At 41.4% G+C, this 122,500-nt stretch overlaps 1 protein-coding gene across 1 annotated transcript; it reads left to right on the top strand.

Annotated features, from left to right (window-relative positions):
- Positions 1-4,178: 4,178 nt before the first annotated feature.
- znf609a (zinc finger protein 609a) lies at positions 4,179-112,543 on the top strand. The gene is made up of 9 exons (XM_017725267.2): positions 4,179-4,647; positions 39,190-40,064; positions 92,275-92,500; positions 106,293-106,380; positions 108,221-110,567; positions 110,739-111,168; positions 111,381-111,716; positions 111,931-112,009; positions 112,279-112,543. Exons 2-8 carry the CDS (start codon positions 39,321-39,323, stop codon positions 112,002-112,004), a joined length of 4,245 nt encoding a protein of 1,414 aa, XP_017580756.1. The 5' UTR covers positions 4,179-4,647; positions 39,190-39,320; the 3' UTR covers positions 112,005-112,009; positions 112,279-112,543.
- Positions 112,544-122,500: the final 9,957 nt, after the last annotated feature.

Here is a 122,500-nt window from a genome sequence, read left to right as displayed (position 1 = left end):
CTACAGCATTTCTAATAAGGTCAAACAAATAAATCAAGAAAAAAACATCTTGCAATGATAAAAAAAAACACTTACTCTGTCTTTCCTCAGTGAGCACACCAAATAGTGTCCTCCATTTAATCACTTAAGTGATGTCTCCAAAGCTTGCTTGGGTATTTATTACAGGGGACTTATTTAAACGATGATGAATGAAGAGTGGCTCTGCCTGCTTTATAGTACAAATATACTTTAGCTTTGGCACATAATAGCCAATTTTAGAGAGAATGTGAAGTGCAGTGTAAGTATAGTGAGGGGACTCCGTGTGCACGTCTGGAGAAATAGGCTGTTAACTGCTATAATCAATACATTTTTACTTTAAATGCCTGTGCATTGAAATATGACACTTATTTCAGTGTACCACCAGACAAATATGCCGACTGAGTGAACAGATGAAGACTGGTCTTTGTAAACACTGTTCAGAATGAATGAATCAGAATTCATCGGCTGCAAGTTAAGTGAAATCCAGGTCTGTGGAGCTTGAACAAAAAAAAACTATTCCAATCATGATCTGCTTATTGGTTTTAAGGAGCTAGCAGCCTACGGGCTCTTTAACTAAAGCATAATACAAAGCACATAAAGGTTGAGTAGGTTTTTGGATCCGTTTGAGTGTGAATTTCATTTTGATGCTTAGAAAACAGCAAGATAGGGGACTTTTACTGCTCTCTTAAAGGGGGAATTCCACTGATTGCCCAATGTAGGTACGATATAAACAACGTCATTCAGAGTGTTTTGATGTGAAACGGTTAATTATAGAGAAACTTACATTCTGATGCCTTTATAGTGGTTATGATAGGAACCAACGGTGGCCAAGTCTACAATAGAAACATAGCCATTTAATTTGCTGTCTCAAACCAAAAATGACTTACACGTCTTTTGAGTGTTTGAATGTAATGCTGACAACTATAAAGCATAAAACATGTGGGGTGTATTTTGGGACTATTTTGTCTTAAAACCTCCTGCATATATCTTTCTGCTTTGAATGTCTTCAATAAAATACATTAGTTAAAAAATATGTAATAAAAAATATGATAGTAAAAGAATATCACAGACATCCGGTACCGCATTTATAACCATTTCACGAAATATTTTTCTGTGCGGAAGCTTTTAGAGGCATTAAATGCTCCGGATGTCTGGTTCCTATCACCACCACTGTGATTAACTCTAACTCGGTATGTTTCTCCTGAATGGAACGTTTGAGATCAAACTACTCTGAATGACTTTGTTTACACCTTAACAATTTAATTAAGCAGAAAATTTGAAAAACGAAAGGAATTCTGAACAAAACACTCCACTGTATTAGTTCCTAGATCTCCTTTTATTCATTTATGTAGTGTTTTAAGACAAAATTTAGGCCTGTGTTTAAGAGCTCTACTAATGCACACCTTTACCTCAGTTTTTTTAAACAGGCATGCTGTGAGGCACTTCCGCTCTCCAATCTACACATATATGTCTAGTTTGATTTGTTTAACATGTATGAAGACACATTCTGTACCTACACCTGTTTAGCCCTATAATAGAACATGGCATAAATTCAAGGCAACACACAATGTGTTTCACACTCAGCACCGCAGCGAGTCATTTGAATGTAATGGGAGGTTTGTCGCTTCTTTCTGTTGATTGGCTTTTCATCCTGGTGTTCTCTCATTATAAATAGCTTGCAGGATATGCCATTACAGCCTTTGTTGTGTTTCCCTGTCAAATTATGCCAGAGAGGGACAACAGAATGGAACATCTGCAATGTATATGTAGCTCAGAAAGAGGGTGCAGCATGAAACGAAGCAGTTTACCATGAGAATGCAGCCACAGATGGCACAAAAAGCAGGGGCAACTCGAGAGCGCATGTTCGCCTTTGTCCCACTTCATTAGTCTTTCCGAATTTATCCTCCTACAGCTCATTACAATTACTGATTAATTAGCATAGCAAGTGGCTGCCTGACCACAGAAATAAAAATGAAAATGTAAATTGTGTCTCAGTTGCCTAGCTGTGACACATGCCCTGATTAGAAATGCAATCAGAGAGAAAGTGGTGGGGGGGGCGGTGGTGATTTGTTATTATTCTTCTTCCTCCTCTGTAGGCCTCGCTGTATCACAGGTCCAAATCAGAGGCACTGGCACCATGAATCAAACCCATAGATCTGTCAGCAGGCCATGAAAATCACAAAAGAAGAATGGATGTCAGTGACAGAGCTGTTTCGTTTACCTTCGGATTGATTCATCTGATAGCAGACGGGGCTGTGTGGAAGCAAACTGCATACTATAGTGCTGAGGCAGGATAAAGAACATAGCTGATGGGCAGCAGACAGAAATGTAAAAGCCGAGCTGCGCTGATCCCACAATAATGTTTTCAAATCTGCCAGGGTGTGATTGCCTCAAATAGGCCGGAATATTTATTTCTCTTTCCGCTGCAAGCACCTATGCTTAGCACAGTGGGAAAATGACGGTACTTTAAAAATGGAGGAGGGTTCTGTGTGACTGAGTAGCTAAGTCAGTGTGAAAGTGTCGAGGCAATGGGAAGATGAAGTGGTGGACCTGACTGCCACCCTCGCTGTGTGAAAATTATCTCATTAATTCAGTTTCCCTTGGCCTCTCTGTCCCTGAGTGCTACAGAGATTCTCTCTCTCTCTCTCCCTCCCCATCTCTCTCTCTCTTTCATGGCAGTCCGACATTAGCATATCCTGGTTGCCCAGGCAACAAGCTCAGAATGCCTCAATTCCCCGCAGCTTCCTCACCACAAAAGCCAAGTAAACACGAGAGTTTATCTTCTCCCGGTGTATGACAAATAGTATGACATGTTTGCTTGTCATAACGACAGGTTCTTTTGCTTCCCCTGCAGCTGCTGGCTGATTTCACTTACGACAAAGACCTCCTATGGCACTCGCTTTACACAGGAACCTTACCGAATAAACTCTCTTCAACTCTCTCAAAGCCTCAGAGCACACTTTTGATGGGCATCATTTCATCTCTTGCCATTAAACTTTGAATGCGTTTCCCCACTCGCATTGTGAGGATCCGTAAAAGGGAAGCTGGAAAGCTTATTTTGTTCATTTTCAAAGGGGGAAGAAAGCACATTCTTGGATACATTATTGGATACAGTTTTGAGCAGATGGGATCCCATCAGCTTCTGAGCAGCTTATAATGAAATCACAGTAAAATAGTTTGCATAGACAACACAGTGTCATTGATGCCGCGCACCTCTCTTGTAAAGCACCCAAAGCTACTAGAGTGCTCATTTTCCTTTTGTGGAGAATCTTCTGCCTGCTAAACATGAGTGAGTGAGTGAGTGAGTGAGTGAGTGAGTGAGTGAGTTACTTATTTATTTAGTTATTTAGTTAGTTAATTAGTTAGTTAGTTAGTTAGAGTCTAGGCCCATGGAGTGCTTTGCATCTAAAAAGTGCATTAGTGATTGTTTTACTAGACACATGCTATCTAACCTTATGATGACCCTAATGCAATAATACTATGGAAAAGCATCATTAAATTATCACTGGATCTATTATGACATGCAATCTACACTCACTGCCCACTTTATTAACTCCACTTTGTAGTTTCACAATTACAAACTGTAGTCCTTCTGTTTCTCTGCAAACTTGGTTGGCTTGACTATTCCCAGTCCAGCAGTGACAGTGAGGTGTTTAAAAACTCCAGCAACACTGCTGTGTCTGATCCACGCAGAGCAGTGCAACACACATTTACACACCACCACCCCGTCAGTGTTACTGCGGTGCTGAGAATGATCCACCACCCAAATAATACCTGACCATTGAAGAACAGGGTAAAAGGGGGCTAACAAAGTGTGCAAATAAAAAGATGGACTACAGTGACGGTAGAACTTAAAAGTACACCTATATGGTAAGTGGAGCTGATAAACGGGACAAAACTGATAAAAGGGTGTTGAGACCAGGTATGAAAAAAGACCAGGTAAAAGTAGCCAATGCAACCCAACACAATGCTAGTGATACCCTAAATAAACTATATATATATATATATATATAGATGGGCAGGCAGTCCGTCCTGTTTGCGGTCGCCTGTGCTCACATCCATGTGTGATCCGGTTCCGCAGTTTGTTGGCCTGTCCGGGGCTGCACTCCTCCCAGTTCAATCCGAGTGGAGCCTCAATCCGGGCTTTGCACCAGCTCCCCTGCCTGTCCTGCTGCTTACATTGTATCAGTCTCTCGCCTCCGAGAGCTGCAAACAGCCATTAAGATCATGTTAGAGATTCAGTGAAAAGCAAGCGGAGGAATCCGGCGGTATGAAAACCTCCTGAATCATCGGAATTTATTCCCCTCCAGATCCAGAGGTGACCTGCTGCGTTTTTGGAAGCGGGCTTGGGGGAGAGGAGAGCGGAGCGGAGCTGAACGGGAAATGCCCGGTGCAGCCGGTGTTGTTCAGTTTTCAACGGGATCTCAGCGTGTGATGGCCGCGGTCCAGTAGGCTGGCCTCTCCGCTGCCCGGACCTTGCTTTGCCTCTGTGGATTTGAGTGGAGCACGCTGGCTGATCTGTCTGCATAATCCAGCGATTCCGAGCTCCGTTTATTTTAGTTTTTTTCTTTACCACCGGGATCTATGGAGTGCACATAAACACCAGCTGGATTGGGGTCTGTCGGCGGGGTAAGCAGCTGTATTTGATGCTTTTTTATGTACAGGAATGTATTTCTCCCACTTTTGGTCGAGGGAGCCCGGTCAACAATCGTTAGCAGACTAGCTGCTCACGGCTAACGAGCTAGCCGACATTAGCACGCTAGCAGGCTAGCTGGGAATCCGCGCTACCAGCATTTCTGTCCTCATGTTTCGTGCGGCTGAAAATCCCTTTGTTTGGGCAACTTGGGAGGTTTTTCGTTTGAGCAGACAGTCGGACCATGTGCGAGTGCTGCCTTGCGTGTTTGGGCAGTGCTGTTTACCGTGGCTATCATCTTTGTTTGACGCCTTCGGTGTCCCTGCATGTGTATTTGATGCTTGTCTGTTAGCTAGCTGCGGGGAAATAAAGACACACACGGGGCCGCTTATTCTGCTGACGCCTGGACATAAACATGAGTTTATGGTGCTCACTTGGGTGTCCAGGAGTGTCCCCTATTCAGTCAGCGAGTGTGTAAAAGCGCCGAGGAGCAGACTTCGCGACTGTTAGACTAATGTCGGGGGAGTCCGTTGCCCTTGGCTTTGTCACATTTGGTTATGGCTGAGTTAGCTGTAGCTAGCTCTGCTAGGACACCCTGCCAGCGTGTGCTGTTTGGTACAGGAGAGACAGAGAGAGATACGGAGGGAGAGAGAGGAGTGCATGTTCACCCACTTAGCTCCTAAGAGCCTGCACTGATTTACAGGGCAGCCGTGGCTCGCTGCCCTTCTGCCTTGCCTTTCCTCCGTAACACTAGTCTCACGTGTGTGTGCCCTGAAAGTCACAGCTCCCGGGTTATTTGTAGTGACCCCGATGACTCCTGTTCAAACAGCTAGCCAGCTAACTAGCATGCCCTCCTGAATATAATCCGGAGAGCTAACTAGGCCCCCAGAGCAGAGCAGCGAGGCACGGCGTTCACAAAACACGTTACAGATTAAGACAGGCGATTATTGTGTACTGCTGAGCCAAAATCTGGCTGGATAAATGGTGTGGATTCTTTTACCTCCTGCAACCCAAAATAGTCATAAACGTTTACATCTTCTTCAGCTTTATATGCCAATGACCTGCGGTCATTACTATCTTCACATCAAGCACAGGTCAGGCGAGCTGCTGCATCCTGAAACTGCAGTACATTACAGTTTGCTCTGTTTTCCACACGGTCACGGAAAGTGTCTTAAACACTTCCCACCAACGTGTCTGTCTTGCAGATTGTGACTGGCCCTGTTAGATTTTGAAGTGCAGACGCCAAAAACTGGAGCAGGATTGTGCTTCACTTCCATTTTGTAGATCGTTGTGTTAGAAGTGGGCGATACAGCAAAACTTTAAGAAGTTTTCGCAATAAATAATATTTCAGGATATGTAGTTTGGAAAAGTAAAAAAAAGTGAGATTTTAAAATGTAACAAAAACTTTGGATCCAATAATTTAGGTTAAACATTTCACCTCCTGCACTGCACTAAACCCTGTTATAGGACTAATGACGCTGTCTGTGAAATCTAACATGCAGCTCTAAAGTGTGCTAAGTACTGACGATATCCACAATATGCTCAGACAAACGGATGATGATGATGATAAATATTGTCATATTGCTCAGCCCTGCGTTGTATGCAGGGGTGCACCGATATGGGAACTGTGGGGGGCCTGTGTCAGTACCTGAGGTTTTTCATGTACCATGTCCGGTGATGCTAATACATGCACTAGGGCTGGGCAGTACAGTGTACTTCCCTGAACATATTGTGCATGTCATCAAAGAGCACTGACTAACTGCGTGTTTTATTGCAAAGTGAGCATAACTAGACCTGTTCAACTGGATTTACTGTTTGCAATGCATTGAATACAAACTGCTGTAGTTGTACATTTATTATTAATATCTTTTTATATGTGGCAGTATAGGTTCTATTTTGCCTGTTCCAGCTTATACAATCTCAGAAAAATGAAATATTGTGATGCATATCGCATCATAAAAATAAAAGTAAAATGTGTCGTGATGTAATATTTGTGCTGTGTTGCCCACCCCTGACATGCACATGCAGTGTAGAAAGTGAGATCCAAAATTTCTTGATTCTGCTGAGCTCTACAAATATATCATTTATCTCTATGGGGGTACAAATGCATTAACCTAAATCGCATGCAGACATTTTACCACAGTAGCCCAGGAGTGTTTCAACATTCTGTTCTGGAGTGAAACTGAATGTCATCAGATATTGATTTGAAAGTTCAGTCACATCTAAACTTGCTGGTAATTTTTCAAAGCAAATATCTGCCCATACCGATGGGGTTCTGGTATTGCACATCCCTAATTTTAACAGTATGCTTATGTATGGTTTGCGTTGCGTAACTGTAAAAAGGTGAAAATGATGAATAGTTATTACGAATAGCTATTAATGAACGTCTGCTCTCATTGGACTATTTTGGGCCTCAGGAGTTCCCCCTGCCTGACATGCAAGAACATCAAGTATACTTTGACTAAACTGTGGCTCTCTGCAGGCAATAGTGTATATTCAGAGATGTAGCCCTGTTTACATCAGTAAATGTTCACGTTTAGCCGTGAGGGACGACTTTGTTAGAGTTGGAGGGTTAGTGTTTTCCAGCCCATGGTCTCACAAGAGATTCTGACTTCTAGAATGACATTTTCTTGACAAAGTTTCAACCTAGTAATTATGGTGACACTTGAATATCCCCCCCAGTAAGAAGCTCGTAATTATGGTAATTCCAAGATGAGTTCCCAATCACAATGCTCTCTGAATTTTCAAAGCCCAGTTTCCATTGCTAAGAGACTCACGCCAATCTTATGTGCAGTCGTATGGAGTTGACACGTGCTAGCATTGAGATAATACTGCAGGCAAAATACGTCCATTGGGTCACAACATGTGTTTTCTTCTGTCTCTTTTAAACGTGATTCACATTATTTGCAAGTTTATAAAATTGAAGCTTTTGAAATGCAGGGTATATCAGGAAGGTGTAATTTACATTTTTGTGTGGTAATGCATGTAGGATTGGGTGATATGGCCTGGTGTTTATCATAATGGAATGTGGGGGGGCAAATTGCAAGAAAGCATTCACAGACCTTGAGCTAACCATGTGTTGCAAATGCATTTACAGGACAGCTTTAATTTAGCAAGATGCTGAAAATGAATTCTTTCTTGATATATGGTTCCTTTTTTTTCTTCTTCAGAAGATTTCAGACCATTGGATTTGGTGTTTTCATGCCTGGGAATCCTATTGAAGTCCTCTGTATTATAAATCAATATAGGGATGCAACAAATGGCATTTATTAGTTGTTATCACCTTTAGCTTCTGCAGTATTTCTAATGGAGAAGGCTGGAGTATGCAGCAACTGTGGGGGGAAAAAAAGGACAGTGTTCTCTTTAGTTGCAGTCTGTGTGTATTGTGTTGTATCTGTATGTCTTTCTCTTCCTCTTTGGAGAGGAGATTCTAATGTTGTTAGTCTTGTAGGGTTGTTTGAGGTGGCCTTTTGGTAGGCCTGTGACAGTTATTGCGTAAATGCCTCCCTGCAGTTATTTAAGCTGACCACAATTATTTTCCACAGTTGTTAGCAGCCTTATGTTTATGTCACAACAAGCAGAATGTGAATCATGTGCACTTCCATCTGTTGAGTTGAAGGAAGTATGTGTAAATAAAAGAAAAAAGGAAATCTAAATTGAGACAGGTCATGGATTTTAATGAAAACAAAAGTCCTAACATCTGACTGGTGCTATATCACCTTTAGAGGGCAGCACAGAGTAATGTTTGTTTATTTGAGCTCAAGCTGTTCTTGGTTTCTGTTGAGTTTTGACAGGTAAGAGATGAAACTGATGATCAGCTAATTGGACCACTTTTGTACTTTTAATAGCCACATACAGCGAACAAAAAAGACAGCAATCACACTTAAATACGTGACCTTTATTTGTCATTTCAATATGTAATAATTGTGCCCAGCCTACCTGTTGGCAGTCCCATTCATAGTGAACAACAGGCTAGCAGGCTGCTTAGGAAATTGACGGGGATATAACAACACATGTAATTTTATGTTTTAAAATTTCTTGATCCTGTTGAGCTCTAATTATACACTTCAGAAAGATAAGAGCTCTCAAGCAGAACTTTTCCAGGCTCACACCTGGCATCTAACCAAATACACCCAAAAATGCAACTCCTGGAATTCATAAGAGACGTATTAGTCTCTCCCTCCCTGACATTGACCTGCACAAAAAACAGTAAGTGGGAGACCTTTGGAGGGAAGGAGCATATTGACAGTACAGTTTTGATATTTGTTACTGTTTTGAATGTTAATTTTTGGGCTGACATCTTTATAAACTCAAAGTCTGATGATGTACACTAGATTTGTTTTATTTGACATTTACGTAGGATCCTGCCAGTATTCATTCATCTTGGCTGCAAAATCTGCACGCATGAATTTTTCCTGAACTCAAAAGGATAAAAACGTTCTTTCCCTGTTGTTTCTGATTGTTTTGCCATACATTCACGCCAACCTATTCTATCACATTCCAGACCAAAGAGAAGTTGAAATGCTCACGTAGTTTGGAATATTGTCCAGAGTGCTGAACATGAATACATAATGGTGGTGATTTATGGTTTAAGGAAACTATTTGGCATCTTTTTGTGAACAGAATTGTTATCCTGTACTAATTACAGGGCTCATCAGTATTTGCCTCTGAAAATTCCATCCTCCCCAGATAATACAGTATGAATGTTATCATTGTTTTAAGAAAACCTTGCATGAACAAAGTGGTGTGTGTGTGTGTGTGTGTATGTATGTATGTATGTATATGTGTATATATATATGTGTGTGTGTATATGTGTGTGTGTGTGTATATATATATATATATATATATATATATATATATATATATATATATATATATATATGTATGTGTATATATATATATATATATATATATACATACATACATACATACACACACACACACACACACACACACACACACACACACACACACACACACACTACTCAAAAAAATAAAGGGAACACTTAAGCAACACGATATAACTCCAAGTAAATCAAACTTCTGTGAAATCAAACTGTCCGCTTAGGAAGCAACACTGACAATCAATTTCACAGCTGTTGTGCAAATGGAATAGACAACAGGTGGAAATGAATGGCAATTAGCAAGACACACTCAATAAAGGAGTGGTTCTGCAGGTGGGGACCACAGACCACTTCTCAGTACCTTTCTGCTTTCTGGATGATGTTTTGCTCACTTTTGAATGTTGGTGGTGCTTTCACACTCGTGGTAGCATGAGACGGACTCTACAACCCACACAAGTGGCTCAGGTAGTGCAGCTCATCCAGGATGGCACATCAATGCGAGCTGTGGCAAGAAGGTTTGCTGTGTCTGTCAGCATAGTGTCCAGTGGCTGGAGGCGCTACCAGGAGGCAGGCCAGTACACCGGGAGACGTGGAGGAGGCCTTAGGAGGGCAACAACCCAGCAGCAGGACCACTACCTTCGCCTTTGTGCAAGGAGGAACAGGAGGAGCACTGCCAGAGCCCTGCAAAATGACCTCCAGCATTCCACAAATGTGCACGTGTCTGCACAAACGGTTAGAAACCGACTCCATGAGGATGGTATGGGGGCCCGATGTCCACAGATGGGGGTTGTGCTCACAGCCCAACACCGTGCAGGACGCTTGGCATTTGCCAGAGAACTCCAGGATTGGCACATTCGCCACTGGCGCCCTGTGCTCTTCACAGATGAAAGCAGGTTCACACTGAGCACATGTGACAGATGTGACAGAGTCTGGAGACGCCGTGGAGCGTGATCTGCTGCCTGCAACATCCTTCAGCATGACCGGTTTGGCAGTGGGTCAGTAATGGTGTGGGGTGTCATTTCTTTGGATGGCCGCACAGCCCTCCATGTGCTCGCCAGAGGTAGCCTGACTGCCATTAGGTACCGAGATGAGATCCTCAGACCCCTTGTGAGACCATATGCTGGTGCGGTTGGCCCTGGGTTCCTCCTAATGCAGGACAATGCTAGACCTCATGTGGCTGTAGTGTGTCAGCAGTTCCTGCAAGATGAAGGCATTGAAGCTATGGACTGGCCCGCCCGTTCCTCAGACCTGAATCTGATTGAGCACATCTGGGACATCATGTCTCGCTCCATCCTCCAACGCCACGTTGCACCACAGACTGTCCAGGAGTTGGCTGATGCTTTAGTCCAGGTCTGGGAGGAGATCCCTCAGGAGACCATCTGCCACCTCATCAGGAGCATGCCCAGGTGTTGTAGGGAGATCATACAGGCATGTGGAGGCCACACACAATACTGAGCCTCATTTTGACTTGTTTTAAGGACACTACATCAAAGTCGGATCAGCCTGTAGTGTGTTTTTCCACTTTAATTTTGTGTGTGACTCCAAATCCAGGCCTCCATTGGTTAATAAATTTGATTTCCATTGATGATTTTTGTGTGATTTTGTTGTCAGCAAATGCAACTCTGTACAGAACAAAGTATTCAATGAGTGTTTCATTCATTCAGATCTAGGATGTGTTATTTGAGTGTTCACTTTATTTTTTTGAGCAGTGTGAATGAATGAATGAATGAATGAATGAGAGATGCTGGAAGAAAAGCTTGTATCTCCAATTTCTCCACCAAAAGAAATGGACAAAAACTCTGATTCCATTGACTTTAAAAACTTCAAAAGTAAAGTGTTGTTTTTTTTTTTTTCTTTCTTTCTTCTCTTGTAAAATTATCATTTTGGAGATACAAGGTTTTGTTTGTTTGTGTGTGTATATCTATGTGTGTGTGTGTGTGTGTGTGTATACACACACACACACATGGGGCAGATGTCTCAAATACTCATTATAGCCTGTTCCCTAGTTTAGTCAAGAAAACAGTACATTTATCCAAATGAGCTACCTGCTCTGTTTTTATGCTGTACAGTGCTGCAGGTGATTTAAAGTGTAGAAACCAATTAATCTGATGTTAGAAGACAATAATCTGATGTCTTGAGACACTGCAGTCGTGAGCTGCTTCTCATGTATGAAAACATTCACGACACCATTATTCGCATCAGTTAGCTGTCAGATTTGATAGGTCACTGAAATCACTTTGGCATTAGGCTCCGTTACGGCTCAGATTTACCCAGCAAAGCTTCCTGAAGATAAATGGCCTGGTACAGATTTCTGCTCTGCTGTTGAGTGCAGCAAGGTGATGTGAGGATAAGGTCTGCTAAGTCACTCTCTCTCGCACTGACATTTTGTTATCATGCTGTTCTTTGGCTGGAGCCCAAGTGGTTTCTGGTGCAGTGGAAGAGCAAGCAAGAAGATTGTGGACCTTTTTTACCCCGTGTTTTTAGTGAGAATGACTTTCCTGCTGTGAGAGTGCTGCCAGCGTGCAGGTGACACTGAAATGAGAGGTAGTTCTTGTCCTCAGTGGATGGTTTTACTTTTATTCTACACCAGAGCACTTTCATACCGCCCTGAATGATACAACTTTCGTCTTGGAATAATGGTAGCATGAAATAGTACTCGCTCCATGTTCAGGTGGCTTGGTTTTCGTGCATTTTTCACATTCAGGTTCTTTTTGTGGGTTGCAGTGGTGAGAAGAGCAGGTGAGTGAAAGGAGCATCATCTGTTTGGTGCTTGAAAATGACTTGGAACACATAAATAAGTCATCAAAGAACGGTTTGAGGACCTCAGAGGTTTAGAAGGGCTGTTCAAACATCAGCTCCTTTGTGCTGCTGTGGCAGGCCGTGGAATAAACAGTTTGAAAACCCACTTGTTGTCAAGCTCTTTTGTATGGAGGCCAACATTTCTCTTTCAGTGAGAGTTAAATCTGTAACCACTGGAAACATTTGGTTGCAGTCATTTCTGTTTGCCTATAAGGACATTTCACACACAGGTTTTGTAGAGCATTGTAAAGCTTTCTCGAATACAAACATCTTTTATTTTTCCAGTTTGCTGTCTGCGCGTGTCAACTACCCTGTTTTGGTTTGCGGTTTGGCATAATTTATGGCGCTATGGTAGACCAGCCCAGTTTAGGTTCTTCAGAATGCTTGTCAAAAGCATTAGGCCTGTGACATTCCTGTTTTTGTTAAGCTGACTAACCTTGAAGTCAGTGTGTGTTTCGTTGCTGTTCTTTGTCAGCGTGTTTCTGTATTTTGACTTGTAGGCAGACACTGATGAGACACAAGACGTGAGCTGCAGAGAGAACCGTAAACATGGATTCTCTAGAAACAGTAGAAAGATTAGTGAAAACAATCTTTTGTGGCAATCTAGCTGCATGATTAAGGGATAGCTTTGTGGACACAGATTAAGCTCAACTTTTGACTAAACTGTAATGTTAGTGGTGGCTCACTATTAAAATACAATTTAGTTTAGTCTTGGGCTTAATCTAGGACTGGGAAACTGGTCAGATTTTTACTGAACAGCCAATAGAATAAAAAACAAGCAGAACTACTGTCAAATTGATGGGCTGAAAAATGTCTTCAGTCTATGACGTTTGTTTTGCAGTTCTAGCTTGAGATGGATCAGTAGACTATGCATTGATATCGGCCATTACTTCTCTAAGTGAAGTGCTGATCAGTAATGTAAAACATATGAGCCATATTTCGCCTGAGGCACTAGAATAACTGCTGCGCTCAAGTTGGAATGAGAAGATTTGAACAGGAAGTTGGTGAGTAGGAAGCCAACTTCAGCCTTGTCGAATGTTTCACTAATGAAAACTAATGAAAACACTTTTCCTAAGGTATATAATTACATGTTTGGCTCCTATTTTGCCGTTTATTAATTGTGGTTTCTGGGGATTCGTTTGTTAGCACATCTGCTGTTTCACAGAATGAATCGGTCAGTATTTGCAGTAGCAAGTTTAACTTTAGATTTTGTCCTGAATGTTTGTCCAATGTTTGCAAAAGAAACATTGTCCAATATTGTACAAAAAAATGTCACTTGCTTTGGCAGTGCACGGACATGAGTTTAAAGAGAGAGGCTTCTGAAGGAGCATTGGCAGGAGGGGTGTATTTGGTTTTCTACTGAGTTCAAATATCAACCGTTCAAATATCAACTGTCAACGGTATGGGCTATTGGCTGATTCTGCTGAAAGGCCACGATCAGTATTGGCTCAAATCAATGACTTCCCTGAAAGGGTGAAGATAAAAGTAAGGGATGTGCATTCTGACTAATTTTGATATTAGAGTATCTGCACGAGTTTGTTAATGAATATCTGATTAACTGCGAGGAAAAACATTGACAAAAAAGAGGAGGAAGGCATGATCGTGTTAAACTTTTTACTTTTTATTATTATTTATTTATTTGTTAGTATTTATTAATATCCTTTTGATTATTCGAAAGCAGGTTAGGGGGATTGGTGTGTTTTCATGTTGGATGTGTAACAGAGGCTGCCTCCTCACATTGGACTCGTTTTTTTGCTCAGTGGACAATGTGCCAACATGTTCTCTGTCAGAGAAATATATCTTCAGTTTCTGAACCTTGCTAACGTCAGCTACAGTATTAAGGCTACTTAGCAAAAAGGCCACGTTACACCTGCCTTTTTTAGTCTTTGTCTTTAACAGCTCGTCTTTCACAACTCGTGTTTCAGAGCAGCAGACTACAACAAAATACACTTGCAAATATGAGCAGAACTATGTTTCACTGAGTTGTCCGCCTGTATATTTTATGTCTTCCCACAATGAAGCGTAATGAATACCCAAATGGGGATTTCACTTCTCTAATCCTGGTGCCTCCTAAGTTCAAGTAGTTGTATTTTGTGTTCCTGGATGTGCTCTGTGGTTATTTTAAAAGGCGTAGTCTGAATAAGATCCTTCAGAAAATAACAGCACATCAGAATAAATGACATACTGATGCGCATGAGACCTGAATTCAGGGAAATGCAGAAAAAAGCAGGTAATAAATGGTGAGTCTAAGGTTAGACATTCAGTGCCAATACATCTATGGAATCCCACTTCAAGTATAGAGTTCTACCTCTTCTCAGTGTTCAGGGCTGCTCTCTCTTTTAGTTTCTGTTTAGTGTTTTCCATGATTTAGACCACGATTTTTAACTTAAATATACAGCCAAACAGGTGTCCGTATGATCATCTCGGTCAATTTCCCTTCTTTCCTCTGAATCCCAACATTTAATTGAGCTTTCACAGTATTATGCTAATGGAATATCAAAAGTAATGTAACTGATACGGTTTTTTAGTTTTCTTTTTTTCCCCCCTCAAATAACCCAGTGATCGCTTTAGCTGGGCAAATGAAGTCATTTTTATGTGGTTCTCACAGATTGATATGAACTTCCTCATAGATTGTGTGGACATGAATGTCATCATGTGTAGTTGTGTACTCGCCTTAGTGGGATCTGGATTAGTGTTAATTCCTTCTGCCCTTTTCAGCCTTCAGTATGGAATAATTTAGATGTAGCCTAGCTGCTGTGTTGTATTAAAGTAGCTGCTGCTGCTTCTTGGGCTCTTAGTCCGATTAGTTAGACTAAATGTGCTTGTGCTGCAGCCACTGACCTGCAGCTGAACCAGCGTGCTGACAGGCGAGTGAATGACAGTGAGACATACAGGGGGAGAATGCAGACAAAGAGGGGAAGAAGTAGGAAAGGGGGAATTAGAATCGAGGGGATTTTCGAATTTTTCTGTTTTATATTACCTTCATATTACATTCCTGCCTAACAGCACACCTTGATTGTCAGGTGAAATGGTTTTGAAACATGCTAGTGCTGCTGCTTGCAGAAGTGTCATACTGTAATCAGCTATATTGGTGCAGTCAGTTATGGTGTCATAAGTGTGATCATGCTTAGTCAAACTACAGTAAAAGTCATGAAAGTGATTGAATAATTGTTGATAAAATCCAAAGGCTGATGGATTTTGTGCTGCTATTTGAATTTGACAGCTCTGTCTGTGTGACTTGCTTTTATTTGGATCGTAAAAATGTGATCCTGTGGACATGTCTTTTTAATATAATGGGCACACTTGGCAGAGTGGCTGAGTAGTCACTTATAGCTTCATTAAAATGGCCTATCATCTTACTCTTAGGATTTTTGGCTGGGCCATATGACATTTGAGTAGAATAAGGAGTTTCTCAAACTCTCCCAACACTCAAGCTATGGGGAGACTTGCTGTCTTGAGGAAAAAGGCTGAAAGCTTACCTTCGCCCACCATTGCGATATATTTATATATTTTTGAATCATTTTTGTCAGTTTTCCAGCTTGCTTCTCTGACCGTAAATGGCAGATGGTGTGAAATCATGCTGTGGCTGCTTTCTGCTCTCAGCTTATCTGCCTCTCTCTCACAGTGCATTTGGTCAGGTCTTGTCAACTTGTAAAGCTGAACATTTCTGAGATTACTACCAAGAAGTTGCACTTGCTGACAGTACGAGTAGTGAGCCTGACCAAGTTATGATCTTGGACACTTGGGGAAAGAGTACCAGGTTACCACTTAACCTCAGATTGTCATCACAGTGTGGGAAATGACTACCTGTTATAGCGCACTTCCACCAAACGAGTACAGCTGCAAGTCCGTTATCACGTATTTTGTAGTCATTTCCATTCCTTTGTGACCTGTACTGTAGCTGAGTACTCGTACTGAATAAGGTAACCCTTCTTGATTGGGGGTGGTCAGTCATCCCAAAATTGCCATGTGTCATCTCTTGAGTCATCACTACCCACGTTTACATGCAGCCTAATACGTCTGATTGAGGCCATTCGCAATACAGTTTCTTTCCGATTGAATGAGGTGGGTAAACCTCTAAATAATCCATAAAATAATAATGATTAAATAATTAAACGCCTGAATCCGATTACACGCCAATCGGAATGTGTAAGTACGTTCTGCGCATGCGCGTCGCGTCATAGCGAAAGGTTTATACCATTCAGCATGGCGGAGCTGAAACTGGTCTGCAGAGGAGACGGAGTTTCTGCTCTGAGCTTGAAAAGACGGCGGTGGGACGGACGTCCAGATTATATGTCTCAGCACGACGTCTTCCTCTCACAGCTTCCTTTATTAAGTACATGTGAAGGACGTTTTTCTGAGTCTGACGTCATTTTAAAGCAATTACAAACACAAGCGCGCCAACTGGAAACTCATCCCACGCCGACTGGACCTCACGTGATGTTTGCTGTCATGGTAACGTTTACTCTCAGCGCTGCTCCACGCATGCACGTCATTTTGCATCGGATTACTTGTAGCGAGCATGAAAACGAAGATTTTCCATTAGACTGTTGAATAGACTGAGCATATAAACACCTCAGTCTGAATCTGTAATCGGAATGTATTCAATCGGATTGCCAAAAATCTTTGCATGTAAACACGACCAGGTTACAGTCCGTTCTGGATTCAGATTAGCTACTGCATGTTTCCCTACAAAGAGAGTATAATTAGTTATCCTGGTAGTTGGCCTGGTTAAGTTGAGTTAGTGCAGCTCTGTGTGTGAAGTATTAAACTACGAATTGAGTGATTTTTATTTTTGCTAGTAATTTGCAAGTCTATACTACTTTCAAATGATCAAACCTAAAAAAATATATCCTGATATATATTATATGCCAAGAAAATGTCTGTCATGATACTGGGTTTTTTCCGTAGTGCCCACCCTTAGCTAGGGCCTTTTGCACACCCTTTAGAGTAACAAGTAGCAGAGTTTTGATTTGATTTGAGCTTCTTGATTTCAAAACTTCAAGACAAGTGTATTGTTCACGTGATGAATTTGTGACCACACGAAAGCTAACTTGAAATGTATGTCTAACCTGTTGAGCTGACCAATGCACAGATCTGTGGAATCCTCAAATCCACCTCTCCCCCGCTGAGCATGAGGTAGCGTTTCGAGTGGAGATGCCAGCGAAATAGTGAACAAGTTTTGAAGGTCGTTCCCCAAGTTTTTGTTGGCATGACTTGAACTGAAAAAGAATGAACCTGTCGTACAATCAAGATCAAGCAGCCGGAAACCTTTTAGAGATCTGGTATCCTTCTTGTTTTGCAACATGTTTTTGATAAGATTTTAGAACAGCGTATTTAAGGTGATTGTTTATTCAAACAGTTTTAACACACACCATCATAGCTGTGTTGTATTCTCATGTTGGGAATGATCTTGAAATGCTAGTCACAGCACTCCTCTTTACTTTGTACTAGTAACACCTTTACATCAGCATCGTCTCTTTTGTTCTACGCTGAGTGAGATATGGACAATGACCTAATGAAAAAGTGGAGTGCGTGCTATGCAGAATTAACCTGCTTTACCACAGCTGCACAAGTGCAATAAAGGGTCACTTATAGTTGCAAATCCTGAAAGGAGAACAGTACAGTGTAAGTACTTTTGCAAGTGCTAAACAGTTCTGACAAGAGAACGGAGGCTAGGGTTATGAGTAAATATGAAAAGTAAAGCAAAAGCAGTGCTAGACCTACAGAGTTATACATGCTACATCAGGAGCAGAATACTTTATTGATCCCAGTGGGAAATTGCAGATCACTGAGGTTGCAGTTATTACACCTGCACTCTTAGCCTCTGATGCACCAGTTACACATGCACAGAATGTCTAATATCTGTTGAACTTTAAGCCAGCCACAACTCATTTTGTGAGGTCTGTTCTGGTTGGCTGTCCGCATGCCTTTCCTATTGGCAAACAAATTCGTTTGGGATGTTGATGGCATCTGGTAAAGTTATTCAGGGTTTTTTAGGCATTTGGTTGTACTTAACTGATGTCCTTGTGTTTGCCGAGGCATACTGATGTTTCTCCTGTGGGTTTGCTTTTCCTGTAGCCCCATTTGAAAAATCTGTCCCTACACGTCACACAGACAACATTCTGTAGTTAATTATTTTGTATGTCAGTCAAACACCACTTCCTAGCAAAGTATGCCGTTCTCGGCCTTGTTGCACAACAAAACTGACCAGACTCTGTTGAAGGATAGACATCTGGCTTGCGAGACTATTACACCTGTAACGGTTACTTGCACTACTGCATTGGATGAAAGCTTCCCTGCGCACACACAGCAAATTCAATTAAATAATGCAAATGCGTTTCAACCAGCATAAGCTATTTAACTCCCTGAATTGCAGACTTATTTTGTCAGTTATTAATCTTAAGACATTACTCGGTAACTACTAAAGCTTATGAATGGTTGGGTACAGTCATTATTAGTTATTTTGCTTCTGATCCATCTAACCGTGTTTTTGTGCTTTTTGTGGTTCGTTGAATTATTAGCTAGGTGGAATAAACAAATTAAAATAGTTAATCCTTCTGAATTAATCGACTGAGTTTTGAGGCAAATCTGAAGTACAATTTAAGACAGACCTTCCAAGGAATAAAAGGCCTGTTTTTCAGGAAGTCTGTGTTGTCCATATACATAGGGTCACTGGTGTGATATGTCAGGTATGGAGACTGTAATTGCTTTTTGTGATGAATCAAGAAATGCCTTTGAAGGAAAGAGGTGGAAAATCACTTCTAATAAAGTCAGCCTATTTGTGGGATAAAACCCGCCCCTAGGTTGGGGGAGGGGAGATGGTGTGCAATGATGCAACACCTCGAAGCAGCTTGGGGTTAAGTGGCTGGCCTAAGGGCACACCGACTGTGGTCAGTGGAAGGACACTTGAACTGACAGCTTTCCACTTCCAGGTCTGAGTGTCTGGCTCCTCACACTGGAATCAAATGAGGAACAGGCTCCACCCAACTGTATTCTGCTTCCTGTTGTAAAGCCTTTGTTATACTTTGTATTATGTTATAGCTTGTTATTAATACAGTAGAAAGACATTTGATAAGTAGAACGCAGCAGTTTTATTGCTGAGTGATATATTGTCTATACTAACATGCTGTGACGTTGACATTGGCCTTTCAGTTTTAGAGATACTTTTAGTTGGAGAGGCATGTTATGCCAAAAATATCATCGATGCACAATGTACATCACGATATTTAGTTTTTATGAGATGATATTAATAATAATAATAATAATAATAATAATAATAATAATAATAATAATAATATTTTATTATTATTATTTTTTTTTAATTGTAATTCACCAACGATTTTTATTCAGTATTTTACAAATTGCACTGCCTTAAATCTAATTAAACAGACCTGATTATCCTCACTTGTAATGAAACGTGGTTAGTGAATGCTCTTTATGTACTGATGATTTTCACAAGATACTCAGAAAAGCATATTGTGACACAACTTATCCCAAAAACAGCAGTGTTAATGTTGCCAGGTGGATTTGTTCTGTATTGTGCACTTTACTAATGGCGTCCAGGACCTGACAGTTTACTGCAATGTGTGTCATTTATTGAATGCTTCAGATTTTGAAAGAGCAGTTAGAAATCCATAAAAATGAAATGAGCAGTTTCCTTTCTGGAAAAGTGCTTTGTGTCTGTTTAACATTTACAGCACTGTTTAAAACTCCCTTTGGTGTCATTTTAAAAGAAGCAAAACAGAGCAGTCCAATCAGACTGTGTCAAGTTTGTAAGACATTCTTTTAGCATAACGTAGCAGCGCTGCCACTAGACATTACTTTTAATGTGTTTAAATTGACAACAATTACAGTAATGCACAGTAATTAGAAAACCTGATTGGGATTGCAGCTCTTTAGATGCCATTACTGCCAGAGCGTTAATCACAGTGGGGGGGGGGAATACATTTGTCATTGACCATCCCAGGCATGGACTGAAATCATTTGTTTTCTAAGCAGTAAAAAAACATTATAGTTCTTCTTATATTCATCAGCTGTTGGTGTCCAGTGTGAATTCCTCTGTAGCAACTCTCGCCATATCTTTCTTCCCTCTGCTCTTAAATTGGCATCATGTAATTGATGCCCTTTTTGCAGTTGAGTAATCTTGAGTGATGTCTCAGCTTCAGTCTCTTATTCATGTGGACAGCCTTTCTCCTCTCCTGGCGAATTCCCAATGGGGTAGACAATTACATGTTTCCTCCTAACTGGGTCACGATGAGGCAAGGGCAGTGTGGTTTGAACAATGCCTAGTGGGAGGCCATCGGCTGAAGACAAGACTCTTCCTGTTTGTGCTCATGTAGACTTGGATCTCCTCTCTTTTAAAGTTTCATTATGGTGGATCCTTTAGGCAGTTGGCACACTGGTGAGAAGCTCCTTTGTCCTAATGCCCTAGAGAAAAATGTCACCGGCACTTGTGTTAATGACGTGTTTAGTACGAGTGTCTGGGGCCAAATTATAGGCCACAGTTCATGTGTAATAAGCTTTTCTTATTTTAATGAATTTGAGAAGATGTTGGCTACAGAGGCTAGCTTTGACGATCGTCTCAATCCTTTTCTGATTTAGTAAACATGAAAATATGTGGATTAAGTTTGGAAAAATGGGTCAGCCCTAATGTCCAGTATTCACCAGGCATTCTTTGATCAGTATATCAATTTACGTAGCTTAATGATGTTTGGCGGCATACATTTCTGTGCTTGGGCTTTGTTGGGGCAATACAATGAATGATTAGCAGCTTGTTGGGACAAATACTGATATCAGTACCTGACAATTTAGCTTTGACTTCGAGGGAGAATGTATGTGTATATGGGGTTGTGCTGTTATCCACTACACTATACATGTATGTGAGCTCACAATAAGAGAGATGTCCTACACTAGTGACTGCACAGCACATGAGTACTTGCACATAGGTTTCTATAATGCAGTACTGTAATACTGGACCTATTTTCAGTTCCCCTTGTCTCCAAGTAATGTATGGGCTGCAGATATACCACACATGCCTAAAGCAAACTCCATTCGTCTGGTTATGGAATATGATGTCTAAACAGTTTGTGTAGATTGCAGTACACTTTGGCTTTGGCTTTGTCACTGAAGTCTTTGTGTGGTTTTACCTTGTAGCATTCTGCTCCAGTACTACTCAGCAGAGAGAGGGTAAGCCGAGTAGTAAGTAGTATAAATGAGATTTTCATTCTTCACTGCTCATAAAACGAGGTTTTCCGATTGTTAGTATAATTTGCTAACCTATAATAGCTACCCACAATTCATTAAACAAGGGCTGCTCAGCATCTGCGTGAGAGATTCTGGCAGGAAATAAGCAGTCTGCTTTGGACCGAGAAATGTGGTTCTGTCCACCTCAGTGCTACTGCTGACTGCTGAAACTCCTAAAACCCATCTCTCTGATTCATGATTAATAGCAGAAAATGTCCAGCGAGCCTGAAATGAGGTCATAAATCAGTTCCTTCATCTGTTTATGAAAATGTTAAGTATTTCCTTTTGTCAGCTTTAAATCTATTCAAAGCATGTTTACAGCATAGATTTTGAGAGATTATAGATGTAAATTCCTTTAAAGTATCTAAAAAGAATACTTACGTTTTACATTTTGTTGCTCTTCGCGATTAGAGTTGTGTAAACTGCATCTTAAATGAACACATTTTCCTGAACCTTTTACATAAACCTGCTTATGTGGTTGCATTAACAAGAACATTTTGGTGTCTTTTTGCCATTTGAATTCAATGAAAAGTAGACAAAGGTCACCAGCGCCCGACAGCGCGTGAAATTAAGCTTTATCTGTCAGAAAACTTGGGCAGAGCGTTCTCTGTACCCATGCATCAGCTAATAGGAGATGGTGTGGGGCGGGTCCAGCTCTAAATGTATAGTGCAGTAGTTAAATATATACACATCTATTCAGTTTTATGAAAAAAAACAGCAACTAGCATCACTGGTTCACAAGACCAGTCATTTCCTAAAGGAGTACACGATTTGTAACAGCGATTTAGCGACACAGCGGCAGAGCAACAAGTGACGAATTGAGTTGAGATCTTCTCACCTTCATGCAAATTAATTATGAAGTGGTGAAGCGTCATTTTAAATGATTGGCTCCAAAAAATGTTTCGGACCAGTCATAGACGCCAAACCTTTTGTTCCTGTTCTCAACAGTGTGGTGCTCAGCACTGTCGTAGACCCATAACTGCTGTTTCTTCCTTTCCTGTTTTGACGTTTCCAATGCAGATGAATACCAGCAGTTGCTGGACAGTGTCCGCACCCACACGTGACCACATGAGCAGCTTCGAACACGTCCACAAGAGACAAACTTGGGCCAACGTAAGTGTCTTGTCGCCAGCTGGTGTAAATGCAGGAGTGGTCTGTCTCGCCAAACGTATATTAGAACTGTAGTTCCAATGCAAACTGAACAAGCAAACTTGGGTCATCAGGCATGTCCTAACTCATGCAGTGCTTTGATTCGATTTGTCGCCAGATAAATCTGTCTAACACCATGTGGCACCATGTGACTGGTGAGCCGTGCTAGTAGTTGAAGTGGTGTCATGGTTTTATTTGCTGACCAACTGAACATAAGAGCAGCTTTGGTTGTGGGCCTGCTTCATGACAGACTAATGATACCTTCACTGGTGACTTCATCAGACTGTTGAGATAAGGTTGCTCAGACAGAGAAGCTGCCAAATGGTACCTCTAGAATCCTCTCGCATTTCTTGGAAAGCTTGTCTGTGTACTATGTCACTTAGCTGCTGACCTTCTCCTGTCACTTAATGAGAGTCGCTCCTGCTGTTGCGATGGTGACACACAGCTCTTTTAAACTGCACAAGTGAACACGGTATGAACGGCTGCTGATTTGATGATAGTCCTAATAACGTTCTGAGTGTTTGTTTCCTTCACAAGCGCAGCTAGTGATTTATAGAGTGACTGCTATATTTAATGTGTTGTTTCTAGGTTCGGTGGAATACTAACATGTTTACAGATTGAAGCAACAATAGGTTACTCCATATGAGCAGCGAAACAGTGTCCACTGAAATGAGCTTGGTGTGAAAGACAGAGCTGTCTGTAGCTGTCCAAAATAAAATACCTTCTTTTTTCCTGATGCATGATACTTTGAATGCCTATTTGTCAAAGTATTTCATAATTTATAGATCAGAGAGTCTAGAGAGTGAACCAAGTAGAGGGTGTGGAGCCGCAGTGATGATGTGTTATTGCTTCTGTGTGTTGCTCTTTTGAATTGTAGATTTGTCGTAGACTTTCTGTGTCAGGCATTATGTAATCATGCTTGAACAACGCAGCAGCTGTTAATGGAGTTATGTGATTTGTGCAGAGCTTATTCGCTCGAAAGTTTGATTATTTTTTACCAGATTTTCTAGAGTTGAGGTACGATTTGCAGGGCATGGCTGGAAGGCAGTGATCGGGTTGCTGGCTTCCATTATGTCATTGCTATTGAACAATTGACCTATACATGCTCCGTCTGCAAATATGTTCTTTTGTAGCAACTGCTGCTAGGTTGGACAAAAACAACAAAATATTGGCAAAATCCCCCTCAGTGTAATCAGTTTAGGTTGGAGTTCAGATTTATTGCATAATGTTAAGTTTTCGCTTTAATGCTGTGCTACAGAGGACAGCTGTGTTGAATCTAATCAAAATAAGGCAGGTTGGAAATGACGCAGAACTTGCCATCTTGCCATCATTAACTGTATTATAACTGGTCACCCTAATAGCATGACCATATAAAGATGTTCAGTCTAGAACATTTACTATGAAAGCATGCATTTGTGGAAGGAGAATGGTCAGACCAATTAATAATTTAGGTATAAACAGTCTTGTTATGCAACTGTATCTAGCTTTTTGTTCAGCTCCAAGCCCCTGGTAACCATGTGGTTAATAACACCATCACCACTGTTCAGCTGAAGCTCTTGCGCCCTAAAACTTAAGCATTCAGATGGCGACTTCAATCTCGAAGCTCCTGTCGCATGTGACCGTAATTTAAAGCAGATGATGCGCTCGTTTTCCCTAAAAGTGCAGCTTCTAAATCAAACTGTGACTTACTGCGGTAATGTTATGCATCTGAGCAAGTGATCAAGAGCTTGCAGCTGCAAAAGCTACTTACTGCTTGTTGTCCTTGTTTCTCCTTCCTTGAGGTTTTAAAAACTATGGTGCTCAGTGGCTTGCAGATAAGTAGGTGGAACTTCAAAATTGAATCACTTTTAATTGGAAGAAAATTGCTAACGATGAAATAAAGAAAAAATCTACACACTCAACTTGCTTTTACCTGCAGTAGCGAAAGCTACTGCCTGTCTCCAGTAATTGGCCATCACTATCTGAAATCACTGGGTAGTCAGCAACTGTCCTTCACTGTCTGGACTGGTGTGTGTACGTTTTCATCTGACGATAGATGACGTCGTCTTTGAGAAACTGATTTTGCAGAATTCTGAACGTTCTGGTTTAATTGGAGCTTGATATTAGGAGACCTTGGCTTAGATGAGTCAGCTGTGACAAATGGGGCCCAGAGCATTAGTTATCTAAATAACAGCTGTGAAGGGGGCCGTTTTATCTGCCCTGTAAGTTTTCCCTCTTGTCATTGTTGATATAAGACATTCCTCTCCTTGCTCTCGTCCACGACACGGATCCTTCACTCTGGGTTCACTCCAAAACAGACTGACGCTTTCAAGACCTATAAGCTTGTACTGTGTAGGACAGGAGTGGGCAGTGATTTGAGCATAACTAACTAACGCCATGCCTTGAATGTTTTTTTTTTTATATTTATAAAAATGTGTCCTAATGGTAATTTGCTAAACTGGAATTCTCATGCCTTTTGTATGCTGGTATCAAAAGATTTTCTCTTGCTGCTTTTTACAGATTTCACTGCCTGAAATGATCATTAGTAGCTTTTCAAGACTGATCACCCTCCTCCTCTTCTTCTTCCAGTCACTGCAGTGTTCCCAGCTAGTATTCTTTGAACTCCTTTGTAACCTTATCTTCTTTAAAGTAAATGTTTTAGTAAACTTTTTATGTCAATTGTTTAAAAAGTCTAGAACAGGGGTATTTAATTAAAATTCAATTAGGTCCAGTTAGACAATGTACTCAAGCAAAGGTCAACCTGTCTAACCTGCATTGTGATTCAGTGCCATATACTGTATACTGAATTATTGGTTATCAACATCTTATGTAGTCAACATAACACAACATTTGCAATGTTGATGGGAATACATTTAATTTTCTTGCCAGCATCCAGTTAGTTTAGACTCCATAATGGTAGTAAGAAATGACTTCAGGTTCCCTGCAGAGCTCCAGGCTAGCGGTTATTAACATAGTCCTGGGATGGTAAATAGTTAACAGAACACTTTATAATCCAGTTTTAGATGCTACAGGAAGGTTTCTGTCCATGTACACTTACTGTCTGAAAAATATGGAATTCTAAAATCCTGAACATGGCGGTTGTTCGTGGCCACCTTCAATATAACAATATTTAGTTTAATCTCTCATAAGGAACATTCACTCATCGGGTATCTACCACTAGCATTATGCCAATTCCTTTAGCATGTCAGTTTCCAATGTTGTCAACATTAAGTTAGCGACTGTATGTCTTCATAGCTAGCATGCTTTAGCTAAAAGCTGCACTGTGTAAGAGCTTTTGATAAAAATGAGTGTAGTGTTACTGAATCAGGAGGGAAAACACACTAAAATGTGGTGTGTTGGTGCGCGCAGTGCTAGAAGTTGCCCTGCACTTGATGGTAATGGTCACATGGCAGAGTCTAGTGGTCAGCATTCTGTCCTGAGTGTGTCCGTGCACTTGGTGTTGCCTTGTTTATTCCAAACCTTTGAGACTTTATTCAGGTGTGCAGCTGATATTCCCTCTCAGACTGATTTGCAGTACTTAATCCGAGCCTGTTCAAGGTTGTTTGTCTTCACTGTTATTCATAGATTGAGCGCTGAAATGTGTTTTTGCCGTCAAAACAGAGGGCACTTGGTTGTGGTTTGTGTTTGTGGTCATCTTCAGAGCCTGATACTCCACCAGTTCCAACCGCAGTTGAATACGAGTCTCTCTCTGTCTCTCTGTCTCTTTCTTTCTCTTTCTCTCTTTGGTGTGACCTACCTTGTAAATGTCAGGCGTTTTCCAGCTCGAGCAACACTCCTTGGGTTGGGTTCCCTGCAGTAACATCTGGCGTATGGGGGATGGGTCGAGCTATTAAAGATGATTTATTGAATTGCGCTCATTTGGAAATCAGCTGGGGCTGAAACCAGCCCCTGAAGGGCTGAGGTCTGGCTGCTTTTGACTTCATTTAAGTGTTTAATTGATCAATAATCTGTGCCAAGGAAACAGTCTTGTGATTTAAGAGGTGCAGGTTTGGAAGCTGCTGTGTTAAAGACCAGCAGGAGTGTATATTTTTGATCAGACCTTGGTTGTCCTACACAAGCTAATGTAACAATTGTCTTTTTTTGTGTGTGTTCTAAACTTTGCGTTGCCTGAGAATTTGATTTTGAACTATTTAAGAGCACAGCTTTAGAATCTACTCTAAATATGACAGACAGACATGGTATAATGCTTTCATTGACTCATAAAGCTTAACTATTTTAAGCATCATAAAGTAAAATCTCAAAGCAGTCATCACTAAAGAGTTAAATGAACAATTGAGTAAAACACAAATGTGCTCACTCGCATACTTAAACCTGAAAGGTGAAATTACTGCAGAAGCCATTAACAGTGTGAGATTGCTTGACTAGTAAACTGTTAGACACAGGCTTCGTCATCGCTGCTCATACTCATACCTCCTTTTCATTTTAATTACCACTTACTTTGCCTGATAATTGCCATCAAGAGTAACATCAGGAAATCTGATTTCTGATAAATGCAGCCAAATCTGTATTGCAGATCCAGTTTGGTACTAAAATGGAAGATATCTGTATCTGCATTCTCAGTAAAACAGTACAAGAAGTGACTGTTCAACAAAGTCACTATTGATGCCCCAAATCTGAAGAGGAAATACTACATTAATATCATGCTTGACATTTTCATAAGCACTAAAGCTCTAGTTATTGATGATATTTATAAAAATAAACCAAATTTAGCTTGTTTTAACCAAGAAAACATCATTTTGATTTTTTTTACTTTTTGATGAGATGAAATTAAAGTAAAATAAAGTACACAATCTGGCTGGGCAATATGCTTACATTGTATATCTCATTTTTTTCAGGCTTTTTGAAAATTCCGTCTTGTTTGTTCTTTGTTGTTGCCGGGTAGATTCAGAACACTTACTGTAATAAAAACGTGAACAGCCTGTTCCACTGTTCAGTCACATTTCTTCTGTATTGCCTGAGGTGCTGTACAAGGTGGTGAAAGAGGATTTTAGGTACAGAATCTTTACCCTCCCTCGCTCTCTCAGTATGTTTTTAGCAGAAAGAATTGCCCAGAGTGGCTTAATACATTTGACATATTGCAGTGTTCGTGCCTTTAGTCCTGTATGAACAGGTATTTGAACTCTGTTCTCAATTAAGTGTACTCTCCTGCTGTTTTACGTTGCACACATTTACATTATTGCTTGAGGTTACCGTTTGTTAATGAGGCATAATGTGCTCAAACTTGTGAGACAATGAGTCACATGACTGCCAGTCTTCAGCAAGCTCAGCTGCACATAAGCCGCATTAAAGAATAACAGCCTGCAAATTTCTCATAATTGCGTCAGCTGAGTTTGAAGCGAAGTGCATGTCAAAGACTTCAGAGTTGGGGTCAAAAATCGGTCTGGATTCAAAAGAGCACATAATCAGTAGAATGTGTCCAACGTCTAGCCTGTATATCGATGAGAACTGGTTTTAAATACCACTGTCTGAAATGACAAAAGGCTGTTAACGGGTAGAACCGTTTGTATGCTGACCAGAAAAGCCAAGCAAATCCTCCATGTTACAACAAAGGACAAAGCACAGAATGATCTGCATTAAGGACTCATCAGAAGAAAACCTTAATGCTGCTTTATCAAGTTCTTACTCTCTGAAGTATGTAAAACAGCATCTGGATAAGCCAGAGGCATTTGGGGAAACACACCAAAGGTATGTCTGGAGGGAAAAGAAGTGTAGTATTTGATGAAAAGAACTCCTTGGTAACTGTTAATCACGAGGGTGGATCTGTTATGCTTCTGGCATGCGTAGTAGGCAGTGGCACAGGAAGAAGGAAGAATGAATTCCACAAAATAACAGCAAATTCTGGAAACAAATGTGACTCAAGCAAGAAGTTGCCAAAACATGCCTTGAATCATGAACTTCAAGAAATGCAAGGTGAAGCTTTTAGAATGACCCTTACATTCCCCTGACTTCAACGTCATTGTTAGATCTTAGGAATATATGGTGTGCATGCAAGACAGCCCAAGAATATTACAGAACTAGAAGCATTTTGCAAGTAATAGTGGGTTAAAATTCCTAAAACTAGAACAGAAGGACTCCCAGCTACTAAGTAGACCTTACTAAGGTCTGACTTGGTAGGATGTCCAAACTTTTGCTAATGCCACCATTTCTTCCTTTTTTAGTTAATCAGATATAAAGTACTGTAGATGAACACTTACGGTTAGAGGTTGTATTTACTTCTTTTTGCTTTAACAAATTTTGTAATTTGGCCAGGGGTGCCCAAACATTTGTGTGCAATTGTATATGCTCAAACCTGAGGTATGTAAAGAAATCGAACGTATAGCTACATCTTCCACTCGCTCTGTAAGTCTGTGAAATCAATCTAGCACCTTTTTTGGCTTCTGAAAGTATTGGCTTATGTAAGGCCGTGGGTCCTCAAACACCTCTCCTCACTCTCTTTCTGAATGAGCTGGAAATGATCTGTGACAGGCTGTAAACCTCTCTAACTCCTATCTTGCTCTCTCTCAGAGAATTCATGTCCTGCGGGCTCTGTCATCTAGCCTCCCCATTCGCCTCTCTGCTGCACAGTGAACAGCATTAAATATGACTCGGGTTTCTGGCCTGCATTATTCAGATGTGCATCATGGAAATGGAGATGAAAGAAGTAGGAAATGCTTCGTTTCTGCCTCTCTTCTTATCAGAGAGCACGAGGGCAGTATCAAAGCACTCTCACAGGGCTCACACAGAGAATGCTGATTGGAAGGTTGGCCAAGTGTAGCCAAAGTAAAGGTCTGCCACTGAGTGATGCTTCAGCACACAGCTCTCCAATTGTCTGTTTGTGCTAAAAGCTCACCTAGCTTGACTTAATCGACAGCCTGGCAGCAGGTAGAAGCCAGGTAGTCTGGGTTTGGAGGGCAAGGGGAGTGGATATCCTTGAAATGGTACGTTGCGTGTCGTTACAAATTGAAGTCCTGCTGCTTTTCCGAGTGGCCCCTGCTCCTGACATTTTGCTGAGATGGAGCCTGGCTGACCTCTCAGGAGTCTTGATTCCCATCACTTGGAGCTCCCTGTGAATTTCTATTTTAGTCAGCAGCTCAAGCACACAATCCAATTACACAGGCGAGCCTCGGTGTGGCTCTCCACATAGAACAACCAGCCTCTCACCGCCAGGCAGCCACTCTGAAATAGCTTGTTAGAAAAGTTCTCTTCCTGTAATTGAGGGTCTGAGCTATTTGGTATTTTGCAGAGCTAGAAATAATCTTAAGGTGGAGATAACCCTTAACTCCTCTTCTAGAGGCTGCGTCATCAACAAGCTTTCCTTTTTTATCTTTTATCTATGCCAAAATGAATTGTTATGCTAGCAGGGGGTCTTGAGGTCCTTCTCCATGAAGTGCTCACCTTTTAGAAAACATAGTAATAAAACCTTTAGAATTATTTTTGTGCGTATGGCTCCAAAAGCTTGACCTGCTCTTCATTTTCAGTGTTTGGCTGAGGATATCCATAAAAAAGGTATTCCCCTGGTTACCAGTTCTAAATTTTCACATAGCTGTTTGTTTGTTTAAACCATTTGATCAGTAAATATATGGAAATGTATTCCTAACTGGCCGTCTAAATGTTGGCCCTGTTGTTGGAAGGACCACAGAGTTTGGTCCCCAGCAGTCATCTGTGGTTGGAAATCCGAGAGCATAATTATACTCATAGTTTGTATAGATATGGTGGGCTTCATATGGCTTGCAGGAAGAACATGCTAGTCTTCACTTTCTAAGTTTGATAGCATAATGCGTTGGGGGAGTTTTTGCTAGCAGGTGGGAATTGGACATAACTAAATTGGGAGTAAACTTTGGGTAAAATTCCAAAACATTTATGAAGATATGGAACAGTAAAATGTTGTGGGGTGTTAAAAAAGACCAAATTTTAAATTAAGACTTGAAAATCAGATCCAGTAATTTACAAAGCTTCTCAGAGTAGGAGTGCAGATGTAGTGTGAATTTATCTGTTTTTACAGTAGCCTTTCTGATGGGAACAGATTCCAGACCAACACTCCTACTCTCAGAAGCTTTATGAATACGGTTCTAGATCACATTTTAAAGTCTATGCATGTGGCAATTGCAAAGAATTTGAAATCTGTAGTTTTAACATGTCACAACTGCAGTTTTTATGAAGGCAGAGTGCATTTCCTGATAAACAGTTGGTTGTATATGATGACCTTGTAGTGTGTGGTCAAGTGACACTGCATGGGGAACCTGTTCAAACCTTTGCATCTTGTAACTCTTATTATTAAAAATTATCGTTTTGATACAGAGCTACACAGGCAAATAATGCGTGGTCAGTGGCTGTGCGTCACTGGTGGCTGAGGAGTGGCCGGTCGCAGTACATAAGTCACCATCTCACTATCTACGCTGCTCTGACCACTGGTGTGCTGTACAGGAGCCACCCATAATCAGTAAAGCAGTGGTTTACTGATGATGATGATGATGAGGAGAAATCATGGGTGAAGACAGCTCGCTGGTGATGAAACACTCTTTGCAAGCTGCTGGGAAAACGGAGACTAGCCTAATCTTGAGCTCTTAATGTTCCTTGCACAGAGGTGTACACATTTTCTCCTTTCTCATAGTTGGCTTCTTAATTATAATGAAACTGAGTCAATCAAATTGCTTCTTGCTGTTGTTCTACTAGAAAAGTGATGAACATAAGAGTAGTCCTCTGGTGGGTCGGCAACCTGCCTGTTGGAGGACCATATAGACGACGCATACTAGTAGAACGTTGAGTGTCGGTGATCCATTCTCTCCATTTCAGTGGTAGCAGAGACGGGAAGAGTGAAGCAGATACTTTCAAGCTATGAGGCAATGGCTAAAATAATGGAATTGGTCATTTTTGGGTACTTTTGGGTGTATTCTTTGAATAACCATCCCTTTGTCACCAACCAAGTGATCTTATGGTACATACAGTACTAGCTCCATATGACCACTGACTAATTGTTGCTTGATCATTTATAATATTAATGATGTTGATTTTTTTTAATTGATTCATTGTCATGCATTGGCTTTTAATGCACTGCTGTATAAAAGGCTAAGGTGGAGCAAGCAGATGTTAGTTACATTGGATTTTCTCTGGCTGCTTTGGTGCAGGCAGCTAAAAAATGTTAGGGTGTGTGATCGCTGGCACAATCTCTTATTGACGTTTTTGTTGAGATAATGCTGCGCTGATACTGCTCTGTTTAGACTAATTTTAAAAGGATTATTGCTAAAATGTTTTAAGAAGCTTTCGGATTTAATTTCTGTTTTGTTGGCACAAACCAAAACAGAAACTGCATGTGGTAAACCCTGGTGTGCTTTTAACAGCTATGCCACATGAAGACTTTCACACTACGGTACAACAGTAGTTTATGCCGTGTTGAATATGTGCTGTTTGTGTGCACATTACAACTATCTGGATTTTTTCACTAGATGTATGCAGGGATACTCGGATACTCAAGTATTCAGTTAACCATTTAAAACGCCAGTATTCAAATGCTAAATTCACTATTCAGGTGCTGCTTTTTCAATACGGAAAGACTGAGAAAACATCCAGGTTACCAGCTCAGTAAAAGTGTTGCGAGTGTGTCTACTACAAAACACGAGTGCCTGCATGTGAGCATGTTGCAGAGGGCATGATGTTAGAGAGAGAGCGTGGCTTTCTGATAACTAAAGCCATCTAATCTAACTGATGTTGGCTAGAGTCAGTACATTTCTCTGAGTAACATGTTGGCACAGACCACTGTGGAGCAAAATATATATGGAAGGGGTCACGTCCTCATCAGCATCCAACGCTACCCTTTAGTGTCAGCTCATCATCAGACAAAAAACTCGCTGATTTCTTTGGACTATTATTGAATATCATGTTTCCAAATTTTAACCTTTTAAAAAGTAAACCTACAGTTCTGCACTAATTTTGGAAGATGTCTTTTTTTCCCTTTTGTTGTTACGTTTTCCTTCTCTGCAGTTAGCCTGCTATCCGTTCATGAACTGATACTGATAATCAAACATCAAAATTGGTCAGAATGCACATCCCTGTTCCTGTACACTTGTCTTATGCTCTGCATGCTGTGAAGGTCCTGTTGTAACTAACTGTAGCTGCTGGAATATTTTGGAGTAGAGTTTTCTTTGAAATATAGTAGCAAGTAAATGAGATCCACTTGTTTTTAATGCATGAAACTTTATTCCCCTCAGATGTGTTTTTGTTATAGCTAAACCAGCTAATTTTCAGGCGGCTCACAGTTGGTTATCAATGCCATTAGTGTTCCAGTGCTGAAAATACATGTCTACTCCATATTGTTTGGGAGGTGAATAAACATGTTTGAAAGCCAGCCATTTATTTGTCAGTTAGAACCCTGTTGAAAAGCTGTACTCTGCTGTTGCTGAGAAGGGTAGCACAGTAGGTCAGCCTCAGCTAGAGTATCAGCCGCCTTCTCTTTGTAGTGCGATAGGGCAACCCTATCCCATCAGGCTCGCCCTGGCCAGCTGCGTCGTCCCTTCTTCTTTGCTGAGATCGAATGTCTCCTCATGGGTGCTAATGTGGCTGCTGGAGGTAGGCTCTGTTTGAATTGGCTGGTGGTGAATCGCTGTGAGTCATGAGGCTGGCAGGCTGAGCTGGATGGCCATTTGGGAGCTGCTTTCCTGCCCTAATCAGTGCTTGAGAAATGCAGGCACAGCTCCCAGGCTCATCTGCCAAGCGAGGGGGGGAAAAATGCACGAGAGCTCAGCTACGTCAATACCAGAGCAATCAATGCCTCAATCGCAGAGATGTGGGAAGCACCGGGAGGCAAGAGGCCATCCGTGCTGCTCAGTGTGTCATCATTTCAGTGCATGAGCTCCAGATAAATCCTCCATTGTCACTCGTCTCTACTCCCACATCTCTCTACTACTCGATGTGAATCAAAAGCAGTATGAGGGAGAGAGGGAGCGAGAGAGCAATCCGGAGGGTAGAGATGAAAACACAAGTGGCGGGCGCTTTCATCTGATGCAGTGTGTAATCTAAGCGAGGGGACGTTTCTCAGGCTCCCTCCTCTCGCAGCCAGAGCTCTTCAGAGAGAGCTGATTTACACAGAGCAGGCTGTCACTTTCCCTCCCTGCCAGCAGCCTTTGAAACTCATTCTTTATTAGAGATTGTCAATTACTTAGCAGCGAAGGGGGAATTAAGTATGAAAGGCGGCGAAGATGGCGAAGGCGAGAGAAAGCTCTCCGCAGCCTGGGTTGCCAACCCTCTTGTGTAATGGCACTTGATTTCAGTTTTTGGTGCTATCGTTTCAGCATCATTTTTCTTTTTCTTTTAAATAGACAAGCTTTTTCTTTTTGAAAATCGTCAGAGGGTGCAGACAGGTATTGATCGCTAGCCTTTTCATCTCTGCGAGGTGTTTGCAAAGCTGCTTGGGTTTTTTTTTTTTTTTTATCTTTCTCCCCTTTTCTCGTTCTGCTCACGTTTTTACATGCGGCACGGTCCGCCATGGATGACTCTGTTAATTAGGCCCGTGTGGTGTGGTGTGGAGAGGGGGATGGAGCAAAGAGCAGAGGAAGGCAGTCTGCTCAGCAGCTTCTCTGCTAACTCTCCTCCCTGCGCTCTCCCACCGCTCCCTGGCATGTGGCAGGGAGAGCTAAATTAGTTTAGAGCCGTTATTTACAGCCCCTGGAAGGGCACCAGTAGCTTGCACACTGAGACGCTGGGGTTTATGTGTGCCTGTAATGAAGAGGACAACCTGTTCCAGAGCCATTGAAGTGTTGCTGGAGCGGGGAAGGGGATGTTTGTGGGTGTGCAGTGATCTGTGGCGCCGGAGGAGACATATTTTTGCCGTAGTTCTACAATCTCTGCAGAAGCAGAGCCAAATCTTGGAAGAAGGGGAAATAGGAATTAGTTTCTCCATGTGTGAGCTCTGTCCTAGTGGGTAGTCAGTGATGTAGCAGCTAACACATTTTCACAAATGGAACAGAACAAGTCCGTGCAATCACTGTTTGTAGGGTATTGCTGGCTGTTTCATTTCGATTTCCTGGCGAGCGAGAGTCAGAGCCTACGATAATGGTACACATTTTCAGCTTTGATGCGATTTTTGATTCTAAGCTAGAGATTCAATACAGTTTGATTTGCAATTTTTTGGATTATAAGCAACAACAGGGGAAGAAAATCCCAGTTATTTGACTGTGGCACTGTGTATAGCATAAGCCCCTCCCCTTCTCTGCCCACTTTATTTTGATTGAATGCACCCAGATGCCTAGTTTTGATTGTTGATACTTTTGGCATCCATGGAAGGTGGCAAATTAGAGACCCTCGTGAATGGGCTGCATCAGTGAACCAGTTTAAAATTTCCTTTTTTGTTTCATTATTTTGATAATGTATTGAAAATGTTACACCCTTAGTGTGTTTCTCTATGGCCCCGTTTGGCAGTAACATACTAGATGTATGTTTGCTGCCATATGTATTCAAGAACCTGTTCCAAGAGCAGGATTTATGAGACATTATTAATAGTGACTAATGAGTCACCGTGCCCTGCAGGTCTCCTAGACAGGGCGTGATTAAAGGTTGGCATAATTAGTTTCAGTTATCACTTACAATTTACAGTTGAGATGCAGCTTGGTGTAGGCCTCCTTCTTCAATAGCTTCTAAAAAATTTTGAATAGACTTGAGAGTCTCGGGTAGCGTTTTAGGTATTACATAGTCTTAATATTCAGCTGTTTAGTTCAGTAGAGGATACGATGTGGGAGATCAACAAAAGATTTTATTAAACTAAGAGCTCTGCTTTGACCAACAAGCTTATTTCATTCATCTTTGACCATCTGTCTGCTGTCAAGATGCATCTTGGAACTACAGCTTCTGACTTTGTGCTGTTTATAAACAAGTCAGACCGTTTTGATGCTCCTGATGAGATAGGTTGGTCATGTTTGGTACAGCAAGGCATCTGTAAGATGTTTTCATGTGAATAATCAGCCTACATTAGAAATCCTGGACTGCTGCTGTGAGGATAAGAACACTGAGCTTAAAGTGCTGTTTGTATGAAACTCGTTTCTGACATTGCTGTGGATCCTGAAAGCCACGCTCATCCTTAAAGGCAGTTAAAAGGTATCTGGAACAGTATCCTCTGCTGAGCCTGTTAACTGAAGTTTTAAAATGAGATTATTTTGTTGTTCTGCTTTTTATGCACCCCCCTATTGATTTGCGATCTGGTGTTGAACCGGTTGGAAGTGCCTCAAAAGGTAATGATATCGCTTATTCAATATCACGGTCAATAAGGGAATGAAGGCTTCTTTCAAAGGAGCTGTAGTAGTTGTGCCCTTGGGCTGTGTTTGGCAATTGAGTGTTTTTTTAAAAAACACTTTCTTTAGGGGTTTCTCTCTCTCTCCCTCTGTCTAAGCCAAAATAACATTCATTGTCCAGGGCGAGTCTCATGTGACAGGCTGGCCTGAATGGAAGAGCCTGTTAAAGCTTTTGCTTCCCTTTTTTGCACTTATGTTTTTATTGGAAAGGAAATCCAGGAAAAGAAACCATAATAGAGGCATACTAACATGAAACTTAATAGATGCTGACAAATTTATTTTAATCTGTGTGTATGTAATCTGTGCAAATAGATCTTGTCCATGTGTGAATAAATATGGAACTGCAAATTATGCAGATGCTAGATTTACAACTATGAGTAAACAAATAACCTAAACCTACAAATGTCTTTGTGCAATAAGACAAACTGTCAATGATGAAACGTATAGTGTCAATGATGATATAAAACATTTCCATCACTGTGCGTGTAGTTTGCTTTCATGGATTAATTGTCCTTCCTTGGAATTGAATTTTGGATTGTTATGTTTTGTTTAGTATTATTCAATTAAGCATGACAGCTCTCCTTCTATAACATTCAGCATTCATTTCCAGGCTTGTTTTATTCATTAACTGTTGAGTCCCGGCCTAGAATAGAAGTTGAGAAGTTGACGCTGAAAGTAGATAAAGTGTTCATCTTTTATCAATTTTACTCATTTTAATTGATGAGGCGGTTTATAACTAATGGCGAGCGCGTGTCTGATACAGAGCAATTTGTCTGTATCCGAATGAAAGGCTGTTTTACAAATGGGGAATACATTTTCCCCATTTAACAGAAGGGAAATTTCCATTAACTGGGTTACACTGTTAATCATAAGAAATCGTTTTATTTCCACTGTACCTTTTCACACGTCTGAGTGATTGAGTAGGTCTTTTACGTTATCGCGTTTAACAAATAAGAGGGGGATGGAAAAGAGACGTTTTATGACTGTAAACACAAAGCCTAATAGACGAGTGCGTGTAAATCAATAGCGGATCTGCTTGATGTGTAGTGTAATGAAATTGAAGTCATACCTCCCGCTCCTGTTTGGTGTCTTAATGAAGTGAAATATCTGATGCTCCTTTCGCCCGAATGTGCAGACTCTCACAGTGAATCATCGGTTTGCCGTCCTCTGATTAAACGTAATTCTGTCAAATTGCCTGAGGAAAGGAGGATTTGATGGCGCTTGTCACCGCTTGCAGGATCATGTAGTGTTCTCACTTCATCTTGCTGTGGTCTGCCAGTAATTCTGAGAACTTTTCTAAATACATGGTGGCTTCTAATCTTCCTCGGAGAAGACTTTGTTTTGTAGTCATGAAACGGCTCTGTCCTATTTCCTTCTTTTATTTGCCTGTCATAGCTCAGTGTGAGTGAATGAATGCTCTTACTGTGATGAAGGCAATTACCCTTAGGCTCACCGAAGGCTCACCATAATTGTCTCAGCTGTAAGCACAGTTGCATGATTGCTGAGAACAATCTCAACCGGCTATTTTTCACAATGAAATATCTGTTTTGTTAGTTTGAACTCTCAATGTGTCACTAGCGGAACGAGCTGTTGGCAGCACGTTTGATTGTTCTTCAACAGATTTGCCAATTAAACAAATGTTTGGCTTTCTCTTTCAAATTTAGGCAAGTATTTGCAAATCTGCTTTTACTCAGATTTAATAACTTCATCTCTGCTGATGCACCTGGAAGAGCCAGCTCCGTTGGCAGCTAGGTGTTGGATATTGGTGGAATGTTATCAGGTTATCTCTTATCAGTAGAACAGCTCACATGCTGCCAGACAGTAGCTGCTGCTGACGAGTTTAAATTGATTTTGAGTTTGAGACTCTGTTCTGTGTTTTTTGAATAGGGAATGCACAACAATGTTATTATATTAAACAATAAATGACGGAACAAGTCCTCCCAGTCAGGGAGGACAAGGATCAGTGCTTCATCTGAAATGATGAGCACTGTCGTCGTTCAGTTGTTTAGTCATGGTTTGTGAGTAGCACTGCTGGGGCTGAAGCTTGGGTCATTGAGTGCCACAGTGTGCTTGGAGGAGATGGTAGCTGCTCAATTCTGTCTGCAAGCTGCGATCAGATTAGTGTTGTCGTCAGTCTACAATAGATCTCTTTTAAGATTGTTCAGGATGCTTCCCTTACCTAAAGTTCTCCTACAGCAATTTGGATTTGTTTTACTGGAGGGGGTTGTGTAGTTTGATTTGATCTGGCTGGGCTATTTGCATAGTCCAGACTGAAACACCATAGCCTGGATATAGCTACATATCAGTGTTATGAAACGCTGTGTAATAACACAGCACAGAGCCACATCTATTAGCGAGTTTTGTTATTGCATGTGTGAGAGGTGGTTTTGAGCAGGACTACTGTTACTGAGACTTGTAGGGAATTACAGAAAGCAACTTGTACAGTCAGACCTATAAAAGCTGTAGACATGGATCTCACTGGTGTTCATTGAAATCGCAGGACCCCTGCAAATAAAATCTGCTCTCTTCATTTGCATATAAAAAGCAGTTTAATTTCTTACATTGGCAGAAAAGAGGTGTAGATTACATTCTAAACAGTTGGACAGTTGCTGGATTTTGTGGCAACTCCCTTGTAAATGCATCCCATAAGAGCTGTAGTACGGATGTCTGGAGAGGCCATGAGCTGTTATAATTTTCAGGATTTTTGTCTTGAAGTTAATTTACCTGTGATCTTTAACTCATCAATTAAAGATAATTAACTCATTATTTTAAGATGACAGCTTTGTTATTTTGAGATAACAAAATTATTAACTTGTTTTCTCCAGGTAGCAATCCACAAAATTACAACTTCCTCATGGGCTCTCCAGACTTGTGTAGTACAGTGTTTACATATAATTTTTGTTTACTAGTAGTCTGACAATTAAGTGTAATAACTCACTACAATGTGCAATAACTGTAATATTCTCTTGTTTGCCTGAAAGCTTCCTAATGATTGATGTCTATAGCTGAATTTTAATGCAGACCTTTTTAATGTTCAGACATGCATGGCAACTAACAAAAGTTACAAAAATCTACCAGTAAGAAATAAAACTTCTGATATCCAAATTACGTGTAGATTCAGCTTCATTTCGTTGTTGTTTCTTTTAATCGGTTAGCTGTTCGTACTCAGTTTTATTTTGTTAAACTAAGCCAATATAAAACCTGTGCTGTTACTAAGCTTTCTTTTGTTTGTTTTTGTTTCCAGGGCAAAAATGTGGGCTTTTGGGAAGGGGAAACCAAGACAACCCTGAGGCTACTGTAACGGCAATCCTCACTGCCCCAGTCGTCTGAGAAGGTCAGACCACCCTGTGGCACGCTTGGGCCGTTGGCAATAAGATGTCCCTAAGTAGTGGCACTGCAGGCGGGAAAGGTGTGGACTCGAATGCGGTGGACACTTATGACAGCGGAGATGAATGGGACATTGGTGTTGGCAATCTGATCATTGACCTTGACGCTGACCTAGAGAAGGACAAGCTCGAGATGTCTGCCACTAAGGACGGAGGCGGAATGGCAGCACCTCCTAGCGCAGTAGCAGCTTTACCAGAAAATATCAAATTCGTAAGCCCAGTTCCTGCTCAGGGCAAGGATGGTAAGTCGAAATCTAAACGTAATAAAAACTCAAAGGATACTAGCAAGTCCTCAACTCCAGATGGAGCCAAGAAAGAGGCCCAGGGACGTACCCCAAGTGAGGGTACCGGGCCAGCTGCAGTCGCAGCTTCCACAGCATTAGCCAGCTCAGGCAAAGGTGCAGATAAAAGCAGCAAGACCTCCCGCAACGTTCCAAGTGGAAAGAAGGACAAGGAAGGGGGATCTGGCAAAAGCAAAAAGGACAAAAATGAAGGAGTACCAAGTGGAAATGTGACTACAGAAAAGGACACAGCAGCTCCTGTACTAACCTTAGGACCGTCCCGCAGTACCCCCTTTGAGGGGAGACAAAACACAGACTTGTCATGTGCTGAACAAATTGGGAATATTGCCCTCGATACTGCTGGAATAGTTCAGCCTCTGTCTATTAAAAGTGAACCTGAGGAGATGGATAATAACGACTGTAGGAACATGAAGAAAGTAAAAAGCGAGAAGGTGAGTAGTCTGTTTTCTGAGCTGTTGTGTTTTGTGTCAACGCTGAGGACTGTGTTCCTCTGGAGCTCCTAAGTAAATGGAGTATTTGAGGCACGAATAAAAACCAAGTTTAATGTTTCAAAATTTAGTCTGAATTTGGATGTAGAATGTTCACTGGTTCAGAATTTGCCCCTAAGACAATTTCATGCTTTGGTGCTTTTTTCCCGGAGCTTAGTAATGAGCAAGTGACTTTGGTTAAGACCTAGCAATTCAGTATTACTGTGGGATTTGCCCTCCTCCTAGACGAGTGGTGGTCATTTGTTTTGCTTCTAGTCAATCAGAGTGATCATGGGACACGATTACAAAATGAAAGAATAAAGATTCATCAGTATAGCTATAGTTTGTTTTGGGATCTGGTATGTAAAATGAAATGCTAATATCCACTTGTGAAATTAGTAGTGATTTGTGTTTCCTCAAAGACTTCTTCACTGTTTATTGGTGATGTTGGTCATGGCTGCCAAGAGTTCATAAGCAAAGTAAATAGACACAGGCTAGCTCTGATTTCTCGTATTGGCAATGCAATGTAATTTGCCATAGACTTTCGGTGAAGTGGGAAACATGTCCACTTTGAACATCAGTAGCCTTAAACCAAAGCTCTGAATCTCTTGAATTGATTTAATCTAATTAGTCCAGCATACAGCAGAAGTGACAGATTGAATTTTCATTCTCTCTAATATTGTTATGTATTAAAAAGGAAATCCCCACGTTATTGTAACTGCTAGAGCTAAACAGCTTGCTACAGGAACAGACTATTTGGGTATTCCTCAAAAAAGGTTAGACAGGACTTGGCAGAGTTCAAGGGCTCTGTTAGAGAGGCTAGTTAAGACTCTTCTCTGCCACCCTGCTGATTGCCTTTCCCTGTGGCACCAAACCATTTTAAAGAGAGACAGGCATGCTTACCACGGCTGTCTCATGTTCCATTCAGTGACGCAGATTATATTGCCAAGAGGGATTTAGGAGAATGGACTGACGGACAGACAGCAGGCTTGCTGTTACAAGGCTTGCAGCATTGGAGCTTGAATTAGCTTCTTCTGAATGAGAGAATTTTGTGTTATCACAAGAATGAGCTCATACTGTTTGTATTTGTAGATGTATTTGCTTAACAGGCAGTGTTTGAAATGTGCTGTGAGTTTGTGATCTGAGCTGTCATATTTGCCAGCACAAAGCAGAGCTTAGTGTCCTTCCTAATGGTGGTGGTTAGCACAGCAGGCTGTAGCTTTTTAGTATTATTTACCTTGTAATCTTGTCTATAGCTTCACAGTTTCTAGATTTAGAATTTAGGGCTATGCTTAGAATCGGTCATTACTGTAGCTCGCATGTTAGTGTGAGCCTTGGTGACAAAAGTAGGATCCAGGGTCAGTGTCCGGTATCTTGCCCCAGCTGCAGATTTTTTGAGTGTAGTCTTTACGTTTATCGGTGCAGTTACCAGCCAATTGGATATTGTTTAATGCTCATGAGGCTAAGGGTGTCTGTTGAACATAATGATCAGCTTCTCATCGCTTCACTTTTCAGACAGTAAAAAAAAAAATTGGCATTGAGCTTGTTTGAAGAATGTGAGCCGAGCGTCAGTGTAAAACATAAAATACTCAGATGACAAGAGAAACATCTGTACTGAACTAAGTCCGTCTAGCTCCAGAAAAATCCCAAATGAGTTCTTTTGGCAGAATGCAGTGAATTCTGAGGTGTGCGGCAAGCAGGTGTTACACAGTGTGCGGTTTAGTCAAACAGCAGCGTGACCGTCCATCAATGTCATGTCACATTATCTGGCAGTGTCAACAAGCTTGCTCTAGTAGTGGAGAGGTGAAATTTAAAAAAACCAAACCAAAAAAAAAAACCTTTGTGTTTCTGGTGAAGTACAGCAATAAGACAACCACAACAGGTAGCTGGCAGGGCTTTTATTGAAAGCATGTCTTTGCGCTGGTCTGTCTGCAGAAAGATCTCCTTTATATTTATGGGTGTTTAAAAATAACAGCATGAAATGTAGTGAACTCTCTTGATCATTCATGAGTCAGTACTGTCATGGCTGTGTATTTATGAATCTACTGTTGCACAGGGCATCTATGTTTGGCTTTGGATGCATTTCCGTCTTTATGGGGGAGTGCAAGGAAGCCATGCCATCTGCAGCAACTACAATGTACACGTAAAAGTACTCTAACAACAGAACACACCTTGGGGGCCATCCTGAAGATTTGCAAGCTATTAAAACAGCTGACTACGACCCTGTTCAAAAAAGCCTATGTTGTGCTTATGCTTATGTTGTGTGTAGTATTCGGTGTTGTGTTTATGTTGTGATGCTGCCAATACCCAGCCCTACTAATGACTTATGGTAAAGGCTGGATCTATCAGCCAGGACATACATCGTGGCCTACACTGGTGGTTATACATCCAAAACACATGAATTCCTATCTGATTAGCCCACCCCCTGCTACTTGTTGGGGTATTATGCCCTGTGTGGCTGCATTGACTAATGTTCCTCAAGAAGGATGGGTTGGTGTAGTGTAGTAGTGACACCGTGCACTATGTGGAAGACTTGGTATTCAGTTCCCCACGATAAGAGTCCTTGTGCAAGACTCCTAACACTACATAAGCCTAAGTCACTCTGGATAGGAGCATCTACCAGATGCATACATGGAAATGTAAAGAGGGTTGATTCCACATTGGTAGTTACGTTTATTAAAGTGATATTGTCTTTGCCAAGAACTGAAGGCTGCTCTACATGCTGCTTCTCACTGCCAACCCCATTCTCCTTTGGGAGGCCCTGAAATGTAATGTTGTTAGACCTCTGCTCGGTTTCATTTTCAGTGGTGAGTCAAATAAAGTGGAAAAAGAAATTCACTGCCTTCAGAAAGGGTTTTAGCTCTTTTCTGTTGATCCTTTGCTAAATGATCCTTGCCTTGAATGAGGATGTGGTCGTGTTTTGCCTTGCTTTGTCTTGATGTTTTTGTTCCATATTTAGCTTTGAATATGCATGTGGGTTTCCTACTTTTTTAATGATGCTTTGACCATTGTTAGAATGTCTCTTGGGGTAGTTTGAGAAGCCTTGACACTGTGCTGTCTAATAACATAAGACACAAAAGCCTAAATGTAGGTTGCTTGTGTTTTAGTGCCAAGAGTAGCTAGGAGCTCAAGGCATTGTGCATGGCCATTCCCAGTGGTTTAAGTGAATGGCCGATAGAGAGGAAAGCTCAGCCGTTCCCCATGGGAAAAAGCCATTCTCACGAGACTCCGCCACCAGTCCTCTCCATTCGCAGCTGCCTCTGACTGCTGCTATTGTGTTCTGACGCATAGCTTAAACAAGCACAGAGGGGTTTGTTCAGGGCATCGGAGGAGGAGTAGCAGCAGCAGGAACAAAACGCGAAATCTCTTGCCTCGTCAAAGCCCGAACAAACAGGCCTGGAGGTGCGAGCGGATGCTATCGGGTGACAGGGAGGGGAAGGAGACCTGCTTTTCAGCTCTCTAAAGCGGTATATGGTTTCCGCGTCCCATGGTGCAGTCGGAGTGGAGCAAGCTGTCAGCACGGCCGCTTTCTCTCCCTGCACAAACCTTGCCCGGCCCCACTGGAATGTGTGTCATGCTGGCTTTCTCTGCCAGACATCCACAAGAATGGTGCACTCTCACTTAGACTAATTTCATTGAATTGACTTCTGGTTCTTATCTCAGAGCACAGCTATGAATTAGGTGGTACTGTGGTGTTCACACCGAGACAGCTGCTCCTTATCATGAAGAGTCTGCAGACCAATGTTTTTCTCATAAAGGAGGAACATCCAGCGTTGTCAGCCCAGCCTCTGTCTGCCGCATCTCTATTGTATCGTCGAATACCACGGACAGTGATTTTGACATTTTCCCCATATTTGGATAAGAACAGAAAACTCTCTGACCCATCACGTGTAATAAAATGCATTTAGGCATTTGGTGAATTCCACAAAAAACCTTTGAAATACGACTTGAATTTAAAGCTACAAAAAACACAGGTTTTTGCAAAAGACGGACATGAGAAAACTTTATCTAGCCTTGTCTACCTTTCAAGCACTGTAGCGAGACTGAAAGAAGCAGTTGTGGTAACTTTTGCTTTTACTGAGGTTTTATGGTATCCTTGTCCCTTGAGTCAGGAGCCTGTGAAAGATTCCTGACTACAGCATTATACTGGTAGTTTATTAACACACTCATCTCTCTGGGAAAACTAGATCCATCTCTGAAGGTACAATTTACTCAGCTTATTTTCCAAATGCCGAGAAGAATTAATGAGTGTTATTCAAAAATAAAATCCCACAATAACTGTCTACTGACAAAATTCAGCGACTTCCCAGCACATTCTGCTGTAACTATGCTAAAAGAGGTCAGTGAGCTTTTCCCTCTGTGTTAAATAAGGATACACCAATATGGGGAATTGTGAGCCGATGCTGATATCCAGCGTTTTTCATTAACATACCTGCCCATACAAAAAAATCTTGAATTTTAGACCAGATCCATCTGGACTAGTATTATGGTGGAAAAATAGCATTTCATTCTTTAGGATTATAAATGCAGTACATATATTTCAACACAGTAGCTCAGCATTGTTTAAACATTGTTTTTCCAAGACACAGTTAATACATCAAATCTAAACATCTGTCCACTGCCACACACACCACATTGAGCACTTATCGACCATTATCAATGTGACTCTGTCATTGTGCACTCCCTGTTCTAAATAAAGGTCAACATGTCAAAATTATTGACCATAGCAATAGGCTGTATGCTGCCGATTAGGTTGGAAAACACTTCCTTTAACAGGCGAGTATTTGGTTTGGGAAATGATGCCTTATTGCTTCACAGCTCCACTTAAGCAAATGTTGGAGTGAAGTCACTTGGAGTAAGTAAACTGAAGAAACCCAAGAACTGGAGTGGAATTATGTAAGCAGTCCAGCAGAGCAGGTCCAGCTGGGTTGTGAACTCCAGTTGATTAAAGTAATTATATAGCACTAATGTTAGCAGATACTGCTATAATTAGAATCTTCCATACTTGAGAGGAAAAATGATTAACAAGAGGTCTAAAGACGTGAAAGTACGATGTCTTATAAGCATGTATTGGAGTCGGAGCAGGGCATTTCCATTTGTCTTATTCAGTGCTGCACTCTTGCTCACAGATTACAAACTAATGCTGCTGGATTTCCAGGGAGTAAACAAGCATCCATTGTGGTTGCAGGCTTAGCTCCATTCTGAATAGGAGCCATTGAAGTGCGTGCAGTTCTCAAAGTTAAGTGGTAGTGACTTCCTTTGAAATGAGCTGGTGGATAATTGAGAACATGGATGGATAGTGCTGTATTAGCCAAGTTTTCAGGCTTTTCAGCTGCCAAGTTTTCCTTTCTCTTTCTCCCCTCTGCATTACCGTCTCCATCAGTGCCATCTCATCTGAGCATTATTGTGCTTTGGATAGCACAGAGGTATTTCATGAAGGCTTTCAAAAAAAAAGAGAAGGAAAAAGCCTCGTTAAGCGACTGCTTTTGTGGTTTTTGAAAAAACCCAAATGGAAAAGCGGTTTGAGCCAATATTCTGTTTTGAGACTCTTCAAAGTCAAATGCTAACAAAGTAAGAGATTAGTATGTTCTGTGTTTTGTTTGTTGCTGACAAATCATGACTGGGATCTAGATTCGCAAATGCGAGTTGGGCTTGTGTAATAATGTGGTTAACAATTTGTACACAAATAAATCAGAACAAGCTAGCTGGCCAGTTGGCAGAGCTTTCATGAAGGAGTATAAAACGAGTCATTTGTGCCCTATTCATACATGCAAAAGAATAGCCAAGTGACTAGATTCTCAAACTGCCTTTTCAAATAAGAGAACCTTGCTTCTTCCTCAGGAACAGTGTTCAGTCTGCTAGAAAGCTAGAAATAGCTGGTAGGTTTGAATTAACATCACCTTGCATTCGTTACAGAGTAATGGATGATTGAAAAGATGCGTCATTGCATATTGGAAGTATGACGTTCTTTCACCGCCAGTTTCTGGAAACAGTTAGACCCAATACATGCTGCTTGATCCCCACTGGTGTCTGCGGTCTCTCTCTCTCTTTAATGATGAAAACATCTTAGCTTTCCATCATGGTAAAACTCTAGTGTTGTTTGACATGACATTGCTAGATTTACTCCTTTGGGGCTAATGCCTCATGCTCTGGGAGATGCTTTTGTAGGGATTCACAATGATATCGGAGTTATATCGATTTCTGCAGGTAAAAAGAAATGTATTGCCATCGGACAAATGTTTGGATCTGACCAGTATTCCAAACCGATCTTTATTGTATTTATTGGATTCTGGAATGGCAGGACGTTTTGCTGGGAAACTGTGCTAAAATTTAGAGTTTTTAATCTTCTGGAAATAATTTTCTCTTTAGTGCTAATGCAGGTCCCAATTTCAACATCTTAATAAACATAGATATTTATCTACCAGAATAAACTTCGGCATCAACCATCCATGCGTACAACATATCAGAGATCTGCATCAGCCCGCGATTTACATATTCTACAGCCCTAGTCATTTGTCTACCTAATAAATAGAAGAAAGCTCATACAGTTCCAGTAGCTGCAGTAATTGAAGTCTTCTGCACTGACATGTACTGTAACTAGGGCTGGATGAAAAAATGGACCGTGATGCTGATGACATTTTCACAAAACACTTTATGCGTCACTGTCATTTGAGTACTAATGATATTGATGATATACTCACAAAAGCATATCGTCTATCAAGATAACCTTTTTCATGATAACGGTAAAATATTGCCGTATTGACTGCACTGAGGTGTAACTGCTTTGTTTTTCAACAAAATCAAGTTGAAAGGGAAATCACATTTTCCTTCCACACTGTGAGGCATTTCTGAGTGAAACACCTGGAATGGCCTCTGAGCTCAGTCGTCTCTCGATGATAAGTGAGGGTGGACAAAGGAGGTGAAATATAATGATATTACTTATTACACACTGACATGAAACTAAGAAAATGTTTCAGCGGCCAAAGGTCGAGTTTAAAGTGACCAGAGACATGAACGAACAATGTTATGAAAGATTTCAGGTTGACTTTAAAGAGCCATGCAAATAGGGGTCGGTGATATGAATGCGTTTCTGACCATTTACATTACAATGCATCACAGTCAGAGAAATTCCAAGGGGTCATTAGTAAAGAGCATCGACAACCTGTGTGTTTAATCACAGAGGTTTAGAAGAAGCTCCCAAATAGCGTAGCTGTCTAAGGTTTTCCCCCTATAGTCTGGAAATTGTTTGTAAAAAAATTTTGCATCAAGGTGATATGAGACAATGAGTATGTAATAGGCCCTGCTTAATTGGGCTTAGTGCTGTGAGCATATGGGGGGGAGGAATTATATTGCATTATTAGTCTTTAATAGCATTTTAAAATGTGGACTCCAGTAGTCCATATTTTAAAATGTCATTAAAAGCCAATAGTGCAATATAATTGTTTATTTCATGAGCTTATGGAACAAAATATTGTAATATATGTGTATTGTGACAGTGTTTCAAGTACGCTATGCTGCAAATATTTTGTGCTGTGGAAACATTTTTCTCACGTGATCTTTGTTTAACCTTCCCTTCACTGTTGGTTGCAAATCAGTACATTAGTCATGTTTTGCCTGTAAGCCTCTAATCTCTCTATGCAGCAAGTTGATCCAGTTGTGAGATCATGGTACTTGTTTAGACCTCTTCGTGATGTGATTTGTTAGGTTTACTGCTGTGCTGGATGGGGGGCTGTGGGCACTGTATGTGTGTGTGTAAAGGTGTTTAATCATGGGATCTTTACTGGTTATAAACTTTGCTATTCTACGTCTGGCTCTCTGCTTGACCTGAAGTGCTCTGGCCCTAATCCACATTCTGTTATTCCTCATTGCTAGCTCAAGTGGGGGGAATTAGCTGCCATTGTATACAGCCCAGTGGATTTGCTAAGCGGGCAGTGAATAAAGTCTCGCCAGATTAAGCCGAGTGAAAGGTCTGGAAAGCTACAATGTCCGAGGTTCGTTGTCTCTCATGGCTCTGAAAGAGGACCACAAAATGGAGACCGGTCTTGTGATTTGCTGTATCTGAAAAGGGCTTTAACTGTAGTATCGTGCAAAGCAGAGAGATTAGTAATACATGCGTAGACAGGTCCAATTAAAAAGGTGACAAATCACACCCTCTATCCTGTAACTCTGATTTTGGTTGAGTTCCTCAAGTATGATTCATTAGATGGATTGTTCTGATTCACAGCCTGAAGGCTGTTATAATTGTCATTATATATTACAAATAGTCCCGCAACCCTGAGGGAGAAGAGGCTTAGAAAAAAAAATGTTACAAATAGTTTTGTCCTATTTGCATTTGATGATGCAGGCAGTAAACCTCTTGAGACACTGCGCAGGTTCTCTTATGGCTATTTTGAGAACTGCTTATGCTCCTGAAAACTTCATTTAATTTGACCGGCTCAGCTTAAAACACAGCACAATTATGTCTACCTTGCAGTAACTACCAAAGCTCCACTGCAGTCTTGGTGACTCGTAGCAATGTGCTTTGTCTTGATCGTCCTACAGGCGTTGGCATGCTTTTTCATTTTGAGAGGAACCAGATATTTAATACCTCAGTCTTCTGCCTCTCCTGGTGGACTTGATCTCTCAGTAGCCCAGAAGATGCTGTTTTTCTCATGTTTCCAAAGACTTAATTATTTGGGAAAAATATGTACTCCCGGGGGTAATCTCTGTATCGCAGAGTGTTTGGAGGCCCTGTAAGCCTATAGTTTGCCGTAATCCAGGCCGACATGCAACAACAAGATTAGGTTTCTATTTATCAGTGTGTGGTTTGGGAGAGCCTCTCTCAGCCTCTTCACTCGGCGCTCTCTGAAAGATTCATGATCAGCCGCTTGTTTTGCACGTGTGCGATTGGTGCGTCCTTGCCAGTGAATCCTCGTGGAGTTGAAATGAGCGAGGGAGCAGGGGCAGGCGATGATGGCTTGTAGAACCCTGGTGGCTTTTATAATTATTTGTCGTTCATTTTCTCCCCCGCACGTTCAGGAGAGGCTCTTGGGTCTGTTGATGCCATTCATATACTCAAATCCTGTTCAGCCATGTCAGTCAACCTGAAATCGTAGTGGATATTTTTTTTTATCCCTGGTTATGTTAGGCAGAATTTATTATATGATGCATATTTGATAGATTAAATATGTTTCAGTTCTTCCACATAAATGTAAAGTCTTTTGTGCTCACCTCTAAAATCTTAAATGTTTTCATACGTCACAGTGCACCAGCGGGATTTGGGGGTGGGGTGGGGGGGTGGGGGGGTGTATTAACCAGTGATAACTTTTACCTCCTCACCCACAGTCCGTCATTGAGCCAAAAGCTCAGCTAGTCAGGAGCCCTTCCTGATACCAATGTGTTTCAGGGATCAACCATTTTCTCCGATTTCCCGTTACTCCAAATGTGCTCAGTAGAGAGATGATTACATTCAATCCGAGTCCAGGCACGTTTAATGGATCAGGTATCGGCTATGTTAACTTGAGGTCCTTCGTTTCTTTTTACTTTTCTGTTTATGCCACTATGATCGAGGCCATAAACGCACTTTACAAATAGTTGTAGCCAGTCATGCCTAAATCATCAAATCAGTTGATGAATTTGGGTCACAATTGGATCGTAGAGCAGTTCTGGATTCTGTAACGTTTATCAAAAAAACATTTGCAATTCAAGGTGTTGTGCACATACACAAACAAAGGAAGGTGTAAACTGGCATGTGATGGGAGTTGTGTGGCTGTATTGTATATTATATATTATATGAAAATATCTGATCAGACTTGAAATTGACATTAATTTTTGAAGTACTCAGATCAAATGACAATAAAACTGGACTGGGAGTAAGGCTGGGTATTTATTTATTTATTTATTTATTTAAGTTTTCTGATAGTGATTCAATACCTTGAAATTACAACGGATACCAAGTTGATACTTTTTTGTGTTACCTTTTTTTTTTTTTTTTTTTTTTTTTTAAATTCTGACAAAACGTAAGAAAAACAATTATTACTAATAAATAATAATTGTTTCGCCCTTCATTTCACCTGGATTGCTCTTTTTTTTTCTTCTTTATTTAAATTGTAACGTCTTTTTAAATGTAATGTTGTCCAAATGATTGACAATAGTAATGCTTTTTCTCCGTACTCTGTTGTACTAAGATGATGTTTCGGTCTGTGTCTTAATCAGTACCCAGGCTTAATTGGACTCTCTAGTAATCAGTTTGCTTCTGAACTGCTAGTTTTGCCCTGAAGCTATGAGGCTGATATAGCTAATCAATCATGTAAGCTTATAAGCAAACTGGATACCTGTTAAATAATCTCGAATAGACTTGCATATGTTGTTTCTGACAGATTTATTTATATATATATATATAAACTGTAGAACTGCACTACTTCAGCTAGACTGCAGCACTGACACTGAAAGAAAGATTGGCAGGAGAGGAGCTGGTACAAACTGCTCTCTTGAGCTAGTCAGAGACGAGTCATACTGTTGCTTTTATGATGTTTTAGGTCAGGATTCGGGTTGTGCGGGCCCAGAAAAGGGCAACTCTGAGTCGCAGCATGACCGGGCTGAATGGCTGAGGACATGGGGCATGCCTGATAGGCCTGTAAAAGCGATCACAGGACTGCGAAACAAAGCCCTTTCATGGCCGCCCCTGTCTCTCCCCTCCCTCTTTTGCCTTTTCTCTCCCTGCCTCGCTCTCTGTCTCTTTCAGTGGCTCTCTGGGCGAAGCTGTGTATGTGTCTGGATAGCAGTGGGGCGGAGGGGGGGGGTGTAGAGAGAGCACAGTGGAGAGAGGGAGAGGGGAAAGGGAGGGAGGGAGGGGAGGGAGAATGAGAGAGGGAAAGAAAGAGAGGAGCTTGCTGGCACTGCTAATTCAGCCCATGAAAGCCCTGTGTGCAGTCAGAGCAGCTGTCCTCCATTGTCAGCCAGCACATTTCCAGCGCGCCTCTCTTTTCGTGTCTCGGTGCGTGAGTAGCGAGAGAAGCAGCAGCAGCAGCAGGAAGAGGAGGAGGAGGAGGGGGAGGGGAAGGAGAGGAAGAGAGAAAAAAAAGTCACGCACCCCACCAGCGCTGCAGGAGCAGAGGAGAGATGAGGGGAGGAGGGTAAGCTGTGACTGCTGTCAGTGAGAAATATGGCTTTCTGCTCTTTGTGGTGGGCCTGCTATGGGAAAAGGTGGTCAGTGTAGGCTTTTTACCATTACTGTGATAATGACGCTCAGGGTGTAGTCTATGTATGTGTGTCTGAAAGGAAGGAATGACAGCTGTGTTTGAAGAGGCCATGTTACAGGAGAGGGAAAGGAAGAAAGGCAGCAAGAGCAATCTGTGGAAGTTTTCATCACAAAAAAAAATAAAGGTTTCTGAATAGTTCTTGTCTTGAACATATGATTGCCTTATTCATTATAGAGACTTTACACTATGTGAAGGTGCTTTGAACCATTACAAAAGCCCATTTTCAAAGATGCCTCTTCAAAGAATCGTTTAGAAAATTTAACAGCTCTTTTTTTGTGTGGTATCACTCCGAATAAACCTTTCTGGCGCTTTAGATTTCTCGACTTAACATTTTGTGGTTTTTATGAGGTTACAGCAAGTAAGAGGGACATGGACAAGTGCATAGTGAAAGGAAGGAAACCGGAGAGAATGCAGAATGCAGGAGAGATTAAGCCATAAGCTGAAAGCTATCTAGGTTGCTGATTGGGAAGAAGTAGTTGAGCCTCTCCTTTCCCACTGAAACTGTTCCAGAGTTGATGGAGGCCAGGAAGCCTGAGCTCTATTAGAACAAAGCTGTCCCAGTCAAGAGGAGGAGGGGTGGGAGGGGGGGTGAGGGGAGCAAGGGGGGGGAGACTAACTTTTCCTGGAATGTGTCACGCTTGCTCTCATGCTCTGCTCCTCTCTCCTGCTGTGCCAAGGTTTCCCCTTGATCAACCGAGTGCTTGGACCCCTTTTGTTCCTTTTCCGCTGGTCATTCACAAACACCAAAGCTTTTCACCCGTCTTCATAAATCCTCACTTCTGTTTACATGAATCAATCTGTCTCCTCCCCACTCCCCCCCCACCTCTTTTCTTTCTCTCTTTTCATTCTTCATTCTTTCATTCTATCCCTTTTCTCCCCCAATGTGACTCTGGCACATTGCTCAGCTCAGAATGCCTGGGCTGTTAAACTCGCTTGCCACACAATTTGCGAACACTGCTTTGGGGTATTTTAAGCTTTTGCTCAGTGGGCAGGCCAGGGAACGCCCATGCTGTCCTGTCTTCAGCCTAAATGAGAAGGAGCTGATGTGTTCGACTACTCAAAAGAGACCAGGGAAAGAATGCATGTTATGCTAAATTGAACGTTCATGCCATGCATTTCATAGCTCTGTGGTGAATTTTTACATTTCATGTCATGTCCATCCACGTGTTTGTCTCATGGGAGTGGAGATATTTCTGTCCAATGGTACAAAAGTATCCGGATACTCCTTCTAATTAGTGAATTCAGTTGCACTCATTTCTGACACAGGCATTTGATTACATAGAGCTTGTTTAATCTCCATAGAAAAGCACTGCCAATAGACCAGGACACTCCAGCTTCACACAGTGTCCAGTGCCATGTCTCACTGTTGGACTGTAAAACTGGAGTAATAGAGCTCCATCCACTACCTTTGGGATGAGCTGGAGGAGCATTTATGCTCCAGAACTAATCACTCAATGTCACTACCTGACCTCACTAATGCTGTTCTGGCTGAATGCAATGAAGCCCTCGCAGCAGTGTTCCAGCATCTAGCCTTCCCAGAGGAGGAGGCTGTTACTGTGGCATAGTTTGGAAAAACTTACTATACATTTCCCTTGATTTCAGTAGGAATAATGGATGAGCAGGTGTCAATTAGACATATTGTGTATGTAGTTCCACTGTTAAAATGGGAAATATAGCAGTTGAGATGTAATAGTAGATCCTATTTGCTGTTTCTATCCAGGTTTTAGATCCCAGGCCAAAAGGCAGCATGTTAAGAATATGATAGTGGTAGACTGATGCAGTATCCACTACAAGAAAGGCAGTCTGTGCTAAAAAGTACCAGTCAGCTGCTTTAAATTCTTTGCAGCTGAACTTTCCGTTTAACACCAGTGTAAGGTTCACTTTGGATTCCTTTGTCTGCTCCAAAAATCTATTCTTAGCAGAGCCTTGAAAGCTAGTATTAGCTCACTTTAAACACACCTGTTTCCTTCTTTCGGGCAGTTGAGTCCAGGACAAAGTCTTTGCTTTAATCATTTCATTTAGTATCACAACAGTTATGACATATTAAATATGTTGTTTATAATTTACAGTGGTTAAAAGATATTGTCCTCTGAAATTATGTGGATTATTCATGTAGAGCTTCTAAACTGTGATCTGATCTTAATCTAAGGTATAATAATAAATAAAGCCAGTGTTATTCAGCAGGCAGCACACACATCATTTTACAATGCTTTAACCTTAAAAGATCAGAGTACTTGATGTGGGAACCTCAGGTATAATACTCTTTTTAAAAGCGAATATTTAGGGGTTGATGTTCTATTCAGTTCAGGTGTGGGTTTGACGTGCCCTGCCATAAAAAGAACCCACACAGTTCTGATCACCTGCTTTTGACAGCCGAATTCTTTTCAAGTCAAAAATCAAAAGACGTTCCAGAAGACCACAGAAGAAAAGATGAAGGTCGAAAGACTGCAAGCTGCTACAGCAAGATTTATAAAGACCTGGGCCTCCATCAGTCCACAGTCAGAGTTCTCAAATGAAAGAAAATCAGCACTTGCTACCCTCACTTGAAGTGTCTTTCCTAAAGGGCACATGCTACAGTCCTCAGGCAAGTGACAGAGAATACTATGGTTATACTTCAGACCTGCAGGCACCACTTGCACTTGATAATGCTCAAGTTCATGAATGTACTATAAGCAAAATAAATAAATAAATAAAATCAAGCTGACATGATGTTCATGGTAGTAATCACGAAGGAAACCTCTGCTATCCAAGAAAAAACTTTGCTGAAGACCACCTAAATGGTCCACAGTACTTGAGAAACAATGTTGTATGAGTAAATAAGACAGAACTTTTAGGAACTGTATATTGAAAACTATTTGCTGGATGGACCATGGAATGCAGCACTAATAGGTGATACTAGTCATGTGCGTGTATGTGAATTAAACTGTCCAGAACTGTATTAAACATGTCCCATGCATGAACATGGTTTTGTTTCCATGAAGGACCTTATGACCAAAACCGAAAAGGCTGACAAAATGACTGTAGTATATAATGATGGACTCCTGATCCGTCTATATTCTAAAGTTCTAAAGTTATATTTACCTCTCATTTCTACCCTACGTTACGAGAAACATAGATGCCATGGTTGGGGCTAGCTTAGGCACAGTGTGGTTTTTTTAATGGTAACGTTTACATACAGCATCAGTCGACCAGTTATTTGACTGTTAGCGCTTAATCAGTTAACCCTTTACATCTAGTTACACCTAATCATGATCTTGAGTCAATAACAGAGTAACTCGAGCAGAAGAAAGTATAGAATGGCCAAGTAAGTGTGTACAGATGTGGCACAACAAAGTATTGCGGTAAATTACTGCAGTTCTTGATGATGCTTTTTAAGATCAGTTTGCATTTTGGGAGTCATACATGCTGAGGGTTGCAAACGTTCTTTGAGAAGTGTACATTCTCAAATGCCTTGTGCAGCAGAAAAGGCCAAAAATGGCTTGAAGTTTTGGTTCCCCTTCATATAACTGTAGTCTGTTACTGTATTTTCATACAAGATTTCGTGCCTGATAACCTTCTTTATCTGCTGTGAATGGAACCATGGGCTCAAATTTGCATTGTGAAAATGTTTTCCTGTGTGTCTCTGCTGGTTTTCAGTGCTACTGTTGTGAACAGGCAAGTGTTAACCGAGGCCATGGCTTCAGAAAACCACAATTGTTTATTCATCTCTCTCTCGCTCTCTCTCTCGCTCTCGCTTTCTCTCCCTCTGTAGCCTAGGGCAGGACTCACCCCAGGGTGTGACATGGAGACTAGACAGTCAATAGTTTTTCAGTGTTATTGGATAAATGTGGCTCAGCCCCCTTGCGTGATTTTTCCCACTAAGACAGAGAGACTACCACAATGAATGTTTGTTTTTTTTTGGGGGGGGGGTTGAAAAAGATTGCCTTTGCTTTACCTTTTAGCTACAACAGCGACAATAGCATTGCTTTCCCCACTTCAGTAACGGTGAAGTGGCACAGGAGGAAACAGTGAAAGAGTGAGTTTAAGCTTGATTTTAATAAAAGAATGTAATAAAGTGCAGTTCAGTCAATATAAAAAGCACATAAAGTGCAGTTCAGTCAAACTTGTGACACAAAACTAATTAGTCTAGTAATAAAGAACAGAATTGCGAATGTCTCACAGACTGCACCTTCTGAGGCCGCTTAGCTTCGCCTGAGGCCTTCTTCTGTGAAACCATTTGCCAGAGACTGTTTAAAACAGCCTGTTCTTCCTCATGTCTAGGATTTCAGGCATGATTTTACTCAATACACTTAGCAGTTTTGTGTGGACTCTGAATCTTGAGGATGACCTAAAATGTACAACATACTATAAAATAGGCATCTTTTTAGGTATGATGTTCAGCCAGCACAGCTCATCAGCTGCATTTCTACAACAGTCTCCTCATGTCCAACACAGTGTCTATTAATCTATGGAAGTTACATTATGTTCATGTGTGAGAAGACCAGTGTCCTCCTTTATTATGCATGAATTAAATCAATAAATGAAGGGCGTTTTGAACGGGCAGGAAATGAGTTTTACGGTCACTGGGAGGGTTTTACCACAGTTACTCTCAGGGTCCAGGCCTCCTTTCCAAATGGGCATTTTTTTGAACCCCAGTCTGAGCCCTACTAATCAGATTTCTAGCTTTCTTGAGATTTTCACATGAGAGTGCAGAAGTTCTCAGAAGATCAAATTGTAGGGTGATATTTTAATGGCATCTCCCAGAAAATGACGTTAAACCTTTATAAAGAAAGGTTCTTTTGACATAAACAGATGTCCACTGTGCCATACTTTGTTAATCTATGACCACAAATGCACTCCTGTCATTTTGTTGTTAAGGCTGCTGTGCTGCAGTTCTAAGCCAGTGCCTTAAGGCTGTGAATTAGCGAAAGCACAATGCGTACACTCATACAAGGGCCGAAACATGACCTGATTTCAGCCGTATTGTGAACTTAACATGTTGGAACATCTGCACTGCTATGTGTAATACTGTCTATATTGATGGGCTGCATTATTGGAGCCCTTAGCTGCTATAAGGTTTCTGTGTGGTCGGTCACTTCCTTGAGCTGTAGTCTTGATTTCATTCATCCTGCGTTTTGCAAGAGCATCCGATTCTGGTGTAATCTAGCTGTGAACTGAGTGGAGAGTGTCGTGTTGGCGGAGTTCGCAAGGAGTGATGAAAAAAAGGCTTACTGGCAGCTGTTAATCTTGCCTTGTCACGCCTCTGTAGTTGGGCAATTTAATTCGCTACAAAGGAATTGACTGAAGTGTATTTGAAACAAGCTGATTGAAGTTTCATGGTTCCATGTGTCTAAGTCGTGTCATTGGAGATTACCTTGGCCAGGCTTGGTTACTGGAGCAGTGCGAGCTAGATTCTTTTCTGATATACAGCTTACATTCTGACTTGCTCTCTAGCCTTTCTGCACTTGTTTGCCCATCATGTGTCAGGGAGGTGAAGTAAAGGGACAGAGTGCCCCAGGGCGCCGTGTTCATTCTCTCCACAGCTACAGTGACAGGTAAACTGACAGGATAGCAGCCATCTTGTGTGGCTTCACATGGTCAGCCTGTCTCGCTCTGATAAAGAAAGCGTAACAGGGAAGAGACTAGTTGAATGAGTTGCACCACTGCAGCAACAGAAAGGAATAGAAATGGCACAGACCTGATAACCAATATTAGATCTGTGCAATCATGGGGAAAAACGTATCACAATACTTGAAGACATTTTCACAACAATATGTATGTACAACAGAACAGTAGTTGTAAAATTCTGTCTCAACTATATATTTTTAGTTGTTGTACTGCTCATTATTTTCAAATGAAACGCTGGGGTTCAAATTCACAATACTCTTGGTACCACAGCATGTAACTGGAGCTATTAGACCCTGTTTACACCTGGTTGCTTCAGTATCAGCATCATATCTGTGTATGTGTACACTCACCCAAGATGCATTTAAAACAGATACAAACCACTTCAGGAGCTGGTCCCAAACCCCATCCCAGCACAAATAAAACTCCTCCCTGTGTGGTACACCACTGGACACATGATCCAAGTCTGCGAGGAAGATGATCATGGAGGATGCGCATGGTTGGGGCCTGGAAGAAAGGAAACGCTTAATAGCAATATAGACATGCTGCTGTGCAAAGCCAACTGCAGACAACGTAATAAACAGTTGGTAACTGGTTGCCGCATGATCAGCGGATTGGTATATTCCGTACTACACAGCAGTCGGATTTAAGTCTGACTAACCAGCGATGCATTTTACTACCAGGTGTGAATGCATATGGCTAAAATCCTATCAGGATGCAATCCAGATATTAGACGCATGAAGTGACCCAGGTGTAAGGTGAGTCATTCTCATGATGCACATGAACTGTTCAGAAGAGCTTATTGTGACATAAATGACCCATCCTACTTTCATTCCCGTCTCTTGTGACTGCTTGTTTATGTCACAGCTTGATTCCTGCCCTTGTGCATTGGGTTTAAATCTAAAAAGATTTAGAAAGCCAAATTGGACCATTGGGCACATTTTTCTGCCATTTTCTTTCTGCAATTATGGTCACAGCTGAGGGGTTCATAATGAGCTCATGGTGCCTATTTAAAAAAGGTATTCTAACAGATTAATTAGTACTAAATGCCGATCTAACAAGAAAAACTTGAACTGAAATTATGATCTCAAATTTTAACACTTGGAGGAAATTCAAGAGTTAAATGGCAAGCTTTCATTTTTTTTCTCAAAATGAGTGAAATCAATATAACCAGACTCTGTTAATGAATATTATGGCAACGTAGTGACACGCCTCGTCATATTGCACAAGCCTAGTAGTGTGGCTCGTTCAAAAAGCAGTCTTGTCTGAAACACTGTTTAATGTGAATCGATGGCTCTCAACTGCTGTAGGCTGACTAGACAGATGTGTGTAGACAGATGTATTTGATCTCACCAAGCCTATACATTCAAAATGGACTGTTTTTGCTGCTTCATTTTCAGCTGTATGGAGTGAGCAGTATGCTGTATAACTGGTGTGTGTGTGTGTGTGTGTGTGTGTGTGTGTGTGTGTGTATATACAACATCGACTTTATCTTACTAAGTAATAATTTAATAATTAAGGACTAAGTAATATTTCTGTTATTTATTCATTTTTTGTTATTGTTTTTTATTTTTTAGTAGAGTTCAGCTGAATTGAATTGGCTGTATGTTTCTCTGTCTATTGTAGTAGAGTGAGTAGTTTAGGTATGTTACTTATGGATCTTAAGGGAGATACTTCATTGTAAAATAGCTCAGTTTTGAAGCTGAGTAGTCACTATCGGCTAGTGCTCTGTATCATCAGTATTAATGTCAGAAAGGAAAAAGTAGAGTTGTGTGTTCTCTAGAAAAGGCCAGAGCAGAGTGGACAGGATGAAAAATGTTACACTCTGACACAGCGGATGCAGTTGGTGGCAGGACGGTGCATCTTTGTAATGGCAGTCCTGTGACGGTGCCTTCCACTGCTTTAATCTTAGCACAGAAGACAGAGAGCAAGAAGCCTTCTGTTAGGTGCACAGGATCACACAGGCTCCCTGCAGGGCTGACAGGTAGGGAGAGTGTGCGTGTCTGTGGTTGGACGATGGTAGTGAGAAAACAAGCAAGCCATGTCTATTTTAGATTAGCAGTTAAAAATGCATCAGGCATGAATGTTTAAGACCAGGTGCCATCTCAGATTAGACTTTCTGGAGCTCTCTGCTGCTCCCATCTCAACTCCCCTGACAGCAGCAGCCTGAAACTTCAGCCACCCAAAAACTTTTGCAAAGCGTAAGAGGAAAGCTGCATGTATACTTAATACTCTCATCCTGTCTCTCTTTCTCCCTCTTTGTCTTCTCTTAATTTTCTCTCTTTTTTTGTAGTAGTAGTTTTGTGGGGTTTTTTTCTGTCTTAGTTTGTTAAAGTGATAGAAACTGATCAAGGTAATTTATTCTTTTTTCTTTAGTTGTACACTGGAACTAAAAGGCTGATGTAGCTAACAATTAATAGAAATCTATCTCACCCATTAGCAAACATCGCCTATTGTGCGGTCATCCTTGCTAACATTTCGCATTTTTGCTACTGAAAATGCAGAGCCTGTAGCCTCAGTGGCCACTTGCCTCTGAGAATTTCAAACCAGATCACAAACATCCACTGTTAATCCAGAGTTTGGATACACACACATACACACTAGTGAACACACACACACACACACACACTAGGGGGCAGTGAGCAATTGCGGGTTAGGTGTCTTGCTCAAGGACACCTCAGTCATGAACTGTCGGTGCTGGGGATCAAACCGATGACTGCCCAATGATGATTAATAGCACCTTTATTAGAGAAAGAAACATTTATTTTTCATTATATATCAATTATGACATTTATTGCATCCAATGACATTATGGCATCCAAAGTTGTTACCTGTGGATATACAGCATTTTGGAATAAAACTCATGTATTATATGTACAGTTAAATATAATTCTGGCCACCGTGTTTTGTTTTGGACACCGTGTTGGTTGGGTTGGCGGTCTGAGTGGCCAGTACGTTTTTTTTTGTTTAGTTTTTTTGTCCTGACTGCATGATGTCTCCTAAATTTTGTCAACTTTCTCAAACCTCAGATAGGCTTGACAGTGTTTCCAATCTCAGATAGACTTGTGTGTGGTTTCTGCATACTGTTATTTGTTACAATGGACAAAAGTACCTCACAGACCTAAAAGCAGTAGCAGCAGCTGTCTTAAAGTGCGAGTTTTGTCTGTGCTTTTGTTATGGGTAAAAGCATTACACGCTGTGTCAGAACCACATAAGGAAGTCTGTTTTTGTGTAAAGATGATATACGTTTGATTTTCTGCCAACATGTTGCTTTAATTAGTCATAGTGTTGGAACACACTAAGTGTCTGTGCTTTACTTAAAAGCTCTAAAGTAAATTTGGAACCATATTTTGTATGTATTTTTTAGCATTTGACAAAGTGCTTGGATAGTAAGGCTGACAGACGGACGGGCAGGCAAGCAGGCAGGCAGGCCGGCATGCTGTGAGTGGTTTTGCAAATGGTAAATTCATCAGCTTTGGCCTCTCCCTGCAGTGTAACACAGCTCTCTCACAGGTCTGGATCTGGGTGGCTGAATTCCTCATCCCTCACATAGCTTAGGTTGTGTGGGAGGTTGGGGAGGTTCTCTCTGGGAATACAGACTTTCAGTGATAAACTGCAGCGTTTTCACTCCCCTTTAAATGGAGGCTGAGCGTCATTTCACTTTCTCTATTTTGTTCTGCACTTTCAGACGTGCATCATGTTTATTTTCTTTTGGAGAGTCGGGTGTCTGATGGCTTGTTAAACCTTGTCTTTAGCAGTCTGGCTCTTAAGTGTGTGTGTGTGTGTGTGTGTGTGTGTGTGTGTGTGTGTGTGTGTGTGTGTGTGTAAATGAAAACTGCAGTTCTGTGTCAGAAACCAAAAGCTAAAACTCTCAAGATGGCTGTAATCGCTCTCTCCTCTAACTGATTACTACTGACTCTTGCTCTTTTCCTCCTTCTGCCCTTTCTCCCAGCCCAGCTAATTGTACAAGCAGGGCTATAAAGACAGAACAGGGGGAGGGGGAGATTTATGAGGTGTTGGTTTAAAGCCCTCCATACCCAGCCCCTTTCTTTCTTCGTGTGTTTGAGTGGCTCTGCTTAGCTGTGAACCGCTTTTGTGCTGGAGCGGTTTGCTGCCCATCTCCCTGTGGCTCCTGTGGTGTGGAATGTGTCTTTGGTTCAGAGTTTATCTCTCCGGTATGTCAGGGCCTCCACAGGTCAGCTTATTCCTGCTCTTCCACTCTTCACCTTGGTCAGAATATGTGCTGTGGTGGCTCTAAAGCTCTGGTGCTCCAGAGAGGCGACAGCAGTTCTTTCACTGACGGGGTAAAGCCCAGTGGAATTGTCAGCCTCACACCTCAGTGCTCAGCGGCACCGCCTGTGTAACACTAGCAGTGTGTTTGTCAGGTTTTATACTTTTGTTCCCTTGAATTCTTACTCAGGTTTGTACTTTTTAAAAGGTAATACTTTCGCCAGCTGCATAACATAGACTTGTACTTCACCAGTCACTGTATTCCACACCCCTACCATGGTACCGTTGGAGACTGAAGCTGATCTTTTTCCATGCACAGTTAAGGCCTTGATATACTTTAAAAGAAGCTTGTAAAATCGGTGCAATGCTGAAACCACATTTGTGTTGTTGTCTTGATCACTGGACAACAAGACGCTTTGTCATGTAGTGTATTTATCAGACTTTGCTCAGCAGCCATGTTTGCAACACGATGAGCAAAGCTGACGTTGGACAAATGTCATCTCGCAGTGTGAGAAATACCCACTGGTATTCAGGGTTGACCACTGTTGGCTGGCTACTCCAGTGTTGACTAGCTGCTAACTCACTCACTACTGCAGCGCTGATGTTTGTTAATGGTAATGCACTCTTCCACACATCAACTGAGACCTTGCGTCAGCACTTGTCATTTTTTGAGAAATGAGTAATCGCTTACTCTTTGCACCAAAATCAAGCAAGTTTTCATACTTAAAAATATGCTGCAGCATATTGTGAAGTTTTTCAGATTTATCACAGGTATAGTTGCAGTTGCTAGGCTATGAAGGTGCAACTGGATGAACCAATTTGCTGCTACAGCTCTACCCTCTTCCATGTTTGTGTCACTGCTTTACTATTATCTGGTCTGTGATGGTTCTGTGTTGGATCATTTCCATTGATGGGTGGAGCAGAGGGATGCTGAGAAATTGTGGAGCAGCATGTAAGCTACAGACAGTAATTGTTTACCTACAAACGGCACCTACTGTACTGTGCAAAATTCAGTGACTACTCTTCACATTTGTTTTCCAGTCAGCTGGCTTCCGGGGATAAAGGTCTGATTATGTCAGTGTGTGATTGAGTTTGATTCTGAGCTCAGTTGGTTGAGAAGTGTCAATCTGAGATGAAAGGCTTTCCCCCCTCCATGTTAATCCACATGGAGCTCTGAGTGTCCATGTGAGCCCCTTTTTAATTCACCCTAAAAGGGCTTTGCGCTGAGGATTACACCTCAGAGAAATTAAACAGACAGCACAGTCGTTCGTCCTTTGGGGGAGACATGTGGCCTGATTCAGACCACCAGCTAGTCGCCATTCGGGGGACATGCACTGGGTTAGTTTTCTTTGCCAGAGGAACCTGCCGGCATTCTTGGGCCTAAAAGCGCCCATGGCTTAGTGCCCTGGAATTTTGTTTCCTGGAGGCAGCCAGCCGAACAGGCCTGCTTGCAACACTGCGCCATATATCCAGCCATCTGTCTGCAGCAATTCTATCAGGGCTTTGTTAGAAAAAGCCTGTGATTAAATGGAAGGCAAGCACCAAGCATGGGTTGCCTCAAGCCCAGCAGTCAGATGTGTTCTATTGAGCATTTTGGCTTTATTTTTAGTATGTTACTTCTTGGAGCAAGTTTGCCGAGGAAGGTTGAACATGATTTACAATGAACTCAGGATAAGGATACCTGAATTAAACCCATGATTGATGCGCTGGAATGAATTCTTTTATTGCTGCTGAACAGACCTGGAAAGAATGGGGGGAAAAAACCTAATGCTGTATTTTTGCTCTGCCCTTTTTTTTTTTTTTTGCCTTACTTATACTCAAAGCCAAGGGTGAGCGCAGGCCTTTCTTCTCAGAGGTATTCTCAGAAGCTGTGCCTGGGCCCCAGGCCAAGCAGGATGTGAAGGTTGATCCCACAAATCACTACAAACTCTGCCCACCTTGGGCAAAGAAAGCAAATGTTCCTCCATTGCATGTGTTCTGAAAATCTGCAGTTCTACCTCCCACCTCATTTCTGGCATGCCTGTATTTCATCAAACACGGCTGGTATGAGAAAGATTTGTCCATACTAAATGCCTAGAGAGTTTGTGGTTAATCCTACAACACTGTGCAGGTGTCGGTAGTCTTTGTCTTGTGTAATTTAGACGTGTGCCCTATTTGCCTTAAAGTAGGGCTCTCAAACTCCAGCCCTGAGGGGCTGTAGTACTGCACAGTTTGGTTTAGCTGTTCCAGCTCACCTGATTTAACTCATCAGCCAGATTACGTTGTATAAGGTGTCTTGGAGTAGTGCAGTGTTGTGGCCTGGAAGTCATATAATGTAGTGTACATCTTCTTTTGACATGTTAGCACACCAGCATAGCATTCCTCTACTATTTTCCATGAGCATAGGCCAGTATATTCCCACCCCTCGAGCCCCTCACCAGAGTTTAAATTGGGCCAGAGTGCACTTGAGCAGAGCTCTGACACATTTACTTCAGCCTATGTGAAAGGCAAGTGGAGCTCAAGTGCTATACCTTGATCTAAAATTGCGTAATTTCTTACACAATCTTCATACAGTCCATGGAACTATTTGTTGTCAGAATCTGTGCTGACCAGAAACTCCTAGACAGTTTCAGGTACCCCTTTATTTTCTATCATTATCATTTGTTTTATTTTTAGTTGCACACATTTATGACATGTAGGCTTTTTTCACATAAATGGATGATTTTTATTACATTTGTACAGGTTGTAAAATCTTCACTGTTCTACCAATTGGCTGCTGTTAAATACTCTGAAAATGTAGAATATAGACAAGGAAGTGGATGGATACAGTACTGTGCTAAAACCAGAGACCACCTGCCATTTACTTCGTTTCCAGTCAAAACTGTTATTTATTTTTAGTGTCAGGGGGGAAAAAGGCAGAAACCTGTATATCGAACAGTGTCTTACACAGAAGCCTCAGAAACTACATATAATAAAAATGTATCTGTTTAAATATAAAGCTCTATTTATCTGATGGGCACAGTTTTGGTGGTCTGCCAGATCTTGCTTGGTTATTAGGGGTTCCATTTTCTGTTTCCCACGTTTTCCATTGATTTTTCCCCTTTTTTGTGCAAGTGGATTATCATGTATCTGATCTTGCATCAAAAATGAGTAACATTTAGTTATGTGCTATTTTTTGACAAATTAAGTAAAGTCTGGTCTGACTTCTACAGTATTTTAATGATTTTAATCACATTTTAGTTTCATTAATGCTGAGAACTAAATGTAATATCATAAAAATACAATACTCCTGCCAAACATCTGCCATTAATCTGTCCCACCTTACTAAAAAAACAAATGGTTGAAGCTTTTCCCCCATGTGCATGTAGTGCTCGTGTCAGTGTCCACTCGATCACTCCGATCTGACGGACATCAGTATTCAAGGCCTTGTGAAAGTGGCCTGTTCTTATTGTGCTGCTGCCAGTCCTGTGGTGCCTTTGGCTGCTGCTGAGAGTGAGCGGTGATTCTGCTGATGCATTAAGATGCGTGTCACTGCACTGCCCTACTCGCTGTCCATCAGAGTACTGCAGGTCCACCCATCTCTGCAGTCCCTCAGTGCTACTAATGGAGGTGGATGAATGCATGCACACATGGTTGGCCTGCCTGTCTGATCTATGTGTGTAACGGAGAGAGGCTGCTCCGAGTGCTGTTTTTATCAGATCTCATCTGAAGTGAGACACTGAGGTAGTGTGATTTCACTCACTGTGACTCAAAGTGCCTCACTACCTGCTAGAGATTTAGACAAAGACAGAGAGAGAGAGGAACAGTGAGAGTGAAAGGGAGTGAGAGCTATGAAGATGGTTCCTATTTCTTCCCCCCTGTTGTTTTCGTAAGACAGTTGAAAAGCTCCCCTGAGGAGAGTAGTGCTTGTTTCAGCTCTCAGTAAGATCGTGTGTATTTATCTTTCAGTAGGTCTGTGACCTTTTGTAGAAAATCGCACATCTTTTTCAGAGCTGCAGTGACTAGTTGACATCAGTGTTACTAATGTGAAAAAGCAGTAACTGCGGATTTTCAGAATGAACACATTGTTCCTTTAAGAAGAAGATGGACTGCCCTATTAGCCAAATCACTGCTTTGAGAACATCATGAATTAAAGGTTTAATTGGTGTAATTCACAAAAAGCTACATCGGTGACAATCTGATCGAAGCACAAAACTATTAGCAGAACCACGCCGGCTGACCGCAGTCCGTTCAGGCAGATTTATGATTGTATGGTGCTGCTCCACTAGCATTTGGAGTGTTCAACATGAGCTTGGGTGTTTTGCTTGAAAGGAACTTGTTGTTCGTTCTTATGATTCACAGAACATCTATTAAGCTCACAGATTAAGCATAGACAAGTTTCAACACACGGCCTTCCTCATAGTGGTCCAATATTTTGTGAATTATACGAGTGCTGTCTCAAAATGTTTTACTGAGGATGTGATGCTAGTAGATCATTCACCTACATCCCCAGAAGACGTGGCATTCGGCAAGTTACGACAGAGTTTTCTTTGATTACTGTCAACACTCATCATCGTATTCGTCTGCTCCAGGGCTTGAAGTACAACTTGCGTTCCAAAATCTTCTTCCACACGTTGCATGTTACACAGTTCCACCAGAGAGGCCTTCATGAATAATAGTGTAGCTCAAAGTCATTCAAAGTACAAATCACTCAGTATGAATGTTACTGAAGAGCAGCTACAAAGTGATGGTAGGAGATTCTTCAGGGTGGTCTGAGTCATGTTACTGAAGTGTGCAAGGCAGCACATTTAAATCTTACATTTAAACACATTAAAGTCAGCTCAACATTTCTCACCACTGGCTGCTGTTTCTGCTCTTCTTCAAATGGTTTTGAGCTGCATGTGAAGGATTATGGGGAACTCAATGTCTCCAAGGATGCACGAGTTGAGTGCTAAGAAATTGATTTTGGAGAAATGAAGATTACGCTTTTCAGCCTCTTTCGAAGGATCCTACAAAGTGGGAACGCCTTCAGCGGCGTAACAGTGGAGAAACGCAGCTGTCCTCAACTGCGTCCTTGGCTTTGAGACGTAGCCGGGGTGTGATCTGGCAGCAGCTTGCTAATGCTGACTTCACTAAGGTCAAGTGCAGAGTTTATCCATTTGTTAAACGGCTTGTGCAAGTAGCATATTAGTATCAGCAGTTTAATACATTGCCATTCCAAGGGTGGTGTTGTGTGGTAGTTTTACAAAGACATTAGTAGAGTAACGGAGGTTTAAGCAAAAGAAAAGGACAATATTTACAAGCCAATTTTCTTTGAGACATTGACCTATTATTAGTGACGCAGTGGCGGGTTTTAAGATGCTGGTAAGTGTTTGCATGTCTCAGGGACAGATTTGGGTGCAGGCAGTAGTTTTTGTTAAGAATGCTTTACCAGTATTGAGCAGTGGAGATTCTGCTGGTCTGAGAACAGTCAAAAATCCTTCACCAGGAAGAAAATCTGGAACTTTCTATCAGTAACCAGACACAATCTGTGAAGTGGCTCTACTGTCCTTCCAGAATCCTTACTAGGCTTATTACTTATTAATGTTTGGCCTTCAGTGACAGTGGTGGACAGTCTGCAAGTGGTGAACTTTCTCTCAGAAGAAAGCAGAAATGGTTGAAAATAGCAACAGAGTGCAACATGTACTGACCTCTTTACCTGAACAAAACCACTTTAAAGTGACAAAGCCTCTTCAAATCCCAGTCATTTATTTCCCCTCCTCCCACCCCAGCACTCATCTCACTGTGAGTGCAAGCTGCAGGTCTAGCTTCTCATTTCCTTTTGTCTCCCTGCCCTGCAAATTGATCCCTTGGCTTTGGATGAAAAGGCTTAGCTGTAGTTGAGTATACAGACAGACTGCTGTTCTTCATAAGAATCTTCTTGCTGGAGGAAATTGCCCTTTTTTTAGCTGCCAAATCTGCGAGCCACAGCTAGATGCACTGGGTAAACCTATAAATTTTGATCTCCCAAGAAAACGAATATGTCCGCTCAGTCTTCTTATTGAGTTTGTGGGAAATGGGCAGGCTTATTGTTTTCAGCAGGCAAATTTCAGGGTTTTGGGAAGGGATGCACCAATGTGGGAATTCTGGGCCGAAAGCAGTTCTGTTTTTTATTGAAAGATCAGTCCATGCTGATATGACAAACATTAACACTAAATCTAACAGGAATAACGGTACAAAGCAATGTAACATGATATTTAAAAGGCTCTGCGCTCCTTGAATAAAATGAATGCGTCAGCAAATGTTAGTTTAAATTATCGGTCAAATCTTATTTCTTCCTAATCCATATTGGAGATAAAATTGCCCACATCCCCACCCTTGTTCTCACCTAACTTTTGCCATGTATTGTGTATTTAGTGTCGTTTGAGGTTGGCGTAACACTAAGTCAGAAAAACACTACAAAAACAAAGATATAGAACTAACTTGTCGTATTTACATTGTCTTTTGTAAAGTGTCAGCAGTTAAAACCTATTGTCTTCTTCTCATCAATTTCTAAAGCCTCTTTTTAGGAAACTGTAATAAGATCTTTGTGATCTTGAGATTTGTCACTGCTTTGTGACTTGTGGTGAAACCTCTGAGATCACCTCTAAGAGGTTTATGTCTTTTACACATCTTTGCTTCCATTCTAGTGAATGTTCTTGATAAATTAAACATTTTTGAGGCCCAAATCTCATTCACCAACTACACAGTTGGCTAGCAAGCTGGCTTTGATGCTTTTGGTTGTTCTATTTCAATCTTTCCGAAGAAAGGACATTTTGCACCCACGCAAGTCTTGGAACCAGTGTACTTACATGGGCCAAGACTTCATAACTTTAAATGTTAATCTCTTGAAAGGAATCAAATAGCGCCTCAACACGAAACCAATCTTTATGTTGACTTGTGTAGAATCTTTTCACCGCTAACCATGTCATGTGTAGATACATATTTGAGCGTATGGTGTCAATTAGGTTTCATTAAACCGGGCATATGTACTGGATTTCAGGGTATGTATGTGTATGAACTTTTTCCCGGCTCTGTCAGGATGGGGCATGTGTGGAGTACGTTTTTCCATCTTTGCACAGTTACATGCAGTAACAACAGCATGAAGAGCCATAATTGATGTTACTTGTTTCCATGTCACTTCTACCTTCAAGCGCAGTGGAATATAACAAAGTGGAAATTGTTCTCAGTTCATTTTCACTGAAGGGAAACCCATCAATAATTCATTTAGTTCATGTACCCCGGTGATTTATAAGATACAGTTTCTACCATAAAAGGATAATTGAGGGCATCCACAGGGTAGAGCTATTAAGCTACTTCGCATACAGATGATTTCAGACATTCGTGATTAATAAATAAGACGTTTGTACAGTCATTTTACTCTGGATTATGCACATTTTTTTAATGTGATTACATGTCTTCATTTGGGGTTACATCCATGCAAATCTTATAAATGAGGTGTCTGAGCAAGTCTGAAATGTTCTTGCTCAAGGCCAGACAGCCTTTTTCCCAAAATCTTTCCCCTTCTGTTAAGAGCTGAACGGAAGCTGGGGCTTCCCCCTCCCTCCAAGACACAGTATGCATGAACAGTGTGACACAGAACACCGTAAGGTTAAACAGGCTATACTGGAACAGAGATGACGTCAGGAAGTGGTAACTGTTCATGGTAGTTATGTGACGTATGTTATGGAGGGCTTGACTCTGAAGTGCTCTTATAAGCCACCATTTATACCCTTGTGAGTGTCTTTCTTTCTTTAACTTGCTTGTTTTGCATGAAAGCGTCTGTGTTGGCTGCACAGTCTTGTTTTGTGGTGTTTTTTAATAACCCTCTTCTTTGGACTGAATGCTGAGCAGATCCAATTTTCAAAGAGACCAATGTGTGAATTTCATACAGGAGCATGGTCATATATAATCGCAATATTTACCAATGCTATAGTGTAATTATGCGGCAAAAGGGGTCTCATAATGCAGAATGCTTTCTCCGGTTCTCCGCTGTTCAAGTCAGGGATGATAAAATGTATTATAAAGCACATGTTTCACAAAGAATTCTGCAAGGGTGGTCTGTGGGATCGTTCTAGTGAACACAGTAATTTGAAAAGGAACTTACCTTTCTTTAAAAATGTAATGTGTAATTGGATCTGTTTGGTGCCGGACCTCTGACCCATAAGGCAGTTTATATTCAGTGGATACTTCACTGGCTAGCAAAACACTAACCACAGGACTTGTCACTTCTCCACTGATCATCCATTGTTAGACCACACTCGTACACTTTAACCAAATTTACAGATTACAGATTAACCAAGCAAATTAAACTTGTAGCCAAAATTAAGAAACGTAAAAGCATGTCCATTTTAAATGCATACATAGTATTGACAGTTTAAGGGGTTCGTATAGTGTAGTGGGTAGCACCTCTGCTTTCTACACTGTAGACCTGTGTAAAAATGATCAAAGTCACTCTGGATAAGAGCGTCAGCAAAATGCCCTAAGTGTAAAGTTAAAGAGCATGCTTCAACACCAAAAAACAGTTACCTTGGTTGCTTTGGGATAGTGTAGTGGTTAACACCTCTGCCTTCTACACCGTAGACTGGGGTTCAATCCCCACCTGGGCAAACACTCTACAGTATACCAATAAGAGTCCTTGGGCAAGACTCCTAACACCGCCTTGGCCTACCTATGTAAAATGATCGAATTGTAATTCTCAACAAATCCCATTTGTTTTTTGGTTTTTGTTTTTTTTTTTTTTTTTTTACTACAGAAGTTAACCAGCCTTTTTTCCCCTTTCCTTTTCCAATCTCACTGAACCAGCTCCATCTTCATCAGTGCTGGATCAGTCAGTCCTGTGGGTTTATTGGGATCATTGGAAATCACACCACTCATCTTAAAAGCTGTGGCCACGCTTTTAAATACTGCCTTTTTTAATCAAGTTTATCACAGTGAACAATGAAACTGTGGTTTCTGCCCGTCATGGAAACTGACAACATGCATGAAAGAACATCAAATCCTACTCGATATCATACACCAGCCACACGCATTCTTGCTTCCGCTCCACTCTGAACTTTCTAATTTGTTTGTTTCCACAGTCGTCATCATCCTGTCCAATTATTTTTCTCTCATCAGCACTGCCACTGGCAGTAAAATCATATTTTAATAACCTAACCTTTGCGTCAGACTGTGAAGAAATGCTCAGACTTCTAGAAAGTTGTCCCCTGACATCACATTAGCTATTAACGTTACAGTTGGTGAATTACAACCAAATCTGATTTGATGCCATCAGTTCAGTGCTCAGTTCAGTTCACCAAGCAGGCTCTGGATCTCACATGGGAGGCTGACAAGGTGCGGTTTTGTTATTAATGGTGGGTATTTGTGAAGGTGTGAAAGATCAGCTGGTCTAGTGGTTTGTTTAAAAAAGAAAAATAATCAAGCTAGTAGCCACTAGGACTGCAAGCTTTGCGGTTTAATGTAAATTATTGTGGCCAGGAGCACTGGGTGATGGTCAGTGTCGACTGCTGATGATTCCAGTTTTTACATCCTGTGAGGATTCTTAACTTTAAAAAAGGTTCTTCACACTGCCACATCTTGTTTACATAAAAAGGTTTGTCCATTGAAAGGTTCTTTAGGGAACCAAAAGTGGTTTCTCAGTGGCCTTACTCCAACTCCAAAGAAGATGTGGTGATTTGTGTGTTGTCAGTTCTGCATTGACTGAAACCCCCAAGTTTGTTTTAAAAAGCAAAAACTGATGATGAAGTCACTCAACTTACACGCTCATACTGACTGTGTGATGTTACCCCAGCAGTGCTTTTCAATCTGCAGTACTGTTTGGTCTTTCTCCCTGCTGACCTGAACTCCACCCTGACAGCCTGACTGGTGGACATGGTCTCCAGTGGCTAAAGAGTGTGAGCTGTCAGGCTGTGTGTCTGTGAAAAATGGTGAGTGAGAATGGGATCCTTAATGTGTGGAAGTTTTTTTTGTTTTTGTTGTTTTCTTTTTGTTAATTTTTTTACCCCCTCTCCCTACCCCCTCATCTCACACTCTCTGAGGCCCACCTCTCCCACCTGGTGTGTTGATCAGTAAGAGGAAGCCCAGAGCCTCCAAGCTGCTATAAATAGCTTCATGTCGGTCCGTGTCACTCTCTGGCACTCTCCCCTCCTCCCCCCCCCCCCTTAGAGGGACATCTCTCCCCCTCTCTGGGGCTCGCTCTCTCTCTCTCTCTCTCTCTCTCTCTCTCTCTCTCTCTCTCTCTCTCTCTCTCTCTCTCTCTCTCTCTCTCTCTCTCTCTATCTCTCTATCTCTCTCTCTCTCTATCTCTCTATCTCTCTCTCTCTCTCTCTCTCTCTCTCTCTCGTGCCTCTCTCTCTCTCTCTCTCTCTCTCTCTCGTGCCTCTCTCTCTCTCTCTCTCGTGCCTCTCTCTCTTTCTCTCTCTCTCTCTCTCTCTCTCTCTCGTGCCTCTCTCTCTCTCAAGCTACACTGCTCTGCTGCACTAACAGCCAAACCTTGACTAAAGTACTACAAATGAACCCAGTGTTTCTCTCAGTACTACCAAATATAAATCAGCAGTTTATTTTTTTCTTGTAGATGAACAAGCACTGTCCTTGTTGTGCTTCTCTGCACCTACACAGGTTGTCTCAATTTCTTAAGGATTATTTAGAGACAGTTATTTCAGGATGTAGGAGAAGAAATGGAGAGAGAGGGGACAGATGGAGCAGGGGAGTGTGAGAGAGTGAGGAAAGGAAGTAGATTTTTCTGTGGCTGTTGTTTATAGGCAGTAGTGAGAGGTAGCCTAATGCTGTACTCCCATGAGGCAGGTTTAAGTCTTTGCTGCAAATGAAATCAGGGATTCGAACATTTACAAATTCATGACGTTTCAAAAAAAAAAATAGTATATTGGCATTTTATTTTATATGCAAATGAGCTTGTCTATACATTGATACATTGTCCATTCTCATAAAAACCATGATATGCTTAAACTATTCATAAGCCGGCCGAAGGCTAGTCACACTGAACGAGAGGTTCTGAGGCGCCACCGCAGGGGATCTCTGGTGCTGGGTAGAAGATGCTACGACATGCATCCTGCTCATATAGATGTAACAGAATTAAACCATCAGCATCATTTAGTATATTTATCATGTTTGGTATCAGATGGCTAACTCCTCACAGATCATTTGAAAGGTATGAGGTCAAATACGATGTGGCTATGGTTACATTTGCTAAAATGGAAACAGATCATTAGATTTTGTATATTTACTCTCATATGCTTTAGATTGGCACTCTTTTTGGTGTAGATTTCAAGCCACGTGTGACTATAGATATGTTGTCTAGGTCTAATATAGTACAGTAATAGTAAGCCTAGTGGTCTCGCTGTCTCTGGTCACTGCCTTCTGACCAGTGTGCAAGTGTGCAGTAGCCTGAAGACTCCTATGTAAGCCAATGCCTAGTGGAAATGAGTATATATAGGCTCTTGTAGGAGCTGACTACAGGGACAGAATCATTGTTCTGCTTTGCCTCAACTGCACTGTTACACTTTCTCCATATTCCACTATTTATTCTTTGCATCCTGTTGTGTCTGGTCATGACGGACATCAGATGTGTCTCGCCTGGGTGTCAGAAGCTGACTAAACCTGATGGGTCTATTTGCGTTTGGGTATTTCTGTTTGCCTGCTTGTCAACTTTATTTTACACCACCAGCAAAATTTTGGCTCGTTTGTTGACCCATATATTAATTTTTCTGCCACAAACCACGTGTTATTAATGTTTAGCTGTTGCTCTTTTAAACTTGACGCTCTTTCCGCGAGGTGTAACAAAGTATTCTTGTTGACGCTCTTCCCCCATGCGTGCTGAGAGAGCAGAGAATGTGACTGTGTTGTGTCAGTGAGAGTTTAAATGAGTGTTGGTTCAGAGAAATAGAGCAGCAGGTGTCACATGCCTGAGAGGAAGCGTGCACAGCTTTTACCATCTATCACTGATGATGTGCTTCTCACACACAGGACGGGGACTATAAATGGGAAAACCATACCTAATTGGGTGGAAAAAAGGACCTTAGTTTGACCCCATTAGCTGTTCTCCTAAAGATTATGTCTGCAAGTGAGGCTATTGGCTTGTTTATTTGACCTTCTATTGGGCATGTAGTCCTACCTCTAACGCCATTCTGTTTACCTAAAAGGCTGATATAATGGGAAAGCCACATTTTCTACACTTTTTAAACAGTAACCCCTGTTAAAATTTCAAAAGGTACTGTTTACTCAGCAGTCCATACAGATATATGGAGTTTGAGCTGTAAAAACAGCCAGCTTTAAATGCAGTGTTTTTGTGATGTCATGAAAAGCAATGCATTTCCATATTTCCACCTATTCAATCTGCAGCTGTCTGGCCTCACCAATTCATGCGGAAGTTCTAAAGTGTTTCGGCTCAGACTGCTTATTGAACAAGATGTAATAATCTAGAACAGAGAACATTTACATGTATCAGTTTCAATAAAGGCACAGTAAAACAAAAAAACAGCCTTTTTAATTAAAATTTTGATGTTTTTTGGTACATCAAAAAACTACAGAAACTTTATAACTGGATCTCAGGGAAAATAATAAAATACAAAAAAAAATGTTATGTTATTAGCGATGTACCAGTTACGATCTTTTTTTTTGACTGATTCTGATTTCTTTATAGCCATTTTTTTTGGTCCAATTTCTAGCACATTTCCAGGACTTTCTATTAACCAAAGTCACAATATGTCAAACGTGATTTGATCATTAATCATCCAAACTGGCATTAAATTTGTTGACAAATCAGCTACTTGTTTAAGTGACACGAATCAAGCTAAATTCTCTACTGAATGGAAGCGGCTATTTACCTCAGTGAGCCATATATAATTATGCTATAGGATTTTGGCCTAGACAGTTGTGAGTGCACTTGCTTGACCCATAGTGATGACAAAAACATTCAAAAACATCATCCAAAATAAAAATAAAAAACAGGCTGATTGCTGATTTAGTTTTGGAGCCAAAATCTGCCAGTTCCAACCTTGACTGATTCCAGATGTGCATCCCCAATTATCTTCCCTTGGGTGGAGGAGGTTCTTGGCTGAATACTCGTAGAATTGACAATACAAATAGCCCTCATGTTCAGTGTGAGACTGTTTCCTGGCTGCTATTTTATTAAAATCTCCAGTGGAGAAATGTATGTGAATGGCATTCAGAGATTTCAGAATTCAGAGGCCAGTCTTTTCTAAGCTGTTCAAAACACTTCAAGTGCTGTGTGTTTTTTGGTTCTTTGTCTTTGGCGCTTTAAGGAGCCGAGCAGCTCTGTCCTCGAGACCTCTTATCTCTGTCTTTTTCTCTCTGTTCACTCTGCCCTTCTCCTCCTGTCCCCTCCCCTCAGCAGCTCTGCTGCTGCTGCCTCCATGGCTGACCTTGACAAGAACATGTATTATTATTGTAATAAATACTGCTCCTATGGAATGACTTGAGGTGACAGATGGACAGAGATGAGGCAGGAAGGAGATGACAGGAGATGAAGGAAAAGGTAGACAGTTGGAGATTTAATTGTTAGAGGAGCAGAGTATGAATGATTCTGACAGTTGCCATAGTACATGGCTGTTTTGCTGTTGTGTATATGGCTGGAAGTCTTCAGAGAGATTTGTTCTCCTTTATGTACTCTTCTAAAGGAACATGGCAGCTATATTTTTCCAAGCTTTAGATTTATTTTCCCCCGGTGGGATTTTATGCGTGGAAATCCTAGACTATGTATGAGAATATAGATTTATCAGTATGTTTGCTAACAAAGAAAGCTTCTGTCAGTGGCTGAGCCTTCAGTCTCAAGTTTCTTCAGTACGAAGACTGTTGAGTAAAGTGACCCTTTCATGTTGTCATGTAATATTTCATGGTAACCATAAATGAAGGTTCGTAATGGTCTCTGAGCTGGGAAAATGGCTTTCACTTCCACAGTGGTTGAAGCAGCTATGCTGGTTAGCCCCCTTTTTTATGATTGTGTAACAAAGCATGGGAATACTGTGATAAAGCAGTAATATGCCACTTACAATTGAAAGTCCATGCATAAAATTGCACGAGCGAAACTGAGCTGTCAGGAATTGTTAAACGAGTCTAAATGCTCTGCTGCAGTACTTGAGGATTCCAAAGCTTTTGCCAAATTGGATCAGTTTTATACTTTATTGGATTTCTCCTTGTCCAATAGCTTAATAGGCATAAACTGATTCCTTCATGACAGCATTCACACAAAGCCCTTGGAGCCCATTATGCTGGTTTCCCAGTTCAAAGAAAGAGATGAGGCCTCCATTGATGAAAGGAGGTACGTAGCTGTCTATAGGCAGTGGTATGATATGACCAGTCAATAAAAAGAAAGTGCTCCTGCTGTTAAGAGGCAGTCAGCCAGCCACAGGCTAGCCCACTAGGCCATATAGATCACTGTGGAAGACCCTACTTATTTACTGTGGCAGTCAGTTTGAACTGGAACAAAAATCAAGCGTTCAAAAGTGCACTTCATCTGAAGGCAGAAAAAGATGCTTTAGGTTATTTTGAGGTTTTTGGACAGGCAGTCCAGACACACTCCCACTGAAGTTCAGTTGCTTGTTATCACCAGTACATTTCGTGCAAAACCACAGTACAATCACAGAGCAGAGTGCACAAGAAATAGGTGCTGGTATCTTTAATGTGGATAGACTAACTTATTGGCATTGTTCACAACAGTGTATTTTTACATAACACAAAGTGCTGTGCGAAGGTCAAAAAAGTCATTTCATTTCTATAATCTCCAGTCAAACCACCACAAGTACAAGTTTTTTTTATTTTTCAGCATCAGCAAAAAGACTCACTTTCCTGTTATTTCAACTTTGATTCTTTTCAGTAGACTTGCTTTCAGTTTTCCAAAGAAATCTGCAGTGGCATTTTCCCACCTCTCTAAAGTTCAGTATGGGGCTGTATTTTCTGCTTCCTACAATCCAAATAATCAGTGATGTTGAGGTCTGGACCCTGGGATGGTCAGTCCACTGTTCTGAGACCACCAGCAGCTTCTTTGTTTGATTTACAGATTTTTAATTATTATTTTTTTTCCTCAGTAACAGCTTCTTGACAGCTACACATCCTTTCAGACTCAGTGTTGAGCTGTCTTCTCACAGTGGAAGGATGGACAGAAACAGCTGTGGATGTTTTGAGATCTGAATGAAGAGTGGAGCTTGATTTTCTCTTCTTTCTCTCAAAGAGGAAAGATTCAAGTTCTGTTTATCTGACTGTCTATTTTGGTGGTCTACAAGGTCTTGTGCAGATGTTACTAGTCCCATGTACACTTTTTTTTTTTTTTTAATAATTTTTTTAAAATTTGTTTTTTTGGTGTTTTGCTTTCAAATACAAATGAACTGTTCTGTCTAATCTCCCCAGAAATATCTCCTAAAAAAGAGTAAAACCTTCTACTCATTGTTCGACTTTTGCATATTAATGGTCTCTTTGCAGTACTGCATATTTAACGTCAGTTAAGCTGTGTGGACCGTATTTATTGTAGAGGTCTTTTCATAAATGCTCAGCTTACAATGCACAATGCTGCACAGTGCAGAAACACAAGTACAGTCTACAGTACACAGAGTTATCTATCTCTACATGTGGTAGACAGTATGTAGTGAACAGCATTGCGGCTATGTAAACTGGGGCCTGAATGATACAATCAACCCAACCACGAGTTTGTCTGTAGAAGTGAAAAATCTGACAAAGCATTACTTGGAAGTGCCTTGCTTTTATAGTTTAATGAGGCATGACATCTTTAATCACTCATGTCTGTGTATTGAAATGGCTTTGTGCTCTTATGCTGGGAGTCACCAGCTCTTATGTCAATTTTCATTTTTAGCTTCCTAAAGTATCTAAAATGACTATTTTACAGGCATCACTGCAGTTAATTCCCTCTCAGACTCTTTAGCCTTGAGGACTAAAGCCAAGGTCTCTTTTCCTGCGAGAAACACTGTCTTTATTGTTATCCTGTCTGTAGAGGGATTCAGCCCTCTGCTCGCTCTTGCGTAGAGTTCTGCTGACCCAGGGATCTCAGAGAACAGGAATGTCCTCCACTACCACTGCTTACTTCTCCCTCCCCTTCTTTCCCTGTTTTCATACATAAAGAGCAAAATCTATAGCGCTCTACTGAAGTCAACCACCAAGCTCCTTCCAGTAAGTAAGAGTCTGACTTTAAGCCTCCTGAACTTTTTTTTTTTTTTTTTTTTGCCCTTAATGCATCTCTAGCGTTAGTTATTTTTAAAACCCAGAGGTTTGCCACACTGTCTGCAGTGGAGTAATTTGCTGTGAAGGGTAACTTCAGGAGTTCATTAATATTGTTTGTTGCTGTCTCATCTGCTCTTTTAACTTCCTCTTTATTCTTTAACAGCTCATGTGCTGCTTCAGTGCTGTTGTCTTTGTTTGTGCAAAACCGCTGTGTGTGTGTGTGTGTGTGTGTGTGTGTGTGTGTGTGTGTGTGTGTGTGTGTGTGTGTGTGTGTAAATACCCGTACATTTCAGCACTGACAGCAAGTAACGTAGGTGATGACCACATTAAAGGAGGCCACTGAATTTCCGCTGAACTTTAATCCGCATTTAATAAAATCAGTTCATTTTTTCTGGCTCACTGCTGTCCAGTTAGTGCCTTAAACAAGTTCTTTCTCTTGTCTGTCTTGCATCACTGCTAGGTAGACATAATTGATGCAAAGCAAGATTAGATGATGCAACACTCGTGATTAAAACAGGAAAGGTGGAGTGTTATCAGTCTACCTGCATCTCTACATGGTTAAATGTGGGTTCTCAGATTTCATTTTGGGTTCTTAAACAAACTTTAGAAGTATGTTATAGATGTAATACTGTCAATACTGTTCATTTGGTCTGACCTTCATTAAATTTTATCTGACCGCATGTTGCCATATAAAAAAGTGTGATTAATGTATGTCAGGTGGACAGACTAGCTGGTTAGCTGTTCCTAGTTGTCAATACTTAGTAGTTTCCAGCTGCTGACAGGCACAACTTAAGCTCAAATAAACGAATGTTACTCGCTGCTGCGCTCTTAACATCTTATAGAAGCAGTCAGAGGTTAAAACGTTTGTGTTTTCAGAAGACACATGACATGCCTTAGTAAATGAAGCTCCTGCTTTCTTTTAGTGACGTGTTTTTGCCTGAGCTCAAGTAATAAAATGGCACTATATTGCACCATAGCCTTTGGAACATCAAGACTAAGAAACTGCTCTTCATCTTAACAAGCTGCATACATTTGTTGATGGACTCACCTGTGTGACAAATTAGTTGGCATCCTGAATATATGAGAGAGGCACCTCTCTCTGTATGATTACAGCTTTTCAATGGGAATTTGACAGACCATTTTCCAGAACATGGACAAACTCATGCAATGCTGTTTTAGAAACACTGAACAACCCTCAGTTCAGTCTGTTCACTGCAGTACATCATACATAGTTGCCAGACAGCAAGAGCACTTCATACTGAAGCTACAGCAAAACTAACTGCAAGAAAAACTTGGCAGGTGGAATATTGTGTTATGAAGATGTTTTTCAACAGAATGGATTGTCAGGTTGGCTATGTTTGATGGGAAGTTGAGTGATGCACAGTGCAGTGAAGTCCTTGATAAAACCTGCGTCCCTCTGTGAGAACACTCAAGAGTAGAGAAGAGCTTTTCTTTCAACAGGAAAACAGGATCAAAAGCACACTGCCAGAACAAATAGACATGGTTGAGTGGGCCAGTCAGAGTCCAGCCCTTAATCCCCTTGAAAGCCTGTGGCAAGAGCTCTGTATAGCTGCCTGTTGCTGCTTTATGAAGACGAATGGGAAAGTAATACTTCAATGTGAAACATTTTAAGGAAGCCTTCTGGTTGTAGTCCTAGTCCAGACTAGGGAATACACCCTTAAAAATGAAGGTTCATAGCTTGGGTGTCTGGTTCATGGAAAGGCCTTTAGTTAATATTGAACCTTCAGTGTGTGAAGGCTGTTTAAACTTTAATGGTGACAGTCATACATCTAATTTATAAACAAACACAGCACACTAACCCAAGCAGTAGTAAAGTGGAAAGCTAGAGTTGAAACTATTGACTGTACATATATGTTGCAACATGCAGCCACCGTTGCGTCACCACTTCAAATTGAAAATTTATACTATGCAGTCATGTTCAGTTCATGTCAAGCCTACAATCAATTTGGAAGTGAGACATATGTTCTCATGAAGCTTATTTTGTGTAGTCTGACTAACTATAAAAAATAAGCAGCTTATGGCAGTGAGATATATATATATATATATATATATATATATATATATATATATATATATATATATATATATATATATATATATATATATAATTTATTTATTTATTTTTAATATATACACACACGTAATGATATTGTTTTTCCTGTAAAGCTGAGGCTGTAAACTGTGGTAAAAGAAATATTAGTGTCGGTGCTTGTAGCCTCTCCTTACCTCTCTTTTTTAATTTGGCTCTCAGTTTAGCTCTGAGCCTCTGTTGATTTGCGGAAGGCCAGCTGTTAGTTGGTTGCTAGCAACAGAGTGCAGGTGTTGCTGAGGTTACCACTCCTTACTTCCTCTCCTAGGCTTTCTTTCTTGCTTTCCCTTGTTTACACTCTCTCACTCTCTCGCTCTCTCTCTCTCTCTCTCTCTCTCTCTCTCTCTCTCTCTCTCTCTCTCTCTCGCTCGCTCGCTCGCTCGCTCGCTCTCACTCTCTCGCTCTCGCTCTCGCTCTCGCTCTCGCTCTCGCTCGCTCTCGCTCTCACTCGCTCTCGCTCTCGCTCTCTCACTCTCTCTCTCTCTCTCTCTCTCTCACTCTCTCACTCTCTCTCTCTCTCTCTCTCTCTCTCGCTCTCTCGCTCTCACTCTCTCGCTCTCGCTCTCTCTCTCTCTCTGATCTATGATGCATAATCTCTCCAGCACTGTGAGAAGTGGATAGTTAATATCTCAGCAGTGGAGGGAGGCACATCCACTGTTGTTTTGTCACTTGGAAACGGGGAGGTCTCTTCAGGTAAAGGTTGAGTTATATGTAGAGTTTGTGGAAATTGCTGCTAGGCCTTCTTGTTTTTAAGCTGGTTTAATATTTTTTTATCCACAAATTTGCCTCATTCGCCAATATTTCCCCACGTTTTTTCTTAAATTTACTTATAAGACAGATCATAAGAAAAGGTCTACGTGACATTCATGACATGTTCTTAAACTGCGGAATTATTCACACCTTTGTGATCTTGAGTGTGTGTAGATTCTGTTCTTACCCAAGAACAAACCCCCAATAAGAAAACACTGCTGAATGTCAGAGTCTTTATGAAAACTGTAAGTGGGATTTAAGAAGGAATCTCTTCTTAAGGACGGTTGGTGAATGAGGCTCATTGTTTCTTTGTCATGTTAGGCTGTGTGGCGCGCTCTTGACTTCGCAGCAGGTGATTGGTTCACCAAGGCCGTTGCTAAGGGCTGAAAGCTTGGGCCACACCCAGCACTCCTCCCTGTATCCTACAGTGCCTTGTGCTCACCCTCCCACCTTTTCTATCTGCAGTAGGACAGTGTAAAAAGGAAACACACAGGCTGCCAAAGACTGACCGGCATTGAAAGGATCATGAACTCAGTTTAATTTATCTGGAAACCACCTAATCAATAATGAGCACTGAATCAGTCTCTAATATAAAGTCACTGATTGTAGTTTGATCCGAATTGAACTTGTTTACTGCCCCCCTCCCCCTTTATTGTGCTAAACCAGCTCTTTGCACCATGTACGTTATGCTATGTGTGCTGCTCTGTTGTCATATACTCACTCTGCATGTTAGCTGATGTGTGGTAATGAGGTTTTCTGTGATACATAAATTACCCAGACAGGCTCTTCCTGCCCACCGCTTTCTGTTCACCTGTTTGCTTGTCTGGCTCTCGTCTGCTGCTGCAGGCTCCCACGCTTTCACAGCCAGAGAATGCGCTCCATAATGACTAAAAGCTGGAAATGAGTGAGCCATATAGAAAGGCTAGTGCCACTCTTCATCTTGACAAGACCATAACAAGAAATCCGCAGGGAATCCGGCGCTCGCAAGAAGTCGGCTGGAAAATTTCTCCTTTCTTGAGATGCCGTGTTTATCTTGAAAGCAGTTCTTTTTGAGCGCGAAAGGTGAGACAACTCTCTCAAAGACGCTATCAGTTTGCATCTGAAATGACTGGTTCTCACTACATGTTAATGCAGCTTTGTTCCTTTTGAAGGAAAAATCCATGGAAGGCTTATGGAATACGTCACTGGATTGGGCTGTGTTTAAAGGAAGTGCTGCTGTTAGCTGTTGGTTGAGAATGTGTCCTGCACGTTTCATGAAATAAAGGACTCTCTTGAGTGTAGGTTGGAGGAGGAAGGTGGCAGCGAGGAGGCCTGGTCTTATTTGCTCCATGACAGTATAAATCTGGTGGTTCTCTTTTGTTTTTGCCTTTTTTCATTGCTTTTCTTGCTTTTGAAGGCTTGTTTTTGTGCTGGTTTTCCATGAGTAAGAGGCCTTTGGCTTGATGACTTGATTTGGCTTGCTTGTTTCTCTTTTGCTTCCTTGCTATTTACTTCTGAGGTATTGCTTACAGCATTTGTGGGGGGGTTTCCAAAGCGTTTGGTTGCAGGAGACTTGTGGTTAACAATCATGTAGTGTGTGTGTGTGTGTGTGTGTGTGTGTGTGTGTGTGAGAGCACACGCATGTCGCTCAATAGCCTGGCATGAACTCCTCGCTGCTCGACCTGCCACCCCCAACTGTAAGGCTCAGGTTTTGGCATCTGTACACCTACCAATTTAGCACCTCAAATGTGGTCAGCAGAGCAGCTTCCAGAGGCCAAGCAAACTCAAATTACAGAGAGCTTTTGGTTTCCATGAATCAGATTTTCAGTGGCTCCTGCTCTCTAATTATAGGTCAGGGCAGTTTGTTGCCCGATTTGTTTTATGACTCGGAGGTATTGCTGTACTCGGCGCACTCTGGTCTATGGCCAGCTAGGGCTCAACACAATTGAAATATCTGCTCGCAAATGTGACAAAGCAGCCTTTAACTGTCTCAGATAGCTAGACATTTGAGGAAATTGGCTACATTTGAGCTAAAGAGAAAATGGAGTATCCAGACCGGTTCAAGTTTACTTGTTTAATTTTGAAGTAGAGCTGCTAATGTACCAGGTTAAATAAGCTTATAACGAATAAGGAATGCACAGTGTTATCTAAATAATAATATACTTGCTTAAAAATGATCAACATCAGACAGATATTTAGATGTGACTGATATTTTAAACTGATATTAGATGGTCAAGGCAGGATATATATGTTTAGGCTATCCTGTGGTTAAATATCTGGGTTTTATTCTAATTCAGTACCCATTCGCATCTGCCCACATTTCCCATATCAGGGCATCCCTGTAACAAAACGCCTGCTTTTTGGGAACTACATACCTAAATCATCACATTAGTTGTGTCAAGTTAAATCAAGTACATTTTGCTTGGTTTCTAACACAGTGTGACATGGTTATCTATAAAAATGGACAAAAGTATGCCACCCATCTAAAAACAGCCATCTTGTAGCCTGGATTTTTTTCCCTGTTCTTTTGTCCCTTTTTAATCATCACCGTATGACATACATTCCTTTAAATTATACTTTGTGTTCATGTTTTGGACACAACCTTTTTATTGGGCTATTTTAACATCTGGGCTTAATTTAGACTCACTTAAATTATGTACATTACACTGAATTGTTGCACTCCCCCTCATTTTAGCATCACTGTGGAATCTGTTGGCCTTCTAAAGCAGTAGGCCCCTGTACCCAGGTTTCTTATTTGTTTGTGGAAAGTTGGTGGGGGAGGCGTTGCTTTTGCAGTTGACACCTTTTTGATACTCACCTTTTATCAGAGGGGAAAAAGCAGTCTGTTTTGGCTAGCAGTGCGAACATGTTTTCGTTTAATGGCCAGAGATGTGGTTTTTCTCCTTCTCTGTTTGTTTTCCAGCAGTCAATTGACTTTCAGGCACTGTTTTTTCATGCGCTGGAATGTTGGACCAAAAGCAAAGCAACGTTTAGCCCTCTTCATCATCACAATCAGCCTCTATAACATTATAATTTTTTTTTTAATTCAGGATATGAGTCTGACAGGAGGACGTGTAAAATTGTCCAAACTCCACTTTCTGCTTGGGTTTTTCTTGCCATTTAAAATCTTAATGGCCTATTGTTTACACAGCTCAGATTAATGGTGTTAACCTGCAGTGCTGTTTGGAGTGGAGTCTATCTAAACATAGCGTGACATTGCTTAAACTGTGTCAACACCATCAGAGTTAAATAGAAAGTGTGTGCTTGATTAATAGAGATCCACTTTACTCTTGTGTATGTGCTGTTAGAAAATAATCTCAGAAATCTTCAAGATTTTTCAGTGTAGCAGCCAGTAGTTTCTAATAGTCATTACACTTTTTTTTTTTTTTTGGCCACATAAAGTCTGATATGCAGTTCTAACATCAACATCACAAGTTAACTCTACTGTGAAATAGTTGAACTGGTTAATATATCTGTTTTTTGTTTTATATATAGATTCAAAGCTGACACACCCATCAGTTTATAGCAGCTGCAGCTTTAGTTCAAAACAGCCTGATAATTTATGGGTATTAGCAACAACAATATTTTGGTGACCTCCCAAACCCAGCCGCATTACTGAGGACACCATTCGACTATTTAGGCCCCCATTCTTCAGCTTTTATTTCTGGCTTTATTTCTTTTGTTTCGCAGTAGTGGAGCTTGTGGTCTTGCTGTTGTAAAGTTTGGACACTTGTTGAACAGATTTTTTTCCACTGTTGAGAGTTGTGTAGCAGTTAAGAGAAACATGTGACCTGACCTGAACTCTTCTCACTGACCAGGGGTCAGGCTCAAACTCCCGAGTGGGGTCAAATGACCCTTTTTCAAAAGCTTCTGCCCTTCAGCATTGGGCAACGGAAAGGTGAGATCATGCAGCCATGCGTGTCTGGAATAGTCCTGAACTTGAAATGATTTTTCCACCACAGAGAAGAGGGTGGGGGATCTGCAGGAATGTTCTCAATGGAGTCAAAGCTGGAACACCCACCTCTCAGCCAAAGCTTCATTTTCCCATACCATAGGGGAAGGACTCCTTTTGTGTTATACCCCAAACTCATGCAATTTTCCCAAGGCAATCTCCTGCCCTTCCATGTTTTAAAAGGTTTTTAGGTTTTTTAAAAGGTTTTTCGCTTTCCGTTGCTGAAACACTATCCTGTGGGGTACCAATTCTCCATACCCCGCAGAGCAGGGAGTGGTAGTTTTATGTTTTCCAGACTTGAGGAGGAATGGCAGAATCCCAGTGACGGAGCCTCACAACTGTTGACCAGAGATATTTATGGCTGTCACTATCAATTATACTAATAATTGAGGAATCTCACCATTATTTTGTCAAGTTTTCCCAGTAATCTGTTTTTAATAGGACCATACAGTAAATAAAAATGAAACTCAACCCAACGTTAACAGACCATGCATAGCTTTTCAAAGAGTCAGAATGCTTTACTGGAAAATGACAAATGAGGAAGACTTGAAAAAAATACTAATAAAAGCACTATATTGCATAAAATATGTATGAGTGTTTTTATGTTATGCTCTTCCTTACTGTAAGAGAAATCAGTAGGAGTTTCCAGTGGGAATGATCACCATGCAAGTTGTCAGCAGTTCATGGAGAACATCAATTTTAATCCATGGTGAGTTTTTGTGACTGCCCTAGAGGGTTTATGAGGTAACACTCTGAGGAAGTAGCTGGTTGTTTCACAAGCATCCTTTCAAGTGTTGACCTTGCTTGGGTTGTCTGTTGACTCATGACTATTGTATGTGTACCTCTACCAACAGACAGTCAAATAAGGTTAATAGTGTTTGCCCAGAAAAGTATTTAGGCTGGGTGTGGTATGTCTTTCTGTGAGTATATTTACCCAAGAGAGGTGCTAAGTGCCTCAGTGTTGTCACTTGTAGTGGTGGATGACTAGTGTGTTGTAGATACACATGTTCATCTTAATTTCAGTACAGTTATTTCCTTTGGGGCTTTTTTACATTAGGCATTGTCAGGAGCAACTTTACAAGCAGGCATTGTACATACTTCTTGATATCACGTGTTGGTGGGTGGTGGTCTGTGTCCTTGGCCTTAGACAACATTAGTGAAAGTCAAGAAATCTACAGACTCATGTTAAGAGTAGCTATTTGGTTGAAGGTTCCTCAGAAAACATTGAAGCTGGTCAGCATGTCCCTAACCCCCCCTCACACACACGCGCACCTCCCCAAACCACAAAATGTCAGATTTGATTGGCAGGTTAAAAATTTCAGCCTTTTTATTAGACCACTGAATGTTCTCCCATTCTAACCAAGACTTCTTGCACTAGTTAAACCTCTGTGGTGGAGAATTGTGTGCAAATTAAATAATATACCACCCATTACTCATACTGTCAGCCTGCTGTGTGTTCTACATCCCAATGCTCAAGTCAAACAAAGGCAAACACTGCTGGATTATACAAACATTAGAAATAATTTGATATTTTCTTGATTGAGTTTGTGACCCTTCAGCAAGGATGGAAAAATTCCAGTCTGTTGGCTACTGGTAAGACTTGTCGTCAATCCAGATTATAAGGCGCCTTTTGGCTTTGAATGTCAGCTGTTTGAAAATCTCAATTGTGTGTTAACCACAAAGCAGGGCTTAGAGATCCAGGGTGTGGACGAAGTGCAAGGCCAGTGTACGCAAACTTGGCAAACCTGAGACAGCTTGAAGAAAAACTAGCTCCGAACCACTAATGGTGTGTTTGAAACCACAAAGGAGAAGCTGAGCCAGGAAGCCGACTTTGTTTATGTTGAGCGCCGCTGTCGCTCCCATTACGGTTCTGTATTAATTTAGCTCTTGTTTCCAGTGCCTGTTCTCCAGCTGTTCCTCCACATACTGCCTTTGGCTGTGCATCTGTAAACGTACAGTGAATTTGGGTTTTGGTGGTATGTCTCTTTCAGAGCTCGCTTATGGTTAGCATTTGGTGGTCTTTTCGTACAATTGTAAGCATTGGTTTTTGGTTTGGAACAATCTAGCCTTTGGTCTGCAGGCACCGAGCTTTTGATTGTAGGAGGTCTGCGCTGTTACTGTTCGTAGGTCCACTTTGTTTTTACTGGCGGTTTAATGTAGCATATCACACAACTGCCAAATGTGCTCAGCAGCTCCGCTCAGTTTTTATGCATTTATTTCACAAGCCTTGCCTGCAGCCAAGTATTTCACATGACCTTTCCGCTGCCCTCCTATACTGAAACAGCTTGTGATGGTACCTGTGCAAATACTACTTGAAAGAAGTACAGCAAGGGGCAGGTGTTTGAATGTAGCAGTGCCAGACTAATCTTCCCTGTAATCCTGTCTGACACTCCATCATTTCTGCTCATTTATTTTATGTAACATTTAAAATATCAAAGATTATGGCTGATAACTTTGCAAGAATAACATTGCAGAGATAAAGAAACTGTTTAGTCACTGTAGTACTTTGGAGTTGAAGAGCAATATGATCCTATTCCTAAATAAAAGTCAACCTAAAATCAAAATGAACCTTTTTTTTAGCATGTTAGTTCAGATCCATGGTCATATTAAACATGATTAAGCATTATTTCATATTAAGCATGATTCATCTCATCATTTAAAAGACGGAGTTCTTGTTTTCCCATAATCATCCATCGAAATGTAAGGACTTTTGCCTGCTTCGCAAAGGTCTTGATCAGAGACTGTCAGAAGACGATCCATGCCAAATCAGAGTTGAGTCAAGTCTGGAGTCTCTGGGGTTCGAGTCTTAAGTTGGTAACCTTGAGTCTCAAACAACTACATGCTACATGCAGTAAATATGATGTCCTTCAGACTCAAACCAGGCACAGCTCCAAGCTGGGGTAGAATAGCAGTGCAGTAATGACTGCATGACAGAAAATGACGGGCAAAGTCACCCAAAGGTTGAAAATGAAATGTTTTATTGTCACATTAAGGATGGGGCACCTAACCTAATGTCATAAATGTTATATATATATATATATATATATATATATATATATATATATATATATATATGTGTGTGTGTGTGTGTGTGTGTGTTTCTTTTGTTACTCTGGACTGAAATATTGTAAGTCTAGTCACTTAAGGGTGAGTCGGTCACCATGCGATTTGAGTCTGAGTTGCTGACTTGAGTCCCCTTATCTGATTTTGATTGCAACAATCGTGCACTAGCAAGCAGGGGGAAATAATATTAACTGATAATATGATGTACCTCCTCCCGTCCTGCCATCAAGTGAAACACTAGTCTAGTGCCCCTGCCTAATACTGCACTTTCACACAGAAATACATTACAGTATGAATTGAGAATGCATTGTGACTTCTGATTCATGTTGAGTCACTTCATTCTTATAAAGTCCCTGGTTGTAAATGTAAGGTAACTTTTAATAGAGGTGCCAAAATAAATCAAGGATTGTTTGCCACCATTTGACACTTTTGGCTTTTTGTCCCTTTGTGAATGATGTACTTCATTATAAAATGTGTTGCTGTCAGTGAAGTATTATGCTATTTTATGTCAAGTGTGATTGAGTATGATTATTTGCCAGATTGAGAAACAGAATGTATTCCCATATTTATTGACTAGGAGGTAAAATGTGGCTAGTGAACAGCTAATAGCGTGCCAGTGTGGCTAAAAAGCTTAGCTTGGAATGTAGAGCTTTGAGCTTTGGGGGACTAGCTGAAGGATCACTGGTAACACTTCCCACCCATCCACCACACTGTGGTCACGAAAGCTGCTGAAGAATGAGAGCTGCCTGCTGTTGTTCAACAAGATTAACATTCTACAGCTCCATTCTACAGCTCCAGTGAAACCCTCATGCTTTTAAGTGAGAGAGAGCCCTGCAGGGATTGGTGGTGAGATGCACAGAGAGGGTGTGTCCCAGAGAACTGAAATTGGAGTGTGTGACTACACAGCTCTCTCTAAGAGTGTTTTTGTGAATGTAGTTAGACGGGGAACATGCTGGTGTTCTTTAAAAAAAAAAAAAAAAAGATCAAGAGGGTAGAATCTGTTTGGGGAATTTGAGAGATTAGGATGGAAGAATTTGGTAATAGAATTTAGGGCTGTCAACAGTTATTTTGCCCAGAACTTTGTGTTGTTCACTCAGTTCCCTTGTATCACATCAGCAGGGTCTTGATGGCCCGTTGCTTCAGCCAAGTCATAAAGGCTGAAAGTTGCTGCTTCTGAGGCCATGAATGACAGTTATATTTACTGAACTCTAGAGTCTGATACTCAGAGATGTAAGATTAAGTGAACATGATGCCTGCATGAGATGAATGACTTGAGAAATTTGGATATGAAACATTCAGCATCAGAGAGGCTGCCTAGGTGCTTACATGTACAGACCACAGGGTTATCTGTGTATTATTCAGTTCTGGATTTAACCATTTTGCTCAATAAAAGTATTTTATTTTCCTACAATTGTTAAATATGATTCTTATTACTAATTATATAACAGTAAATACTAAATAAATACAGTAAACAAATAATAATAGGTTTTCTGAAGACAACTTATTTATATAATCTAACAAGTAAATGCCAATGTTTTAGAATTAGAATCATTTGTCACTGTGTTTGCACACTCTGAAATTAGACCTCTGCGTTTAACCGTACAGTGAAACACCCACATACATGCATGTTAGTGAACACACACACTAGGGGGCTATGAGCACACTTGCCCAGAGCAGTGGGAAGTCCTATTCATGGCACCCGGGGAGCAATTGGGGGTTAGGCGCCTTACTCAAGGGCACTTCAGTCATGGACTGTCAGCCGAGGGGACTGCCCCCAGTTTGTGTATGGCCGAACAATTTTACATAAATAAAACATTTTTAATATGTAATTGTATAAACATAAGGACTTTATAGGTTAGTTAGGTTAGAGTTAGTATCGGTTTCGGTACTTTGTATCGTCCAATACTGAAGGATTGGGTAACTATCAGAAAGAAAAAGGTGGTATCTGCATCCCTAAGAAATTATACCATGTAGGTTGTTTAATGTCAGCATTTAGCTTCTGTTTTTTTGTGTATAGGCCACTTCTCCTCCTGCAAGTGCAGGCATCTGTTCAGGCACCATGGGTTCAATAATATCCTTAACGGTAAGAGCCTCATGAGGTGTTCTCAGCAATCCTCCGTCTGTTGAGTGTGCCAGCTGCCTCATCAATTACAGACCTCTTCTCTCATCTCAATACAGCTGGGAGCTTGTTGCTTCTGGTGGAAAAAAACAGCCAGTCACCAAACCAAAGAGCTGGTGCTCTCCTTTCTGCATGCCTCATTAATAGCACCCCTCCCTGCCTTCTCTTACAGAAATGTGCTCAGTGCATCTGATGAGCAATCAAGCGTCAAATTGCTGCAGTATCTGCTGTTCTGCCGTCCTTTCTGTGACCAGCATGCTTCGTCACTTCATTATAATCTCACTACGAGGTGTCATTGATGAACTACATGTACTGTCATCTCTCCACACATTTTTTATTCTGTAGCTTAACCAGAAGTCATTTGAATACCTAGACAGCCGTTTTGAAGGAAGTAGCCTGCTGAATACAGTGAAAGCAGAAGTGCTATATCTGACACTTCCTGACCCAACCTTGACGCTTGTCTTCCACATATCTGTTTTCTTGTCTAGGCGTTCGTGCTGACAAGTATTTGATGTTCTTTGTTTGCACCCTTTTAGGATGCAGTAGATCAGCCTCTGTACTGGCTTCTCTAATCTTTACCTGGATTCTATTTGCATTTTAAATTAAAATTTGGCTGATCTGCTTATTTATAAAATTCCAATGTATGAATAACCTGGCACAATACAACTTTTTCTTTCCTGACACTGATATTGAAACGTTTTGTTTTTTTTTTCTTAAACTATTAAAGCTTTGAAATAAGCTATTTTTAAATAGAGCACTTCAATTCAGATGATCATATAAAAGTAAGCTATCATGCTGAAACTTCTCGATCGCTCTAGTGCCCCAAAGGAAGAAATGCATAGTGAAGAACATGATGGTGTGTTTTTTACTATTTCAGGGTAGATTTGTTACGGGATAGAATTTGCCCCATTATTCTTTTTTCTCTTTTTTTTTTTTTTCTCTCTCTGATATCTGATCCAGCGTCTTCTGCTGATATCAACCTGATGCTGGCACCCATTGATAAAGATATGCTGCTTCTACTGATTATTTTGACAGCTAATTGAGTAATCAGATTTTTAAAATAAGCATTAGAAAATGACTTAACTGAACAATAGCAAGTCGTTCACAAGCTTTAGGAAGTTTCTAAATTCTTTATTGTGAAAAGATATAAGAAGGATATAAGAAGTTTCATTTCAACATAACATGAATGCTTTTGGGTGCTAATCACTGCCAATGTAATCTTTTTTTTTCACTCTCTCTTTCAAGTAATTGTTTAGCAGTTTATGGCTTTTTGTTCAGTTTTACAAGATGCAAATCTGTCTAAACAAAATATAAGCAGTGCAGCTTTAAAGACTGCATAACAGTGCTATTTCAAATGCAACTTGTTTGTTTCTGATTCTTTACACTAAACAGCAAACGGTCAGTCTGCCCAAAACATATAATTTGTTACCAGAAGGGCATGATGAATGGTTGGCTGATATGATTCAGCAGGTAATTAAAGAGGAAACGTTGGTTTTACCCTAATATTATGTTCCTGATTACTCTAATGGTGAGTTTTGGGCAGGATGTCTGACAGAGACTAAACACTTAAGATACATTTCAGATGTGCTGCAGGAAAGCCTTCACTGCAGGTTTAGGCTGTTGTTTGCATTAGCGTTTTCTGAGGAGGAGTCTGAAACATAAGACAGATGCTGTCAAGTCCAGGCTTGAGAGAGACCGTCTGCGGTCTCAAATTCAGAGCTTCCTCTAGGATGACCCTGTTCCCTACTGCAGTGCATCTGCTCCTGCAGCGCTAGATGATAAGGGCTTATTCAGTAAATATCATGCACGTTGTCATAATAATGCCGTGTTAAAGCAGAAATGGAGCTCCACCAACCTATGGAAGAAATAAAAAAACTTGTATCAGCGTGGGTAGAGCAGGCTGGAGCCAGTGTTCACGCTCAGGTTTTCAGATTATTTCAACCTTTTATTTGAATGCAAATAAGCAGCCAAAGGCTTCGTTCTGACAGAGGAATCTTCTATAGCTGCCCTTGAAATCCCAGGAGCAGGACCTAAGACTATACTGGATATATATTTCTAGCTGTTATCTGTGATGCCTGTTACAGGGATATTACTCTGCAGATGGTACAGGTGACCTCTTCACCTTTTATAGCAGGCTCCCTGAAAATTAAATTATCATGTAGAAAATATGATCTCCTCCCCCCCAAGGCTAGCACAGATTTCCTTTCCAGTGTGAAATATGAACGTGCGTGTGTGTGTTTCTCACAGCTCTGTATTTGATTGAGGCTAAGGAGATCTCTCAGTCAAAGCCTAATGTAAGCAGAGTCATTAAAACCTCTAATTAGATTATCAAATTGACTCCCCAATGCAGAATAAGTACCAACATTGGTGAAATCCAAACAAAAAGGGGGATGGGAAACAGCTGTAGAAGCTTTTTTTAACCTTGGTAGCTTATGTTGTAATCATGCTGTACGCTTAAGCATTGTCTGCCATGAATAATAATTGCAGAGTGCTAACGATGCCATCAGGGCTGAATAAATCTAAGGTAGTGCACAAGGCCGTATGTGTTTGACTTTGAAATGTCACCCTTAGCAGTTGCATAATTGCTAGTGAATAGGGAAGCCTGCTGATGGAGCCTAATTTTGCTTCAGTGTTGCTTAATATTGCATATTTAACTGGTTTTAATTTCATACCTGGTGCCCTTCAGTGTTCTCTATAAGAGAAAGTGAGCGTACAAGTATTGCAATAGTCTGATCATTGGAGCATCAGTTATAGCAGTAATTGGTGTGCGTTTATATTTTTCTGTGGCTGATGGATGATAGATGGAAGTGCTCCACTGAAGAATTTCAGCAGTAGTCTAGATTTGCCCTCGAACACAATTTTTTCTTTTTGAAAAAGGCTGCATAGTTTCCTCATTAGTTCTCTGTGGTCTGACCCTTGCCTTCTCTGCATCTTTCTTCTTGCAGATGGATTCACCAATCTCCACACCAGCTCCTCCACCTCTTCACCTACTCGCTCCGGTCGGCAGCAGCGATATCTCTTCTCCCTGTGAGCAGATCATGGTTCGCACACGCTCAGTGGCGGTCAACACGTCAGATGTGGCTCTAGCCACAGAGCCTGAATGTCTAGGCCCCTGTGAGCCTGGCACCAGCGTCAACCTAGAGGGCATTGTATGGCAAGAAACTGAGGACGGTAAGAACATAAGAAGTTTGGTGCTGGTTTGTGCTGTCCTTTTTACCAGTGATGGTTGGTGTGTTTAGTTGGCCCAGAAGCATCTCTGAAGTGTAGTCATGTTAGATTAGGGGACTCACTAATATATCAGATAAAATCACTCAATGTACCAGTTTAAGCCCTTTAAAGGCAACAGTGGAAAGCCAGCCTGTAAATTAAATGATGATTTAAATCTTATTCGAGAGAACCACATTCAGAAAGTGCTGTTTTGTACCAACAGCATGCAGCATTGTTTTGTCTAAGACATTGTGTTTCTGTTGTTGGAGTTTAAAGGGTTTACCGGTATGAAACTGGAATTTAATGGGTTACTTGTCATGTTGTTGAGCACAGCGTTGTGTACTTTCACCTTTATAGTTTTCATTTTCTTCGTTCATCAGGGTTCTCTCACTGCAGTTCAGCAGGCATTACTTAAATGCATTATACAGCCATTGGCAATCTGTGGTGTCACCCAATCCTGACTACTAGCCACTGATCAGTGGACTAATATACAACTAAGCTAGCATTAGTGTAACTCCTACTTGAAGTGTTGAAAAAATTGTAAAAACACATAAAATAGCCCCCTTTTTACCCATTTAGCCACAAAAAGGGCAAATCTGAGATAAAGTATCTAGATATTATTAACTGTAGCTTTTAACTTGTTGTCCTCATCTGACAAGTCATCTCTGTTTTTTGAGTAATCGGTTCTGTCCATTGAAATGATTTTTCGATCAAGGTCTTTTTATTAAAGATTTCACAATATACAAAAGACAAACAGTCCCATACCCACAACCCACCCACCCATCCCACCTACTCTCCAGGCCTACACAAAGCTGTGTAAATTTCAACATTATATAAAAACTGAGGTACCTCTTTGATGCACTGAGATGAGGGAAGAGGGTCCTTCCACCTTAGCAGTAATAATCGCTTGGCCAGCAAAGTGCGAAAGGCCAATATGTTGTATTTATAATTATTTAGTTGGGTATCTAGCAAGTAATGCAATATAAGAAGAGTAGCCTATTGGTTCTTTCAAGAAATGATGATTTGAAAACAGTTATACAGTAGCGAGAAGATATTTGGCCTTGTAGCAGTAATGTTAGCTATCTGACTAAACCAATTCAAAACAACCCACAAATCCACCCCAAAGCAGTTGTTTTTCCAGATGTTCCTTCTTACTACTGTAGGATGTGAGAGTAAGCATGATTACAGCAGATGCAGTGATGCTTACATTTTTCATTTTGGCCTGAGTATTCCTTTAAGGCAGTTAGTAAAGCACTAACAAAAACTTTGTTTTTACCATAAAACATATATCAAGTGAAATCATTCATTAATGAAATTCTTAGCTTCTTAGAAATGGTTTCCGTATTAGTTACAAAATGTCCATATCTGTTCGGCCCTCTGTTAAATCCATGTGCTTTAGTAGCCTGGCAGAACTGGAGTGCAGAGGACATACAGGTTTTAAAGAAAGGTATTAAGGATCTAAGCAGCCCTTTTCCCTCTGTGACAGTGGTTGATTTTAATCCAGGGCAAGGGAGACAGATAGTTACTTCAGTTCCAGGTTTGCGCTATCAGGAGTACAGCCTTTTCAAGCATTTGCATTTCAGTGTTTTCTTCTGTAGAAATGAGGGTCCAGACCAAAGACAGCAAGTCTATGAAAGCTGCAGCCCTGCTGAGTTTTTCATCCTGTTTCATGCTGATAGGTAACTGGAAGAGAACCTCCGCTAGCTGTTCTTGCGTCACATGCATGCTCAAACATGATTCCACTGCAGGGGTGGTAATTTGTTTCAACTCTGTGAGAGGCTGAGATGGGCACCAACCGTAATGAAAGCATAAACAAGATTGTTTACAGTTGGGCCTCCAGCGTAGTGTTTTGGAAAGTCACAAATGAGATCTGCTAAGAACAGCCCAGAACAATTTCCGATGAAGGTTACATCTAGTTGTCGTACAGCAATCAGTTTCACGGTTGTTTGTAATGGTTAAGATTAGGAAAGAGCACAGGAAGCCTGTTTTAGCTTTGAGAGCCAAAGACCAATTACCAACTGTAGCTACAGTCATCCACTTGGTCTTTGTTTTGCAAGTGAAAAGCTTTGTATATGTGTAATGTAAGTAAACAGTGTTGCTGTTGAGGTGCTTATCATTTTAAATTCTCCCTCAAATCCTCATTCAGAACTCAGCTAATGACCGCTCGTATGGCTGTGCAGCTTAAAATTGCTGCAATTTTGAACATTAGGCAGCCTTCATACTCACAAGCTCCCACGCATCCCATTAACTGCAGTGCACTACATTTCAACCCCTCTAGGCTAACCTGAGAATGGCACGGGGAGGATGTATGACTAGCTTCGTCCCCCCATCCCCCCATCTACCCATTCCTTCCCCTCCTCCAGTGCCTCTGCTTTGCAGCCCCTTGGTGATTCAGTGCCTCGTTTCTGGCACTTCAGTACCTCTCATGCAGTGTTAGTAGTGCCTGAGCCCCAGAGGTCTCATCATGGCGCAGCAGCCTCCGCTTGACAAATGCAGAAAATAAGCCAGAGAAAACTCTAAAGCAGCCTCCAGAGAGCATGGAGGAGATGAGCAATAGCCAGAGAGTGTGCTGGCGCTGTCAGAGCTGCCTCGCTGCTGGAAGCACAGAGCTGTAGAGCTGTTGCAGACAAGTCTGTCGGGGCTGCTGAGATTTCTCTGGCTTTGGCTCCTCATTGAGGATTGTATAATGGACGGTTTTAGGCAGTTATTCAATCTCAGCTATCAAGTCATAAATATAACGAATGGCCTATTTTACACAATAGCTAATTGGTGTTTGCATGCTATAAACAGACTAATGAAATTGTCAGTTAGAATGGTGCAGTCACTTCAACAGCCATCAGCTTGTTTTGTTTGTAAGTTAGACTGGCTATGTGTGTGAATGTTTTTGAATCTCTGTTTTATTTCTTGTTATACATATGAAAAAACACATAAATAGATAATGATCAATGTACTGCAGACAATAAAGGAAATAATTGATTTTTGCTATTACTGGCTGGAATTCAGGGGCATTAATGCACAATTGGGGGTACTTGGCAAAATATTCAAAATCTTTTTCAAAGGTTTTTCATGTGTTGCAGATTACTATCTAATATTAGTTGTGTTATTAATGCAATATTGCCATTTGTTTGCATTATTAATACATATCGCATTATTACATCAATTTATTCGCATTGATTTAGTATCACTTATTTAAAAAACATTGAAGATTTTCTGCCCTTGCAGATTTACATAAAGCTACATTTTAACAAAATTGTATTTGTGATTATTCAGAATGTTTTTTTTTTTTTTTTTTATAAATGAGGTATAACAATGTTTACTGAAGTACATATTCACAAGCACATTTCCACAGAAACACAGTACTTAGCCATTTTTAGGCAGCCAAGGAATTTTTAAACTACAAATCAGTATTGGCAGTAAGTATTTTTACTATTCAAACACTATACAATATTAGAATATATTAGTGCTATCAAAGTTACATGCTAATGATGACTTAATGTGATGAATCATTTACACCACAGTTTTTTCTAACTAGCAGTTCCCCTCGTAACAAGACTCAACATAGTGCTATTAGAGTGAGAGGTCTACAACTGCTGGGACGTTGTAGAAGAAACATGGAACCACTCTCACATTGGACTTTGGTGATGAAAGCTGGAAACTGGATTCATCCAACACAGCCCTATGTAAAAAAAAAAAAAACATGATTTTTCAAATCACAATGTATTTTTTATTAATTTGCATTTATGATGCATCAAATTTCAATCTCAAGATTTAGTTAGATCAGTACTTACTGTTCACACAAGTGGCTTAAGATATAATTTTCTCAGAAAACTACTGTAGTTTGGAACACGAGATCATCCACTTTAATGAGTTTGCTAAGTGTGTTGATTTGTTATGGGACTAATTTAAGTACAGCTGTTTGGTACTAGTAACTGGAGCTTGATTGTGATGCCATAGGTATTTTACTAAATAAAATTCATTAGTTGTAACTTTTTACAGAAATTATGGTCTTGTTTATATACGATTAACAGTTGATAGATGTTAGGGTTGTACTGACATTAAGTCTGCTTTATTGACTCTAGGACTTTCTCAGAGATTGTGCCCAAAATGTTTTTCTCCTTAATTGAAGTCATGTTCATTTGCACCCAGAGGCAGAGCAACCTTTTATGGTTGAATTTGACTTCCAAATGCTGACCTTTCACAATGCAGAGTTTAGAGAGAGTTGTGTGGATCAATGAGCGCCCTCCTGCTGGGCAGTCAGAGTGAAGTGTGGCAGTGAAGGTGGGGGCAGGGTTGGGGAAGTTCTAGAAGGCACCCCTGACCCGCCATCCATGACCTCCTTCAATCAGTAGCCCAGGAAGCCTGACAGCTCGCCATACTCACACGGAGCCACAATGACAACGAGGCGCAGCAAGAGGATTTGTTGAAAGGAGCGAGACTGAGGTAAAGGATGACAAGAAGAGAAGTGGTTGAGTGAAGAGAGCAGGATAAAGAGAGCGAGATACACTCGCAGAGAAAATGACTGACATTTTGAAGGTGGCGCAGGGGCACAAATCCCTCCTTGGTGATAGTGCAGTGACCCTGGGGTCGAGAGAGCTGAGCTGCAGTCTCTCGCGGCTCTCCAGCATGCTGACAGTTGGAAATGTCAGCTCCAAATCCTCTAAAAGTTTATTGCTCCTGAAGTGTCTCCCCAGAAAATTCTCCCCCATAGCAGGCTGACGCACCGCTCTCTTGGTGAGACGACAGAGGCTCTGCCAGAGCTGAACTGTTGATGGCCCACTGTTTTGAGTCATGATGGCAAGCACAGACTAACCTCTGCAGCTGCCTTTTGTTTTTAGGCAAATCCAAGGCTCATTGATCTCCTACTGGTGTCCCTTTTGTTTTTGTTGTTGTCAGTCATGTAAATTTGTGATGTAACCATTAGGTCTGTAGTAGACTGATTTTGAGATCAGTCAATGCGCCTGCTGTTTTTCTGGTTTCAGAAGTATGAAAGTCTTCTCTCTCAACTGTAAAATTATACCTTTTCTCTGTTTCAGTTAGTGGTTCCACCCGCCCAGGGTTACAATGAATGGATTGTCTGAAACTGTGACAGTCCTAAATTATATTTAAGTAGGGTTTGGTAAGAGTAATGGTAATCATTTTTGAAAATGAAAACTGTTTTGCAGCTTTTTTCCCAGTGGTTTCATTCAGTCTACATAATCACCAGTACTAGAAATTTAACAATGGCTGTGTTTTCTGGGTCATGAAGACCCAACCCACTATGAAGACCATGCTTGTGTTGATGCTGTTTATGCTTTGCGTCATCGTGGCATACGTTTTTGGTGATTGGACCAAAAACGCATCAGATCACTCAAACCACATTTGGAGATGGTAAGAGACTGATTTTGACCACATTCAAAACCAGTGTAAATGGAATGTATTTTCTCCATCTGCATACAGTTAGACACAGTAAATGGAGTTGGGTCTGCCAGGCGCTGACCAGCAGGTGAGAAGATAAACAAGGAGACGTAAGATGGAGGATATGCAAGGCTGGAATTATTCCCAAACATAGATGCTTCTTGCAGTCTGGGCTGATGAAAGCATTCAAGCAAAGCTTCCAATCCGTATCACAGTGCAAGGGGAAAGTAAAAGACAGCAGAACACAAACGATATTGCCCAGTATTCAACAACTCTCCTGCTGGAGATCTGTATTGCTGTAGAGTTTAGTTCCAACTTGCATCCAACATGCTGCCTCACTCCTAAACAGTGGTCCAGCCAGTCAGCTATTTCTAAAAAATAAGTTAATTAGCTGGAGCGGGTGTGGCAGGTTGTATATGTATATATACAACATATATCCAGATTTGTTAATGCAGCGTATAAACAAGCTTGATGAGCGTCCAAAATTCCCAAGAAACTGTTTATAGAAATAGTGCCCCACCATTATTCATCTAGTTAGTAGATACAAAAAGCCATGGCGAGGTTGTCAGTGCATCCTGAAGTGCACCCAATTTAGCAAAGGACACACCCATGTGTTTGTGGCACTCTAATAATGTCAGTTATCATGCATTGCTAAACAGCAGCTGCTTTTGCCCGGTGCCAGTATTTTACTATAGTAACGAACAGTAATAACATTACTTTGGATATAACAATTAATTGACTACCACCTGTTCATCTTTTTCTGTTCCCAAATAGTACACTGGCATCCTGTCCCTCCTGTAGATCAGAACCACTGAATCAAAGCTGGGATCAAATTTCCAAAGATTCTGACCTCTAGAGGAGTCCCTCTTTTGTGTTATTAATACATGCAAATTAATGTAAACTTTCCTTTGAAATGATTCTTTGTAAATTTGGATTGCTTCCCATTTCCATAAATGTTATCCTGGCCAGGTATTATTGATAGAATATTAAAGTTCCTACTGTCCTTTTTCCTTCAGTATTGAAGGTATGGAAGTGTTGAATCCACACAATCTGAGTTGATGGATCTTTTTATTTTGTATCTGAAAAGATTACAGACTAGGCACCAGCATTAAATTCCCCTTTATTCTCCATCAGTGAATGACGGGGCTTTCACTCAGCTTTTCACATCACTTCTTAGCCTTCCTTCTTGCTTTGCTCTGAAGTTTATAAGCATCACCTGGCTGCCATACTGCTTCCTCTGGGAGACCAGGGAAAGCGAGCCGGGGGGAGGGGTCCATTGTAACCCCTCTATTGAGCACAAGTCACTCAGCTGTGCTAAATCACTAGTGTGGTTATTACAAAAGAATGGCCTTCAGCCTCGCCTCCGTCTCTTTCCCGCCCCTCTCGTTCCCCAGGGACATGCTCACCTTGACCCGTATAATCAGTAGAGGTGGTCACCAGAGTGAACACGTTGGAAGATCAAAACCTCAAAAATTCACGCCTCTAACAGCCAGTTTTCTTCTTGCTGCATTAATAGGTGTCATGGCAGGTCTGCTCTCCTTTCCTATGGTTGCAACACTGTCAAGTAATCTACACTCCATTATGGGTAAAGTCAAGCTTCTTGTCAAATATTGCACAGCAAAGGTTAGATCATAATTAAATGGGTTTGCTATTATTTTTTTCCTGAAAAATAATTTCTTCCAGAAGATGTGCATATTGGTTCAAATGGAGCTAATCCCAATTATATTCTAATTGATGTTTGTTTTCCCTAAGGGTCATGGTATACTTGGTTTTGACACTTGTTCATATACTTGTCTGAATATTGTTTGCCTATCTGTGGGATTGAAAGCTATATACAATAGGAGGCAAGTCGGGGTAAAACAAGCACAGGAATACTATGCTTGATTACTCACCTCTGCCTTATGTGCTGTAGACTGGGGTTCAGTCCCCTCCCTGGCAAGAACCCTGCATTATACCAGGAAGAGTCCTTGGGCAAGACTCCTAACAGTACCTACTCTTACCTGTGTAAAATGATCAAATTGTAAGTCGGTCTGGATAAGAAAGTCTGCCAAATGGCATAAATGTAAAATGTAAACAACAACAAGGTCAATGAGCATTACAGCTGAGGAGACGATGTATCATTGTTTATGCTGAGAAAAGGGCAGAAACAGACTGCAGAAGTGGCTTTTGTCATGGATTGTTCAGTCTGCTCCAGACATCATGTCACACTGTGGTATACTGGCATCACTGTTTTTATGTTGGCACTGCGTTCATTTCTGTGCAACCAATGCTCTGAATGAGCACAAGCTAAAACTACATATATGCACAGTTAAAACATGTACACTGTAGCCCTTATGCTGTTTAAAATGCCAATTTGTCTTCAAAATACCAATTTTCCCCATGCCTACTTGCACTCAGAGTCGACTAAGTGGTATTTACAAGTGGAGAAACTCAATAGAAAGTGGAGAAATAATGCACCTTTTTCACAAGTAAAAACCCTGGTAGTAAGCTTGGCAGTATAAATGAAAAAAATATGCTGAATATTTTTCTAGCAATCTCTGTGCCTTTTAATACATCAAAGACAAAGAAGGAAATGTGCTCTGGGGATCTTTTATGCTTTCTTTTTCTTTTCTTTTTTTTGTATTGTAGGGGTCTGTCAATAATCACCCAGTAAGCTTTCTGATGAGGACCCGATTGCAGCATTAGAGTGGCTTCAGCATTTATTGCTGGTTTTAAAGGACCACTCAAGTACTTTCAATGTAATATCTATATGCCACTTATGCAGCATGTATAATCAATTATCATGGGCAATAGTTTTGCTGCATTTATATGTACTGACTAAAAGAACAGAAAAACTATTTAAAGCACATTTATAATAGAACACTTTGATTATAAGTGTATTTCGAGTTGTTTTTCTCTTCTTCTCGAAGTACAAACACACTGATTTTTTTTGAGAATCGACTTTGCTGCTTGTGCAGCATATAGAAATTGGGTTAAAAATGCTGGAGTATGTTTGATTTCTGAAACCTGTCACTATAATCCTCCTTTTTTTCCTCACCATTGTTCAAACATGATTGAACTGCGTAACTCAGATGACACAGTAACTTGTTTAAAAAAAATAAAGAGACTGCCAGAAATCTTGCATGGTGGCAGGCTTTTGTCTCACCCATTGCATAGAGGTGGCTTTTTCCTTGTTGCATCGGCCTGTTTGACCTTCGGCTGGTGAAAGGGAGAACTGGACCAAAAGACAAGTTAAATGAGAATGGGTGAGAGGCACAAGGTCAGTGCCTGGGGCCCCCCAGCCCTGCAGACTTCGCCCCCAGGGGGGAGATTACTGAAGCCATGCTTGCCCATTAATGCAACTCTTCAGTGGGAAAATTAAACTGGTGACCCAGGCAAGGAGGGAGGTACTTGCCCCCCAGCCCAAAGCCCACCCCCCTTTCCTCTGCTTGTCAGGTCTTTGTTGCCATTAGGGTATTCTTTGATGGGGTTTAGAGGGAAGATGAACTAAAGGCCCCATGGCGATGGAGGTGGCCCCTTTGTTGCTTAGTGGTAGAAGGGGCAGTGGGTGTAAAAGGAATATGAGATGACAAGTCTAATACACTGGGGAAGGAAAGAGGCTGAGAATGCCCGCCCCCGACCCCCACTACCAGGATGACTTAAATTCACATAAGCGACAAGCAGGACTAGGACTGAGTTCAGTCATATAGGAAAACAGTTGTCTAATGTGTCTAGTAACCCATCCAGTTTTATTAACCAATTTGATGACTTGACCCTCATTTATTTTAAATGCTGTACTAAAATAGCTTTGTTTTACATGAGTATGGTTTTATTTACTCTTAATTTAAATGTATTTATTTATTTATTTTTATTGATTGCTAAGGATGTGAAACCATTTTATGGTCTTATTTACACTGTGATTTAAATTGGGATCGAATCAGGATGTCCCTAGGAAATACTATAAGTGGTAAACAAAGGCCTTAAAGAAAAGCTATGTAACATTTAAGTGTATTTCTTAACTGTGAAGTGAAGTTACGATGAAGCATTTATAAATGCCATTCTTAGCTTATGTAAATTTACCCCTCCCCCCAAAAATAAATGAGAGAAATGATTATCATATGATAAATATTTAGTGTTTTACCGTAGATGTTTGTAAAGTCAGTTTGAGTAAGGCTGGATTAAATATACTCTTTTCTTCTCTCCTTCTTGAATAAGGCATTTATAGCACCTCTTGAGCAGGGACTGGTTTGTTAATGAGAATACATGAAGCACTTGTACTTGTGTAAACTATTAAAAGAATGCTACATGCCCTTTGGAAGGAAAGGGGAGAGCTTCAGCCTTCAATCATCTTCTTTTGTGTCTGCTGCCAAATGCTGCGTGCTAGTTAGTTCTTCCCTGAGCTCTGTGTCTCAGCCTTCTGTCTAAGTTTGGGCTTGTCTGCTGCACCAATTTGCTGCTCTTGGCAGCCAGGCTGCACAGAGGTATGCAAAACAGCCGTGGAGAGTCCCACACCGCAAGCATGAAAAACAGCCAAGACTAGCACAATGAGCCACCCTCCACAGTGGGATTTACAAAGCAAGTGTGTTAGCCCATCTCGTTTTAGATTGTTTGCTTTAAAGGGTCTGTGATCCGTGCAATTGCTGGACTCAGTAGAGTGCTGAGAAATATTTCAGCTCAAAGAGGCTGAAGTTGTTCTGTTGTGATCATTTGTTTTAAGAACATTGATTACCAGCATTGATTTGATTTTGCACATAGTTCAGTGACAGTATGTAGTGATTTTAATGATGGTAGAGTGGAAAATTGCCACGTTAAATTAGCTTTCAGTGTTTAATGCGAACCAGAAGATTTTGATAACCCAGCATAACAGAATTAAGAATTTTTAGCTCATGTTTTAAGGGATAGTTCTGACGATTTTTCAAAGTTTATGCATGATTCAGTGGTTAGGATGTGAACAATGTCATTTAGAGTGGTTTGATTGGAAAGCATTTAATCGTTTGTTGCAGAGAAACTCAAAGATGCTTCAGATCGAGATTTTCAGTGATGGAGATGGGATCCAGGTGTCACAATGTCTACAACACACAGCCATTTTATTTACTATCTCAAATGACCAGGGAACCTACACATCCTCTGGGTTGTTTTATATGTAGTGTTGATAGTTGTAAAGTAGTCGTAAAATAAACAAAAAAAAAGTGTACTATTTTGCCTTACAATGCCTTGCACGCACCTCTCAACCATGAATGAGTTTAAGAGGCACAACATTATCTCTAAAATACCATAATACAGTGTCTCGGGCATCAAGCACATTCATAATAATCATTTCATACAATTGCTTTCTGTGTTGGACACTTCAGACTGGTTCCTATCACCACCACTGTGGAAAAGTCTAGTTTCTCTGGAATGACACATTTCCAATCACTCTGAAGGACTTCTTAATGATTTTAATTATTCAGAAATTTCAAAAAAAAAAAAAGGTGGCATTCCCCTCTGTGAGCAGTGGTCGTAGTAAAGAGTTCATATGTTTTTTATGGCCAAACTGTAGATAACCATTAGCAAAGTTGCAAACTGTGTAGGTTTTAACAACCTGCATTTGTCAAACAGCTAAGAAATATGTAACATCTAAAGAATGTCTTCGGATAAGTGGAACCAACTGCCTCAGGCTTTACTCCCTGGAGAGAGAAAAGGAAAGAGTGCAAGCTTCGTTAATGATTGGAATTTTTTTTTTTTTTTGAGGAGAGTAACGACCGCTTCATGAGCAGATGGAAACAGGGTTTGGTTTTATCTCATTGTATGCAAGCTGCCAGCAGAACGCCACCCCTTGCCCCCTACCTCGCCGCCTCGGCCACATCAGTGAGGAACGTGTGCCTAATATGGCTTACTCTGAACCTGCGAGGACGCTTGGGCCACTGACTGATTCATGTTTGCTGTGACTAATTGTATCTAAATGAATACATGTGTTTCATGTACAGAGCACAGACTGTTGGAAAGGCGTTTTGTTTAGAACCTGGAGGAAGACTGTGGGGTTGTGGTAGGACTTTTGTTAAGCACTGTACTAAAAATATAGGTAATGTTTGTATTGTTTATTAAATTGGAGATGTTTTCGGTGTGATACGAACCGAGATCTATGACTCCGCTTGTGTGGGTGGGGAGGTGGTTTGGTAAACATACGGCGTCAGAACGCAGCTGGTTTGAGCATGTTGAGATTTTGAGTTGTCCTCAGTGCTATTTGCTGTGTAAATTAGAGCCAGAGGGGAAGCGATAGAGCAGCACTCCAGTTCAATAGCAAAGCTCCCACTCTCCTCAGCAAGGATAGCTGAGAGAGAGTATGTGTGGGTAAGTGGGAGATAGGGTGGCGCTTTTTTGCCATGAAAGCCGAGAAGGCTGCCGCGCTCCCTCTTGGCCTGTGAAAAGTGAATTAGTCTGCTGTAGACTGTCTTGTGCTGTGCCTCAAAGCCGATGTCTCGGACTCCGGTTACCCCTGAGGGCTTGGCTGACACGTAGAGGTCATGGTCAGGAAAGGCTATTTAGGGGACACGTATGCTCTCACAGTTGATGTTTCAGCTGAAAGGCATCTCAAAACGAGCTGGTTCATGCCCCAGTGTTTTCTTCCCGACTCTGTACCCACCTGTAGAAGTCCATGTTATTTCTTGAAGGGCACATACAGTACTGGTTTGCAGAGGACTGTTTGAGTAGTTTTAATGGGCTCTGAAAGAGACTAAAACTAAAATACCTTGGGTCAGACTCCAGCTTCCTTTATGAGGCATGAGGTTTCAGCTCATGAGTTGTGCCACTGGAAATACTATTGAGCATTAAGGACTAACATGCTCAGTTTTTCTTTCACCTTGCCCGGTTGGTGGTCCTGGGTCTAATTTCAGCACTAACAATTACCGTTCCAACAACATCTGATGTCATGCTAATTGTTTGCAGATGTAATGGCTTCTCTCTGTATGTGTCTACCGCATAGCAGGCAAATTAACAGTGTCGTCCATTCGGGTATGTGATTCAAGCGATCTGTTAAATTTCCCCCCGCTTGTGTCACTGAAACGGAATGAGGCTTATCACGGCTGCTCTCAGACATTTCTGGTTGTCAAGGAAACGTAGTGTGAAAGACGGAGCTGAACACTGAGCGGGTTGCTCGGTTGCTTGTAAGAGCAGAGGGATTCTGTTGCCTGGCACTTTCTGATAAGCTGTTCAAATGCTGCTTTTGAGTAGCACCTGGCTGCATCAAATCATTTGTCTCTGACTTCCTTTGCCAGTGACAAACTAGAATGGAATGTCAAAGCAGCGTGGAGGAATTGCAGTGAGACTGTAGGGAGGTCGGGTGCATGGTGGTCGAGTGTGAAGCGGAGTCCCCCTGTTGGGATTGGAACATTGCAGCATACAATATGATGGATAGGAGCACCAGAAGTTAGTCTCTAAAAGTGATGGCTGCTGCCACCTTGTGTTGGCTATGCTCAGTTAAATACAAATTTTCCCTCCACCTCTCTTTCTGCCCTGGTGTTCACTTTCTCGTTCACACATTCCTCTTCATTGCCCTTCTCGATCTTAGTCTTGCGGTTTCAGTCACTTGCCACTACTTTGTGCAGCAGTGTGGGCCACGTGATGCCTGAATCACTGGAGAGACAAATTGTAGTCAACAGACTGGAGCACTCAGGAGTGAAGGAACTCTTCTACATGCCTCAGCTGTTTCTTGCCTGAGTCAAAAATACAGGCTTTTTCACAGCTGTAGCAATGTCAGGTGGAGGACATATGCCTCGCTCTCATATATATGCATACATACATACATGCATACACACACACACACACACACACACAAAAGGTTGGTTGATTTCTCTACTGCTGTGTACACTGAGAAAGGAGCCTTAGCACATCATGTTTCTTAGACGTAGACTTCACATGTCCACATCTCCCAAAAAAAAAGGCTTTAGTGAGTTCACCTATGTAAGAATTAATCAAATTAGAATCACGCTTGTACAAGTTGATATTGGTTCTTACAAACTGATGATTTATTGTAGGGGTGGGCAATGTGGCAAAAATATTATATCATGATACTTTCCAAACAGCACTGCACAAAATCCTATTAAGCAGGCCTTATTAATCTCACTTTGCAGTGAAATATGTAGTGAGTCAGTGTTCTTTAAGTACCAACATTGTCCATGGTGTACTCAGAAAACCATGTTGTGACAATTTATCAGAATAACAATTTAAAAATTGTCATATTGCTGACCTCTCCTGTGTTGGGTTATAAACTGCTAGTTAGAGCATAAACCAGAAAGTAAAAAATATAAAACATAAAGTGTCTTTAAAGGTCTCAGCTGATCTGTTGATTATATATATATTTTTGTGCAGCATCTATTAAACGTATTTAATTCTTTGTGTTTTGTAGGTATGCTGGTAGTGAATGTCACTTGGAGGAATAAAACTTATGTGGGCACTCTGCTAGACTGCACTCGGCATGACTGGGCTCCTCCACGGTAAGGAACAAGCACTTAAATATTGTAGCAAGGAGAGATATATGCTTATAATAGAAAATGGTAATTAATACAAGTTACAATTAATGTCTGCTGTCGTAAATGCAGGTATTGTATAACTGATCATATCTGCATGTCGCCAATTACTCTATGGACATTTGTTCATTTGTGCTTTGTAAGCTGTGGATGCGATTTTTGCTGCATCAATCAAATTCAAACAAAATAATGTCACACATTTGTGTATCTACTGATAAGGGCATACTAAAGAGTAAATAAGTAAAAGCAGCCGTGTTCTTTCTCCTTTCTGCCTGTGTAGGGCCAGTCATTATGAATGATGTAGCTGAGGGTAATGTCTCAGAGCCCTTCCCATGCTGACATTGTGCTTTTGAAATGCAACATCAGGGTGGAATTGATTTTTCTTTTCTTCCTCCTCTTCATCGATCCAAGGCATCAAAAGCTGAAGCTTTCAGCATATGTTAGAGAGCAGCTGCTCAATCCTGCATCTGTTAGGTCCTAGTGCCTTGCACTTTTAAGTTTGACCCACATTTCAGGTTGTTATGGATTGAGGCTATGACAGTTTATTAAAGTTTCGATAAAGCTTGTTGTAATAATTTATTCTTCTTAACACTCAATTACTGTACAAATTTTGTTTGACTTGGCACTTCACTGGTCCTGTACAAGGTCACACACAACAAGCAATCTGTTGTGCATAATGTTCCATACTTTCAAGGCGCATTGCCACAAGGGTAGCCTGTATTTTTTAATCAGACAGTTTTGGGAAAATACTGCATTGCTGTGAAAGTTATCTGAGGCCTACAGAAGGCTGGAGGCAAACATTACAAACGCAACAGCAGTCTTTAGAGACATCTATGGGATCACATGTGAGTGTCCAGTGTAGAGTTGTGCTTTACTGACCAGCTTTCTTGTTCATTCAGAATTCAGATTCCTGATTCTTGGTGTTAGACAAAGCAAATTGTGTTAGCTGCTCATGCAGTGCTTCCACTGCATGGAAGAGGTGATGACAAAAAGCATTTCATGTTCATATTATATCCAGCTCTCTGATTAAACTAACATGTTAGCAGTGTGGCTGGAAAGACCGTGCATATGATATGCATATTTTTCCATGCAGTATTGGGCACACATTCAAAGGCTGGGTGTTTCTTTGGAGCTTAGGTTTTTTTTTTTCTTCATCCCTTGTCTTGAATGCCCTCAACCTCAGTATAGCAGTGTGTTCCAGGAGTTCTGATTCAGTAACATGACACCGCTTTACAGATACTACATTGTTTTATTCCTTAGCCACTGACAGAGGTGAGACCTGTTCTTTGATTGAGCTCTCTGGCTTCTCTTACCCCCCTGAGCTCATGCCCTGTCTGTTAGAGGATGTTATCACCACATATCTAATCAGCAGCCAGGTCACCCTGGCCTAATCCTGCAGGACTGTTCTGCTGTGCTCCATCCGTCAGAACAAGCGCTGCTGTCGAGATCAGGGATAACAAGAGGATAAAAACCCACAGCACGTCTCTCTCGGGGCCTCTGGCGAGGCACTTATGGAATCAGAATGGAGGGGCATGATTCAGAGGAGAGGCCATCACTCATCTGAGTGTCTTTCTGGCACTGTTAGTGTCCTGTGAGGGGTGTAGATAAGTGTGCGAGGGTTCAGGCAGAGAATTCAATGTACCCTGAAGGGCTTGCACTCTAAAAGATCTGCTTTTTTTTTTACAAATTTGTATATAGTCAGTGTGATGAATAACTGAGAATTTCACCTGGCTTTGTTGGCTCAGGTCTTGAAGTGACTTCTGCAACAAGCTTATTGTTTATGTTCTGTTCTTTCCTGTTCTAACAGGTTTTGTGAGTCACCTACAAGTGATTTGGAGATGAGGAATGGACGAGGTAGGGGAAAAAGAATGAGACCCAACAGCAACACTCCAGTAAATGAGAACAGCAACTCCTCTGATAACAAGGGAAGCAACAGCAGCAAGACCCGAGCCGCATCCAACAGCAAGGGCCGAAGGGGCAGTCAGAATTCTTCTGAAGGCCGAACGCCGCCCAACAGCAACGCTGAAGATGTCAAGGCCAGCCCCTCATCCGTAAACAAACGCAAGAGCAAACCTGCCTCAGATATGGAGCCTAATTCCAGCTCAGAGGACACTAAAGGTAGCAAACGCATGCGTACAAATTCAAACAGCGGAATGCCACATGCTGTCCTTCCCATCCCCACAATCAAAGCAGAGGCAGTGCCCCCATCCCTGGACCGCAGTTGTCCATCTCCAGTGCTCATTGACTGTCCCCATCCAAATTGCAACAAAAAATATAAACACATCAATGGCCTGAAGTACCACCAGGCTCGTGCCCACAATGATGATGATATCAAATTAGACATGGATGGGGACAGTGAATATGGGGAGGATTCTACTTTACATCCAGAACCAGGCAGTTGCAATGGTGCCTCCATCTCCCAGAAGGGCTCTGTCTCTCCAGCCCGATCTGTTACCCCAAAAGGCAGGGGGTTTGATGCCCAGAGCCCCTCACCTTCATCAGGCAAATATGCTTCCAAGCAGTCCAAAAAGAAACAAGAGGCTGACCATGATTCTGGAGTGCACTTAGATGGCTGTGAAGATGGCCCATGTCTTACTGACGAGGCTAGCAATGATGGCATTGATGACAAGAAAAGTCTGGACAAGGCTAAGAAGTCTGGCACTGGTTCCAAAGCAGAGAGGCTTTCTCAGAAAGGTGTGAAATCTGCAAGATCTATTGTACCCTCCATACCACCACAACAGCTCTATAGCTTGCAAGCTTCAAGTTTCCCTGCACCTAATTCAAGCTCCTCTATGGGTGTGAGCACAGTCGTACAGTCTATTCCCAAAAGCCCCCAGCTGAAAGCCATCCAGCCTAAGCCTGTAGTAATAGGTGACCCTTCCATGAACCCAGCCTTAAGTGGTTCCAAAGACAAGAAGAAAAAAGACAAGAAAAAGAAGGAGAGTGGAAAAGAGGTTGACAGCCCTAAGGCCCCTGGGAAGGGAGGGAAGTCAGAGGAAGGAAAAAGTCCTTACTCTGAATCCTCAGACCCAGGGAGCAAAAATGATGGCCTGCTTAATGGCTCAACAGACCCCCACCAGAGTCGCTTGGCTAGTATCAAGGCTGAAGCTGACAAAATCTACAGTTTCACTGATAATGCTCCCAGTCCCTCCATTGGTGTAGCTAGTCGAATAGACAGTGGAGGTATGGCTCAACCCCTCACCCCACTCCATGTAGTAACCCAAAATGGGGCAGATAATTCTTCAGTGAAAACCAACAGTCCTGCTTACTCTGACATTTCAGATGCAGGTGAAGATGGGGAAGGCAAAGTGGAAGGCATGAAGGTCAAGTCTGAGGATCAGTCTGCCAGGGAAGGGGCCAAGAAGGCCTTATTTCCAACTCAGCCTCCAAGCAAAGAATCTCCCTACTATCCTAACTATGAGACATACTACTCACCCAACTACGCCAACCCAAACCCTAGCCCAGGAGTCTCCAGTACAGGTGTAACTTTGCAAGATGGCACTGTGAAGGTAAAGAAAGAAGAAGAGCAGGAAGTAGGAGATGAAAAGGGTAAATCGGAACAGTCTGAAGATCGCAAGTCAGAGATTAGCACTTCTAGTCAACAACAGCAGCAGCAGCAGCAGCAGCCATCAGTCATCCAGCAACGCTCTAACATGTATATGCAGCCACTCTACTACAATCAGTATGCCTATGTGCCCCCTTATGGTTATTCACCAGACCAGGCTTATCATAATCATTTGATGAATACAAACCCAGCGTACAGGCAACAGTGTGAGGAGCGGCAGCGGCAAGCTGCTGAACAGCACAGAGCGGCAGAGAAGAAATCTGAGGCTGTTCAGAAGGACAGGGAAGCCTCCATGAAGTCAGAGGAGTGGAAGCAAAAAGCATCAGTTCCCCCAACCCTTTCCAAAGCTCCAAGTCTCTCTGACCTTGGTAAGCCTCCGCCTCAAACCAAGCCCAAAGAGCCAGCCTCAGAGCCTGCCAAATCCGTTATCATCCCAAAGGGAGAAGATGGAAAGCCACTAGGCCAGCAAGCAGAAGGGCTAAAGATGAAGCTGAGTGAAAGTGGGCACCATGGCAAAGAGGAGCAGAAGCCCAGTATAGAGCCTGGAAGGCCATCGACCATGGAGCAGGCAATGTACATGTACAGACAGGTTAGGAAACCCTAAAATTCTAGTTCCTTTAAATGTGCAAGTAATTTCTGAATAATTAAACTTGTGCTGTCATTTCATTTTAGACAGTGGTTAACTGTTGATGCTGAAATGGTGTGGTGGGATTGTTTCTTTCATTTCCTCTGAATTCTTAAGTTCATTCTTCTCTTCCAGGAACCTGATTCTCGACTATGGCCCTATGTTTACCCCAGCAAGTATCCTGAAGCCCAAAAACAGCTAGATGAGGAGAGGTGGAAGGACGAGCGAGAGCGGGATCGTGAAAGAGAGCGGGATCGAGACAGGGACAGAGATAGAGATCGAGAGAGGGACCGAGATAGGAAAGGCAAAGAGGAAAGAACTCGTCCCAAAGAAGCTCCTCCTAAGGAAGAAAGCAAAGAGGGCCCTGAGCCACGGACCTCAGCAGCCTCTGAGGAGCACAGGGGGATCAGTAAAGACCCCAGAGCCCATATACAGTTCTCTTCAGCTCTGCCTCAGCACCAGTCTTACATGCCCTACATGCATGGATACCCATATGGCCAGGGTTATGACCCCAGTCACCCAGGATACAGGGGAATGCCCTCAGTCATGATGCAGAACTACCCAGGTAAGACTGAGAGCACTTAAAACTTAAATACACATGTGTAACCCATAAACACCTAATTAAATTGGTGATTATAGATCCTTTTTTACTTTGGAGTCATATAACTTGAGATATAACCATGTTAGCTGCATGTTACCCCTTACAGTTTTGTCTAGTTGTCATTAAATGTTCAGTAAAGAGGACCGAACGGTGTTAATTTTGAATGTATTCTCCAGGGTCCTACCTATCAGCAGGATACTCTTTTTCACCATACGGCAGTAAGATGCCCCCAGGAGAGGAAGGTGAGAAGGCCCGCTCCAGTCCCACAGTGAGTGGCAAGTCAGCTTCTGAGTCCAAAGCCCTGGACATTCTGCATCAGCACGCCAGCCAGTACAAGAGCAAATCACCCACAGTAGGCGAGAAAGCACCACATGAGAGAGAACGGAGTGGAAATGAGAGGGACCGAGAAGGTGACCGACCACGATCCTCACCCTCTCAGCGAATCATGCCTTCCCATCACCACCTGGGCTACCCTCTTCTCTCTGGACAGTATGATTTGTCTTATGCCACAGGTTAGAGAATTAAACCATCTGTCTGTGGATAGGAATGCTGTTGTATACTCATCATTTATTGTGTTCTCCATCAAACCACTGTCATAATTAATCAGTTGACCAGTTGTAATGAGTCTTTGGTTTTTAAACACTTAGAAACAATTAACATTTACTGACAGTTTTTAAGTAATTTGTTGGTCAGTTGATTTCTGACAGTTCATCTCTCCCTGAATAGGTCTCTCCTCATCAGCCATTGTTGCCAGTCAACAAGCCTCTGCACCTTCACTGTACCCCCCAGCACGGAGGTGAGAATGGTAAGATATTCTCTTTTATCAGGCCATAAACATTGTCATTTGTCTGTTACCTGAGGCTATAGATTCTGAATAGGTCTGTGAGAACCCTTCAAAGAGTCTCCTCAGTAGACTGCTATGCAGTCTTTGTTGCCCTCTAGTGGAAAAAGATCTTTGGGCTTTTTATGACCTATATTTTAGGTACAAGACTGAGAACAGTGTAAAATCCTGATGTTTTCCCGCGATGGTGTCTCCTCCCACTTATATCAGTCTCTTTCTTGTTTATCTTGTAGGCAGAGGTGACGTCAAGACTATTCCTTTCTTTTCTCCACCAGGGAAAAGGTGACTTGTGGATCTCAAGCTTGCCTGCAGCCATGTGATTAGATCACATGTGGTAAAGTGTGTGCAGTTTATGACATCAGTTCAATGGTGTTCCTGAATTTTTGGTTGTTCTTCCCGGATATCCCGGTGTCTCTGCCCCACCACTTTCCCATCACTGGAGATGGATGTTGGGTGCCGATCCTTGCCAGGACCCCTACAGCCCCACCCCCATCCCCCCACCCCCCACCTCGCCGGAAGCGCTCAGACACCCCTCCCCAGTGCCGCAGGCTACATACTCGTGAGAGAGGAGACATGGTGTGTCTACAGAGACTGCACATGGCATGCTAGCTCTTAGAAAACCTTGATTTAAAGATAATGGAGGACTGAGAATATGAACAGTATGAAAATGTCGTCACTACATTGCTTTGTTTACCAGACTGCGCCTTGGTGAAAAGGGTAAACAGTTACTTCACAGAACTGTTCCTCAAGTGCTGTGAGGATTACACGCATTGGTGGATATTTTACTGTTTTTTCTTTTTTTTTTTCTCTCTCTCTTTTCTTTTCTTTTATAGATTCTTCTTAAAGGGTTAAGAGATGCAACAGTCTCAACAATCTTCTTTCTCCTTGTCCAGAACACACATCCACACACACACATGTGCTCTGGACTCTATGCAAGCTGATGATGCCACTTCTCTCACTCAGTTCAGATTCAGGGGAGTAACTAGAGTTCCTGTTACGATTTCAGTTGTGAAGATTTTACATCCACTTACTTGAGTTCACAGTTTTGTTAAAGGCACTCAAAACTCACTTCCCACAATCAGCCTAGATCATTCACTGTTGGTAGGTTGTTTTTTTCCTGTTTCTTTGAAAGAGACAAGGACACCTGTCTCCCAGTGCTTTTCCATCAACTGCTTGTTACACTGGCTCATGTATACAAGTAGCAGCAAAGGGTAAAGTGTTCTTCTGAGAGGTTACACTTTTCTCCAGCATCATTGATGCAACTGCTCCATATTTAACATCATAGTTTGGATCTTCAGTGGGACTACTGATGTCAGGCTGCTTCGGAAGGGCGCTCCAACATGCTGCAATGGACTCGTAAGGAAGGAGTGTGTGTTTACTGCTTGTACGCTGGACTGGAGTAGTGCCTTGTTTTGTGGCAATGCTACCAACACCACTCAGCAGCCATGCTGGTAAGAAGGCTAGTGTACTCTTGTAGGAGTTTCCCTCAAGCCCAGCTTCTGCAACTGAGACAGGTGTCGTCTGTTTGAGAGGTGTTTGTGTGTGTATGTGCGGCATGGGGTTGACCAGATATTCTGAACCAAGATGGCCTGGTCACGAACTGTAACGCACGCCCATGCTTTTGTTCAACATGCTGCTGCTTGAGAGTCTCATGCCAAACTGCATGGACCAGAAAGCCCTGGGGCAAGTGCATATATGAAGGCACAAAGAGGAAGGGACATTTCACTGAGCATCTGCGGCTAAATGCGCTCCGCCAGCCCCTTCTTAGGCCCAAGAGAGGTCCATCACACAAGCTCCTTAGTTGGATCCCAGTCCGAATACATTGATGTGTAGAGTTACTGTATACCTGACAGTGGAGTACCTGTGCTGTTTGGTGTTCACTATTGGAGCTCCTTTTTCCGGATGTCCTCCCAGCTCCCTATCCCTTCCACTCTGTCATGTGTATCTGCATGGTGTACTATAGCACTAGAAAAAAAAACGTTAACACAGAGAGTAAGGCAAGCTGTGCACGTTTGCCTCACTTCCTCTTGCTGCCCTTCTCTCTCCCACATGCACTCACTATGTGGTTTCTGTATATATTGTACAGAGGAATTATTTTAAAAAGGTTGTTGGATGCTATTGGAATTTCCTACTTTTTTTTTCTTTTTTTTGTCTGTTAGCCTTTTTTTCTACTATTGTTGATATAATATGAATATGTAGCTGGTGTAACGGCTTTATAATTGAAGTGTTGTGATTTTTTTTTTTTTTTTTTTTTTTTTTCGCTCCTTGTCTTTTTCTCCTGCTCCATTTCTCTCTTTACTTGGGTGTCTTTTCCTCCCAAACCTTCAACCAAGCATGTCACATTTTGGTTTTAATTTGGCTCTTTGGATCTCATTTGCTAAAATAATATATGAATGCATAACATAATTGGTTATGTTAAGTGACTTGTGTTTTTTTTTGTTTTTTTTTTTTGGTTCCAAATCTGCACTAGCATAAGACATTAAACCCAGGCCATAGTTTCTCTAATAGAATAACAGGGATTACAGGCATGGGTTCAAGCAGTGCTCTCGGCTACTGCTTCCCTGAAATCACACTAGTTTGTTTCACTCATCCTGTTCATTGCCAGGTAGTTAATCCAATTCTCCATAGTTCTTTACTGCTACCTGCATCCCTCAGGTGCACATCATGACAAAGTCACAGCTTGCATTTTTTTTAATATGTATACAGACAAAAGGTCATATACTGTTATCACAGACAAACAACTTTAACATGGCATGTACTGTCATACCATTGACATTTGTTCAGTTAAATAGTCTACCGTTTTATTTTAGTCCCATCTTAAACACTAACAAACATGCAGTTTTAGCTGTGGTGCTTTATATTCCCTTTTTTAAGTGAATTTCTTTTAAAAACTTACTGTATCTTAATCGAACAGGTAAGCCACCCACATAGAGAATTTAAATGTTCTGTTGGACCTGGTGGGGAGATTTTAACACTTTCATCCCACATACTCTGTGGCTCAGGGTAAAAGTGTTCCTTTTAAGCTGGTGTAGGACCACTTTCCCAAACCCTGATCCTAACCTTAACCATTCAAGGAGAAACCAGCAAACTGGACTTAGATCAGCGTAAAAGGGGGACTTGTACGAACACCCTTAGGTATAATGCGGGGAGGGATTTTACATAAATGGTAGTAATCTCACTTAACTGTTTTATCTTTGAACGTAACCAGTAAAGTTGTGCTGTCTGGTGACATGGTTCATAATATTGAGGAAAAAGCGCTTTTTTTTTTCTTTTTTTTTTCAGCATTCTGAGTGTTTATCAAGTCAGTCAGTTTTTGTTTTGAAACATCAGACATTAATGTTTGTCTCAAAAGGTGCTACTATGGCTGGTCCCGTGCAGTCCTTGAAGGGAGGACGTAATGTGCTTTTCCTCCCAGGTTCTACCAGGATCTATTTGGGCCCCCTTGTTCTCATGCAGAGTGTGTTTGTCCCGATTCTCTCAGTCTGAGAGCTGTGGCTCACTATCATTGGTACTTGAAAGACAGATGTTTACAGCTTTTGTTTATTTCTATGTTTGGATGCATTTCTCTTGTAAACTTTGCTCTATCTCTTTCCCCCTGTCTCCGAGCTCTGTATCGTTCTTCCCCCGCCTCTATCCCTCACTCTCTTCCTGGGGTTGTCGTATGTAAAGTGTACATTGCCACATTTCTTTTTTTTTATACAATATTGTAACTTGCCTTTGTACATTTAGGCAGAAAATAAATCTTTTTATGAGACAATCACTCCAGTAGCCTTATCCATGTTTCCTTTTTAGATCAATGATAATGCAGTTTTGAGAATGCATTTTAGTTATGTTCAGATTTGACAGTTAAGTTTTTGTTTTTTTTGTTTGTTTTGATGTGATAAATATATAAGAAAACAAGTTGTTTTAACCAAGTAAAAGACTCACTAATACAAAAATACTAGCAATTCCATTCAGAGTTATAGTCTAACAATGTAAATCATTTCATGATACATGATTATAGGTCATGTAATTTGATGTGAAGATATAAAGAGGAACAGTGAATTGCATTTTGCTGAATCAAAATGACAGGATGTCTATCAAGAGCAGCCCATCTTAAAAATAAGATGAATAGTCTACAGAAGCTTATTAAGAAAAGATAACCAGACAGATCCTCTTATAGAAGCCCAAAATGAAAAGATCACCAGAAGGATCTATCTATAAGAGCCAATAAAGAAAACATAACCAGAAGGGATACGTCAATCAGATCTGCTCAAAAAAAGATGTCCAGTGGGGAAACTCCAGGTCAAACTTTACAACATGCACTATATTGCTAAAAGTATTCGCTCCTCTGGCTTCACACGCATATGAACTTAAGTGACATCCCATTCTTAATCCACAGGGTTTAATATGATGTTGGCCCACCCTTTGCAGCTATAATAGCTTCAATTCTTTTGGGAAGGCTTTCCACAAGGGTTAGGAGTGTGTTTATGGGGAATTTTTGACCATTCTTTCAGAAGCGCATTTCTGAGGTCAGACACTCATGTTGGACGAGAAGGCCTGGCTCGCAGTCTCCACTGTAATTCATCACAAAGGTGTTCTATCGGGTTGAGGTCAGGACTCTGTGCAGGCCAGTCAAGTTCTTCCACACCAAACTCGCTCATCCATGTCTTTATGGACCTTGCTTTGTGCACTGGTGCACAGTCATGTTGGAACAGGAAGGGGCCATCCCCAAACTGTTCCCACAAAGTTGGGAGCAGGAAATTGTCCAAAATCTCTTGGTGCTGAAACATTGAAACACTGAAACATTCCTTTCACTGTAACTAAGGGGCCGAGCCCAACTCCTGAAAAACCACCCCACACCATAATCCCCCCTCCACCAAACTTTACACTTGGCACAATGCAGTCATACAAGTACCATTCTCCTGGCAACTGCCAAACCCAGACTTGTCCATCGGATTGTCAGACCGAGAAGCATGATTCATCACTCCAGAGAACAGGTCTCCACTGGATGGTTTTATACACCTGTGGCTGGAAGTGATTGGAACACCTAAATTCAATGATTTGGATGGGTGAATGAATACTTTTGGAGATACAGTGTATCTTGAGTGACTTGCGACTTCAGACAAATTTGCTGAAATGTGTTTTCTGAAGCTGCCAGACAGCTGACTACCAGGATTTCCAAATTCATCATATGTTAAAATGACATTTTATTCCATGTAAACTTTTTTTTTTCCTGCTGCACCAATCACTAAATGTTAACACAATATAAAGGTTGTCTGGTGTGAAAGAGAAAAAAATTAAGACGAGAAGCTTTCTTTTGACAGCAGCATTATGTATTATAAATATTTAGATAAACTTTCCAGCTAAGTTGGTGGTGGAATGAGGAAGTCCAGGAGAGTATTCAAAAGAAGAAGGCAGCTAAGAAAAAGTGGGATAACCAGAGAGATGAAGGAAGTAGGCAGGAGTACTGTGAGGCTAGTCGCATAGCGAAAAGAATGGTGGCAAAGGCTCAGGCCTATGATGAGCTGTATGAGAGGCTGGACAGTAAAGAAGGATAAAGGACTTGTATCATTTGGCTAAACAGAGAGATAGAGCTGGAAAGGATGTACAGCAGGTTAGGCTGATAAAGGATAGAGAGGGAAATGTACAAGTGAGTGAACAGAGAGTGTTGAGTAGATGGAAGGAGTACTTTGAAGAACTAATGAATGAGGACAACAGGGGGAGAGATAGTGGATCAGGAAGTGCAGAGAATTAGTAAATTGGAAGTGAGGGCAGCTTTAAAAAGGATGAAGAATGGAAAGGCAGTTGGTCCAGATGACATACCTGTGGAGGTATGGAGATGTTTAGGAGAGAAGGCAGTGGACTTTTTAACCAGGTTGTTTAACAAAATCCTGGAGAGTGAGAGGATGCCTGATGAGTGGAGAAGCAGTGTACTGGTCCCCATTTTTAAGAACAAGGGTGATGTGCAGAGCTGGCAGGCAGGAGGCTCCATGGACCATGATGTTTGCAGATGACATTGTAATCTGTAGTGAGAGTAGAGGGCAGGTGGAAGAGAATCTGGAGAGGTGGAGGTTTGCACTGGAGAGGAGAGGAATGAAGGTCAGTAGAGACAAGACGGAATACATGTGTGTGAATGAGAGGGAGGCAGGTGGAAAGGTGAAGATGCAAGGAGTAGAGGTCGTAAAGGTGGATGACTTCAAATATCCTGGGTCAACCATCCAGAGCAATGGACAGTGTAGAAAAGAGGTGAAGAAGAGGGTGCAGGCAGGATGGAGTGGATGGAGACGGGTGTCAGGGCTGATGTGTTACAGAAGGATAGCAGCAAGAGTGAAAGGGAAGGTTTTCAAGACAGTAGTGCGTCCTGCTATGATGTATGGTTTGGAGACTGTGGCTCTGTCTAAAAGACAGGAGGCTGAGCTGGAGGTGGCGGAGATGAAGATGCTGAGATTTTCGTTGGGAGCGACAAGGATGGACAAGATTAGAAATGAGCAGATCAGAGGGACAGTGAAGGTGGAGCAGTTTGGAGATAAAGGCAGAGAGGCCAGGTTGAGATGGTTTGGACATGTGTTGAGGAGGAATAGTGGATATATTGGTCAAAGAATGTTGGTGATGGAGCTGCCGGGTAGAAGGAGAAGAGGTAGGCCTCAGAGAAGGTTTATGGATGTAGTGAAGGTGGACATGGAGATGGTTGGTGTAAAAGTAGAGGAGGCAGTAGATAGGGCAAGATGGAGGCAAATGATCCGCTGTGGCGACCCCTAAAGGGAGCAGCCGAAAGAAGATCAACTTTCCAGCTGCTCCTTTTTCTTCTCCACAGGAATCTTGAGAGGTTTAGGCATCATTACTGGTTAACTCATGATAATTCTTTCTTTTCATTGATCATAAGCTCTCCTATTTATCAGACTTACTGAGGTTGCTCTTTTGAGCCGTGTATGATTCTGCATCACACCTAAGCTCCATTGGGAAAATTCTGTGAAAACAACCTAAGCTCTTTTCCTGAAGACGTTGCTTCTCCAACTCTAATCTCTCAAAGCTCAATTATCTTGCCTACATTTCTTCAACATGTCACGTTGCCTTAATCTTGCACACCCTGTTACCACCCACAAAGCTGGCAAGGTACTAGATATTATCTTCACAAGGAATTTCATCTCAAGTAATCTTACAGTGATCTGTCTCCAAGCATTGTGTTTTTCCACCTCCTCATATACAGTCCCACCAATCCCACTTAGCTACCAGTGAGCAGCCTTTAAAGAAACTTCCTCCATTCATTCTTCCTCCTTGCTATAACCTCCTAACTGCCCTGTAAAACTACTAGTTCCACTTGTTCAACATCTTTTGTCTCTGAATCAGCTTGAACATCATCTATTGGGCTGTCATCTTCAGTAATGTGCCTTTTAATGCGAATTATCTTCCCGCTCATGCTTAGTATCACCCCTCAGTTGACTGACTGTACACCTAAATAAGATGTGTTGGCACTCAGACAACTTTCACCAAAATGTTCACAACTACAGGAAACTTCACCTTCGTATTGTTAACAGGCATATTGTCATCCTCATTAGTGTCAATACAGTATGTTTACAAGGTCATGAGTGTGTTGCAGAGTTAGAATTCAGGAACAATGGTTATGTTTGCTGAGCATAAGCAATCATTTTCAGTCCACAATCTTGCAGGTTACAGGTTTTTTAACATGAGTGCAAGAGAAAATGAACTTAGAGATGCCTTCAAATCCAAATTCTGTCCCTTGACAAGAATCAAATCATGAAATCAGTGAAAATGTTTATGCTACACCAGGGGTTCCCAACCCTGGGCCTGATCTGCTGCCCTGGAGAGTTCAGTTCTAATATTCAGAGGCTCCTGACAGCCTTCAGTAACTGGATCAGGGGAGGTAACTTCAGTAACTGGATCAGCCAGGACCAAGCACTCCTGTGCTACAATAGCTTAGTTTAATGCTTTAAATCTAGTAATCTTTCTTTAAACTGATGTTCCAGCTGTCGTGCATACAGTTGGTGTGAAACATGGTTTTCATTAGAATGGATTTATTCATTTTGATTTATTCAGGTTCCACTGCTGCTTCCAGATGAGTGTGTTGTGTCAAATGACTCATTCATTCTGTTAAAGTTCTTGGTGTGCTTCCTTGAAACTAAGAAACTGGTGGGCGGTTCTGTTCAGTAATCTCAAGCAATTTATTAACAGCTCACTTCAGTGGTTTGTCTGAGAATTGAAGGAACTATAAGGCAAATGGGCGACACGGTGGCGCAGTGGGTAGCACCTGGGTTCGTAGTGAGGAGGGCCTGGGTTCGATTCCCCTGCCGGGTGACCGGGGTCCTCTCTGTGTGGAGTCTGAATGTTCTCCCCGTGTCTGCGTGGGTTTCCTCTGGGTTCTCCGGTTTCCTCCCATAGTCCAAAGGTGTGAGTGTGTGAGTGACTGTGTCTGTCTGCCCTGTGATGGACTGGCGACCTGCCCGATGACTGCTGCGATAGGCTCCAGCACCCTTCTGTGACCCTGATGGAGGCTTATGGAAATGGATGGATGGATATAAGCCAAATGCATAACATAATCTATACATTACATGAAAACATTCCCAAAAACGCCCTTAATGGCTGCATCTTCTTTGTGAGTGAATTAGCTTTCTCTGTTTTTGTCAGCAGTATGTCAACATTTTAACATTTTAACTACCTAGAACTAATGACTTATTTTCTTCTTATTCTGACACAGTATCTCGAAATGATATACTATGTCGAAATGGCGTATGTCCTATAAATGTTTGACTTAGTATTTCAAAATAATTACTTACAGTGGGTTGCAAAAGTATTCATACCCCTTGAACTTTTCCATATTTTGTCACATTACAACCACAAACATAAATATATTTCACTGGAATTTAATGTGAAAGACCAACACAAAGTGGTATACAATTGTGAAGTGGAAAGAAAATTATACATGAATCAAAACATTTTTTACAAATAAAAAACTAATAAGTGCGACGTGCAAAAGTATTCAGCCCCCCTGAGTCAATACTTTGTGGAGCCACCTTTTGCTGCAATTACAGCTGCAAGTCTTTTAGGGTATGTCTCCACCAGCTTTGCACATCTAGTGACTGAAATTCTTGCCCATTCCTCCTTGCAAAACAGCTCAAGCTCAGTCAGATTGGATGGAGAGCGTTTGTGAACAGCAGTTTTGAGATCTTGCCACAAATTCTCAATTGGGTTTAGGTCTGGACTCTGACTGGGCCATTCTAACACATGAATATTCTTTTTTTTAAACCACTCCATTGTAGCTCTGGCTTTATGTTTAGGGTCGTTGTCCTGCTGGAAGGTGAACCTCCGTCCCAGTCTCAAATCTTTTGCTGACTCCAACAGGTTTTCTTCCAAGATTGCCCTGTATTTGGCTCCATCCATCTTCCCATCAACTTTGACCAACTTCCCGGTCCCTGCTGAAGAGAAGCACCCCCAGAGCATGATGCTGCCACCACCATATTTGACAGTGGGGATGGTGTTTTCAGAGTGATGTGCAGTGTTATTTCTCCGCCACGCATAGCATTTTGCATTGTGGCCAAAAAGTTCTATTTTGGTCTCGTCTGACCAAAGCAGCTTCTTCCACATGTTTGCTGTGTCCTCAACATGGCTTCTGGCAAACTGCAAACGGGACTTCTTATGGTTTTCTTTTAACAATGGCTTTCTCCTTGCCACTCTTCCATAAAGACCACATTTGTGTAGTGCACGACTAATTGTTGTCCTGTGGACAGTTTCCCCCACCTGAGCTGTGGCTCTCTGCATTTCATCCAGAGTCACCATGGGCCTCTTGGCTGCCTCTCTGATCAGTGATCTCCTTGTTCGGCCTGTAAGTTTAGGTGGACGGCCTTGTCTTGGCAGGTTTACTGTGGTGCCATACTCTTTCCATTTCCGGATGATGGATTGAACAGTGCTCCGTGAGATGTTCAAAGCTTGGGAAATCTTTTTATAACCTAAGCCTGCTTTAAACTTCTCCAAAACCATATTCCTAACCTGTCTGGTGTGTTCTTTGGACTTCATGATGCTGTTTGCTCCCCAATATTCTCTTAACCAACATCTGAGGCCGTCACGGAGCAGCTGTATTTGTACTGAGATTAGATTACACACAGGTGGACCCTTTTGAGTCATTAGCAGTCATCAGGCAACTTCTGAATGCAATTGGTTGCACTCAGGGAAAAGGGGGCTAAATACTTTTGCACGTCGCACTTATTAGTTTTTTATTTGTAAAAAATGTTTTGATTCATGTATAATTTTCTTTCCACTTCACAATTGTATACCACTTTGTGTTGGTCTTTCACATTAAATTCCAGTGAAATATATTTATGTTTGTGGTTGTAATGTGACAAAATATGGAAAAGTTCAAGGGGTATGAATACTTTTGCAACCCACTGTATTTTCTTAACATTTTGACTTGTTATTTTGAGATGCCGACTTACTGTGTCAAAAAAGACTTTATTTTTTCAA

Source organism: Pygocentrus nattereri, chromosome 11 (genome assembly GCF_015220715.1).
Source record: "Pygocentrus nattereri isolate fPygNat1 chromosome 11, fPygNat1.pri, whole genome shotgun sequence".
NCBI lineage: Eukaryota > Metazoa > Chordata > Actinopteri > Characiformes > Serrasalmidae > Pygocentrus > Pygocentrus nattereri.
Note: the sequence above shows the minus strand (reverse complement) of the source record. Positions and strands in the feature narration are given on the sequence as shown.

Excerpts from the sequence above, each read along its gene's own strand:
- znf609a (XM_017725267.2), top strand. The coding sequence starts at position 39,321 with ATGTCCCTAAGTAGTGGCACTGCAGGCGGGAAAGGTGTGGACTCGAAT. Across the intron at positions 92,501-106,292 it reads ATGGCAAGAAACTGAGGACG|GTATGCTGGTAGTGAATGTC; the intron begins GTAAGAACATAA and ends TGTGTTTTGTAG. Across the intron at positions 110,568-110,738 it reads CAATGTACATGTACAGACAG|GAACCTGATTCTCGACTATG; the intron begins GTTAGGAAACCC and ends CTTCTCTTCCAG.